Genomic DNA, 119417 nt, shown 5'->3' on the forward strand with positions numbered 1-119417 from the left:
CGTTCAGCCGAACGCACAATTGGAGGGGGGCTCCCCACCCTCCAGAACATTTACTACAAGCGTTGCAAGGGCAAGGCTAAGAGAATCATTAAAGACTCCAGTCACCCGAACAACTGCCTCTTCGAACTGCTGCGGTCAGGCAAGCGATACAGGAGTCTCAAGGCGAGCACAGAAAGACTCAGAAGTAGCTTCTATCCCCAGGCCATCAGGCTGCTAAACGAACAATGAATGAACACTACACAACAACAACCACCAAACGCACATAGCACACACATCCACACGCACACACCCACTTTAAACAAACACACTGTAGCACCCACTCCACACACTTTATAGCACACACCCACTTTAAACAAACACACTGTAGCACCCACTCCCCACACTTTATATTTATGGATGAAGGATTGCACTACAACTCGTACACCTTACTGTAAATTGTACCTAAAATTGTACCTCATCCCATTTCTGCTTTGCACTAGATAGTACTGTACATTAGTACACTGCATAGTATTGTGTATTGTATATTATATGGTAACTCAGAACATTGTACATATGTCTATACCGAACACTGTGACCTCATTTTCTTCTTCTAAATTCATGTTATATTATGTTATTATGTTATTTGATACTATCTTGTCTAGCACAGTCTCTGGAGCGTAACAGTAAGAAGCATTTTGTATGAAAGTATTCTGTACTTCTGTATGACAACTATTAAAGAACTTGAACTTGATATTACTAATTAATGTGTTATTAATGTGCTATGATCCCCTGTTATTACACAAACACAACATATAAGTAATTCATGTGTTATTAATGTGCTATGATCCCCTGTTATTACACAAGCACAATATATGAGTAATGAATGTGCTATTAATGTGCTATTGATTGATTGAAAACTGTATTAACAGATTGCAGAATGGGTACAGTACAGCTCAATACAAACCACTGCTAAGAGGATGAAGACCAGAAAAAGACTTTCGTCTTGTTCACATAAGGGTCCTCCATTTTCAATTCATCAAGACATTATTTTAGAGACATACAAATATATGGTACTATGTAAGAAAGAGCGAACATCATAAAAAAATATATATATAAATCAGAAGGGGAAGAAAATGTACATTAGAGCGGGTTGGGTGGGGGGTGATTTTACGGCTGTGGGTAGGGCGTTCCACATTATTGTGGCATAGTTGCGAAATGTGTTTAGTCCCTTATTTGAGCCGAATCTGGGTTGAACGTGATTTGTGGAACTCCCTCTGGTGTTGTGGTTGTGGACTTCACTGACCTTTAGGAAGTATTTCGACAGGTACATGGGTATCTTTGTGGTGTAGTGTATCTTCTAGACCAGGCCTGTAACGCTTCCCCCGGTCCTGCTGGACCTTCACAACTCCCCTTCAGAATCCCTTTCAATAACAATACACCACTGCACACTACAACACTGCCACCTGGTGGGCTGATCCAGATGAGGTAGATCTGGGATCAGCTCACTCACCTGTTGAACATTATTTGCCACCACTTATGTTTTGTTTATTCGTTGTATTTGTTGTCTGTATTATTTCCACTGTGTTAGACTTATGTCCCTACTGTCTGTGTTTTGTAAATGTGTTTTAGTCTTGTATGTCTCAGTTTGTACATTCACTATAGTTATTCCCCTGTGTGTTCTGTCTTCTGTTAGTTCTGTCTACCACACCTGTGTCCTGTTTGCAATCACCCTCTGTCTCTAATTAGTGTTTGTATTTAGGTGTTGTGGGCCCAGCATACACTTGCTGGGTCATTGTTTGCTGTTACCCTTGTTTTGGTTCGTGTTTTGTGTTTCACTTTATCCTATGTAACCTCTTCTTGCAAGTAAAGCTTTTGTTATCACACCGCCGTTTTCTGCCTGCTCTCTCTAAGTTCTCTGTGAGTTTATATCTGTAATTGGGTTCCATTTCATCATGCCAACAAAGCGCATACGTAACACAGGCCCATTGCAAGTTGCTGTACTCTGTCGTCTACTCTAAGCCATCCTAGATTGTCTAAATGTGACAGGGTATGGTGGGTTTTAGGAGTAAGGCCAAGCAGTAGCCTGACCAGTTTGTGATGTTTGGAGCCTTGTTTTTAGGGCCTTTTAAGGTGCTTTGGTACCATGAGGTGCAAGCATAGTTGTAGAAACCTTGAATGAGTGCTCCTGTTAGAGTCTTCAAGGTATTCTTATTTACCAGAGAGGAGATCCTGTACAAAACTCTTGTTCGTTGGTTGACTTTTTTTTATTACATTGGTTGCCATTTTGTCACAGGAAAGATTTGCCTCTATAGGATGGAACCCAGGTAGGCAATTTCATCTTTCCTTGTGACAATATTGTTACCAGAGTTGACCTTGCTGAGTTTGCTATTTGATCCAAGGAGAATGGATTCTGTTTTACCCAGGTGTAATGAGTTTATCAGAGAGCCAGGTGCAGATCCTACCGAGTTCAGAGCTGAAGTTTTTTTCAACCTGATGATATGATCCCCTGTTATTACACAAGCGCAATATATGAATAATGAATGTGCTATTAATGTGCTATGATCCCCTGTTATTACACAAGCGCAATATATGAGTAATGAATGTGGTATAATCCCCTGTTATTACACCAACACAATAGATGAGTAATGAATGTGGTATGATCCCCTGTTATTACACAAGCGCAATATATGAATAATGAATGTGCTATGATCCCCTGTTATTACACAAGTGCAATAGATGAATAATGAATGTGTTATTAATGTGCTATGATCCCCTGTTATTACACAAGCACAATAGATGAATAATGAATGTGCTATGATCCCCTGTTATTACACAAGCGCAATATGAGTAATGAATGTGCTATTAATGTGCTATGATCCCCTGTTATTACACCAACACAATAGATGAGTAATGAATGTGGTATGATCCCGTTATTACACAAGCGCAATAGATGAATAATGAATGCGGTATCATCCCCTGTTATTACACAAGCGCAATATATGAATAATGAATGTGCTATGATCCCCTGTTATTACACAAGTGCAATAGATGAATAATGAATGTGTTATTAATGTGCTATGGTCCCCTGTTATTACACAAGCACAATAGATGAATAATGAATGTGTTATTAATGTGCTATGATCCCCTGTTATTACACAAGCACAATAGATGAGTAATTAATGTGCTATTAATGTGCTATGATACCCTGTTATTACACAAGCACAATAGATGAGTAATGAATGTGTTATGAGTGTTCAGTTCATGTAAATTGTTACCCATTGTGGTTACAATGACACAGCTGGAAAGTTATCCCACTTCGCTATTGGAGTGAACATCTGGACCCTATGGTACACGATTGGCTCACAATTAAAGCACCTAGAGTTTTTACTGAACTTGGGAAATCTTCTTTTGGCTTCTGTGCTCCTGACACGTGGAACATCATACAAACTCAATACTTTCGTATCCTTTTGGTCAGTTCAAATCCTTAATCAGCAACCATTTCACCATAATCTGCAGTTGTTTTAATTGATTGTACTAACTCTATTGTGATTGCATTATATGTATATATACAGTATATATATATATTGTATGTCATAATGCATCATGTATTTATTATGTATGTACTGTACATCATTGAAACTGAGGACTTGCCCTCAATAAATTTTCGAGTTGAAATAAAGCTAGAAAATTATACTACAATGTCAACCATTCTCACCAATTATCCCCCCCCCCCCCCCCCCCCCCCCCCCCCAGGTAAAGGGGTGAAACCCCTTTCCTCTAAGGCCAAAGCGGTAGCAGCACCAACTCCTCCAAAGTCTGATGGTTTCTTCCTATCGTTACTCCGGAAGATAAAACTCTCTGTGGAGCTTATGATCGCCCTGGTTGCTCTGCTCTCTTGGATACTTGTAGGTGGAATGATGTACAACATTGTAGAATACGAGGGGGTGACAGGTAAGTCTCTCTCTCTCTCTCTCTCTCTCTCTCTCTCTCTCTCTCTCTCTCTCTCTCTCTCTCTCTCTCTCTCTAAAATATCCTGATTGCTGTTGTTGGACCAAAACCTCATAATTTCATTGTTGGTGTTTCTTTGTTGTTGTTGTTTTATTATCAAGATTTTATGTTAACACAGTCATTTATGTGACCCCAGAGTCCACGACCCATTCCGAATATCATGTATAATTTCTGTAAATAAGGGTGTTTTCCTTCATTCCTGAAAACCTGACTTTTTTGGGATGCTAGCTTATGACAGCAGCTCTATACTATACTGTATGTCATGAATACAGTTGTACAGTATGACATAAATAACACGTTTTTTCTTTCAAGTAAATCTCTAGGATTTGTCACATATAAATCATGCATCATTATCTGTGTGTGTGTTTAGCTGAATGTTTGTTCTGTTCTGTTAGACATTCAGGAAATCATTTCGGATCCCGTGCAAGCTATGAATAATGCTGTTGATGAAGTAACCAACTTGATCCAAAAGACCCAAGGTACATTTAGAGAAACATGTGCTCAGTGGTGGGTTTCTTTCTCTCTTCAACACTGCAGTCAACTGTGATACTTTTTCTCTTGGCCTTAGATTGTGCACCTGATTTAAGTGACCCAATGTCTGCGGCCATTTATGCGGTTGAAGAAATTACAGAAGTCAAGGATGGAGTTGTTAGCTACTTCTCTGATGAAGAAGGTGACCCTCCTGCAATTCAACTTAAAGTTGCAATAATAATTTTCTGACAGCGTTTTACCACATTTTAGTAGTACAGTAGTAGTAGTAGTAGTAGTAGTAGTAGTAGTAGTAGTAGTAGTAGTAGTAGTAGTAGTAGTAGTAGTAGTAGTAGTAGTAGTAGTAGTAGTAGTTTTATTCAGTCATCACACACAATACAATATGCACAATCATTCCACAATCTTTGATTTGGCAGTGACTGAAAAGGTACAGACTGAAGCATAATGCTTATACATGCCTGTCATATATTGTTAACAAAATTAAGACTCCAGACTGTATTCTAAAATAATTTTTCACATTTGTAATCTTCAAAACTAGCTATACAAACCATTTTCTTAAAAACCAAAAGTGAATTACTCATTCTTAAATGTATATCAGCATTGTTCCACAAGTTAACCCCAACAATAGAAATACATCTCCTTTTAATCCATTTCTTAGCTTTTTGAACAGTAAATTTACAAAAGTCTTGAAAGTCTACAAATGTATTGAAAAAAAACTTTGCACATCGTCCGGGAGTAACTTTGCTCTAGCTCTGTACATTATTATTATTATTATTATTATTATTATTATTATTATTATTATTATTATTATTATTATTATTATTATTATTATTATTATTATTATTATTATTATTATTATTATTATTATTATTATTATTATTATTATTTTCAAAACTTATTATGACCACCTGCTATCAGAAGGTCTCTTTCAGCCATGTCGTACCACTCATTCAACCCTGCACTGCCACCAGTGTTATTCCATCATTTCTTTAGCTTGTTGACAAAACTTGGCCGTACTTTAGCTTCGCCTACTTTATAAACCTATAATATATTTAAAACTTTTTTTCAGCGAATCTCTTAATTACATCAATATTGTACAGTGACGAAAGTATTACAGTATGTTTGTTGGTGAAGTATTTACTGTACCTAACCAGGAAATGCCCAAAAGACAGGTGATGTATTGGAGTTGAAATAGTAATCCATGCACAAAAGAAAAATGTATTCTGCAAATCTCTTAGTTACAACACGATTGTGCCAGTAATCGTTATGTTTCTACATTATGTTTGGTACAGAGATTATTTTGGCAAAACAAGACAAGGTTTTCATTTTGGGAGAAAGACAAAACATTGTTTGTTTACAGTGGCTCATTGCTGCCCTCTAGCGGTCAGAAAATTATTATTGAAAACATATTAAAATTATTATGATTATTGTAGCTTTAAATGCAATATTAATTACATACCTTTTCAGCTTTTACATAAGAAGGAATTCGACTTTACTTTTTCATTGTATATGTTTTCCTATTTTAATCGTGTTCAATAGTATTTAAAAATGTTCTTGTATTGTATTGCAACTCTGCATTCATGTGTTATAAATTTGATTGATTGATATATATATATATATATCAATATATCTGACAGCTACTGTAATTAACATACAATGGAAGATACAGTTGTTAAGTTACACAAACATACACAATTTTACATAACATAATATAACATAAAAAAAATATGTAACAATGAGCCTAACCCCCCTCTCTCCAGGGACCTTCTACCCTAGCTACATTGACCCTGTGATCATCGGCAGAAGGGTCTTCCATTCTACTAATGATTTTGTGGGTGGATGGGTGGGAACCATTGAAGACACGCTTTGTGCCATCTTGGATACGGTATTGGATAATATCTCAGCTATACACAAAGGTATCTGGCCCCGAATGGTTTTTAAATTTGATGTTTACTTAATATGTATTCATTTGACCTACTATGTACCATTTACATAGATTACAAACTATATAGCAGAGAAAGTTGCACAAATTACACGATAATTCATTGGTAATAATGATTCACACAAGCAAAAATATAGAAAAACATTTAATCTTTCTCTTGAGATTGAATTTTAGGTCTGCTTTGACAACCTTTATTCAAATAATGACATTAAAACATCTGTCATATTATTACTTAATTAATTAATTAATTCACATTTTGCCTTTGATTTTCTCAGGAAGCATTGACCTTAGCGCCTATGACCCGGTGGTTATTGGTAGAGGTGTGTTCCATGTTGCTAATGACCTTATGAATGGAATATGGGGATTAATCCAGGATAAGCTGTGTGACCTCTTGGATACTATACTGGACGTAGGAAAAGGTATTTACTCCTTGTTTTAACATATTAAATCGATAACATTTAATGGATAATGCCATACTTAGAGAAAACGTTATGTACTTATACATCTTACAAACAACCTAAAAAATTTGTTGCATAGTAATTTACTGGCTGCTCCTTTGTGGGTGGCATATTGATTCTCTCAAGCAAAGATACACTTTTAAAATAGATATGTTGACATAACACAGGATGAGTTGGCTCTAACTAAACACATACATTACTGGCTTTTGCTATTTTTCATATTCTCAGACAATTGAGCCAGTCATTGTCCAGTTATGTGGTAACTTCACACCTTTATCTTCAGCATACACAGAACACTGAGTAGGTACAGTATGTCTTGAAAGAATGTAAGCTGCCTACTTGGAATTCCTGGTAAATGCCAATGGGTGCTTGTTGCCAATTTGGGTATTCATGGCACCTTGCATCTCAATGAGGATAAAGGTGTAAAGATGCTGCTAAGCCATTTTCTGTAGTTTATTGAACAGTTTTGGTGGGAAAAACCATATATATAACAAATTGCTATTCAAAATATAAAATTGTTAAGGGTTTAAAATACATGTGGAGGCTATTGGTAACTGAATATTATTTGTTATGGTCTCTTTTGTGGTCCTCTTTAGTCTTTTATCATGAAAATGATATATTAATGAGTCCATCTGTTTAATATTGTTGTTCTTCTCAGGAGCCATTGACATCAGCTTCCTTGAACATGTGGCCATTGGCAGAGGTTTCCTCAGTGTCATTGATGACTTTGTCAGTGGAGATTCCATCTGGAATACGCTCTGTGCTGCCTCGGATACTATACTGGGTGGTGCCAAAGGTATTACTTCTTGTATTAACATTTGACTTGTTATGTAACATCTTATTTACGTGAAGTTGTATTATACAGTAATTAACTTGGTGTGATAGGATTAATCGTGTAATCATTAACAGACTATTCCTTACGTATGGGAAAGAATGCAGTGATAGGACTCTTCTTGTCACTCTAGATTAAAATTAATAAGATTGATTGATTGATTTTGGGTTAATTCAGTTTTAATTTCGTTTTTCTCTAAATGTGTTTGCTCTCCCCAGGAACTGACCTTAGCTTCATTGACCCTGTGGTGATTGGTAGGGATGTCTTCAGTGTTATGAACGACTTTGTGAATGGAGCTACAGACTACACCCAGGACATGTTCTGTGCTCTCCTGGATGTTATCCTGGATACACTAAAAGGTATTACTCCTGGATTAAACCCATAACCCAACTTAAATTATTTTCTGTATAGTGTCATTATCTTTCTGCATGTTTCACTCACAAACATGGCGATGAACTACCTAACTGTTAACAGAATCACAGTTCGTTTCTGACTTCTCCATTGTTGGTATCAGGTATCCAGGATGCTGTCAGCTTCACTCCAATGACTGTTGTCAGTAGAACGATGGAAATCATCGCCGAGCAAATCGACATGATCGTGGTGTACTTCTCCAGCTTGCTGTCCGGTGAAACGGGTACTATTTGTTTCAAACTTGGATAACTATTTCATGCATATTTCTGTTATGTCTGAATGTGTTTGCATTTGTTGCAGTTACTCTTATCCATATAGTTGACAATTGACATACTATGTCAGTCATATAATTTGGACAATGGCAATAATGGTAAAAACCTGTTTGCTAAGCATGTGTTAATTTTGCACGTTTTAGGAGTTATGCCTGAGATTGAGCTTGATCCCATGAAAGTTGTCACAGACGCCATTGACAAAATGACCGACACGAAGGACATGTTGTTGGGTTATATGTCAGGCGTGCTCGTTGGTCATCAAGGTATGTCTGGCTACATCAAACCTAAAAAATGTCATGAGTAAATGTATATTGCCCTCCTTCAAGATAATAATGGACTTATCGCAAGCCCTGCCCTCTTTTATTTATCCTCCAATCACAACTGTTGCTCCCCTCTGACAAAGAGGGCAGGGTTTGAGGTAGGTCTATTCACCCTGAAAGAGAAATAAAGAGAGAGACTGCACTGTACGAATGTACCAACTAACTCCGAGATGTAATTTTTATCTTGGTTTAGGTGAATCTGCTGAAACGGCACCTGTAGATGTGGCAACAGAAAAAGGTCTCAATGCATTTCTTAAAATTAAAATAATAGAAATGAAAAAAGAAAGGAAATAAAAATTGTGTTTTTAATGATGGCCATCTGCAATAAACTACACCACAACAATGCTACCATCAAGACTGTAATGAATGATTCTTATAACATTATATACATTATAACACCTGTTCCAAGCATGGACAAAACCTAAATATGTCTTTGTGTTCCCTATGGACAGTTGAAATTGCAGCTCCATCACATGAGATACATATGGTGAGAAGGAAAGGTAAGCAGATGCCAGTATTTCGATTTTCTTTGGCACACATTTTCACTTTATTTCATACATTGTTTTAATTTAAGGTTTTAAGTCATGCTTTTAAATGTTTTCTTACACTAACTATTGTCCTTTGTCTTCATTTGGAATCTAGGAGAATTTTTGCCACCCATGGAAGAAAGTAAGTAATACCATTTCTCATTCTCATCACATTGACTGCAATATATATATATATAAAGAAAATGAGCATAAATGGATTTGTTGACTGCATTCTAACTCTCTGATGACATTTTCTGCATATTGTTTCCTGGCTTTTCCTGCATGTACAGTATCTTTGCATTAATTTTGTGTCTTACCATTTTACTGCATGTTTGAAATTATGTGTCTTACCATTTTACTGCATGTTTGAAATTATGTGTCAGCATTTTACTGCATGTTTGAAATTATGTGTCTTACCATTTTACTGCATGTTTGAAATGATGTGTCTTACCATTTTATTGCATGTTTGAAATTATGTGTCTTAGCATTTTACAGTATGTTTTAAATGATGTGTCAGCATTTTACTGCATGTTTGAAATTACATGTCTTACCATTTTACTGCATGTTTGAAATTATGTTTCATGTGATTTGACTGCATGTTTGAAATTATGTGTCTTACCATTTTACTGCATGTTTGAAATTAATCAAATTTGATGCTACACTGCTATTACAAAAAAATATATAGAATAACTTACTGCATGATATCACTGTTTTTGTATTTTCAATCTGATAAATGTCAAGATTCAATCGAGTGGTTATGGGTTTGATGTCTGCCTTCATCTGCGTCTTTGTACAGTTTTTGGGTGAATTTGAGTCAGTAACAGAGATCACATGGCTTGATAAATACAGTTGCAGAGATCATGCATGCTGCTGAAGAGAAGGCCGCCCCTGCTCCAGAGTTAGAGGCCGAGGCACCTATTAACGCTCCCACTGAAGTGGATGAGAAAGAGGCAGAGGAAGACAATGGTATTTGAAAAAGCTTTTCCACCAGATTTTCCTCTGTGATGAATCATACTCATTCAGTTGCAGGATAGTGATACAGGATGCAGGCACTACATCTGTTGCTTTCACAGAAACAGACGAGGAGGAGGTGATAACGGAGGAAAATCTGGTGGAAGAAGAGGAGGAGGAGGGTCTACCAAGCAACGATAGCAGAAAAACCAAGAGACGGAAGGTTCTTATTCCCTATGAGAGGGTCAGGAGATTGGGATCAAAGGCCAGCCTCAGGAGTAAAGACCAACGGGACATTCAAGATGACAAAGGTATTATAGCCTAATGCGCTTAACTCCATCATCAGGTGTATTTGTTTCATAATGATTTTCATTATCAGGTGTCATCTTTAATGTATTTGAATCGCAGAGAGGAAGAAGAAGATCTGGGGACTAAAGGCTAGAAGGACACCAGTGCAATGTATCACTTTCAGTTTGTTAATCCACTGGCTTTATTCACAGCTTGTGTGCTCTTTTCGAAGTTGCATTACACAGCCAGATGCTCCATTGGTGGAGAGTTCCTGATACAAGTTTGTATCTATATCAGACAACCAAGTGGGCAAAGTCAGCTTTCTGATGTTAGTGTCAAGAAAGCACACCTCTGTCTATTGGTAACCCAAGTCTATTGATGATCTCAATCAAAATAAAAATCACTGGCTCTATGGTTCTCATTCAAACTATTGCCCTTGACAGTGTGCTATGGCTGATGCAGAGAGCAGCTGGGTGGAATTGACATAGTGGCAGTTAAATTTATTGAGGACATCAGTCAGCTTGTTATTGTACCTCAGAATTAATTATGGACTGTTTTGCAGGGTAGGGGAAACTTCATAGAGACATTTTTATACTTGGCTTGGTAGTTTCAAAGTTACTCATCATACTACTTGTAGTTGAGTATGTGACAATTGACTATTTATGGAATGTTTTCTGTAACTCTCATCCATTATCTATTTTCATAACTACATCTATCCATATGCATTTCACTTATATTTCTATGATACATTATATATATCAACGAATCAGAGGAGACACACGCAGAAGAAGCCCTTATTACAGTTTTTCACATTTCCTGACAGACTACTTAACTTTCTCAAAACCCTAAACACAAAACTCACACACAAAATACTAAATCCTACACTTCTCTTGCAAAAGCACACTTTGCCCTCAAAACAGTGTTAACACATCACTAAATGGTATTTTCTTTTCAAATGACAAACACATATATCATATGAGTAGACATTCTAAGCACTCATTGAACACAGAATGGAAAACACTATAGTATGAATGGAAAACATTATATTAATGCTTTATCAGTAGAATTATGCCTTTGCATGTTCATTGTTACACTTTCACCCGTTGGATGTAAAATATTACCATATAATGTTTTACGTACACTAAAATAGAAAATAAGACACAATATTTTACAGTATTTTTATCCAAAATGTGCAGTCTACTGTAAATCACAGCAAACAGGATGAAATGAAAGAGATAACATAAAATAGGCAATACAGTAAACAAAACAAAACAACTAGGCTACATCCTGCCTTCAGTCCCTGCCTGGCCACAGGACCTCATCCACATTGCAGGCCATGTTCTCCCTGACCAAGCAGCAGGGGAAGAATCGCCTACAATGGCGCATGAAGCCTTGATAGGCCTCAGCAGTCACATCACCACATGCGTCCTCCATGGCTTGCAGCAGTGGGATCCGTGTCTGCAGATTCCTCTCGTACACCTTCCATCTCCAGGCAGAGAAAAAACCCTCAATTGGGTTGAGGAAGGGAGAGTATGGAGGGAGATGCAGGACGGACATTTCAGGATGGCCCCTGAACCAGCCCGGTGGAAACTAACCTGATCACCTCTGTGTCATCCATCTGGTCTGGTTGAACAATGATGTTGTAGAGTGTCCAGGAATGCTATGAGAAGGGCAGCGTTATAGGGGCCAAGAGTGGCATGGTGATGGAGGACACCGTGGTGGTTGAGGGCAGCACTTATTGTTATGTTCCCTCCGCGCTGGCCAGGGACTTCAGTGATAGCATGCTGGCCGATTACATTTCTGCCCCGGCGCCTTCTTTTTACAAGGTTGAACTCCGCTTCATCAATGAATATAAATTCATGCTGGTCTGCTTCTGCATCTAGGTCAAGACATCTCTGAAACAGACAACATGACAATATTATACACCATGAGTGGTCAATAGAGTATAGGCTATTGTGAAACATTGTAAAAAAGGACAACATTGGATTACTGTAGTACAATACAGTAATGTGTCAGTGCTGATAGGACACAGTTGTGGAATGTATAGGACTTACTTGCACATAGTCATGGCGAATCTCCTTGAGTTCTGTCAGTGTTCCTGTCAAAAGGAACCCTGTACACCTGCTTCATCCTCATAGAATTGCGTTGGAGAACACGGTCCAGTGTGGATAAACTCACTGTTGCTATATTTTGGAATAAGTGCACAACACCCTTTGGAGTTTAGAAATGTGATTGGCAGTGTGTTCTGTGAGAACACCAAGAGAGGGAAAGTCAGGAAGAGTGTGCAGTGCAAGATATAGAGAATTGTGTGTAGTGTTGTGAAAAATGTGTGGTTTGGAATGGGAATCTGAGTCTAAAGCAGAAAATGTGTTTGTAGTTGAGCAGAATTGGTTTAGCAGTTGGTACATGAGTTTCAGGTTGTGCACGTTGTTCCAAATAATGTGTTTAACCCCGACCAGTCCGGTACCGGTACGAAATTAACATCACGTCATAAATAGATCACTACAGTCTGTATTGATTAATGTTGCGTTTCTTTTTCAAATGTAGCCAAGAGTAAAGACCTACTGTATGTTTGTTTACCAATGATTTGAAGTGCTATTAGCTAAATATGAGTGTATAAATATCTCGGCGCATCCCGGCGGAAACCTGATGAATTAGACGCGAGGAAATTACGCCGTCATTCAAGTTTGTAGTCCTAAGAGAGAGGAGACCCAGGGCTTTCGATCAAAATCACATAAAACTGGGTGTCCCAGTGGCGCACCACGTAACTACTCTTGCAGCGTGATCGCAACGTCCTGGGTTCGAATCCGGCCCAGGGACATGTGTTGCAGGTCCTCCCCATCTCTCTCTCTCCCAATTTCCAACTGTCCTGTCAATAAAAGCACTTAAAAATGCCCTTAAAAATTTATCTAAACTACACTACCCAACTCACACCAGCCATTTTGGAAGCTGGAGCTGCTTGATGTGAAAATGATTTAGTTATTTTCTTGATTATATCTCACGGGGTATATCTAGAAAAAAAACTGTGTTGCAATCTGATGAAAAATTCTCACGTCTGGTCAATGTTAGCATGGTGTTATTCACTGTCAAAGATGAAAAAAAAATATATATATACAGTATAATAATAATTGATATTCTCCTTTGGGTTCATTACAATTTACTCAAGCCTAGTAACAGACACAATATTTCTGACATTGGGAATACATTCCCTGAGATCCATAGATGTCCCTAGATACCAGGAACATGCAAATGGTCCTTGTAGAAGTGGAGCAATCTTCCATTTACTTAGGTACTGTATGTACTTTTAGGCAAATATTCTGAAAATATGGCTCGGGCTTAACAGGTTAAACAATTGTGAAAAACTGTAAAAGTAATATTCAGCAACACTACCCCCACCTTCTCCCCTGATGCCCTAGCCTCAACCGTTGTTACTAAGAATTCTCTCTTTTACATTTCCAACCATTCTAAATGAAATGCATGGATTTGAAGTTCAATCATGGATTAGAATGGCTGTGTGAGGAGTTCATGGTATTTTGATGGTACTTGCAGATCTTGAAGTGGAGGCAAAACATGAAGCGGAACCCAGTGTGGAGGAAGAAGAGGAGCCAGAACCCAAAGGTAACCTTAGTGAGGATGTGAATATTTGGACGACACATTCTATGAAGCTTGTGTCTATAATGCATTATAATCATAATTAGAACACATTATAACACAATCATTGTGCAGTACAATATATTATACCTGTACCAGTCCATGCATGATTATAACTATACTTCAATATGGTGGAAAAAGTAGACAATTCCTTTATTTAAGTAAAAGTAGAAATACTCAGATAAAATAATACTCTGGTAAGTAAAAGTCCTTAATTGAAAAATTTACTTAAGTAAAAGTAAGAGTTATTTGCTATTGAATGTACTTAAGTATTGAAAGTAAAAGTATACATTCTACATGCTGTTTATGTATTCATGTGGCTAGGAGCGTTCAACCCTCAAACCATTGACCTTTAAAGGTTATGTTAAAGTGGTATGTTGTCCAGCTATTCTGGCACTGATTACGTCCTCTTGAAGTTGGCAGGCTTCAAATGTTAAAGTACATAATCTTCATAATTATTTGCCTTGTTTTCTATGCACCTTTTTTCCCCTTCAAAGTAACTAGTAACTGAAGGGTTCAGATTAATGTAGTGGAGTAAAAAATACAATATTTCCTTTGAAATGTAGTGGAGGAAAAATACAAAGGTCCCTAAATTAAAAATATTAATGTAAAGGACAAGTACCTCAAATGTATACTTGCGTGCAGTGCTTGAGTACTGTGTTGGTACTTGCAGATCTTGAGGTGGAGGTAAAACCTGAAGCAGAACCCAGTGTGGAGGAGGAAGAGGAGCCAGAACCCAAAGGTAACCAGACTTAGTGAGGAAGTGAATATCTGGACGACACATTCTATGAAGCTCATGTCTATAATGCATTATAATCATACTTAGAACACATTATAACATAATCTTAATGCATTACAACACATTATTTATTCAATCTTTATTTAATCTCAAAGGATCATTGAGAGCAAGCTCCTATTTACAAGGACGTCGAGAAATACAGCACATAATATAATAAAAAAAGAAATGTAGAAACAGAAAGTCAATCAATTAAACATACAATTATTCAAAACAACTGCAGACTGTGGTGAAATAGTTTGATATTACAGATGTACAGTAAACTGACCAATAAATACTAATGAATTGAGTTTTAAAGTGCATTGCAAAACATTCCATGTTTCTGGGACACAGTAGTAGTAGTAGTAGTAGTAGTAGTAGTAGTAGTAGTAGTAGTTTATTGTCACGTATAAAGTACAGGTACATTACAGTGTGATGCTTGGTTCATACACATACAGCTCAGTATAGTAATATTCCACAATTATTACAGTTGGTAGTAATAATGGCACACATACATTCACACCAACACGCGCATTTGTTGATACATGCAGGACCGAAGTATGTGTATCACCGCTGCCATGTTACCGGCGCGGAAGCTAAAAGCAGATAATTCAGTGCAAACTCTGGGAACCTTAAGTGTAAGTGTGGTCCAGTTATGCTGCTCTGATTGCGTCCTCTTGAAGTTGGCAGGCTTCAAATTTAATCTTCATAATCTTTTGCCACGTTTTGTATGCTAAATATTTTTCTTCAAAGTAACTACTAATTGATGGCTTCAGATTAATATAGTGGATATTTCCTTGTATACAACCCGTCAATTTTCATTTTAAGGAACTTTGTACTTTTACTCCAAATACTTTTACTTAAAATGAAAATACTTACGTCACATATACAGGTAAGTACCTCAAATGTATACTTGTGTGTAGTGCTTGAGTATAAATACTTAGTTACTTTCCACAACTCAATAGCTGTGAGGAGTTCATGTACTGAGCTTTGTTGGTACTTGCAGATCTTGAGGTGGAGGCAAAACCTGAAGCAGAATCCAGTGTGGCAGAAGAAGAGGAGTCAGAACCCAAAGGTAACCAGACTTACCATTCTACATGATGTTTATGTATTCCAGTGGTTGGGAGTGTTCAAACCTCTAACCATTGACCTTTAAATGTTATGTTAAAGTGGTATGTGGTCCAGCTGGCACTGATTACGTCCTCTAGAAATTGGCAGGCTTCAAATCTGAAAGTACATAATCTTCATCAATGTTTGCCATGTTTTCTATGCAAAATCTTGTTCTCCAAAGTAACTAGTAAATGATGAGTTCAGATGAATATAGTGGAATCAAAAGTACAATATTTCCTTTGAAATGTAGCTGAGTAAAAGTACAAAGTTCCCTAAAATGAAAATACTCATGTAAAGTACAAATACCTCAAATGTATACTTGCGTGCAGTGCTTGAGTATAAATACTTTCCATGACTGAATATCTGTGAGGATTTCATGTACTGAGCTTTGATGGTACTTGCAGATCTTGAGGTGGAGACAAAACCACCTCAATTGTAAAAAGTACAATATTTCCTTTGAAATGTAGTGGAGTAAAAATACAAAGGTCCCTAAATTAAAAATATTAATGTAAAGGACAAGTACCTCAAATGTATACTTGCGTGCAGTGCTTGAGTACTGTGTTGGTACTTGCAGATATTGAGGTGGAGGTAAAACCTGAAGCAGAACCCAGTGTGGAGGAGGAAGAGGAGCCAGAACCCAAAGGTAACCGCAGACTTAGTGAGGAAGTGAATATCTGGACGACACATTCTATGAAGCCCATGTCTATAATGCATTATAATCATACTTAGAACACATTATAAATAATACAATCATAATGCATTACGAGACATATCATTGCTTTGGGTTTACAGTTTTCAGTTCGGTACGGTTCAATGGGGAGAAAAAAATTCCATTTCAAATAGTATTTGGTTAAGAAAATAAATGAAGTTTTGCCTTCAATGTATTAGCTGAAACCATATGAAACACACATGTCTATTTTCAATTAGGCCTATACTTGTTGATTCTAGGTGGCTCTCATAAGGGGGCGTGTCTGAATATTTTTCTTCTCACTCCGCTGTAATGAAAGAGGCAGTCTGGTAACCTAGTATTGTAGCCTATAGTGGACTGGTTGGATAATTATTTGACAATTCTGCTTTGTGGCTGAAATAAAACGTCATGGCTCAACGTTGTGCATTGAAATTACAACTACCTGTGACTGCATAGTTTTCTTTCGCTATAAATAACAACATTATGGCTTTGATTATGGATTTTGCCCTGTCAATATCTAAACACAGAGGTTGTTTTGTGTAACACTAAATACTTTGGAGAGATTTTGCCTTCCTGGATCTACTAATAACAGACCGTTATCCAGATTTAACATTAAATGTTGATGCTCACATTTGCCTCGCGGTGCGCAATTCTCACACTCAGTCGCTGTTTAATCCTTCTCTATTGTAAACAAAACAAAATAATATAAAGTGCATAAACGGCAGACTTAAACAATACTGCAGGAGAATATTATGTGATATAGTTTGTCTTGTCCACTCAACCTTACCAGAAGCTTAATAACCATTTCCGAGACAAACTGACTGACACAGCTGCACTTACCATCTCACCTGATTGATTGATTGATTGAAAACTTTATTAACAGATTGCAGAATGGGTACAATACAGTACCTGGACATCATCTTCATTATTTATTGCCATGTTTTCCATGCAAAATATTTTTCTTCAAAATAACTAGTAACTGATGGGTTCAAATGAATGTAGTGGAGTATAATTACATTATTTACTTTGAAATAGTCAAGTAAAAGTACAAAGTTCCCTAAAATGAAAATACTCATGTACTTAGCTTTCATGTACTGAGCTTTGATGGTACTTGCAGATCTTGAGGTGGAGACAAAACCTGAAGCAGAATCCAGTGTGGAGGAGGAAGAGGAGCCAGAACCCAAAGGTAACCAGACAGTGAGGAAGTGAATATCTGGACGACACATTCTATGAAGCCCATGTCTATAATGCATTATAATCATACTTAGAACACATTATAAATAATACAATCATAATGCATTACAAGACATTATACCTGTACCAGTCTTTGCAGTCTCATGTAAAATACAAGTATTTCAAATGTATACTTGTGTGCAGTTCTTGAGTAAAAATACTTAGTTACTTTCCACCACTGAATAGCTGTGATGATTTCATGTACTGAGCTTTGATGGTACTTGCAGATCTTGAGGTGGAGGCCAAACCTGAAGCACAACCCAGTGTGGAGGAAGAAGAGGAGCCAGAACCCAAAGGTAACCAGACTTAGTGAGGAAGTGAATATCTGGACGACACATTCTATGAAGCTTGTGTCTATAATGCATTATAATCATACTTAGAACTCATTATAATACAATCATAATGCATTACAAGTAGGGATGCTCGATATTGGCTTTTTTACCGATACCGATATACCGATATTGTCCAACTCTTAATTTACGATACCGATATCAACCGATACCGATATATGCAGGGTTTACCCCCCAAAAAACCGAATAATTTCAGGTAATTAACATTACATATCTCTTGATGTGGAATTAACACAACATTATGCATACTTTTGACAATAAATAAAATCAGAATTTGTTCTTACTTGCTTGTCTGGGTAAATAAAGGTTATAGAATTTTTTTTTTCTTTTTTGAAAACCGATACCGATATTTTCCGATATCACATTTTTATGCCGATATCGGCCGATAATATCGGACATCCCTAATTACAAGACATTATACCCTCCCTCTTGAAACCAGCCATTCAGAATTGCAGCCACAATCCATGTAGAAAATAACGACTGACCAACCAGGAAAAACATGTCGGCTTTCTCATAAACCTTCTCTTTTCTCAGTGCATAAACAGTGCATTCAAATATGTTTCTGACAACATTTTAGGTGTGAAATAGGATATGCAATTGCTGGATCTTAATTAATATTTGATCTGCAATGCCTAGTTTTGCAGTTCGATCTGAATTCCGCAAGTCAGACGTGCCGCAGTTCCGGAATGTAAATTCTTTGTCAAATGTTTTTCCAGACACAAAAACAGCCTGTCAAGAACAGGACTGAAACAGAAGGGTATCTCTATACCCCCTATTATGCTAGAATGCATAATCTGAATGGTACTTTCAGAATAAAAAATACTTCAAATACATATTTTGGGGATCTCAGAGACCTATATTAACATGGTGAACATTTTTATAATATGGGACCTTTAAGTACGATTAAAATGCATTATAGGGGCGCCCTCGTGGTGCATGCCATAGTGCCTCGCGCACCTACGCGGCCGACCCGGGTTCGATCCCAGCTCCCGTCGTTATTTGTCGCATGTCCTCCCCACCTCTCCTCCCGTTCGCCCTCTCCTCTGTCGGTCCTGCGTGACCAATAAAGCTGTAAAAATGCAAAAAAAAAAGAAAATGCATTATAGACACAAATGATGTGGTAACTTGACACCTTTTAACTTCAGCATACACAGAAAGCTGAGTAGGTGTGTCTTGAAAGAATATAAACTGCTACTACGCAAATAAATTCAATTATAAAATAACGTACTGCATGATGTGTCATTGTTACTGTATTCTCAATCTAATAAATGTCTTTCTGGGTGTAACTTTGTTTTGGCATTTCAATATCTCTGCATTCACCTTTTACACCTTGCCATGAGATGGTTGTGATTTCATTCATTGTCCTCGGTGTCCGTAATCTGTTGTCAGAATTCCTCTGGAGTTTACTGCATGAAAACATTCCCTTTAATGTGAAAACCTGGGTTTGGGTATTAACATTTCTGATGCAACGTGATCCCTTCTTACATTGTCTAAACATCTTCTGTATGATTGATTGACTGCCACCTGTATTGCAACAATTTAAGCATAGGTTATGTATATGTTTTTGGATTGTATTTACTGTATCATATCATGTTTGCTTTCCTTGGAATAATCTATTCTTATCTTTGCATGGAATCATCTTGTTTACACCACATGTGTCAAGTAGTAATGCTGATGATATTGTTAATGGTCCTCATTCTCGAACGGACATACGTGAAAGTTACCAAGGAATTCCTTCGTAAATCGATTTACGTACTTATTCGGCATTCTCGGCTTCGTATTGTAAATTCATTGTAAGATTTATGTAGGATTTACGAACTCGAAAAGGCAGTCGTAAGTCGGACAGACCAGTGTGCGCCCGTGTTTTCAACAGCTTTCTCTGGGACAAGTCATTGGGGATTGCCGATACTACAGACATCTGTGGAATAAAATTATTACAATGATAATAAATACGACAATATTTGTATCATTAACAATTACGTTTTACATTTATAGTCCTGACTCAATGAGGCATTGTGAGCATTACACACACACACTGCAAACTAAATAAATAAGAACTAAACCGATCGCCATGGAATAGTGGAATATACTGTATTAATATGCCATATACTGTCTTCTTATCTATGATATTATTTATTGTTAGTGTGCTGTATTCCTATTGCTAGAACTAAATAAATGCGTGGAGAAACGACTTAGTGAGGCAGTCTCAGCGCACAAGCACACACACACACGTACTGTATACGTGTGAAATTAATCGTTCCAGCAAAGTAGGCTTCTATTATTCTAATGACTTGTTTTATTAGGTATTATAGTCCTACGGTAGAACATGACATATTAGCAAGACATCTCATTTAGTAATGTCAATAATACTGAACGACTGCGCGATTGGGGGGGGTGGGGGGGTTGGGTAGGAGGGGTGGGTGGGTGGGGGACACTGTACAACTATACAAGCAAAACTGTACATTGGAATATTGACAACCATACTTGGTCATTTACTGTACATTGGAGGGGGTTGGGTTAGGACATTTACAGGGGCCAGTTTAGAATTGCATTCTCCCGTAGGTGTTCTTTGAGAGTGGTTTTGAAAGTGGGTAGTGATTCACATTCCTTTACAGCTTTGGGTAGGGCGTTCCACATTGATGTGGCATAATTGCGAAACGTGTTTAGTCCCTTGTTTGAGCCGAATCTGGGTTTAACATGATTTGTGGAGCTCCCTCTGGTGTTGTGATTGTGGTATTCACTGACCTTTGGGAAGTATTTTGACATGTACATGGGTACCTTGGTCGTGTAGTGTATCTTGTAGACCAGGCCCATTGCAAGTTGCTGTACTCTGTCGTCTACTCTAAGCGATCCTGTTACTATTGCACTCTGGTTGGATGGTGTATTGTACTTGTGCTGTATAATGACAATACATTATTTTTAATATAATCTCATTTTGAGATCAGTCGCAAATCGCTTCCGCGCTACCTGTTGAATGGGTCAGCATGGTGCAGATGCTTATAAGGAGCTAGCGGGGCGTGTCTGTATGCAAATTCAGGTGTATGAGAACATGTTTTTTTCTTATCCACTTTTTCTCCTCCTGTTTTTCTGTGATTTTCTCCCATCCCAATTTAGTCATGCCAATTCCCCCCTCCCCTTCCTGGTCGTTGCTCGCATGTGCCCCCCACTGGTCGGTCTAGGGAGGGTTGATAGATACTATCACATGTCCCCTCTGATACATGCAGAGTCAGCCAGACACTTCTTTTCACCTGTCAGCGCGGACTCTCATTGGTGAGGTGTAACGTGTGGGAGGCTCACACTACCCTCACCATCTCCCTTCCTCGCTGTGCAGGCGCCCTGACCGACCTGTAGGAGTCGCTGTTTACAACGACCAGATTACCACCCACCGGCTTCCCTCCCGCTGACTCTGCCAATTGAGCCAGTATGACGGCCGGCCAAGCCGGAGGCAACGCTGACAGCTGTCTCTCGCGTTGGTGACGAGCGCTTAGTCCGCTGCGCCACCCAGCCGCCTATAGGTGTATGAGAACATGCTTTGTAGTTTAAGAAAGAGTGACGTTTTTTATTCATGGGAACCCAGCTGCGAAGATTTTGGCCACTTACGGATACCGCTTCACACGTTCAGGAATCCGGAGGACGATTTTTGTAAATTCGTTTTTTTAACCAAGATATTTACAAAGGTACTACGAACATGTTCGAGAATGAGGACCAATGTTTTGACACTTTAGGTATTTTATTATTAATTATATTTCATAGTATATTTATATTTTAGTTTTCTTTGTATTGAGGGGGGGGGGGGCGGTGCAGATTATGATGGGATATCATTCTGAGTTCTGGTTATATTGTCATGGTTACTACCAGCAACATGTGGTGTGTACAATCCAATACTAGCAGCAACATGTGGTGTGTACAATCCAACATCACTAACATCATGACTGTTCATCTCAGTCGCCGTCTCATCCTGTAACTCCTTCAATGTCTCAAAAACCTCTCATCTGTGACAAAATTGCCGAAGACTTTTTAACTGTCAGTAACAGAGATCACATGGCTTGATAAATACAGTTGCAGAGATCATGCATGCTGCAGAAGAGGAGGCCGCCCCTACTCCAGAGATGAGCCTTACCCCAGACACAAAGGAGGAGGTGCCAGGTGTGCCAGAAAAGGAGGTTTTTGTAGAAGAGGAGATAGAGGGTAAAATGGAGCAGGAGGTGGTGAAAACGGAAGATGAGAAGAAAGAAGAAGATCACGGCGTAGATGAAGGTGAAGGTGAAGGTGAAGGTGAAGATCTTGACACGGATGAAGAGGAGGGGGTTGTTGAGGTTGTCGACACGGACATCGAAGATGTAAAAGCTTATGAGGAAGATCAAGAGGTAGAAAGGGAAGAGGAGAAGAAAGAGGAAGCGATGGAAGAGGAAGAGGAAAAGGAGCCATCAGTTGAACAACTTGATCTTTCAGTTCTGACGGCGGAGACGTTTGACGCTGTCGACATCGTGTCTGAGGGCGATGGTCAGAAGGACGAAGAAGCAACTGTGACTTTACCATCTGTCGAAGACGAATACTCCGACGTTGTTGATGATGACGATGAAAACAACAACAACAGTGAGAGCAGGAAGATGGAACCCAAGAGACGGCACAGAGTTCATGTTCCCCACGAGAGGGTCAGGAGAGCAGGATCCAAGGCCGGCCTCAGGAGTAAAGACCAACAGGACAAAGACATTCAACACCACAAAGGTATTATAGCCTAATGTGTTTAACTCCTTCATCAGGTATGTTTGTTTCATCATTGCTTTTCATTATCAGGTGTCATCATCTTTAATGTATTTGAGTGGTGAGTGTATATTGATTATTAAAGCATGCATTTTTCATCATCCCACATAACATTTGTTTCCAAGGAAATGCAGCCTGCTTTTCAATTCAAAGTAGTCTTGAGTAGTATGGCTGGTTGGGAAATGATTCAAAGGTGATGAATACGAGGATTATTTGTATATACATGTGTTTAATATGTTTATTTTACCTTTATTTTTGCATATAACAAAAGTCTGTGGTTGTGCTTATAATTTGTCTGACTATCTAATGTTGTTAACAAAGTACTTGAAATTACAATAGATTTCCTTTAACATAGATAGTTAATAATAATTGTCTGTAATCAACTGATTGTAATTTGTATATACTGTAGCCACCAAGCAGTGCTTCATATATATTGCATTGTATGACTAAATCATCCACCTATGCTATTTTTACACAGGATATAAATGGTAGCTTCAAATCCTCAATTCAATCCCATCTAATTGAAAAGCAAATGAAGATTGATTCACATTTGATGTCAAGTCAAAAGAGACAGACCACTTTTATTTAGAACAGAAACTCATCCTGACTTAGGTGTGAATCGCAGAGAGGAAAGAAGATCTAGGGACTGAGGCTAGAAGGACACAGGTGTAGTTTCAATGTATTAATCCACTGACTTTATTCACACCTTGTGTGCTCTTTTCGGAGTTGCAGATAAAATAGTTTTAGATTAGAGTTCCTGAGTCTCCACAAGTTTGTATCAGACAATCAAATGGGCAATGTCAGCTTTCTGATGTTAGTGTCACGAAAGCACACCTCTGTCTATTGGTAACCCAAGTTCTGTCTATTGATGACATCAATATAGACCAATATAGACCTCAATATAGACTAGCCCCTGTTCCTGGCACTATGGTTCTCATTCAAACTATGTAGCTATTGCCCTTGACAATGTGCTATGGCTGATGCCGAGAGCAGCTGGGTGGAATTGACATAGTGCCAGTTAGACTATTGGATTGAGGACATCAGTCAGCTTGCTATTGTACCTCATAATTAATTATGCACTGTTTTGCTGGGTAGGGGAAACTTCATAGAGAGACATATGAATATGTTCATATTTTTACACTTGACTTAGTAGTTTCAAAGTTAGTCAAAAATGTTTCCCCCTTTATTTAACCATAATCACATTGAGATTTCCATCTCTTTTTCAAGTGGGCCCTGGCCAATAAGGCATGGCATACAGATCACATATAAAACAACATTATAAAACAAACACAAATAAAAAAAGCAAGATAGTAAAAGTACACAAGTACTAAAAAGTTGAGAAAATGTCACATTTCAATGAAAAACACTACATTTTAAACATGAGCACTCCATGGCAAGCAGGTGTCCAATTATTTCTTTGATAATTTGAATTAGGGAATCTAGCTTAAAATCTTTTTGTAATAGGTTCCAGGAGAATGGAGCAGCATGAACGCATGTTTCCCAAATTCAGTTCTGACAATGGGAACATGATATGAGATATAATTTTCTAATGTCCACCTCTTAGTTGCAGTGCTTATTTATGTAAGTTGGTAGCTTCTCCAGGATGGCTTTGTATACAAACAAATACCAATGGTACTGTCTTCTTATGGCCAGGGATGACTGACCTGATACACTGATGTTGTTACAAATTGTAAGGCAGCATGATATATTGTGTCTAAAACACGAAGATGTGATTCAAATCATACTACTTGGAGTTGAGTATGTGATAACTGACTATTTATGGAATGTTTTTTTAATAATGTCTAACTCTTATGCATACATTATCTATTTTAATAACTACATATTGTATCTATCCATATGCCTATGACTTATATTTCTCTATGGTAAATTATAGATCTCAAGGAATCAGAGGAGACACACGCAAAAGAAGAAGTAGAAGAGACCCTTACTAAAGGTAATATTCAGCAACACTACCCCCACCCTTCTCCCCGAGCTGTTCTATTACCCCCACCCTTCTCCCGAGCTGTTCTATTACCCCCACCCTTCTCCGGAGCTGTTCTATTACCCCCACCCTTCTCCCCGAGCTGTTCTATTACCCCCCACCCTTCTCCCAGAGCCTCAACTGTTGTTACTAAGAATTCTCTTTTTTACATTTCCAACCATTCTAAATTAAATGCATGGGTTTGAAGTTCAACCTGGAATTAGAATGGCTGTGAGGAGTTCATGGTGTTTTGTTGGTACTTGCAGATCTTGAAGTGGAGGCAAATCCTGAAGCAGAACCCAGTGTGGAGGAGGAAGAGGAGCCAGAACCCAAAGGTAACCAGACTTAGTGAGGAAGTTCATATATGTTGACGGTACATTACTTACTTCTTTGAAAGTCTCTTTAAATTTTTTTTTTTTCAGCACTATTGATTAATTCAAATTCAAATTGGATTGCACCAGTGAAACACGTTTTTGTACATTATGCTATTGTAATAGTCACTGGAATTAGAGCAATGCTCATATAATCATAGGTTCAAATTACCTCGAATCTAAAAATGAAATAAAATAAATAGTTTGGCTTGGTCTAGGAGTGATCGACCTATCCCAAGCCCCGCCCTCTTTTCTTGACCCTCCAATCTGAGCTGTTGCTTTCCTGAGCTTGTAGGTCAGCAGGACACTGATAATATTATGTTATTGTGGGCCATGACAAATGTTGTTATGTGATTGCATTTAGAAGCACCCAAAGAGGAGGAAGAAGTGAAGAAACCCTCCAAAGAGGAGGAAGAACCAAAGCCTTCAGAAGAGAAAGAAGTAACAGTCAAGGCTGAACCTCTGAAGAAGAAAGAAATTCCTGAAATTAAAAAGACAGGTAAGAACATAATATTGAACATATAGGGATATATTTTGATTTCAGGAATCATATTTATTTTAAATATAAGGGGATTTGCATAATTTATGCTTTTGGTGTGCACCCTGGAAATTGATCCCTTGCCTAATTTCCTATAATTACCAATGATTTTGTCAATCAGTAGAGTCCTTTCTCAGCACAATCCATGCTGTTCTTCATACTCGACACCCGCAGCTCCAAAACAAATGTAAAATAATTTGACCACGCTTCAGTCTGTAAGCCGAACGACAGCGCCAATTTTCCGTCGTCGGCTAAAAACACACTTCTTCAATCCAATATCTGAAATGAAAAAACTACTTATTTTACTATTATGCACTCTGCTACTAAGGAAGCTACTGTGCCTATATTATGACTATGCTAATACACTCAAGTCTGTAGCACTCAAGTTTGACACTGTTTGACGAACAATGTTACTTACCCTTAGCTGCCAGAGTTGTACTCTTCCTGCTGACTTTTATCTTGAAGTCACTTTAGATAAAAGTGTCAGCTAAATGACTAAATGTAAGCCCTGAAATAAATGTTGAACCCGACTCCACAGTGCACTCAAAGCAAAGTAGTTTGTTTTCAAGTATGTTTTAAGTGCTATTTATAGTGACCCCATTAACTTTACATTAGGTTTGTGGTTAACTAAGGAGGAGCTGGGTATCCAGTATGAAGCATCTAATGGATTGTGGACTCTCCCGCTTCAACAGCATCATAGATGAGTAGGAAATAAGGCGAGGGTTCTAAAACTCTGAACTTTGAACAATGTAAGAGTGTTATATTATCACTACATGTAGAAGAAGAACCCAAGAAGAAGCCTTCAAAAGAGGTGAAGGAGGAGGCTCAACCCCTGAAGAGGAAACACATTAAGGAGGCTGGTAGGTCAGGAAGACAACAATACTGCAAACCCTGAATGCACAGATGAATGCATGGGCATTCACTCATAAATAACAGTCAGCTATTTGAACCAATAATAGAATTACCACATTTTGAAAACAATGTTTATCAGTTTTGATGGCCTTTTGAAACATTATGTTTACATTTAGAAGAAGAGCTCGACAAGGAGGAGGAAAAAGAACCAAAGAAGCCTTCTAAAGAGGAAAAAACACCTTCCAAAGTAGAGAAAGAAGTAAAGGAAGAGTCAAAACCTCCTAAGAGGAGATATATTCATGAAACAGAACACACGAAACCTTCTAAAGAGGATGAAGAACCCAAGAAACCCTCCAAAGAGGAAAAAGAACCCAAGAAACCTTCCAAGGTAGAGAAAGAAGTGAAGGAAGAGTCAAAACCTCCTAAGAGGAAATATATTCACGAAAAAGAACCCACGAAACCTAAAGAGGAAGAACCCAAGAAGCCTTCTAAAGAGGTAGAAGAACCCAAAAAGCCTTCTAAAGAGGAAGAAGAACCCAAGAAGCCTTCCAAGGCAGTGAAAGAAGTGAAGGAAGAGTCAAAACCTCCTAAGAGGAGATACATTCATGAAAAAGAACCCAAGAAACTTTCTAAAGAGGAAGAAGAACCCAAGAAGCCTTCTAAAGAGGAAAAAGAACCCAAGAAACCTAAAGAGGAAGAAGAACCAAAGAAGCCTTCTAAAGAGGAAAAAGAACCCAAGAAGCCTTCCAAGGTAGAGCAAGAAGTGAAGAAAGAGCCAGAACTTCCTAAGAGGAAATATATTCATGAAAAGGAACCCAAGAAGCCTTCTAAAGAGGAGGAAGAACCCAAGGAACCTTCTAAAGAGGAAAAAGAACCCACGAAACCTTCTAAAGAGGAAAAGGAACCCAAGAAGCCTTCCAAGGTAGAGAAAGAAGTGAAGGAAGAGCCAGAAGATCCTAAGAGGAAACGTACTCGTGAAATTAAGACAGGTATGCTTGTAAAACAAAAACATTGAAACAGTTATCATAAAGTACATTCACTTTATTGTATGCTATTGTCATTGGTCCCATGTGTTAGACGTTTTCATTTAAATTTATCTTTGCCGTCCAAAGAGGAGGAAGAGGTGAAGAAAGAGGCTGAACCTCTGAGGAAGAAAGAAACTAAAAAGACAGGTATGGCAGAAATACAATAATACAAAAAACGGAAAGCAATTTGAGTGTCTTTGATTGTGTGTTGAAATATGTTAGCATGTTATAATAGAAAGATCGACACATAAACCAGTTGCATGGCTCTGGTAGTGTTCTGAAACCATTTGTAAATAAATTTAGAATTGAAGCCCCTCAAGACGCCTTCCAAAGAAGTGAAAGAACCAAAGAAGCCTTCTAAAGAGGAGAAAGAACCAAAGAAAGAGGTCCACCTTCTGAAGAAGAAAGATATTCATGAAATTAAAAAGGAAGGTAAGTGACTAACGCAATTGTATATTTTTAAATTTTTTCAACCCCTGAAGAAAGTCATTAAAAAGACCGGTATAGACACAGAAAGCAATTCAACGCATGTGAACTACTATTGGAAAAAAGTTAAACACATGTAAATATTTGTAACCATGTTTAGTGGTTCCACTGAAGAAGAAAGACACAAAAATGACAGGTAGGTCATGAACTACACAATGTTCTTGACTCTTAGATTGAACCATATAGCGTATAATTTGGCAAACATTCATCATCAATCATCAATACTAGATAAAAGCAGACTTTTTGAACTGCTAATGTCATGCGAGGCCTGGGGCTAGACCAAGGTGCAGATGTGGAGGAGCTGTGTCTGTGCATGGAGATCAGATCAACAAATAAGCAAGAGTGAACTGAAAACGTAGCTAACTTGTAAATGGAACAGAATGTCAGTCAAATGTAATGGTGTTCTACAGAATGTAAAGGTGTTCTACCTGGAGCTTTCATACCGTGGTCTTGAGCAGGGACGTGCACAGGACTTTAGAGGGCAGGTGCTCAAAGGCTGAAAAGGGCACTACACTTGTGTGTATATATTAACCGAGCACGTGTAGCGCGATTTTTAAGGGCCCTTTTCGGGCGGGGGGCCCCCTTTTTATGCTTTTTGGGGGGTTTAGGTGATAAAAAATTGAATTTTGAACTATAATAATCAGTGCAGGAGCTAACTTATCCTTGAAAGACACTTTTATCACTGACTTAAAAGGCCCATACATCTCCATAAATGTGCAGGGGGGAGGGAATAAGTGCTTACCCTACAGACCCCAAGAAGTGCTGTATATTCTGTATTGTTTAATATAAATGCATTTTTTTATTCCAATCCCGATTTGTATTTGAGATTCCCAAATCCCATCGGACTTGACTTCTTCGTGTCCCTCAATGAGTGTAATACCAGCATTCAACTGTATGCGCCACAGCGGTTTCTATCATCATCATCATCACCACCCATGCTATGCATAAAATATATAGGTCGGCGGAGAGGCACGCTGAGGAGGCCGTGCAAACTGAAATGGAATATGGGGCATCTCTCTCTCTTTACCTAATATTTTGATTCTATCCTGAAATTTTTCAGTTGGAAGGGCAGTCTATATGCGTAACGGTAAAAAAAAAAAAAAAAATCTTTGCAATGGTTGTTTAAAGGCACTTTTTTGATGAGGCTCAAAAAGGCAGGTGCTCAAGCACCCCTTGGCCTCTATGTGTGCACATGCCTGGTCTTGAGCAGGGCTGCGTTGCTCATGGGACGGAGTTGCACAACGTGCAACCATGCTTTTGTGAGAAGAAGCGCGTGCATGCACATGCACGGATGTGCACGCACGTGCACACAGGAATGCGCTGCACTCGACTGATGCGCCAACTCGCTAAGTACCCACCTGGCTACTTTGCATATCAATAGCGCCGGTCGTCAGGTGTGTTAATACGTTCTCAGATACATACATTCACACAAAACTTGTGAATGAAATGTGTTACATTCCATTCGTAGAGGCATTTAGGCACTGTCTTTAGTCTGTGCTTAAGCGAGGGAACATTTATGCGCATGCGCGGTATTACATAACCATTGACTACCGGAAGGCTCGTTATCTGGTCAATGTTACACAATAAGGAGACGGCAGCCAAAGTATCTAAATAAATAATATTTAATTTATAGTTACCATGGTTTCGTAACAAAAATGAACATCAAATAATAAACAGACAAACACAGAACTATACAGACAGGATCAGCACCAGACGGAAGGGATGACAGAATACTTATACACAAGGGGATGACGAGACGACACACACCTGGGTTAATGGTAATTGGATACACCTGGGGGAAAACAATGGGGACTACACACTATGACAGAGGACTACATCTAGACATGACACATCACACTAGGAACGCCTGATCAGGGCACATGACACACATAACACCCCCCCTTAAATTTATGGCCATAACCCCAGAATAAAAATGGGGAAATGGACATAAACAACAAACAAGAAAAAATACCACACAAAATAAATAAAGGGAAAAATAGTGGCCACTTCTAAACACGTCTCAGACAAACTTCATAGACTACGATATTGCCTCTGCACAAGAACAATGTGACATCGATCGGCACTGCACTCTGCAATCTGTCAATAACGTCCTCAATCGATCAGGCAATCAGGCAGGACGAATGGGCAGCCCCAGCCCCACTCCTCACCAGCCCGACCCGCCCCTGGAAAACAGAACAAAATTAACAAAGAGAAACACAATAGGCCACAAGACAGCTCCAACACAGAGCCACCTCCCATGCGGAGGAACGTCCAGCCTCGCTCCCACCACTGCTTCAGACGGAACAATGACGGCCTCCTCCATTTCCCTCGCTCCCACTGGAAAGAGAAGACTCACAGCATTGGCATCACTCACATTGTCATCACTCACATTGTCATCACTCACATTGTCATCCCTCACATCAACACTAGATGGGGCCAACACACAACACACAAAACGCTGACGTAGAGGGCACAATAACAGGTGCAGGCACTACTGAGGCTGGCACCGGCGTTCTAGGCGTGGGAAAAAGGATAGGGATGGAATGGGCAGTACCGTCAGGCACCGCGTCACTGCCCGACAACCCCATGTCAAATAAATCAGCACCACCCGTCATGGCCGTCGTACGTGCATCTGATGGACCAACTCCCATGCACGCCAGAACGTCCGCACCAACAGGCCCCGCTGAAACGCAAATGACAACTGATGTTATTAACATCTTACCCCCTGCCAGGTCATTACCGAGGATCAATGACACCCCCTCGATCGGGAAACGGCTATCAACCCCGATAACGACCGGTCCCGACACCAGACCCGACTCCAAATTAATCTTGTGTAGCGGCATTCTCATAACATGTCTACCAAAAGCTCTGACCCTTATCCCAGCATGTGCTTTTGATCTGTTATCAAAGGGTAACACATTCCTACGGATAACCGATTGAGACGCAGCAGTGTCTCGTAAGATAGTCACAGGGACCTTCCTACCACCTTTGTAAAATGATACCAACCCTCTACTAATAAAAGGTAAATAGGCTGCCGCCATGCCTTCACCCACAGCAGTGGGCGTCGCAACCAACGATATTTGTGTCATCTGTGTGGTAGGACTGTTAACCCTGTGAAGGAGAGCATAGCAATTATCTTTGATATGCCCTTTTCTTCCGCAATGAAAACATACACGAGTGTCCCCCCCCAGACCTCGCTCACCAACTCCACCTGCGTCCGCATGTGTTAACTGCTCGCTGTTGCCAGAGGCCCCCAGTTTACCACCGGAGCTCCACCCCGGTCTGTCCTCCCCACCAGGACAGCCAGGCTTGACAAACAGCACCCTGTGTGTTAAAACAAACTCATCCGCCAGACCGGCAGCCACCGAGCATTTAGCCACCTTCCGTTCATTGATATACATCGCCACATTTTCGGGCAAACAATATGACTTGAATTCCTCCAAGAGGATGAGCTCCCGCATTTTAGCCAGGGTGTCCACTTTCTCCGACGCGCACCACCGGTCAAACAACAGCTCTTTTTCATACGCAAACTCCACATAAGTCTGCGAGCTGCCCTTTCTCAGAGCCCTGAACCGCTGCCTGTACGCCTCAGGCACCAGCTCATACGCCCTGAGAATCGCAGCTTTGACTGCCCCGTAGTCTTGGGTATTCGGGCACAGGGACGCATACACATGTTGGGCTTTTCCCGTAAGAGCACTCTGGAGCAGCAACGTCCAGTGTTCGGCCGGCCACCTCAGTGTCGTGGCCACATTTTCAAACATGGAAAAATATTTATCCACGTCCTTCTCTAGAAACTGCGGCACGAGACGTAGATATTTGGTCACATCGAACCTATCCTCAAGGTGTGGGCGCACCTCTGCCCCAAGCCTCCTAAGCTCGAGCGTGCGCGCGTGAGTGCGCTCCGCCTCGGCTTGGTCACGGTCAACACGCTCCAACTCGCGCGCATGCACACGTTCCGCCTCCGCACACACACGGTCCGCCTCCTCACGCTTGAACCTGAGCTGTTCCAACTCCAACTTTCGCAGCCCCAGAGAGCCATCAGAGACTTGATCTAACTCCTCCTCGGTATCGTCATGCACCACCTCTTGGGTGGTCAGAGCCTCTACCAATATCCCCCGCTGCTGTGCCTTCCTACCCGGGGCCAGCTTAACCCCATAATGCTCTGCTATCCCCGCCAGCTCATCCTTCGTGCACACGCCTAACAACCCCACTGTCGGCCTACGCACAAAGTCTGCCACTGTCACTGGCATTTTTTAACAGGGGAGGAACAGGGGGGGAGAAAGAGAGAGATACCTATAACCACCATATATCCAAAAACGAAAACAATCAACCCCTAAAGAACAAACAAAAGAAAAACGGCTTCACCCTATGCGTCTGTATAGTCCCGGTCCCTACCTACTTCGGCCACCGCTCCACTACCAAAACCCTGGTACTGTATGTACGAAATATAAGCAAGCACTGGCATGACCGCCTAACGCCTCCACACCTAGAGGTTTTCGCAAATCAACCACTGTCATGTGTCAAAAAAAAAAACCAAACCCATCCCCAAACGTTCTCAACCCTCACTATAGTACCCCTATATAAGTAAACACTATACACACGCCGGCCTAGGAGGAGCCTGACAGGGTCCTTCTAATACCCCGACCGCATGTGGTGTGTCCCCAGGCGATGGAAGGAACCATATATAAAATGGTCCAACTGCCCTAGCTGGTTGAGAACGCTCCCTATTGGAGAAGTATTTGCCAAGGGGGTCTAAAACATGGGTCACACACACGACAATGCCAACCATACCTCACAGTGTGGACCAAGCCCAGCGGCCACCACCAAATGCTTGCTCCGAGTCATCCCGGACGAGCCCCCATATTACGTAACCATTGACTACCGGAAGGCTCGTTATCTGGTCAATGTTACACAATAAGGAGATGGCAGCCAAAGTATCTAAATAAATAATATTTAATTTATAGTTACCATGGTTTCGTAACAAAAATGAACATCAAATAATAAACGGACAAACACAGAACTATACAGACAGGATCAGCACCAGACGGAAGGGATGACAGAATACTTATACACAAGGGGATGACGAGACGACACACACCTGGGTTAATGGTAATTGGATACACCTGGGGGAAAACAATGGGGACTACACACTATGACAGAGGACTACATCTAGACATGACACATCACACTAGGAACGCCTGATCAGGGCACATGACACACATAACAGCGGGAGCGCGCGTGCACGTGGCGTCATTAGCGTGCGTGCAACCAGATATCAGCAACGCAACACTGGTCTTGAGATGGTTAGCTCAGCGTGTTGCTGTGCCAGTGTTGTGCCGAAAAATTACTGCCTGCCGAAATCCGACTGCCCCCACGTGACCGTTCGCGTGAATGGTCCGCTGCTATGGGGAAATGTTCGTCCATCAGTCACTGAGTATTATAAAGTGTTATTACATGGCGTTTTAACATTCGCCGAAATGCTTGATTGTGATTGGTCAATAGCGCTCGGTTGCCCCTAGCAGCGGTCCGTTATTACTCCAATATAACAGACCGCTGCCGAGCAATAATGACCGCTGTTCGCAGCTGGAGCAATCAAGCCCACTGACACACACTGCATCAGTGCAACCGAGCAATAATGACCGCTGTTCGCAGCTGGAGCAATCAAGCCCACTGACACACACTGCATCAGTGCAATCAGACACACAACACCGGCGATAATAATAATAACTTTATTTGGGCTGACAGAGCCACAGAACAACTGCGTCTGCATTTGATCTCGTCTTGTCGATGGTGTAAAATGAATTAGGTATATTGTTAGTAAGTTAGCCATGTAATAAGCGGGATAATGTATAGCCTATCATGAGCGGTCATGAGGCGCCTCGGTATTCTAAACTTATTTTGCGACAATGACCTTGTAGCTATACATTATCCCTTACTTATTGTGATTGTACCACAGTTTCATATTAATGTACAGTTTCATATTAATGTACTGTATACAGGTATTTATATACAGGTAAGGTCAACAAAGTGGATGAGTTCAGTAAGGTATTGTAATTGTGTAATAAATAAATTAGTTGACCTCGCATTGTGCCAATATCTCTCCGAACTCATCCACTTTTTGTTTACCTTACCGAACTCATCCACTTTGTTTACTGTCACGTTTTAGACTCGGATACGTGAATGTTGTAATAAGATACACTGTAAAATGTTTCACCCTAAAGTTACAATAAATTACTGCCAATATTTTGCATGACTTTTATAGTAAGATTCACAATAATTTACTGTGAATGGCTTCACAGCAATGTGTTGTACTTTCACAGTAATGGTAGTACAATACATTGTTGTAATTTCACAACTTCATACTGTAAGAAATTACTGTGATATTACAATAAATTACTGGCAATATTTTGCATGACTTTTACAGTAAGATTCACAATAATTTACTGTGAATGGCTTCACAGCAATGTGTTGTAATTTCACAGTAATGGTAGTACAATACATTGTTGTAATTTCACAACTTCATACTGTAAGAAATTACTGTGATATTACAATAAATTACTGGCAATATTTTGCATGACTTTTACAGTAAGATTCACAATAATTTACTGTGAATGGCTTCACAGCAATGTGTTGTAATTTCACAGTAATGGTAGTACAATACATTGTTGTAATTTCACAACTTCTAACAGTAAGAAATTACTGTGATATCACATTATTCTGTTGTATATATATTACAACAATGTATTGTGACTTCACAACATCAAATTGTAAGAAATTACTGTAATATCACATTATTTTGTTGTATATATATTACAACAATGTATTGTGACTTCACAACATCAAATTGTAAGAAATTACTGTAATATCACATTATTTTGTTGTATATATATTACAACAATGTATTGTGACTTCACAACATCAAATTGTAAGAAATTACTGTAATATCACATTATTTTGTTGTATATATATTACAACAATGTATTGTGTATTTACAATAGCCTACATGTATTTTTGTAGTCCAGCTCCAGTACACTTCCTGAAGGTCACACTTTGGTTTCCTGTTGTGTTTAATCACGTCATCCTATTGTATCTTGACATGAAACTATTGTATGAGCTTCCTCCAGAAGTATACTGGAGCTGGGGACTATAGAGTTATGCATGTCTATCATTGTAAATTGACTGTTATTTTGCCAAATTATATAATATAATAATTATTATTTTTCAATTATTTTGTTGGCAAGTCTTTTGCATTACTTTTCAGACTTGCCAACAAAATAATTGAATAATAATAATTATTATATTATATAATTTGGCAAAATAACAGTCAATTTACAATGGTATGCATAACTGTATAGTCCCCAGCTCCAGTATACTTCTGGAGGAAGCTCATACAATAGTTTCCTGTCAAATACTATTGGATGACGTGATTAATCATGACAGAAAACCAAAGTGTGAGCTTCTGCCAGGAAGTATACTGCGCTGGACTTCAAAAATGCACGTAGGCTATTGTACATTAAAAACAACAGTCCAAACGCACAAATGAGGTAAGCCAGCATTTATTGTCAAAAGACATAGAATTATTACAAATAATTACACGAGGTAAGCCGGCATTTATTGTCAAAAGACAGAATTATTACAAATAATTACATGAGGTAAGCCAGCATTTATTGTCAAAAGACAGAATTATTACAAATAATTACACGAGGTAAGCCGGCATTTATTGTCAAAAGACAGAATTATTACAAGTAATTATATACAAAGAATTATATTCTTATTCTTGAAATGGTAAATGGCTGTTTTCTTTTTTACAATTTGTGCACATTTTACCCATAGGAAAATCCTGCTCGTTGTACAAGTATCGCAGAGAAAATTCAAAGGTACTCAGTTGCACAAGAGTTTCGGACAGAGAAACGCAATGGTTTGAAAGCTCGGCGTTGCTAATAAACATTTTAAATATTATTTTATAAACTGTTGGTCAACACTGCTCAAAACGGCTTTAGCTGACTGATGCGCCTTGCACATCGAGCGTTTCGCCAGTTCTTCAGAGTTAATTATGGGATTTTATTGTCAAAAGACAGAATTATATTACAAAGAATTATATTCTTATTCTTGAAATGTTAAATGGCTGTTTTCTTTCTTCTTTTATATACAATTTGTGCACATTTTACCCATAGGAAAATCCCATATTAACTCTGAAGAACTGGTCCTCTGCAAAACGCTCGTTGTACAAGTATCGCAGAGAAAATTCAAAGGTACTCACAGTTGCACGAGAGTTTCGAACAGAGAAATGCAATGGTTTGAAAGCTCGGCGTTGCTAATAAACATTTTAAATATTATTTTATAAACTGCTGGTCAACACTGCTCAAAACGGCAAAACTAAGACAAAGTAATCATATTCGTAAGTAAAATGGTAAATGGCTGCTTTTTTTTCTTCTTTTTTTACATATTTGTGCACATTTTACCCATAGGAAAATCCCATATTAACTGTGAAGAACTGGTCCTCTGCGAAACGCTTGTTGTACAAGTATTGCAGAGAAAATTCAAAGGTACTCACAGTTGCATGAGGGTTTCGGACAGAGAAACGCAATGGTTTGAAAGCTCGGCATTGCTAATAAACATTTTAAATATTATTTTATAAACTTCTGGTCAACACTGCTCAAAACGGCTTTAGCTGACTGATGCACCTTGTACGACGAGCATTTCGCCAGTTCTTCAGAGTTAATTATGGGATTTTATTGTCAAAAGACAGAATTATTACAAAGAATTATATTCTTATTCTTGAAATGGTAAATGGCTGTTTTCTTTTTTACAATTTGTGCACATTTTACCCATAGGAAAATCCCGCTCGTTGTACAAGTATCGCAGAGAAAATTCAAAGGTACTCACAGTTGCATGAGGGTTTCAGACAGAGAAACGCAATGGTTTGAAAGCTCGGCATTGCTAATAAACATTTTAAATATTATTTTATAAACTTCTGGTCAACACTGCTCAAAACGGCTTTAGCTGACTGATGCACCTTGTACGACGAGCGTTTCGCCAGTTCTTCAGAGTTAATTATGGGATTTTATTGTCAAAAGACAGAATTATTACAAAGAATTATATTCTTATTCTTGAAATGGTAAATGGCTGTTTTCTTTTTTACAATTTGTGCACATTTTACCCATAGGAAAATCCCGCTCGTTGTACAAGTATCGCAGAGAAAATTCAAAGGTACTCACAGTTGCATGAGGGTTTCAGACAGAGAAACGCAATGGTTTGAAAGCTCGGCATTGCTAATAAACATTTTAAATATTATTTTATAAACTTCTGGTCAACACTGCTCAAAACGGCTTTAGCTGACTGATGCACCTTGTACGACGAGCGTTTCGCCAGTTCTTCAGAGTTAATTATGGGATTTTATTGTCAAAAGACAGAATTATTACAAAGAATTATATTCTTATTCTTGAAATGGTAAATGGCTGTTTTCTTTTTTACAATTTGTGCACATTTTACCCATAGGAAAATCCCGTTCGTTGTACAAGTATCGCAGAGAAAATTCAAAGGTACTCACAGTTGCATGAGGGTTTCAGACAGAGAAACGCAATGGTTTGAAAGCTCGGCATTGCTAATAAACATTTTAAATATTATTTTATAAACTTCTGGTCAACACTGCTCAAAACGGCTTTAGCTGACTGATGCACCTTGTATGACGAGCGTTTCGCCAGTTCTTCAGAGTTAATTATGGGATTTTATTGTCAAAAGACAGAATTATTACAAAGAATTATATTACAAAGAATTATATTCTTATTCTTGAAATGGTAAATGCTGTTTTCTTTTTTACAATTTGTGCACATTTGACCCATAGGAAAATCCCATATTAACTCTGAAGAACTGGTCCTCTGCGAAACGCTCGTTGTACAAGTATCACAGAGAAAATTCAAAGGTACACAGTTGCACGAGAGTTTCGTACAGAGAAACGCAATGGTTTGAAAGCTCGGCGTTGCTAATAAACATTTTAAATATTATTTTATAAACTGCTGGTCAACACTGCTCAAAACGGCAAAACTAAGACAAAGTAATAATATTCGTAAGTAAAATGGTAAATGGCTGTTTTTTTTCTTTTTTTTACAATTTGTGCACATTTTACCCATTCACACACCGACGGGAGCATGTAGGGGTTAAGTGTCTTGCTCAAGGACACATCGACACGCTGCCCGGGGAGGAGCGGGAATCTCCGGATTGCCAGACGACTGCTCTACCTCCCGAGCCACTGTCGCCATGAAACTAGTACTTCCAGGTCTTACCCGAAAATGGAACTAATGAATACACTTTATGCACTCACTCAAAAGAACAAAAGAGGCACTCAAAATAACAAAAGAGGCGCAGGGACGACAGGAGCATGACAATTGTCTTTGCAAACCATTCAAAGTCTATGAGCTTCCGAAGAAGGGTGTTCACGTCAGGGGACGACAGGAGAAGGACGATTGTCTATACAGATGCAGACCATTCAAAGTCTATGAGCTTCCGAAGAAGGGTGTTCACGTCAGGGGACGACAGGAGAAGGACAATTGTCTTTGCAAACCATTCAAAGTCTATGAGCTTCCGAAGAAGGGTGTTCACGTCAGGGGACGACAGGAGAAGGACAATTGTCTTTGCAGACCAAAGTTTATGAGCTTACTTACGAAGAAGGGTGTTCACGTCAGGGGACGACAGGAGAAGGACGATTGTCTATGCAGATGCAGACCATTCAAAGTCTATGAGCTTACGAAAAAGGGTGGTCACTTGAGGGTTGATGGCGCTTCGCTTCTTTGCCCTGGAGCCTTTCTCCGGGTTGATGCCCAAGAAGAACCTGTTAATAAGCAAAGATACGTTTCAGTTTTAAATAGACTCAGCATTTATCAAGGTGCTCACCTGTGTTTTTTCATGGTACCTCTAACATAATGTTTACTCATCCGAATTTTGAAGCCATACTATAATGTGAATTAAACCATTATGTCAATTTCTTAACAAGATAGCAGCAACATCAAGTGATGGTGTGGTCCCAATTCACATAGTTGGTTCCAGGCTTCATACTCAAAGCATTTAATCTACTTTATGGCCTCTGTAGAAAGGCATGGACTTAATAGCCAGATAGTCTTTGCATGATAAGTCTTACTGATGACATTGATCATGTGTTCAGAGTGTTAAAATACCTTTGGATGAACTCAAGTGTGGATGATCCAACGGAAGGATACTCCAGGTTGAAGACATAGTAGCTGGTGAATAAAGCAGCTACCCCATGCAAAAATAATGGGTGTGGGCCCATCACAACTTCTCCCTCGATGGATAGCATCCATCCAGAAGGCTGCATTGCGTCACCTGAAATGAACAGATACCCCGTCATGCGTTGTTGTGGATAGGTATACATTCCTGCAAGGACATGACACAGAACTAAGGCTGTCTTAAATACTTCAAAGCTTCGTTCGATGGGCATGGGATTTGAATATGAAAATAAAATTCGATTATTAAAAAGAAAAAGAAAAATGCATATATATATATATATTTTTGCCAAATCAACTCTGCCTCTCTTACAACAAGCAATGCTGTCTCTTATTTAAGATGAGGTCGCACTGACAGATTTGTGTTCATTGTGCTGCTTTTATAAAGCCTCAAATGACGGCTTACAATATTTCATGAAAGCAAAGTGTTTTGTTTGTCTAAGATTTAAAAAGGTTTCAACTTTACAGCACTGACAAAGTTGAACATGAGACATGCCAGCTCAGGATATTATTTATAAGCGTCATATGTGTGCCGTATCACAAACTGCCTTCGGTCAGATTTTCCCCCTCGATGCAAAGGAACACAAGCTCATCCCTGAACATTATTACCTTGAATTATCAAACAGGGGGTGCTTGGGAGTGCTGCAGTATTCACATCAGCAACAGTGGCACAGGTCTGCAACAAAGTAACACACAATAGCAGATTTAACATTATGAAAGGATGAAGATAAGCTAATCCACGCACTACAGCTCACCACACATCAGCTCGGCCCATTTGGAGCAACTTGGGGGTTAAGTGTCTTGCTCAAGGACACTTCCGACATGCGGACAGTCAGAGCCAGGATTCGAACCACCAACCCTACGGTCGATGAACGACCATCTCTACCAACTGAGCTTCAGTCGCCCCTAATGTAATCACTCGCATTTCAAATATTTTAATATTTAAATAAACGTACATCAACTTCGAGCAGTAGTTTCTCCGTAGGCTCCTTGAAGTACACCATAAGGAGCAGGACGATGCAGGCACTGATCTCCGAAACCTCTGGATGATATCTGGCCAGAACATCCCTGATCTTCGGGTTGTCCAGTTTCTGGCAGAACTGCAGGATGGTCCGTCCTCGATGACACAGGGCATCTTTGATCTTTTGAAGGACATCGGTGTCTGTCAGGAGGCCAAAGTGGGAGAAAAGCCCCGTCTGAGAGAAGAGAAAAGGCCATTCTTCTTTGACCGCCACCATCGTTGGTGGAGGCATTTTATTCAAGTAACGCCGCAGGATGACGTAGGTCCTCTCCATCAGAAGTTCTGCTCTCGCTGTCCCACCCATCCCTTCCTCTGTGTACAGACATACAAACCAAGTAACAACAATTAGATTTGATGTTGCCACATCTGGGAAATTGAGTGGCAAACCTTTAATTGTATTACTCATTCTGAATATTAAAGTGGCCTTTTTGCTTAATGTGGGATATTTATTCATGGTGTCAATTCACCAAAAGTAAAGTAGATTGCATGCCTGAGTAGATGTTCCGCAGATCCCTTTTCAAAGCCGCCATGGTTTCCTCTGTCTCCCCGTCCGGTAAGCTTGCTGGGCCCCACCTCACACACCTAGGGATAGGAAGGAATCATAGGCAACCTCTTAGTGGAATACATAAAAAAAGAAAAATTATAATATATATATTTTTTTATCATTCTTTCCAAAAGAAAAAAGGCCTCTAACGCTAATGGCACGCATACCAGAGGCTAACTGCCTACGAAAACAGGCACAGAAGCACTGAAAGAGGATTTCACCCATCTAATGAACACACTAGACTAGACAAATATCAAGATGTATCCATCAGTGGACCAATTGCATGCTTTTGCAGAGGACAAGAAGCCTTCAGACATTAAGCACCCCCCACAGCCCAAATGGAATGATAAAAAAAATATATATATAAATATATATATATATTCTACTTTTTATTTTATTTTTGTCGACTAACTGCACATTTTGGCCAATCATAGTCGACTATCCAAATCCTTAGTCAGGGACAGCCCTAGAAATTATATTAAAAAAAAATCTACACATAATTTAAACATTCAATCCAAATAACCTAAGTTAGTCGAGCATTGGCAGTGCCACTTTAACCCCTAATTGCTGCGAGCGTGAATGGAGAGGACACTGGCGCCGTTTGTTTTGCCACCCCTACCCGTATTGGTCAACAGGACCTCTCGTCAGCCTGGACTCTCCTGCCATGCCAGTGGGCCGTCTTTCCTCTCTGCCTCTGCGGCGTCTAGCCAGAGTGTTGTTCCTGCTTTTATACTCCACTCTTGTTTTTACTTGTTGGAGAAGAGAGTGGCATCCGTCTCCAACCATTTCACCTCGCCTGCTAATGTCAGCAAAGGTGTCAGGATGGCTCCTGACAATTGTTCGGACGATACTGAGGCACGTGGTTCTGGTTGGGTTGTGCTCGTGCTCCATCATCTGATCCACCAAAGCGTTCACAAAGGCCCTTCTCTCATCTGGCTTTGGTCTCTGTTCTTTTTCCACTGCACGTTGAATGGCTGTTGACATCCGGTTCCAGTTGACACAAAAGTCTACATGCCATGCGCTGCCAGGCTGTGAAGAGTTTGGAGTGCTTGGGGGGCTGCACAACAGAGATTGCATAGAGGTGTTCGGAGAGGACAGAGTGTTCACAGAGCTCGTTGTTGGGGAACTTGAAGCAATTGGATGTGTTGGGGAACTTGAAGCAATTGGATGGGGAGGGAGCACCTCCATATTAAGGGTTACTAACCCTAGAAGGGACAAAAACAGTTATGCCAATGTTCCAAGGGCATAGTTCCAAGTGTCACGCAAGTCTAAATATGAATTTACCTTTCTTAAGACCATCCATCAGCTTCCGACACTGGATTGGTTTGAGGTGTCGGACCAGATCCACCCTCTCCATTAAGGCCAGATCTTCGACACTCTCCACTCCAAGATCCTCAAGTAGGGTGGTCAGTAAGTCATCAGGGAGGCCCGGTAAATATGACCAAACTGCTTCCTTTATATCTTCCATTACCTAGTCTCATTGATTAGGGTCAATCATGAATCAGTTTGTGCATATTCCCTACTTGTCTGTTTGCAGTGCACTATATGCGGTTAACTGCCAACATGTGCTCGCTATACAATCAACAATACAAAATCAACTATCTTAAGGTTACTTGATATCCTGCTCCACTTACGTCTGTCCTCACGTCTGTCATATCCTCCCTTTCCTGTTTAAACTGCTCCTGGAAAAGAATGGTGGAGCGCAATAAGCATCTGATCGTGCACGTTGTATGCTGGAAGAGGATAGTAGTCCAGTAAATCTTTGTGCTTAATGCACACGTAATCCTCTTGGGCCACTCCTAAGTCACAGTACACACCCATGTCAATCAACTTCACACAAATGTGTTTCTCTGAGACAAAGTGGACAGAGTTTTGGGCAACAATGACCAGCATAATCTTCCCCATGTGAAGTCCTTCATCACTGTTCCCAAACAAGATGAACACCCCCTTTCTGTAGTCTGTGCCTTTGACTGTAACATTGTTACAAGCCACTGCAGACTGAGACTCAAATTGACAACTGGCTACAGATGCACTGATCTTGTTGTTGTAATCATCCAAATAAAAGGCAGTCCCCTTCTCTACCTGTATAACAGGAGGAAACAAGTTTCCCGCACTCAGGTAGGCCTGGAGGAGTTGGTGTCTCTCTGCTAGTGTTTTGCACAGATTTTTGAAATTGTGCAATTTTCTGGCACACTGTTTGAAAAAAGTGTGTTTGCTTTCAAACCGCAGAGTCCACAGGCGAATAAGTGGGCCAAAGTGGATGATTAGATCTGGATAATGGCCAATATAGTGATGCTTTGGCCTCAGGGGGGCATTGGGGAAGAGCCTTTTCCTGTTGCATATGTACTCCTCTGTGATGACTTTCAGATATGCTACCTGGCCTTCTGTAATGACTGGTGCACAGATAAGCTCAACCATCTCTCTCAGCTGCAAAATGAGCTGCCACACCTCATTGTCACAGGGATCTTTAATCCTGCCACCCACCAAGAGAGGGAGTAATCTAAGGAAACACCAGTTTTGAACTGCATGCCCACTTAGTTTGTCACTGCTGGGAGAGAGGTCTGCTGGTTTGTCCCTACCATCGTTCCCTTCATATCGGAACTTGTTTTTGCACCGATTTAACTGCAGGTAAGTAAAATGATTCTCCTGGACTAAATGGCGAATATATAAAGGAAGGTCATAAGCCATGACTCCCTCAAATAAATCATGGCCTAGACATGGTGGGAGGCCAGGCTGGCAAACATGGAAATGAGAAAGCTGGTTGAAAGGAGAGTCAAACTTGATACCGCATACAGAGTCTGTGGTACTAGTTTCCAGGTCTTGCAAATTACTTGTGTATGATTGGACCGTTCTTGTGGCACCACACAACACTGGATTCTTCACAAAATCCTCTCTCTGTACCTGACAGTAGCGACAAAAATATTTAGATCGACTGAAGTTTTCTAAAAATCCCCCAATAGAATGGGATCCTAAGTTGTCTCCTGCAATGGCAACCAAAGAGCCCTTTAGTACAGTGCCATCAGATATGACTACACCTCTCTCCTCCAGGATTTTGAGGTCCTCAATCAGATGTGCAAAAACCTTTTTTAGCCCAAAATACTTAAAGTCCTGCTCCCTACATAAGAGAACAAGTTGCATTTGATCTATAGAAGATCTATTGTGAGGCAAGATGTCAGTCAGGGTTAGGTAAACAGCTAAGACCTTGTGCTTTTTCTTCCCTGAGCCCAGTGGATTAACAACCTCGAAGGCATCTTGGTACAGTATCAAACCAAGTGAGGAAGGGTCAGCTTTCAACATTGGATTACTTTGAAATCCTTCTCCATCCTTGACATCCTGATAGACAGCATCAGTAGATTGCTGCAAACGTGTCATGTTATACTGTTCTCGTAGAGACTCGTTTTTGAACAGTGTCACCAATGTCTCATGTATAGGTACATACTGAGCAAAGCATTCTTTGTCATTTTCATCATTGCCCAAGAGCAAAGGCACGGGATGAACATGGTTGAAACACTCTTTAAAAGCAGACTTCCTCTTTGTATCTGTACTGAGTCTTCCCTTGTTAAAAAGTGTGAGTAGATCATCTCTGTTCACTTCATCAACCATGCTGCTTATAGTGGCCTGAGGGATTCCAAGTTTCTTCAATTTCTCACTCAGAACGTTAAGTGTATGAGACAGGCCAAGTTCATGAGCAATTTGAAAGTCCTCAATAATGGTTTGTATGGTGCTTGCCGGTAAGAGTAGCTTAGATTGCAATTTCAAATAGAAAAGTGTAAGGTTATGTAAAAAAAGGGTTTCGTCCACAGCTAATGGCACTTCTGGTTCATCATGTTCACCAGCAGCTTCTGAATACGTCTGACTGGGTTCTGGCAATGACTCTGTAGACTTGTCTAGTACCAAGTCATCTAAAACTGAATCCTTGTGTTTCCTGGAAATATGTGAAGCAAAAGTCATTACGTTTGTGAACCTGCAATCACAAGCTCTAAATGGACATGGCGATTCCATTCCTCCCTTTATGTGTGTCTTCAAATGCTTGATAAGAGAGGCTAAAGTGTCACACTTAAATGCACAAGCCTCAAGCACACATTTCAAGGATGTGTCAGGTGGTAGAGCTGATCTAGGAGGTCTAGGCGGCTGACCAGCTTGCAGGTAGCACCTATGCAGCCTATATATATGAGATCTCAGTGCTGCGTGTTTTCTGAACCTCTGTGAGCAGTCAGGTATCCCGCACTGATAAAGATAATTGGGGGCGTTACTGTGGAGCTGCGCGTGCTGGACAAAGGTATGCACACTCTCAGACACATGCTGACATCGAATATATTTACAGTGGAACATTGTTGTGCGTGCTATAGTTACCTACCCAATCATTACATCTGCCTCACACTGAACACTGGTTAGCCTGGCTGCCTCACTGAACAAGATGCCACTGAACAGGATACTGTATGTTAAAGACCTCTCTGATAACCTAGAAAAAAGGAAACCAGAGAAAGGAGAGATTACAGTTTGCATGCAGATTATGAACGTATACTATAGGCTAATCTCAGGTGTACTGCACAGGAAACAAATAGTCTATAAACTACGATCTGTGTTGCATATAGGCCTACCTATACAACCAAGAAGCAATCCGTGCATGGATCTGGGGAGACGTCAGTGCAGATTACTGTCCTGTACGCCTTGTCGGCCGGAACGATTCAGGCAGGCAATCAGTTGGCAGGCCCTAGGACAAGGGAGGGAGGCAAGAGGAAAGAAAAAAAAACACAGGGAACGACGCATAAATTCATGTCAAACAGTACTGCATGAGGTGATTAATCTCAGGTGTACTGCACAGGAAACAAATATAGTCTATAAACTACGATCTGTGTTGCATATAGGCCTACCTATACAACCAAGAAGCAATCCGTGCATGGATCTGGGGAGACGTCAGTGCAGATTACTGTCCTGTACGCCTTGTCGGCCGGAAAGATTCAGGCATAGGCAATCAGTAGGCAGGCCCTAGGACAGAAAAAAAACACAGGGAACGACGCATAAATTCATGTCAAACAGTACTGCATGAGGTGATTAATCTCAGGTGTACTGCACAGGAAACAAATATAGTCTATAAACTACGATCTGTGTTGCATATAGGCCTACCTATACAACCAAGAAGCAATCCGTGCATGGATCTGGGGAGACGTCAGTGCAGATTACTGTCCTGTACGCCTTGTCGGCCGGAAAGATTCAGGCATAGGCAATCAGTAGGCAGGCCCTAGGACAGAAAAAAAACACAGGGAACGACGCATAAATTCATGTCAAACAGTACTGCATGAGGTGATTAATCTCAGGTGTACTGCACAGGAAACAAATATAGTCTATAAACTACGATCTGTGTTGCATATAGGCCTACCTATACAACCAAGAAGCAATCCGTGCATGGATCTGGGGAGACGTCAGTGCAGATTACTGTCCTGTACGCCTTGTCGGCCGGAAAGATTCAGGCATAGGCAATCAGTAGGCAGGCCCTAGGACAAGGGAGGGAGGCAAGAGGAAAGAAAAAAAACACAGGGAACGACGCATAAATTCATGTCAAACAGTACTGCATGAGGTGATTAATCTCAGGTGTACTGCACAGGAAACAAATAGTCTATAAATTAGTATTGTTTGTCTAGCAGTGTCGAGCTTGAGTGTTATACTCCGAGTACATACTGTAGTATAGACAGCATAGTTGGTGGTAGTATAGACATGGTAGCATAATAGTAAAATTCAGTAAGACAGTTATTATTAGTTAAAATTCTGATATTGAAGAAGTTTTGGTTGATAAAGTGGGCAGTTTATCCTGTGCTGAAAAGTCTCCATTCCAATAGAGAGAGTATATATTTTAGTGTTTATTTGATTGATTTGGCCTTTTATTTATTACGTTTCCACAGTTATTTCCTCATACTTTATTAACATTTTGTACATAATACAAGTTCATGTTAAAATGATGACACAAAAAGCCAGACCGAGGGCTTGTTTCATAAACAAACTGAACTTTCTTTTGCCTGCCTACTGTATTTGTTTGGTGGAAACCTGATCATAAAGTAAAGTAAAAAAAAAAAAAAAAAAGTAGTGTGCTATTTTTGTAGTGTAGCTTGCTACATTTATCTGGGGATAGCTTCCATTGTAGTTGAGCTATATTTAATCGAGAGTAACTAGTGTAGCTTACTACATTTTCCAAGTAGCTTGCCCATCACTGGCTAAATGCTGCATGTAGCTAGTTAGCTGAACTGAAGCTATATAGGTAGCCAGGTAGCTAAATGGCTGGCTATACTATAGCTCCAGTTCAGAACAACACTTTTTCACTGGTAGTTTGTGGAAATGAACCAACTTTCCCCTCTTTCACACGGTAAAATTAGTTTGAACAGCCAGGAGCAATATAAAAAAAAAACACAGTGGTCCCGTTGTTTGGTAGGCAACGTTGCATTACCCAACAGAGGTCAGACATAGCTAACAGCTAACATTAGCAGCAGGCACACATAACGTGTAAAAACGCATAACCATGTAAAAAACGAACACAGCACTACTCCGCTGGCGTTTGCAATCGAAATCATAGATACAGAATAATATCCACCATCGACTTTATCATGCACTATATACTCACGTTTTATTGTCGATTAACGATGCAGAGATACAGCACACGCTGATACAACAATGGAGGAAGGTGCAGGTATTCTGGGAGGCAAGGTACAGGTGTAGTGCATTCTGGGAGGCGCCCGCCCAGGAAGCTGGTGTGTGTGCAGGCAGCCTAGACAAGTCTCAACATGTCTCCTAATCATGCATTATATAGTGGCCCCCAATACGCAGGTGCAGAACGGGTACTGATTGATTGATTGATTGATTGATTGATTGATTGATTGAAAACTTTATTAACAGATTGCAGAATGGGTACAATACAGTACAGCTCAATACACACAATTGTTAAGGGGATGCAGACCAGAGAAAGACTTTCGTCTTGTTTACATCAGGGTCCCCCATAACCTTTCAATTCATCAGGACATACATCGTCATCATCATTTATTTATTCGTACATGGAATTACCACAGTCCAACAGTACATATAATTCACCAAATACCATGGCCGAAAGGAACAGGAAGAAGAAAAAATCTTCTACACCTGCCCTTACACACACACAACACACCAATAGACTTATTGTGTAAAACAAACAGAATATGCATTTTGCAAAAATGGAAACATCAACACAACCAAATTAAATCAACATAAATAAACCCATTTTGTGTATCTATCAGCAAACTACATATTTCGGTTCATTCATTTACACACACACACACACACACATACATGACATACAGACAGTACTGCTACATCTATACATTTATGAAACCGTACATTAGGTGGGGTGGGGTGGGGGGGGGCTGTACATTGGAGATGGTTGGGTGGGTGGGGTGGGGGGGTTGGGTAGGTTGGGTATAGGAGGGGTGGGTGGACACTGTACAACTGTATACAAGCACATTGGAATATTGACAAAACCATGTTTGGTAATTTACTGTACATTGGAGGGGGTTGGGTTAGGACATTTACAGGGGCCAGTTTCGAATTGCAGTCTCCCGTATAGGTGTTCTTTGAGAGTGGTTTTGAAAGTGGGTAGTGATTCACATTCCTTTACAGCTTTGGGTAGGGCGTTCCACATTGATCTGGCATAATTGCGAAACATGTTTAGTCCCTGATTGAGCCGAATCTGGGTACCAGGCCCATTGCATGTTGATGTACTCTGTCGTCTCTAAGCCATCCTAGGTTGTCAAAGTGGGCAGGGGTGAGGTGGGTTCTAGGAGTAAGGTCAAGCATGTAGTCTGACCAGTTTGTTTTGAGATGTTTGTGTAGCAGGGTGGATTATCCCTATGAACGTTCACCAGGTAGGGGGAACGCAGCATGCAGATCTGAGTCCAACTGAATCCCTGACTTTAGTGCAGGAGTAGAGTGGAGCTTTAGCAGAGTGGTGGATGGGGCCTATAGGATTTACTAACCTAGGGGTAGTGAGCTGGTCCTTCTTGCCATCCAGGGCGACTCGCAGTAATTCCCCACACACCCACACTTCTCCTAATACTACCCGCACCCTCCCACACCTGGTGGCAGTAGTGATAGATGATATACTTTCTCCCCAAAGCAGTACCTTTCCTTGCTGATGAGCAGAGACCTGTCCCAATGATATAGGCTCCCCTGTTAGGGAAGTTTAGGCTGCAGAGGACTATGATGGTCCAGTTCTACACTGCCATCATCCAGTCCATCCTCACCCTCTCCATCATCACCTGGTTCCCTGCAGCCACGGTCAGGGACAAGGCTGCAGCGGGTGATACGATCAGCGGAGAGTGTGATCGGCTGCCCTCTTCCCTCCCTCAAGTCCCTACATTCCTCCAGGGCCTTGAGGAGGGCGAGGAAGATCATGGCAGACCCCGCCCACCCGGGTCACGACCTCTTCACCATGCTTTTCACCCTAGCAACCACCTAGAAACACCCTAGCAACCACATATAACACCCTAGCAACCACCTAGAAACACCCTAGCAACCACTTATAACACCCTAGCAACCACCTAGAAACACCCTAGCAACCACATATAACACCCTAGCAACCACCTAGAAACACCCTAGCAACCACTTATAACACCCTAGCAACCACCTAGAAACACCCTAGCAACCACATATAACACCCTAGCAACCACCTAGAAACAACCTAGCAACCATATATAACACCCTAGCAACCACCTAGAAACACCCTAGCAACCACTTATAACACCCTAGCAACCACCTAGAAACACCCTAGCAACCACTTATAACACCATAGCAACCACCTAGAAACACCCTAGCAACCACTTATAACACCCTAGCAACCACCTAGAAACACCCTAGCAACCACTTATAACACCCTAGCAACCACCTAGAAACACCCTAGCAACCACCCATAACACCCTAGCAACCACCTAGAAACACCCTAGCAACCACCTAGAAACACCCTAGCAACCACTTATAACACCCTAGCAACCACCTAGAAACACCCTAGCAACCACCCATAACACCCTAGCAACCACCTAGAAACACCCTAGCAACCACTTATAACACCCTAGCAACCATAGAAACACCCTAGCAACCACTTATAACACCCTAGCAACCACCTAGAAACAACCTAGCAACCATATATAACACCCTAGCAACCACCTAGAAACACCCTAGCAACCACTTATAACACCCTAGCAACCACCTAGAAACACCCTAGCAACCACTTATAACACCATAGCAACCACCTAGAAACACCCTAGCAACCACTTATAACACCCTAGCAACCACCTAGAAACACCCTAGCAACCACTTATAACACCCTAGCAACCACCTAGAAACACCCTAGCAACCACCCATAACACCCTAGCAACCACCTAGAAACACCCTAGCAACCACCTAGAAACACCCTAGCAACCACTTATAACACCCTAGCAACCACCTAGAAACACCCTAGCAACCACCCATAACAGCAACCACCTAGAAACACCCTAGCAACCACTTATAACACCTTATTGTGAAATAAGAATAATATAATGTGATATGTTGATATGCTATTGTGAGATTACAACATCTGATGTGATATGACAGAGAAAGACTTTTGTCTTGTTTTTTTTAATAAAATTACAATATATTATTGTGAAATAATAAATAAATTATGTGAAATATTCATATGCTACTGTGAGATAAAAAAATGTGATGTGATATTACAGAGGATTTTGATTGCGGTATCTTATTGTGAAATAAGAATAATATAATGTGATATGTTGATATGCTATTGTGAGATTACAACATCTGATGTGATATTACAGAGAAAGACTTTTGTCTTGTTTTGTATAAAATTACAATATTCTATTGTGAAATAAGAATAATATAATGTGATATGTTGATATGCTACTGTGAGATTACAACATCTGATGTGATATTACAGAGAAATACTTTCATCTTGTTTTGTATAAAATTACAATATTTTATTGTGAAATAAGAATAATATAATGTGATAAATTGATATGCTATTGTGAGATTACAACATCTGATGTGATATTACAGAGAAACACTTTCGTCTTGTTTTGTATAAAATTACAATATCTTATTGTGAAATAAGAATAATATAATGTGATATGTTGATATGCTACTGTGAGATTACAACATCTGATGTGATATTACAGAGGATTTTGATTGCAATATTTTATTGTGAAATAATAAATAAATTATGTGAAATATTCATATGCTACTGTGAGATTACAACATCTGATGTGATATTACAGAGGATTTTGATTGCGGTATCTTATTGTGAAATAAGAATAATATAATGTGATATGTTGATATACTATTGTGAGATTACAACATCTGATGTGATATTACAGAGAAAGACTTTTGTCTTGTTTTGTATAAAATTACAATATTCTATTGTGAAATAAGAATAATATAATGTGATATGTTGATATGCTACTGTGAGATTACAACATCTGATGTGATATTACAGAGAAATACTTTCATCTTGTTTTGTATAAAATTACAATATTTTATTGTGAAATAAGAATAATATAATGTGATAAATTGATATGCTATTGTGAGATTACAACATCTGATGTGATATTACAGAGAAACACTTTCGTCTTGTTTTGTATAAAATTACAATATCTTATTGTGAAATAAGAATAATATAATGTGATATGTTGATATGCTACTGTGAGATTACAACATCTGATGTGATATTACAGAGGATTTTGATTGCAATATTTTATTGTGAAATAATAAATAAATTATGTGAAATATTCATATGCTACTGTGAGATTACAACATCTGATGTGATATTACAGAGGATTTTGATTGCGGTATCTTATTGTGAAATAAGAATAATATAATGTGATATGTTGATATGCTATTGTGAGATTACAACATCTGATGTGATATTACAGAGAAAGACTTTCGTCTTGTTTTGTATAAAATTACAATATTTGATTGTGAAATAAGAATAATATAATGTGATAAATTGATATGCTATTGTGAGATTACAACATCTGATGTGATATTACAGAGAAACACTTTCATCTTGTTTTGTATAAAATTACAATATTTTATTGTGAAATAAGAATAATATAATGTGATAAATTGATATGCTATTATGAGATTACAACATCTGATGTGATATTACAGAGAAAGACTTTCATCTTGTTTTGTATAAAATTACAATATTTTATTGTGAAATAAGAATAATATAATGTGATAAATTGATATGCTATTGTGAGATTACAACATCTGATGTGATATTACAGAGAAACACTTTCGTCTTGTTTTGTATGAAATTACAATATCTTATTGTGAAATAAGAATAATATAATGTGATATGTTGATATGCTACTGTGAGATTACAACATCTGATGTGATATTACAGAGGATTTTGATTGCAATATTTTATTGTGAAATAATAAATAAATTATGTGAAATATTCATATGCTACTGTGAGATTACAACATCTGATGTGATATTACAGAGGATTTTGATTGCGGTATCTTATTGTGAAATAAGAATAATATAATGTGATATGTTGATATGCTATTGTGAGATTACAACATCTGATGTGATATTACAGAGAAAGACTTTCGTCTTGTTTTGTATAAAATTACAATATTTGATTGTGAAATAAGAATAATATAATGTGATAAATTGATATGCTATTGTGAGATTACAACATCTGATGTGATATTACAGAGAAACACTTTCGTCTTGTTTTGTATAAAATTGCAATATCTTATTGTGAAATAAGAATAATATAATGTGATATGTTGATATGCTACTGTGAGATTACAACATCTGATGTGATATTACAGAGGATTTTGATTGCAATATTTTATTGTGAAATAATAAATAAATTATGTGAAATATTCATATGCTACTGTGATATTACAACATCTGATGTGATATTACAGAGGATTTTGATTGCGGTATCTTATTGTGAAATAAGAATAATATAATGTGATATGTTGGTATGCTATTGTGAGATTACAACATCTGATGTGATATTACAGAGGATTTTGATTGCGGTATTTTATTGTGAAATAAGAATAATATAATGTGAAATCAAAAGATACTGTCTTTTTTACATGTATTTGTTGGGATATTACAGGAGGCCTTAATTACAATATGTTACTGTAAGATAATACTGTTAAATGTTGTGAAATGCTGGTTACTTTTTACAGTGTATTTAAATATAAAAGAGATTAAACACTTTTGACAGTATTTATTATAAAAAGTGAATAAGCAAGGTACAATTGAAATCTAGTTGGTACAACTGGCCGGTCGTGTAGAAAAGAAAAAGCAGTCAAGTCAGTGTCCCGTCAGTCCAGTCAGTCCGTCCAGTCAGTGAAGCAGTGTCCAGTCGAAGTCAAAACAGAGAAGTAGTCCCTCCTTCCCTATCAGGGTGCTCTTTATTAGCGGCCCCACAGTCAAGTGTGTATGTGTCTCTGTCCTGAGTGCACGTTGTGTGTGTATCTGTGACATTCAGTGCATGTGTCAACTTAATGTGTGTTGGTGAGTCTGCGTTGGAGGTGTGCACGTTTTGTGCATGTGAGTGTGCGTGTGAGTAAATTGTGTGTGCATGTGTGTGTGTCTGTGTGCGCGTGTGTTGAGATAGAGGGAGAGAGAAAGAGAGAGAGAGGGGGCTGTGTGTTTTGTTAGCTGTGTATGTGTGTGTGTGTGTGTGTCTTATCGTTAAAGATCTGTCATCCTTGTGGTGAGGTACTTAACCTATATCTGGCCTTGCTTTATAATCCTTGGCTAGTCAAATGGAATTTCGTGTCAACTGAGTTGAGATAAGACTATGTGTTGATCTGTGGTGCAGCCATCTGGCTAGCTTGTTGTGGCATTTGGTGTAAACACATTTTGTGTGATTTATTTGAATTATAATCCTCACCCTGGTTAAGTGGTACTAGGATGTGAGAGAGAGAGAGAGAGAGAGAGAGAGAGAGAGAGAGAGAGAGAGAGAGAGAGAGAGAGAGAGAGAGAGAGAGAGAGAGAGAGAGAGAGAGAGAGAGAGAGAGAGAGAGAGAGAGAGAGAGAGAGAGAGAGAGAGAGAGAGAGAGAGAGAGAGAGAGAGAGAGAGAGAGAGAGAGAGAGAGAGAGAGAGAGAGAGAGAGAGAGGGAGGGAGAGAGAGAGAGAGGAGAAAAGTTTGGGGCCTTATGTGTATGAGCGTGTCAGAAGGTCAGAGTGTGTATCTGTAGTATGGGGAGAGGAAGAGAGAGATCCCTTTGTGTGAGGAATGTCTGCTATATCATATTTCATTTTCATATTTCATCATTACCTTACCTGTATATAAATACCTGTATATAGTACATTAATATGAAACTGTACATTAATATGAAACTGTGGTACAATGAATGAATGAATGAATGAATGAAAACTTTATTAACAGATTGCAGAATGGGTACAGTGCAGTACAGCTCAATACATACAATTGTTAAGGGGATGCAGACCAGAGAAAGACTTTCGTCTTGTTTACACCAGGGTCCCCCATTTCAATTCATCGTAACATATATGACATACATGACATACAGATAGACAGTACTGCTACATCTATACATTTATGACATACCAGATTTGCAATTACAGTACTGTATTGTGATACAAAAAGAGTCAGAAAGAAAAGAGTATATCATTAGGCGTAGAAACTGTACATTGGATTGGGTAGGGTGGGACTGTACATTGGAGGTGGTTGGGGGGGGGGGGGGTAGGAGGGGGGTTGGGTAGGGAGGGGGGGGGGGGTTGGGTAGGAGGGGTGGGTGGGGACTGTACATTGGAGGGTGGGGGGGGGGGGGGGGGGGGGGGGGTGGGGGAGGGGTGGGTGGGGGACACTGTACAACTGTACAAACAACACTGTACATTGGATTATTGACAAGACCATACTTGGTAATTACTGTACATTGGAGGGGTTGTGTTCGGACATTTACAGGGCCAGTTTCGAGTTGCAGTCTCCCTTAGGTGTTTTTGAGAGTGTTTTTGAAAGTGGTAGTGATTCACATTCCTTTACAGCTTTGGGGTAGGGGCGTTCCACATTGATTGGCATAATTGGCAACGTGTTTTAGTCCCTTGTTTGAGCCGAATCTGGTTTCACAATGATTTGGTGGAGCTCCCTCTGGGTTGTGATGTGGTTCTGGTGTTGTGATCGTGGTATTCACTGACCTTTGGGAAGTATTTAGTCATGTACATGGGTACCTTGGTCGTGTAGTGTATCTTGTAGACCAGGCCCATTGCAAGTTGCTGTACTCTGTCGTCTACTCTAAGCCATCCTAGGTTGTCAAAGTGGGCAGGGGTGAGGTGGGTTCTAGGAGTAAGGTCAAGCAGTAGTCTGACCAGTTTGTTTTGAGATGTTTGTAATTTTGTTTTTAGCGCCTTTGAGGTGCTTTGGTACCATGAGGTGCAAGCATAGTCGTAGTACCCTTGAATGAGTGCTCCTGCTAGAGTCTTCAGGGTATTCTTGTTTACCAGTGAGGAGATCCGGTACAAGAAACGAGTTCGTTGGTTGACTTTTTTATTACATTGGATGCCATTTTGTCACAGGAAAGATTTGCCTCTAGGATGGAACCCAGGTAGGTAATATCTTCTTTCCTTGTGACAATATTGTCACCCACTGTAACTGAGAAGCCGTCGGTCTTGCTGAGTTTGTTATTTGAACCGAAGAGAATGGACTCTGTTTTGCCCATGTGTAATGATAGTTTGTTATCAGCGAGCCATATGCAGATTTTGCTTAGTTCTGAGCTGAGGGTTTTTTCAACCTGTAATTTGTTCTTGTCAGAGACCAGCAGGGCTGAGTCGTCCGCAAACAGGAACAAGTTGCAGTCACAAGCTGACGACATGTCATTTGCATAAATTAGGAACAGTAGCGGACCTAGTATGCTTCCTTGTGGAACACCACAGTTTACTGTGAGGGGGGGGGATAGGGTACCGTTTACCTCCACCATCTGCTCTCTCCCCTCCAGGTAGGATTGCATCCAGCTCACTGATAGACTATCAAAACCAATTGCTTTTAGCTTGTCAATCAGAATGGTGTGATTGACAGTGTCGAAGGCCTTTTGTAGGTCCAGCATGACCATGCCGCAGTATTTGCCCGCGTCCACCTCTTGTTTGATGTGGTCGTTAAAATAGAAGGCATGTGTCAGTGGAGTGGGATGTTCTGAAGCCAGATTGGAATTCGTAGATTAGATTTTTTTTTCCGCAAGGTATTTTTCGACCTGTTCGTATACAATTTTTTCCATGACTTTCGAGATGGAGGTAAGGATAGAAACAGGGCGGTAGTTGCCTGGGTCTAATTTACTGCCTTTTTTGTGCAGAGGGGTCACTCTCGCAATTTTGAAGTCCTTGGGGACGTGTCCCTGTTTTATAGAGAGGTTTATTATGTGTGTGATGACTGGGGTGATGGCGGCTGCTGAGTCTCTGAGGAATTTGGAGGGGATGTTGTCATGGCCAGTGGCCTTGTTAGGTTGGAGGGCGCTCAGTTTTTTGAGTACCTCATCTGTTGTTACCATTTCCAGTTTGAAGTCATCTTTGTGGACCCCTAGGTTTTTGTAGTAAGCTACTATGTGTTCTACCCCATAATGCCCTGAGTGGGAGGGTAGTTTGTTTACCAGTGTTGTGGCTATGTTTGTGAAGAAACTATTTAAGTAATTGGCTACATCCAGCTTTTCTGTGATGAGCGTGTTGTCCGTCTTTATGTTTATGTTTGAGAATCTGGTTTTAAGTTTTTTACTGCAGCCTAGTTGGTTATTGAGTAATTTCCAAAGTTCACGCGGTTTGTTTTTGTTTTCCTCGGTTTTGTCATTGATGAATTTTTTCTTTGCTGTTTTGATCATGGAGTTTACATCATTTCTTAGTCTGTTTCTTTCCAGTTTGAGTTCCGTCACGTGGGCTTGGAGTTCACTGCTCGTGCTTATGTTAAGCTTTGACTGACTTTTACGAAACTCAGAGCATTTTTTGTCTCTGGTTTTCATAGCGGTCAGTATTTCAGCGTGCATCCACGGCTCAGCGCGATTTTTTACCCTGGTGGTTCTTAGGGGGGCCATGTTGTTTAGTATCGTTGAAAATTTGGTTTTGAAGCCAAGCCATGTTTCTTCAACCAGTGTACCATTGAGCTCATCTGACCAGTCCAGACCCTCCAGTTCAAGGTTAAAGGCCTCGCTAGAGTAGGTTTTTAGGTCTCTAGATGTGACTGTTTTGTGACAGCCAGCCTTTTGTTTTAGCTTTTTGCGGGTACAGAATATCATATAATGATCACTTAACCCGCATGCTATAACCCCTTTATTGGCGATCTTGGACTTGTCAGAGGTCAGGATGAGGTCAATGGTAGTCCGAGTTGACTCACACACACGTGTGGGTTGTGTGATTAGTTGGCTGAGGCCGTGCAGATCACAAAACCTATTGTAGGATTTGAAGACGGGTGCATCTTTTTGTTGCATATCCGTGTTCCAATCCCCAATAAGAATCATTTCTGTATCCTCAACTCCAGCTAAGCACTCATCCAACACGTCATAAAAGCCATTTTGGTCTGGCGGTCTGTAAATTGTGCCGACTAGAACAGATTTAGCCCTTTCAAATAGAATTTCTACAAAAACAGTTTCAATAGCCTCATGATCTAGGTCTGTACGGTTAATAAATTTGGTGTCTTGATGGATGTACATACAGACACCTCCTCCATGCCTGTTCCTGTCATTGCGGACTAAAGAATAGTTCTCTAATTCAATTTCCGGGTCTGTTACTGATGGGTCCAGTTTGGTTTCTGAGAAACATAGTATGTTTACCTTTCCGCTACTGAAATGATTTCTTATTTCTGCCAGTTTGTGCCTGAGGCTATTTACATTAAGATGAAAGATATGTAGTCCGTTTTTATCTGCTGTGTCGTCAATATCATTGAGATAAAGGTAGGATTCTTCTTCTGTGGGAAGGGGGGGGGGCTCTGTGATGTCCGGAGGGGGGGTGGGGGATCCTAGTCCGTGTGGTTGATCTTGTGGCGGTAGGTGGGGAGGGGGGGATGGGGTCCTGTGTTCATTGATGTTAGGAGGGGGGGTGGGGATGATCCTTTGTCCTCTGCTGGTGTATTTGGTCGGTGTGAAAACCCGCGACGTGGGGGGGGGGGGGCTGGTTGCTGTCCTCAGATGTCTCTGGAGGCCCTCCGTTGTGGGGGAGGGGGGGTGGGTCGGTTAGTCTAGCTGTCCTGGCGGGGCTAGCCGAGTCAACCGGCGGGTCCCTGGTGCTCACGTCCCGCGCTGATATGAGTCCCCTGATTGCAAGCTCTCTCCCTCTTGCATCTCGGCTCCTCTGCTTGGGCTTCGGTGAGGGGATGTCGCCGCCTGCTGGTCGGTTGGTGCATCCGCTGGCCGTTGTGTCCTGGGCCGGCGACAATGACACTTTATAATACTCAGTGACGGACGAATATTTCCCGATAGCAGCGGACCATTCACGCGAACGGTCACGTGGGGGCAGTCTGATTTCGGCAGGCAGTAATTTTTCGGCACAACACCGGCACGTGTCTGCAAGTGTTGCATGGTGATTGTTGTTGTCAAGATGTCATCCCACTGATGCTTGTGGGATGCCACTAGGGGGCAGAGTGGCTAAGTGTGAGTGAATTACTGAATCAGTGAGTGAGTGAGGTTGTAACATTGCCGGTTATAGAAGTGTTTCACAGACATTATAATACATGTGAACATTTAAAAAAAAAAAAAATTAAATAAAATTACATTTAGAAGAAGAATAAAAAAAAATAACACCTATGAAGAGGACAACGAACAAAGCCTTGTAAACATAAAGAAAAGTCAAAAGTCAAAGTTATGTTTATTGTCATTTTTCCATTGACATGGAAACATGAGCTATAGCACTCAGGTCTCGGATATGGCCATTTGATACTAGATATATATATACAAAAATATATACAAAAATAAATAAATATGATCCTCATGACAGACATACAAACTGATTCACAAAAATAAATAAATATGATCCTCATGACAGACATACAAACTGATTCAATAAAAATCCAGTAAAAAAGAATCATTCAATAAAAAACTGTCAATAAAAACAGTGAATTGATTCAATAGCAAACTAATCCATTTCAATAAAAACCTAGTTTAATTCAGTAAAAACTGATTTAATTCAATAAGAATAATATGATTCACTGATTAAAAAGATTAAAAGAAATAGGTGCTATAAAGTGCTACAGTGCAGTGTGCAGAGGCATGGCAGTGATGAGCTGCGATGAACTGTTCAGTAGTCTCACAGCATCCGGGAAGAAGCTGTTCTTCAGCCTGGTGGTTCATGCCCGGATGCAGCCTCCTGCCTGAAGGGAGGGGGGTAAACAGTCCGTGGGCAAGGTGGGTGGGGTCTCGCATGATGCGGATTGCTCTGTCCGTGCATCAGTTGTTGTAGGTATCAGAGATGTCTGGTAAGCTGCATCCGGTGGTCCTCTGTGCAGACCTTACAACCCTCTGTAGTGCCTGCTGTTTTGCCACTGTACAGCTGCCGTACCATGCTGTGATGCAAGAGGTCAGTACGCTCTCCACCACACATCTATAGAAGGATCCGAGGATGTTGGTGTCAAGCCCCGCCCCTTTCAGTTTCCTCAGGAATTACAGGCGTTGATGAGCTTTTTTGATGAGGCTCTGGGTGTTGTCGCGCCACGTGAGGGTGTTGGAAATGTGCACCCCAAGGTATTTGATACTGGGAGTCACATCTACAGCTGTGCCATCGATGTAGAGAGGGGGGGGGGGATGCTGGTCTTGCGGAAGTCTATAATCATCTCTTTGGTTTTTACGTTTTGGATGAGATTGTTCTCCTTGCACCACAGTCCCAGTCCATCTACATCCTCCCTGTATGCCGATTTTTTTTTTGATGAGCCCCACCACTGCGGTGTCATCCACGAACTTCACTATGAGATTGCTGTCATAGTGGGCTCTGCAGTCATGTGTGAGCAGGGTGTAAAGTAGTGGGCTAAGGACACAGCCCTGGGGGGAGCCAGTGTTGAGAATGATGGTGGAGGATACATTGTTATTGATCCTTACAGATTGGGGTCTGTTTGTCAGGAAGTCCAAAGTCCAGTTGCAGAGTGATGGGGGTAATCCGAGTGCTGACAGTTTGTTCACCAGTGTCTGTGGGATGATGGTATTGAAGGCGGAAAACAGCACCCTCACATACAGTAGGAGTCTCTGTTCTCCAGGTGTGTGAGGGACTGATGTGTCACAGCGTTGATAGCGTCAGCTGTGGAGCGGTTTGGCCTGTAGGCATACTGGTGGGGCTCAGCTGTTATGTCAATGGCCTTTTTTATGTTCATCATAACATGAATGAATGATCTTTATTGTCATTGTCACAAGAATGGTACAACATAATTTAAAATGCAGCCCTAGGTGCTAACAGTCACACAGTCCTAGATAATAACAACACAGTCCTAAAAACACAGTCTTAAAATAATAAAGACAAGAGTGAGACATAATAGACATAACATCATAAAGAAGTTAAGACTAGTTGGGTGCGGTTTGACAGACAGAATAGCTGTTTTTCGTAACAATGTGGGTTCATGCATGGGCATTAGGGCTGACCCCTAGGATCAAAAGGAGCCGTAGTAAACTGCCAACCTCTTAGTCGAATGCAAATATTTATATATATATATATATATATATATATATATATATATATATATATATATATATATATATATATATATTTTTTTTTTTTTTTTTTATCATTCTTTCCAAAAGCAAAGAGGCCTAGAAGCATGGCTAGCGCTAATGGCGCGCATACCAGAGAGGCTAACTGCCTAAGAAACTGGCACAGAGGCACTGAAAGAGGATTTCACCCATCTAATGAACACACTAGACTAGACAAATATCAAGATGTATCCATCAGTGGACCAATTGCATGCTTTCGCAGAGGACAAGAAGCCTTCAGTCGACTCCTTCAGACATTAAGCACCCCCCCACAGCCCAAACAAATAATAATAAAGATTTAAAAAAAAAAAAAATAGTCGACTATCTGCACATTTCTGCCAATCAAAGTCGACTATATAAATCCTTAGTCGGGGACAGCCCTAATGGACATAGTTAGATGTCAGATAGAGGCATGTCGTCATGTACAGAACAGTAAGCACATCACTCCAACCAACCATATTTGCACTTTCAGCATGAAGTGCTTTTTGTTAGCTCTATTTGCATAATTTTAATGGTAGCACGGCTACAACTCTGGTAGTTGAAGTCCAAAACTACCACCCCATGCCGGTGTTTGGTGTTTGAATTCTATAAATTCGGAAGGAGAATAATTAGTTATTAGTTTTTGATTATATCAAGCGTGAAAGAAATTGGTTTTCCAGAGAATATTCTTTGCCAGAGATTATGTTCAAATGAAATATTAATTATAATAAATGTTTTGCTCTGTCACACATTTACATTCATATAGAGGAAGAGCCCAAGAAGAAGCTCTCTAAGGAGGAGAAAGAACCAACAAAGCTCTCTGAGGAGAAAGAACTGAAGAAGCCCTCTAAGGAGGAGAAAGAACTGAAGAAGCCCTCTAAGGAGGAGAAAGAACTGAAGAAGCCCTCTAAGGAGGAGAAAGAACTGAAGAAGCCCTCTAAAGAGGAGAAAGAACTGAAGAAGCCCTCTAAAGAGGAGAAAGAACTGAAGAAGCCCTCTAAGGAGGAGAAAGAACTGAAGAAGCCCTCTAAAGAGGAAAAAGAACTGAAGAAGCCCTCTAAAGAGGAGAAAGAACTGAAGGAGGCTGAACCTCTGAAGAAGAAAGACACAGCTCATGAAATCAAGAAGACAGGTATGTCATCAATATAAAAAATTATGCTTGATTATTTAATCCATATAAACACTTTAAAGCATTTATTACTGTTGATAGAGAATGAGATAAGTAATTGCTGTGAAACGTTCTATGATTATGATCTTATAGAAGAGCCCAAAAAGAAGGCTGAACCTCTGAGGAAGTTCCTTCATGTGACTAAACAAACACGTAAGGCAGAATAATACCACATGGCAGAGTGGGTATATTGAGATTATAAAGTGTGAACTCAAACTACAAATATTTTGTAACACATCTACAAAAGAAGGTGGCCAAAAAAGAGGAAACAAAAGAAGAACCACCTAAAAAGGTTAAGGTTGTTGTGTTATATTTCTTTTTGTTGTCATAAATATGGTGTCTTTTATCTGGTTTCCTTAATGACAAACTCCACTAGGTATCAGAACATAAAAAACATTCAATGATTTCGTTTAATTCAAACTTGTTTCTGGTCAAATCTGGGTGGCCATCTAAAATGTATGGATGAGACTACAATAAAGCAAATACTACAGGTACTACATGGTACTGCAGGGTATTACACGGTGCTACAAGGTACTAGAGGGTACTACAGGGCATTACAGGCTACTAAAAGACTAAAAGAGTTTTATGGGCTGCCCCAAAATGGGGAAAGCACCATAAGTTGGGTTAACCTTAGGTTATGGTTGACAAATATAACAAGAAGGGCTCTCACAGAGATGTAAGTGCAAGTGCTGCTGACTGTTGTGGAAAGACACACAGACACAAGGACAGGAGTACAAAGCCCTGTCACGCAGTGTGCACAGGTGTCAACAACACATCTAATGTATGTTGTAACTTTTCCCTTGTGTTTCAGATGAAGAAACTAAGAAGCCTGTCAAGGAGGTAGCTGACAAGAAGGAGGCTGAACCAGTACTGAAAAAGGCACTTAATGTCACAAAAACAGGTAACAGGCAAATAGACATCCATCAAAATGCCTACTGTACAGTAGCTTTTGCTGTAGTGTTCCATGACCGTAGGTTACTAAACAGGTGCATTTGGGAAGTATTAGTGTTGTGTTTCATAAACTTAACCTAACATCTTACCAACATTATCAACATTTGTCATTTGTTCACCTGCATATTCAGCAGTGCCAAGAAAAAGGTACATGATTGAACTTCCTAAGAAGAGGACTCCGCATGATGGTAAGAAAAAGGTTATACAAAGTCATGAATGGCAACAGTATTATGGAAAGTGGTATGCCGATAACAATAAGGGCCTGGCTACACTGATCCATCAATGAACGGATAGACATTTGATGGAAGGTATTACAGTCCATTGGTTTTTTATATTAGAACCCAAGTAATTGCAGTAATAACAGCTGCAACTTATCCAGTTCCTAAAGTTCATTGTCTCTGAACTTTTCTGTCTGGCAAAACGGACACAAGTCTGGCAGAGACGGACACATCGTCAGCGCTGTCCAACAAACGGATACTCCTCATTGAAAAATAATTAAAAACAAACGTTGATGGACAGACAAAACAGATCAGTGTAGCTGGACCCTAAGCTTTGCTTTAACATTTTACACATTTTATTCCATTGGAGTTTAGTAGCAGTCAATATCAATAATTGGCTCTAAATATCAATAATAGGAAACAGGCAAAAACACTTCTAGAAAAAACTGACACAGAATGGTAAATGGACTGCATTTACTGTTTATAGCGCTTTTCCAAGTCTGCCGACCACTCAAAACACTTTACAATTTATGCCTCACATTCATCCATTCACACACACCGACGGTGAAGGCAGCCATTCAGGGCACCAGGTAGCTTGTCTTTTCTAAATAAAAGTCAGTGGTGGTACTCTAACTACAGATCATGGAGTACCTGGGGGTCCACATCGCAGAGGATCTGACATGGACAACACACATAGACTCAGTCGTAAAAAAGGCGAAGCAACGCCTCTACCACCTGAGACAGTTAAGGAAGTTCAGAGTATCTGGGAAGATACTCCAGTCCTTCTACTTCGGAGCTGTAGAGAACATCTTGACTGGAAACATCACTGCCTGGTATGGAAACAGCACGGCACAGGACAAGAAGGCCCTACAGAGAGTGGTGCGCTCAGCCGAGCGTACCACGGGTATTGCACTACCACCCCTGCAGGTTCTATACAACAAGAGGTGCAAATCCAGAGCCTGCAGAATAATGAGAGACCCACACCACCCCAACAACTACTACTAGGACCGCTACTGTTCCTAATTTATGCAAATGACATGTCGTCAGCTTGTGACTGCAACTTGTTCCTGTTTGCGGACGACTCAGCCCTGCTGGTCTCTGACAAGAACAAGTTACAGGTTGAAAAAACCCTCAGCTCGGAACTAGGCAGAATCTGCATATGGCTCGCTGATAACAAACTATCATTACACATGGGCAAAACAGAGTCCATTCTCTTCGGTTCAAATAACAAACTCAGCAAGACCGACGGCTTCTCAGTTACAGTGGGTGACAATATTGTCACAAGGAAAGATGAAATTACCTACCTGGGTTCCATCCTAGAGGCTAATCTCTCCTGTGACAAAATGGCATCCAATGTAATAAAAAAAGTCAACCAACGAACTCGATTCTTGTACCGGATCTCCTCTCTGGTAAACAAGAACACCCTGAAGACTCTGGCAGGAGCACTCATTCAGGGGTACTACGACTATGCTTGCACCTCATGGTACCAAAGCACCTCAAAGGCGCTAAAAACAAAATTACAAACATCTCAAAACAAACTGGTCAGACTACTGCTTGACCTTACTCCTAGAACCCACCTCACCCCTGCCCACTTTGACAACCTAGGATGGCTTAGAGTAGACGACAGAGTACAACAACTTGCAATGGGCCTGGTCTACAAGATACACTACACGACCAAGGTACCCATGTACATGTCAAAATACTTCCCAAAGGTCAGTGAATACCACGATCACAACACCAGAGGGAGCTCCACAAATCATGTTAAACCCAGATTCGGCTCAAATAAGGGACTAAACACGTTTCGCAATTATGCCACATCAATGTGGAACGCCCTACCCAAAGCTGTAAAGGAATGTGGATCACTACCCACTTTCAAAACCTCTCTCAAGGGACACCTACGGGAGACTGCAATTCAACACTGGCCCCTGTAAATATCCTAACCCAACCCCCTCCAATGTACAGTCATTTACCTAGTATGGTTTTGTCAATAGTTCAATGTACAATTTTGTTTGTTTGTACAGTGTCTCCCCCCCCCCCCCCCCCTCAATGTACAGTTTTACTTGTTTATACAGTGTGCCCCCCCCCCCCCCCCCAACCACCTCCAATGTAAATTACCCAGTATGGTTGTCAATATCCCAATGTACCCAACCCCCCCCCACCCAACCTCCTCCAATGTACAGTTTCTACGTCAAATGTATATACTCCCTTTTCTTGACTCCTTCTGTATCACAAACAGTACTGTATTTGCAAATCTGGTATGTCATGAATGTATAGATGTAGCAGTACTGACTATCTGTAGGTCATGTATGTCATATATGTCCTGATGAATTGAAAATGGGGGACCCTGATGTAAACAAGACGAAAGTCTTTCTCTGGTCTGCATCCCCTTAACAATTGTGTGTATTGAGCTGTACTGTATTGTACCCATTCTGCAATCTGTTAATAAAGTTTTCAATCAATCAATCAATCAATCAATCAATCAATCAATCAATCAATCAATTCAATCAAAACAGCCTGTTCATGCTGCTGAGGTCAGGCAGACGCCTGCGAACACCAGCTACTAGGACAGAGAGACTTCGGCTCAGCTTCTTCCCCCAGGCCATCAGAGCCTTGAACACTGAACTCTCCACACACAAGCACACATGAGCACACACACGACACACACACTGTACACGCTCACACACTAGCAGCCACTTTAACATGAGCAAGCACACACTCATGCTGCACACGCCCACACTTATGGCCACTAAGGAAAGGTCACTTTAAAAATAGTATAATATAACCGGAGATTGTATAAATTAGCATGTACAGAAAGCCTCATCCGTAGCTAACAGTGTATTGCACTACCAAAGGACCTAGCATGTCCTCCATGCTCTGTAAATAACTTATGAACATACACCGATATGCCCTACTATGTTACTTGTTTATTGCACAAATGTAACTTGTTTATTGCACAATGTTGTCTATTGGATTCTATTATATGTTATTGCACATCGTTGCGGGCAAGACCACCCGCATTTCATTGTATACTTGTATGCCGTGACAAATAAAACTCTTGACTTGACTTGACTTGATCCCCAAATAGTGAATGTTGGTGACTGACTGTTCATGAACTGCTATAGAGATGCTGCTGTATGCTCACTAAAAGTGAAGATTTTATACCAATATTAAATACCACATTACCAAATATAACAATTAATTAAGTGTGTGTGCTAGTTTGCTGTGTGCTAAACTAGTTCCAGAGTCAAAGTAGGAAATGAATTCCATTTAGAAATGTCATGCACTGCTATTTTTGAAAAGTCATAGCATTATGGTAACACTTCACACTGAACCAACTCTATAAAACATTTCAAAACTATAGTTTACAAATGCATTGTAGAGCACAACTGGATTATAAATCATGTGCAATGGCATTTTAACAGTTACAATCACATAATGAAGCCGTTATAAACTATTAAATGGTTTACAAATGCGTTATTGTGTTACAACTTAATTGTAACTGCTTATAAGGACATCTGCATTTATAGCTTTTATAAACTATGAGAAAATATGTAACAAATGGTTTATAGTGTTACAATTTCATGATAAATGAATAAATGACCTATATAGATAGTCTATAGATATTTATGTTTATTTATAGTTTATAAAGGCTATATGAATGTTTGCACAATATCCATAAATGTTTTTGTAAGCATTTATAATCAGTTTCAGCATTTGTATTATTTTTAAGAGCTACAGCATTTTGAATAGTTAATGAATGCTGTAATGTTTTTTCAGAGGAAGCCAAAAAGAAGGTGGACAAAAAAGAGGAAACAAAAGAAGAACCACCTAAGAAGCATCACATTGTGAAGAAAACGGGTAACTCCATGAACCTAGTATATCTGACCAATAAAGCAACATGTCTACTATTGTAACTGAACCTGAAATGTCTCGTATTTCCCTTGTGTTTAAGTTGAAGAACCCGAGAAGCCTATCAAGGAGGTGAAAACTGCCAAGAAGGAGGCTGAACCTGTCTTGAAAAAGGCACATCTTAATGTTACAAAAACAGGTAATGTACTGTATAGCTTTTGCTGCTGTTCCATGGCCTTAAAGGACAATACCAACGTTTTTGACATTATGGGATCCAAGTCTTCTTGCCTTTATACAAACATTTAGTCAAATTACTTTTCATGTTTTACAATGTATGGTTTATATTGCTGTAAAATTTGTTTTAAAAAAAGTTGTATTTATTTTATTAAATGTTTGCAAATTCACAACTGTGATAGGCTTTCAGTGTATCTGTATCTGTCTTATACACCACATAAACCCATGAAAACCACCACAATTTACTAACACTAGTGTCACTGTAAATAAACAGTACTGTATATTTGTATATCTTGTATGTCAGAAATGTCTGGAATGGATGTAACAGTACTGTATATCTGTATGTCATAAATGTTATGATGAATTGAATATGGGGGACCCTGATGTAAACAAGACGAAAGTATTTCTCTGGTCTGCATCCCCTTAACTCATTGACTGCCACGCTCTTTTCCCATCTTTACCCAATGGTGCCAGCGTTATTGACCATTTTAGCGATGGACCCATCGCGTGTTCTGTATTATAGCTATGGAGACAATAGTATGGCTCATTTGACAGGCATTGTTTATAGTCCAAGACTGACTAATCAGTTAATTTCTACATACTGTAGTTTGTGCGCTATTCCATGCTAAACATCGCCCCTTTCCAGAAGAATCCAGTCTTTTTTCATAGATAGCGAGATATGGCGCGTTATATGCATTATGCCCAAATCGTTCAGGTTGCTCGCCTGAAACCCCAAATACTTCCAAATCAAAGGTATATACCATATACATGTGTGTCTTCACAAAATCATCAAGGGGGGGGGGGGGGTTTAACTCGAAACTGCGATTGTTAGGGCGGCTAGGTGGTGCAGTGGGCAAGGCGCTCACCACCAATGCAGGATACGCTGGGTTCGAGCCCAGCTCTCCGCATTGCTATCAGCTTGGCTGGTCGTTCATACTAATACAATTGGCAGTATTAGGGGGTGGGAAGCTGATGGGTGGGGATCGGACGTTGTGGACAGCGACTCCTACAGGTCGGTTGGTGCGCCTGCGAAGCAGAATCAGGAAGCGACGGGGGCGGCGTGCCCTCCTACGCAGACCCCCGACGTTGAGAGATCGCGCTGTGCAGGTGAAAAGATGTGACGGCTGCTTCCTCGAGTACCGGAGGGGACACGTGATGTAAGGCTTCGTCCACATTGCAGCCGGCTTGTGGGAGGCATGGCCTAACAGCGTTCGAGACAGGGGAGGGTAGAATTGGACGATACGAAAATTGGGATGGGAGAAAAATAGAAAATGGGAGAAAAAAGTAGATAAAAAAAAAAGAAACTGCGATTGTTACCAAAAGCATGTTTTAGGTCCAGTAAAATACGACACTGTGATCGGTACAAAAACATGTTTTAGGTTCGGTAAAATAGACATAGAATAGACTTTACCTTAGCCAGAAGGTACTCCAAAAAGAATAATCCCAGTGATCCCATCGCGATCACGATTACTCGTGTATATGTGTATACTTGTGTATACGGGAAACGATAGGCGATAAAATCTCAGAGCGATTGCTCTGCAAGAACTCCTTCCCCTCGGAGGGAATCAGGACAGACAGGAATCAGGACAGACAGTCCCCACACTAAACTATCCCAGTTCAAAAGGTAGGCGATACTGCCACCTGGTGAGATTCGATCGTCATTGCAATTCCAACGTAGGCAGATGTGCCAGGGAGACCCAGGGAGCTCCGGCCGAGTGTTTAGGATCAAAGGAAAAATATCAAAGGATCTAAAAAACTATATATTACGTTTTTGGCGCTCAAGTGTTGGCGGCGAAACACGAGATATAACTTTTTTGGCGCAGAAAGAGTTAACAATTGTGTGTATTGAGCCGTACTGTATTGCAATCTGTTAATAACATTTTCAATCAATCAATCAATCAATCACTAGTTTTCTGAAAGGTTTTGCATTATCATATAATACAATTGTAAATTTTTAGACACCATATTAACTCATTCACGGCCAACCGCGACTATAGTCGGGTTATCTCGCCAACCGTTGAGTGCCAGAACCCGAGCATAGTCGGGTTTTCGATAGTTTTCATAGTTTTTTCTTTTATTCGATTTTTTTATTCTATACCGTCTCACGGACCTCGTGTATCATTGGGACTCATTCTGAGACGCTGAGAGTGCAATGCCGGCCGAATCCTGCTAGGTGGCAGTATCGCCCACGCTTTGAAACCTTATTTCACACTGTGTGTTACATTATATATAGTCCGGGCGGAGAATTTGGACTCAGGCGAGTGAATCGCTTCATCCGAGCACTTTGGAGCGCGTTCAGCACACTTCATGCATATGTTGTGCCATTTCATGTCAGGGACCCGATGGACATCAATACTGGAAATCGTGATCAGACAATTGGAATATTCTTTTTGGGATACCTCCTAGTAAAGGTAAACTATAATCCTACTTTGATCCAACAATGATTTCACATCGATCGCAACAATCATAATATGTAACGTACTCCAAAACGTATGCTGTTGCTGACAATCGGAGCATCAAAAAACTACCCATTCGACGATGCATTCATGATGAAACATAATACCTATTATATACCTTTGATTTGGAAATAGTAACGTGTCCAGGGGAGCAATGCGAACGCCTTTAGCAAAATTCACATAATGCTCCATAACGCAGCTTCCAGGAATTATCCAGGATCTCTTTGAAACTATACAATATTCACCACGGGATAACACGCAAACGTGAAAATTTACTCTTTTTTTACATGTTGGACGAGAGATAGTGACTGTCAAATGTGCCATAGTATTGTCTCCATAGCTATAATATAGAATATAGATATAGCTCTGCAAACATCGTGATGCACAGTGAACATGCCTATCTTTTAAAGCGTGGCCCATTGAATACAAGGATGGAGATAATGGCTGGCGCTGAAAGTGTTAAGGAACAACAGAGCAACCTTTCAGGACATTTTCTGATATTAGCATGGCATTTTAGTCAAATATGTTGAGTTTCATTGGGTTTATGTGCTGTTTAAGACAACTTTTTCTGATTATATAATTATAATAATTATACGAATATAAATTAGATTATGTTTATATTTCAATATGTATGCACTAACACTCTCATTGTTCCATTGTAGAACCTGCAACACGTAAAGAGGTCAAAGTGCCACTAAAACGTAAGCCAATCCGAGGCTTTCAAAGCCTTTTAATTGTTCTCCCTGTCATCACATTACTGGTGTGGACTGATTGCAAATCCCAATTAGAACAATACAAAATTATATCATTGATGAAGTGATTGGTAGTTTTATATTTCATTTTCGTGACAAATATTTTTTTTTTCTTGAACTAGACTTACTCAGAGAAAAGGCTGCAAGACCGCTTACAAAGAGAGGTATGTAACTATGTATATGCATACAAATACATTCTTAATCATCTAATAGTCATAGAATAATATGTAACTAATTGATACTTATAACTAATTGTACTTATTGATTGGTTGAATTAATTGGCAAATCTGTAAAATTGTGTTTCCCACATGCAATCATGCAGAAGGACCTCTTCAAATCTAGAGCTTATATCAGAGATGTGCTTATTACCTTTTAGGAAATAACTAATTCAGCATCGGATTTGTGGAACCCTAGCCCTATTTCTTACTTACCAATGATGATGTTGATGGTAGAATCCTTTCTCGGCACAATCCAAGCTGTTCCTCATACTTCCTCATACCAGCTCCGGCTAGTTATCCACAAACCAATGCAAAATCAGTGGGGTCGAGCGCCTGTCTACAAAGTAGATATCAGTGAGCTTCAGCTGACCCCATTGCATTAGTTTGTGGCTAACTAGGAGCTACTGTACACTAGATTCATATTCAGATTTATTGTCACATCTTCAATACTGTACAGCATAAACAAGTGAAATGATTCTGCCTTGTAGCAGCGACATCAATAAACATCAATGAAAAGCAATAGAAATAGCATAAAGAATAGCAGCAGAAAATACACAATACAATACTAATTTACAAACGGTGTGGGTGTAATGTGTGCAAAGTGGCAACAGAAACAATGAGAAGGTAGCTCAAGACTATAATGACAATCACATGACAGTGCACACGAAGTGAAACCATGCAACGTCCAACGACCTGTCCATACACCCCCTTCATGTCCCTGGGGCTTCTCCTCCCAAGGGATGTGCATGTGGCGCGGCTTCAGAAGCAAGCAGAGTTTTGCCTACAAGATGACATTGTAAAGGGTCTATTCCTCATTAGAGACTCGTTATTATTGCTGTACTGTGATGAAAGTGTTACTGTCAACCTGTACCATCTCATGTGATGTACCTTGATAACCTTGATGACTAGAGCTAAGCATTTCATTTTTCACAGTTTCATCAGAAGCAGACGTTCCTAAAGAGCCTAAGGTGAAAGCCAAGCCAGAACCTGCAAAGAAAGGTACTGGCATAATCTATTTAAATATTGTTTCATTATTCTTATTTATTGTTAATGCCTTGTGTTGTTAAAATAGACTACAAAATAACCTGTTGACACCCTTTTACACCGTGATTTTACAGCAGTAGAAGCTCCCAAGGAACCTAAGGAGAAAGCCAAACCTGAACCTGCAAAGAAAGGTGATGATAGAATAATTGGCATTTATCCCGTACCATCCTGTAATATACCTTAATAATGGTGACGATTGTATTAGAGCCTTTTGTTTTTATGTTTTACATTTTGTCCAGAAGCAGAACTTCCTAAAGAGCCTAAGGAGAAAGCTAAACCAGAACCTGCAAAGAAAGGTACATCGAGTTGCATGATCCTTTCAATTATTATTTAATCATTTCCATTAATTGTTCATACATTATACTTGAGAGTGACTACAAAATCACACGTTGAGCCTTTTTCATTGTGGTTTTTCAGCAGTTCAAACGGAACCTAAGGAGAAAGCCAAACCTGAACCTGCAAAGAAAGGTAATGGAATAATTGCTATACTGTATGTATCAAGTACCACCAGCTGTAATGTACCAAGGTTGAAGATTCTATTAGAGATTTTAATTAAAATTTGTTTACATTTTGTCCAGAAGCTGAAGTTCCTAAAGAGTCTAAGGTGAAAGCCAAGCCAGAACCCACAAAGAAAGGTACTGACATAATCTCTTTAAATATTGTTTAATATTCTTATTTATTTTTAATACCATGTGTGGTTAAAATAGATTACAAAATAACCTGTTGACACCCTTTGCATCATGATTTTACAGTAGTAGAAGCTCCCAAGGAACCTAAGGAGAAAGCCAAACCTGAACCTGCAAAGAAAGGTAATGATGGAATAATTGGCATTTATCCCGTACCATCCCGTAATATACCTTAATAATGTTGAAGATTGTATTAAACCAGAACCTGCAAAGAAAGGTACATCGAGTTGCATGATCCTTTCAATTATTATTTAATCATTTCCATTAATTGTTAACACATTGGTTGCCAGCCGGATATGACGATTTATCGCTTGGATGCCAGCACGTTAATCAATGGGAGGACGAGCACATTTGCGAACGCATAAACTATATCTTAAATTATGGCTATGTGTCTAATACACCCGTCGCTTATCAATGACTTGCTTGCAGTCAACATGTACGAAACGGATTGTTTTTTCATCAGTACATTTCCGTTTTATACCGTTTTGAATACGAGTATAGTTTTGAAGATGTCTAGTGATTCGGGGCGGCTAGGTGGCACAGTGGGCAAGGCTCGAGCCCAGCTCTCGGCGTTGCTACCAGCTTGGCTGGTCGTTCATACTAATACAATTGGCAGTATTAGGGGGTGGGAAGCTGGTGGGTGGGGATCGGACGTTGTGGACAGCGACTCCTACAGGTCGGTTGGTGCGCCTGCGCAGTAGAATCAGGAAGCGACGGGGGCGGCGTGTCCCTCCCATGCAGACTTTCGCCGCTGAGAGATCGCGCTGTGCAGGTGAAAAAATGCGACGGCTGCCTCCTCGAGTACCGGAAGGGACACGTGATGCAAGGCTTCGTCCACATTGCAGCCGGCTTGTGAGAGGCATGGCCTAACAACGTTCGAGACAGGGGAGGGTAGAATTGGACAATACAAAATTGGGGAAGGGAGAAAAAAAGATAAATGGGGAGAAAAAGTAGATACAAAAAGATTTCTAGTGATTCCAGAAAAATTCGCGAAAATAGCTCTTTACTGGAATACACAAAACATGTTGTAATTTTTCGGCCTATTTATGAATAGTTTTCAAATAAATGCTAGATTATCGATAGTATATGTGTACTTATGCACGCTAGAGAAGCGGGCTGAAAAATCTATTATCCATGACCTGGTCAGCACTAACGTCATACACGCACACACATACACACACACACACACACACGTTGTGACCGCTGTGAAAAAACATCTGGTTACCCCAAAACTGGTAGAATAGATTCCTTACCTCAGATCAGATGTTCTGCAAAAAGATTAATCCAATTTCTGATTGCCATTCCAAATATTGATCACGTTTATTGATCCAACGTTATACTCCGAAACAGATAATCAACGCTGCTTCCAGTCCCCTCAATGAATGCACTAGTATCAGGTTGCATGCCCCAGAAGTAAAATGTGGACCGGAGTTCTTTTTTCTGATGCAAGTCCCATCGACTCCAATCCAATGATGTGCATTACCATCCGGGAGACGATAGGGGGCGGTATTTGCCCTTTTTGAGCTCAGAGCCATTCACAATGATAATGTCAGGCTGGACGGATGAAAAATGAATGGATATCGCTAATAAAAGAAATAACGATTAAATAACGAGAAAACTCGTCATTGGCAACCAACGCATGGCGAACAACAACGAGATATCTCGTTGTTGGCACCCAATGTGTTAATACATTATGGACTTGAGAGTGACTAGAAAAATCATACATTGAGCCTTTTTCATCGTAATTTTATAGCAGTAGAAGCTCCCAAGGAACTTAAAGAGAAAGCCAAACTTGAACCTGCAAAGAAATGTAATGATGCAATTGGCATTTATCCCATACCATCCCATGTAATATACCTTAATAATGTTGAAGATTGTATTGGAGCTTTTTGTTTTTATGTTTTACATTTTGTCTAGAAGCAGAAGTTCCTAAAGAGTCTAAGGTGAAAGCCAAGCCAGAACCTGCAAAGAAAGGTATCTATAGCATGATCATATCAATTATTATTTAATCATTTTCATTAATTGTTAATACATTATGGACTTGAGAGTGACTACAAAAATCACACATTGAGCCTTTTTCATCATAATTTTATAGCAGTAGAAGCTCCCAAGGAACTTAAAGAGAAAGCCAAACCTGAACCTGCAAAGAAAGGTAATGATGGAATTATTAGCGTTTATCCCATATACCTTAATAATGTTGAAGATTGTATTAAGAGCTTTTTGTTTTACATTTTGTCCAGAAGCTGAAGTTCCTAAAGAGTCTAAGGTGAAAGCCAAGCCAGAACCCACAAAGAAAGGTATTGGCATAATCTCTTTAAATATTGTTTAATTATTCTTGTTTATTTTACCTTGTGTGCAGGGGTGCAGTGCAGTCGTAATATCAGAACTGCCTGGATGCCACGTGCACGCGCATACATGTTCCCTCGCGTGTGCACAGACCAGCTCAAGCAAACCCCCCACAGGGCTTGTATTTTGGTCTTGCACTTCTCTTTCTTTGTTATGCTATGCAAAGACTAGGTGATAAGTGCCGGGTACTTGGCGCACGGCGCGACAGTAGAGTGAAAGTTGTGAACGCATTTTTGTGTGCGCGCGCGTGCACATCCGTGCGCACACTTCTGCTCAGCGAACTGCTAGGACTGCGTGGTACCGAGTGGTACCACCACTGCATCACTGCTTGTGTGGTTAAAATAGATTACAAAATAATCTGTTGACACCCTTTTGCATCATGATTTTACAGCAGTAGAAGCTCCCAAGGAACCTAAGGAGAAAGCCAAACCTGAACCTGCAAAGAAAGGTAATGATGGAATAATTGGCATTTATGCATGCCATCCCATGTAATATACCTTAATAATGTTGAAGATTGTATTAGAGCTTTTTGTTTTTATGTTTTACATTTTGTCCAGAAGCAGAACTTCCTAAAGAGCCTAAGGAGAAAGCTAAACCAGAACCTGCAAAGAAAGGTACATCGAGTTGCATGATCCTTTCAATTATTATTTAATCATTTCCATTCATTGTTAACACATTGGTTACCAGCCGGATATGACCATTTATCGCTTGGATGCCAGCACCTTAATCAATGGGAGGACGAGCACATTTGCGAACGCATAAACTATATCTTAAATTATCGCTATGTGTCTAATACACCCGTCGCTTATCAATGACTTGCTTGCAGTCAACATGTATGAAACGGATTGTTTTTTCATCAGTACATTTCCGTTTTATACCGTTTTGAATACGAGTATAGTTTTGAAGATTTCTAGTGATTCCAGACAAATCTGCGAAAATAGCTCTTTACTGGAATACACAAAACACGTTGTAATTTTTCGGCCTATTTATGAATCGTTTTCAAATAAATGCTAGATTATCGATAGTATATGTGTACTTATGCACACTAGAGAAGCAGGCTGAAAAATCTATTATCCATGACCTGGTCAGCGCTAACGTCATACACGCACACACATACACACACACACACACGTTGTGACCGCTGTGAAAAAACATCTGATTACCCCAAAACTGGTAGAATAGATTCCTTACCTCAGATCAGATGTTCTGCAAAAAGATTAATCCAATTTCTGATCGCCATTCCAAATATCGATCACGTTTATTGATCCAACGTTATACTCCGAAACAGATAATCAACGCTGCTTCCAGTCCCCTCAATGAATGCACTAGTATCAGGTTGCATGCCCCAGAAGTAAAATGTGGACCGGAGTTCTTTTTTCTGATGCAAGTCCCATCGACTCCAATCCAATGATGTGCATTACCATCCGGGAGACGATAGCGGGCGGTATTTGCCCTTTTTGAGCTCAGAGCCATTCACAATGATAATGTCAGGCTGGACAGATGAAAAATGAATGGATATCGCTAATAAAAGAAATAACGATTAAATAACGAGAAAACTCGTCATTGGCAACCAACGCATGGCGAACAACAACGAGATATCTCGTTTTTGGCACCCAATGTGTTAATACATTATGGACTTGAGAGTGACTACAAAAATCACACATTGAGCCTTTTTCATCGTTATTTTATAGCAGTAGAAGCTCCCAAGGAACTTAAAGAGAAAGCCAAACTTGAACCTGCAAAGAAATGTAATGATGCAATTGGCATTTATCCCATACCATCCCATGTAATATACCTTAATAATGTTGAAGATTGTATTGGAGCTTTTTGTTTTTATGTTTTACATTTTGTCTAGAAGCAGAAGTTCCTAAAGAGTCTAAGGTGAAAGCCAAGCCAGAACCTGCAAAGAAAGGTATCTATAGCATGATCCTATCAATTATTATTTAATCATTTTCATTAATTGTTAAAACATTATGGACTTGAGAGTGACTACAAAAATCACACATTGAGCCTTTTTCATCATAATTTTATAGCAGTAGAAGCTCCCAAGGAACTTAAAGAGAAAGCCAAACCTGAACCTGCAAAGAAAGGTAATGATGGAATTATTAGCGTTTATCCCATATACCTTAATAATGTTGAAGATTGTATTAAGAGCTTTTTGTTTTACATTTTGTCCAGAAGCTGAAGTTCCTAAAGAGTCTAAGGTGAAAGCCAAGCCAGAACCCACAAAGAAAGGTATTGGCATAATCTCTTTAAATATTGTTTAATTATTCTTGTTTATTTTACCTTGTGTGCAGGGGTGCAGTCGTAATATCAGAACTGCCTGGACGCCACGCGCATACATGTTCCCTCGCGTGTGCACAGACCAGCTCAAGCAAACCCCCCACAGGGCTTGTATTTTGGTCTTGCACTTCTCTTTCTTTGTTATGCTATGCAAAGACTAGGTGATAAGTGCCGGGTACTTGGCGCATGGCGCGACAGTAGAGTGAAAGTTGTGAACGCATTTTTGTGTGCGCGCGCGTGCACATCCGTGCGCACACTTCTGCTCAGCAAACTGCTAGGACTGCGTGGTACCGAGTGGTACCACCACTGCATCACTGCTTGTGTGGTTAAAATAGACTACAAAATAATCTGTTGACACCCTTTTGCATCATGATTTTACAGCAGTAGAAGCTCCCAAGGAACCTAAGGAGAAAGCCAAACCTGAACCTGCAAAGAAAGGTAATGATGGAATAATTGGCATTTATGCATGCCATCCCATGTAATATACCTTAATAATGTTGAAGATTGTATTAGAGCTTTTTGTTTTTATGTTTTACATTTTGTCCAGAAGCAGAACTTCCTAAAGAGCCTAAGGAGAAAGCTAAACCAGAACCTGCAAAGAAAGGTACATTGAGTTGCATGATCCTTTCAATTATTATTTAATCATTTCCATTAATTGTTAACACATTGGTTACCAGCCGGATATGACCATTTATCGCTTGGATGCCAGCACCTTAATCAATGGGAGGACGAGCACATTTGCGAACGCATAAACTATATCTTAAATTATCGCTATGTGTCTAATACACCCGTCGCTTATCAATGACTTGCTTGCAGTCAACATGTATGAAACGGATTGTTTTTTCATCAGTACATTTCCGTTTTATACCGTTTTGAATACGAGTATAGTTTTGAAGATTTCTAGTGATTCCAGACAAATCTGCGAAAATAGCTCTTTACTGGAATACACAAAACACGTTGTAATTTTTCGGCCTATTTATGAATCGTTTTCAAATAAATGCTAGATTATCGATAGTATATGTGTACTTATGCACACTAGAGAAGCGGGCTCAAAAATCGATTATCCATGACCTGGTCAGCGCTAACGTCATACACGCACACACATACACACACACACACACACACACACACACACACACACACACACACACACACACACACACGTTGTGACCGCTGTGAAAAAACATCTGATTACCCCAAAACTGGTCAAATAGATTCCTTACCTCAGATCAGATGTTCTGCAAAAAGATGAATCCAATTCCTGATCGCCATTCCAAATATCGATCGCGTTTATTGATCCAACGTTATACTCCGAAACAGATAATCAATGCTGCTTCCAGTCCCCTCAATGAATGCACTAGTATCAGGTTGCATGCCCCAGAAGTTAAATGTGGACCGGAGTTCTTTTTTCTGATGCAAGTCCCATCGACTCCAATCCAATGATATGCATTACCATCCGGGAGACAATAGGGGGCGGTATTTGCCCTTTTCGAGCTCAGAGCCATTCGCAATGATAATGTCAGGCTGGACGGATGAAAAATGAATGGATATCGCTAATAAAAGAAATAACGATTAAATAACGAGAAAACTCGTCATTGGCAACCAATGCATGGCGGCCAACAACGAGTTATCTCGTTGTTGGCACCCAATGTGTTAATACATTATGGACTTGAGAGTGACTACAAAAATCACACATTGAGCCTTTTTCATCGTTATTTTATAGCAGTAGAAGCTCCCAAGGAACTTAAAGAGAAAGCCAAATGTGAACCTGTAAAGAAATGTAATGATGCAATTGGCATTTATCCCATACCATCCCATGTAATATGTAAGGGATAATGTATAGCTACGAGGTCATTGTCACAAAAGAATTGACCGACACAGCGTTCTGGAACACCGAGGCACATAGTGCTAACAGCGGTCATTATTGCGCGTTGCCCGTAGCAGCGGTGAATTATCGAGAAATAATTTACCGCTGTTAGGGGCAACCGAGCGCTATTGACCAATCACAATCAAGCATTTTGACGAATGTTAAAACGCCATGTAATAAACCTTAATAATGTTGAAGATTGTATTAGAGCTTTTTGTTTTTATGTTTTACATTTTGTCTAGAAGAAGAAGTTCCTAAAGAGTCTAAGGTGAAAGCCAAGCCAGAACCTGCAAATAAAGGTATCTATAGCATGATCCTATCAATTATTATTTAATCATTTTCATTAATTGTTAATACATTATGGACTTGAGAGTGACTACAAAAATCACACATTGAGCCTTTTTCATCATAATTTTATAGCAGTAGAAGCTCCCAAGGAACTTAAAGAGAAAGCCAAACCTGAACCTGCAAAGAAAGGTAATGATGGAATTATTAGCGTTTATCCCATATCTATATATACCTTAATAATGTTGAAGATTGTATTAGAGCTTTTTGTTTTACATTTTGTCCAGAAGCTGAAGTTCCTAAAGAGTCTAAGGTGAAAGCCAAGCCAGAACCCACAAAGAAAGGTATTGGCATAATCTCTTTAAATATTGTTTAATTATTCTTGTTTATTTTGAATACCTTGTGTGGTTAAAATAGACTACAAAATAACCTGTTGACACCCTTTTGCATCATGATTTTACAGCAGTAGAAGCTCCCAAGGAACCTAAGGAGAAAGCCAAACCTGAACCTGCAAAGAAAGGTAATGATGGAATAATAGGCATTTATGCATGCCATCCCATGTAATATACCTTAACACATTAACTGCCACGCTTATATCCATCAATGTTTGATCACTGCCACCAGTCTAAGTCTATGGAGATGTTTACCTTCTTTGCAGGGCTATAACTTTTTAAATTGTATTGCTAAATTGACATTACTATGGCCCATTCAACATCGATTATCTATCGTTCAGGATGTAGGAACGTTTAACTTTTTCATTCACACATTCATACGTAAATACCGTCTAGAGTATTAATATGTTTTTATCGTTTTCTGCAGTAATTCCTAGAACGTGAGATATAGGCATAAATGCATATATTAGATTATCAAATGCTGTTTGATACCGATCCACGCTATATTAAAAATTTCAACTGTACATGGTCCTAAACGTTATGACTGATCATGCGCGGGTGAACGGGGGGGGGGGGGGGGTCGTTTATAATTCCGTGATCGTCGTTAAATGATTTATGTAGTATGGGTGATATATAGATCAGAGAGCAGTTTGCATCGATAATAATAAACAAAAACGATGAAAGTCACGGCAGCCTCCTCTTACCGTTGGGCGATGATACTGGAGCAAACAGATCCCAGTTATTTGATGGGGATCGAGGCGATCCATTTCCGGTTTGTATAATACTAATACACGCCCAAATCATGTCGATTATTGAGTTATGGCAGCGATCCATATCCACGGTGTGTGGCTATAGATCCTGGGATGATATGCGAGTGGCCGGACGTAATTAGGAGACGCACCGAGATCCAACCGGCATATCCGGTTTGGCAACTCACCGGTCATCCACCAGGTGGCAGTATTGAAGCGTTGCAGAGTTGTGCTGAGTCCCACAGCATCAGACAAGGCTCTGTGAGTGAAATATGAATACCATGGCGAAAATATGAAATATGATCAAAATAACGTTGTACGCCGTGATCTGGCAGAATTCGCATGAACTTGAAACCCGTTGTACGACGTCTTTGGCGCAGAAAGTGTTAATAATGTTGAAGATTGTATTAGAGCTTTTTGTTTTTATGTTTTACATTTTGTCCAGAAGCAGAACTTCCTAAAGAGTCTAAGGTGAAAGCCAAGCCAGAACCTGCAAAGAAAGGTACATCTATAGCATGATCCTATCAATTATTATTTAATCATTTTCATTAATTGTTAATACATTATGGACTTGAGAGTGACTAAAAAAATCACACATTGAGCCTTTTTCATCATAATTTTATAGCAGTAGAAGCTCCCAAGGAACTTAAAGAGAAAGCCAAACCTGAACCTGCAAAGAAAGGTAATGATGGAATTATTAGCGTTTATCCCATATACCTTAATAATGTTGAAGATTGTATTAGAGCTTTTTGTTTTACATTTTGTCCAGAAGCTGAAGTTCCTAAAGAGTCTAATCTCTTTAAATATTGTTTAATTATTCTTGTTTATTTTGAATACCTTGTGTGGTTAAAATAGACTACAAAATAACCTGTTGACACCCTTTTGCATCATGATTTTACAGCAGTAGAAGCTCCCAAGGAACCTAAGGAGAAAGCCAAACCTGAACCTGCAAAGAAAGGTAATGATGGAAGAATTGGCCTTTATGCATGCCATCCCATGTAATATACCTTAATAATGTTGAAGATTGTATTAGAGCTTTTTGTTTTTATGTTTTATATTTTGTCCAGAAGCAGAACTTCCTAAAGAGCCTAAGGAGAAAGCTAAACCAGAACCTGCAAAGAAAGGTATAGTTGCATGATGTTTTCAATTATTATTTAATCATTTTAATTAATTGTTTATACATTATGGACTAGAGAGAGTAAAGGTAATGAAATTAGCGTTTATCCCATCCCATGTAAGGTAATCCCATGTAAGGTAATTTCATTATCCCATCCCAAGGTAATGAAATTAGCGTTTATCCCATCCCATGTAATATACCTTAATAATGTTGAAGATTGTATTGGAGCTTTTTGTTTTTATGTTTTACATTTTGTCCAGAAGCTGAAGTTCCTAAAGAGTCTAAGGTGGAAGCCAAGCCAGAACCTGCAAAGAAAGGTACTGGCATAATCTCTTTAAATATTGTTGAATTATTCCTATTTATTGTTAATACCTTAGTTATAATAGACTACAAAATAACACTATTTTTCATCATGGTTTCACAGCAGTAGAAGCTCCCAAGGAACCTAAGGAGAAAGCCAAACCTGAACCTGCAAAGAAAGGTAATGATGGAATGATTGGCATTTATGCCATCCCAGGTAATATACCTTAATAATGTTGAAGATTGTATTAGAGCTTTTTGTTTTTATGTTTTACATTTTGTCAAGAAGCAGAAGCTCCCAAAGAGCCTAAGGAGAAAGCTAAACCAGAACCTGCAAAGAAAGGTATAGTTGCATGATGTTTTCAATTATTATTTAATCATTTTAATTAATTGTTTATACATTATGGACTAGAGAGAGTGACTACAAAAATCACACATTGAGCCTTTTTCATCGTAATTTTATAGCAGTAGAAGCTCCCAAGGAACTTAAAGAGAAAGCCAAACCTGAACCTGCAAAAAAAGGTAATGATGGAATGATTGGCATTTATGCCATCCCAGGTAATATACCTTAATAATGTTGAAGATTGTATTAGAGCTTTTTGTTTTTATGTTTTACATTTTGTCCAGAAGCTGAAGTTCCTAAAGAGTCTAAGGTGAAAGCCAAGCCAGAACCCACAAAGAAAGGTATACTGGCATAATCTCTTTAAATATTGTTGAATTATTCCTATTTATTGTTAATACCTTATAATAAACTACAAAATAATCTGTTGACACCCCTTTTCATCATGATTTTACAGCAGTAGAAGCTCCCAAGGAACCTAAGGAGAAAGCCAAACCTGAACCTGCAAAGAAAGGTAATGATGGAATAATTGGCATTTATGCCATCCCAGGTAATATACCTTAATAATGTTGAAGATTGTATTAGAGCTTTTTGTTTTTATGTTTTACATTTTGTCCAGAAGCAGAAGTTTCTAAAGATCCTCAGGAGAAAGCTAAACCAGAACCTGCAAAGAAAGGTACATCTATGATCCTATAAATTATTATTTAATAATTTTCATTAATTGTTAATACATTATGGACTTGAGAGTGACTACAAAACTCACACATTGAGCCTTTTTCATTGTAATTTTATAGCAGTAGAAGCTCCCAAGGAACTTAAAGAGAGAGCCAAACTTGAACCTGCAAAGAAAGGTAATGATGCAATTGGCATTTATCCCATACCGTCCCATGTAATATACCTTAATAATGTTGAAGATTGTATTAGAGCTTTTTGTTTTACATTTTGTCCAGAAGCTGAAGTTCCTAAAGAGTCTAAGGTGAAAGCCAAGCCAGAACCCACAAAGAAAGGTATTGGCATAATCTCCTTAAATATTGTTTAATTATTCTTGTTTATTTTGAATACCTTGTGTTGTTAAAATAGACTAAAAATAACCTGTTGACACCCTTTTACATCATGATTTTACAGCAGTAGAAGCTCCCAAGGAACCTAAGGAGAAAGCCAAACCTGAACCTGCAAAGAAAGGTAATGATGGAATAATTGGCATTTATGCATGCCATCCCATGTAATATACCTTAATAATGTTGAAGATTGTAATACTGAAATTGACTGAACATTCCTTTACTTACTTTTTACTTACTTCTTAATGACTTTTCCTTTTTGATTATATATTTTTTTTACTTACTTTCTTTTTTTTACTGTATGTATGTAGCACATTCTCAGGGGCTCATATGAAACGAGCATTTCATCATAAAGTATTCTGTATTTTATTATGACAAATAATAAACAAACTTGAAACTTGAAGATTGTATTAGAGCTTTTTGTTTTTATGTTTTACATTTTGTCCAGAAGCAGAAGCTCCTAAAGAGCCTAAGGAGAAAGCTAAACCAGAACCTGCAAAGAAAGGTAATGAAATTAGCGTTTATCCCATCCCATGTAATATACCTTAATAATGTTGAAGATTGTATTGGAGCTTTTTGTTTTTATGTTTTACATTTTGTCCAGAAGCTGAAGTTCCTAAAGAGTCTAAGGTGGAAGCCAAGCCAGAACCTGCAAAGAAAGGTACTGGCATAATCTCTTTAAATATTGTTGAATTATTCCTATTTATTGTTAATACCTTAGTTATAATAGACTACAAAATAATCAGTTGACACTATTTTTCATCATGGTTTCACAGCAGTAGAAGCTCCCAAGGAACCTAAGGAAAAAGCCAAACCTGAACCTGCAAAGAAAGGTAATGATGGAATAATTGGCATTATACCATCCCATAAGCTTAATAATGTTGAATATTGTATTAGAGCTTTTTGTTTTTATGTTTTACATTTTGTCCAGAAGCAGAAGCTCCTAAAGAGCCTAAGGAGAAAGCTAAACCAGAATCTGCAAAGAAAGGTATAGTTGCATGATGTTTTCAATTATTATTTAATAATTTTAATTAATTGTTTATACATTATGGACTAGAGAGAATGACTACAAAAATCACACATTGAGCCCTTTCATCATAATTTTATAGCAGTAGAAGCTCCCAAGGAACTTAAAGAGAAAGTCAAACCTGAACCTGCAAAGAAAGGTAATGATGGAATTATTAGCGTTTATGTAATATACCTTAATAATGTTGAAGATTGTATTAGAGCTTTTTGTTTTTATGTTTTACATTTTGTCCAGAAGCTGAAGTTCCTAAAGATTCTAAGGTGAAAGCCAAGCCAGAACCCACAAAGAAAGGTACTGGCATAATCTCTTTAAATATTGTTTAATTATTCCTATTTATTGTTAATACCTTATAATAAACTACAAAATAATCTGTTGACACCCTTTTTCATCATGATTTTACAGCAGTAGAAGCTCCCAAGGAACCTAAGGAGAAAGCCAAACCTGAACCTGCAAAGAAAGGTAATGATGGAATAATTGGCATTTATGCCATCCGTAATATACCTTAATAATGTTGAAGATTGTATTAAAGCTTTTTGTTTTTATGTTTTACATTTTGTCCAGAAGCAGAAGTTTCTAAAGAGCCTCAGGAGAAAGCTAAACCAGAACCTGCAAAGAAAGGTACATCTAGTAGCATGATCCTATCAATTATTATTTAATAATTTTCATTAATTGTTAATACATTATGGACTTGAGAGTGACTACAAAACTCACACATTGAGCCTTTTTCATCGTAATTTTATAGCAGTAGAAGCTCCCAAGGAACTTAAAGAGAAAGCCAAACTTGAACCTGCAAAGAAAGGTAATGATAAGATAAGATAAGATATTCCTTTATTGATCCCCTTGGGGAAATTCAGGCATCATAGCAGCATGGGGGAAGGGTGGGGGGGTACAGGTAGTAAAAACAACACAAGCAGTGTAAACAAATAGGTCAATATAATTTACTATCTAACTAACTGAAAAATATTCACAGTATTCACAGTGTCATATAAGGTGCAGTATGCATAAGGTAGTGTTATAATTTACTATCTACTGAAATATACATTATTCACAGTATCACAGTATCCACTGAAATATACATTATTCACAGTATCACAGTATCCACATAAGGTGCAGTATGCCTAAGGTAGTGTTATTGTCCTCCTTGGGTTCCTATTAGTCCTAGGTCAATGTCTGGCAGCAGTCACTGCCCCCTGTTGTGGAGCCTGGAGGCCGCTAGTTGCTGCCCACTGTTATGGAGCCTGATGGCCGCTGGTATGAAGGACTGTCCGAGGCGGTTAGTTGAGTGTCGGGGGGGTATGAGTCTGTGGCTGAACGAGCTTCTCATCTTGACTAGCTCGTCGTAGAGGGGGTGGTAGGGGTTCTCCATGATGGCAGCCAGCTTCCTTCTCATCCCCCTCTCTGCCATCACCTCTAGTCTAGGTAGCTCGACTCCCACCACGGAGCTAGCCTTCCTCACCAGCTTGTTGAGCTTGTTGGTGTCCCTTGAGTTGATGTAACCTCCCCAGCATGCCACAGCATAGAAGAGGATGCTGGCCACTACAGACTGGTAAAATGACTGCAGCAGTCTATTGCACACGTTGAAGGACCTGAGTCTCCTCAGGAAGAACAGCTTGCTCTGTCCCTTCCTGTAGAGGGCCTCTGTGTTATCCGACCAGTCCAGTTTATTGTTCAGGTGTACCCCAAGGAACTTATATGAGTCCACCACCTCCACCTCCACCCCTCAGATGGTGATGGGAATCGGGGGGGGCCTCTTCTTGCCCCTCCGGAAGTCCACCACCAGCTCCTTGGTCTTACTGGTGTTGAGTTGGAGGTGGTTGCTGTCGCTCCACCCCACAAAGCTCTCCACCAGGGCTCTGTACTCCTCCTCATCATCGTCGGTGATGTAGCTTACGATGGAGGAGTCGTCTGAGAACTTCTGCAGGTGGCACCCGCTTGAGTTGCGGCAGAAGTCTGAGGTATAGAGGGTGAAGAGGAAGGGTGACAGCACAGTTCCTTGGGGGGAGCCGGTGTTGCTCACCAGTATGTCAGACTGTCCTTTAGTCTGACGTACTGTGGTCTCTCAGTGAGGTAGTCCTTGATCCAGGCCACCAAGCCGTGCTCCAGCTGCATCGCAGAGAGCTTCTCCGCTAGCAGTGACGGCTGGATGGTGTTGAAGGCGCTGGAGAAATCAAAGAACATAATCCTCACTGATGCAATTTGCATTTATCCCATACCATCCCATGTAATATACCTTAATAATGTTGAAGATTGTATTAGAGCTTTTTGTTTTTATGTTTTACATTTAGTCTAGAAGCAGAAGTTTCTAAAGAGTCTAAGGTGAAAGCCAAGCCAGAACCGGCAAAGAAAGGTACTGGCATAATCTCTTTACATAATTAGCCTCATACCTAAGTCATTTTTCAAGACTTTCGGGAAAGAAGAAAAAACTAATTTTGGCACAAGTCACACGAGTGAGTTAGGCAGAAAGGGATTTTTAACATAACAAGGTTCTGATTGGCTGAGGACACAGCCACTAAGCCAGGGTGGTGCAGCAGTGTGAGGAGAGTAGAGTTAGGCAGAAATATCAATTTGGCCAAAAAGTTACTTAGGCAATTATGCTATGAGGATATTGTGACTATTTATTGCCATCCCATGTAATATACCTTAATAATGTTGAAGATTGTTGAGATTTTTGTTTTTGTTTTACATTTTGTCCAGAAGCAGAAGGTCCTAAAGAGCCTCAGGAGAAAGCTAAACCAGAACCTGCAAAGAAAGGTATATCTAGTAGCATGATCCTATCAATTATTATTTAATAATTTTAATTAATTGTTAATACATTATGGACTTGAGAGTGACTACAAAATCACACATTGAGCCTTTTTTTTTTAATCATAATTGTATAGCAGTAGAAGCTCCCAAGGAACCTAAGGAGAAAGCCAAACCTGAACCTGCAAAGAAAGGTACAACAATAATAACATAAATTATTATTAATTACTTGCATTATTGTTAATACTGTGTGCACTTCAGATAACTTTTTTCATCATGATTTTTCAGCAGTTGAAGTTCACAAGGAACCCAAGGAGAGAGCCAAACCTGAACCTGCAAAGAAAGGTACTGGCATGCTCTCTTTAAATAAATTATTATTATTATTATTATTATTATTATTATTATTATTATTATTATTATTATTATTATTATTATTATTATTATTATTATTATTATTATTATTATTATTATTATTATTATTAATAATAATAATAAATAATAATAATAATTGTTAATACCTTGTGTGCTTGAGAGAGGCTCCAAAAGATTGTGCATTTTTCTCATGGGCATCTGCTCCTGCCTGTGAGCCGCTTGGCTGTTCACACAATGCGTTCCAGTTTTGGTGAGGGCAGAGGATGTGGAGTACCACACACTGATGGAGGAGGCACTAATACAAACGCCTCTTCGACAAAAGACAGTCAGAGTAGTACCTATGAAGAAGGGTACATTGAGTGCCAGCGACGACATATCTCGTTTTATCAGCCCCCCCATTGAGTGCAGACGACGCGAAATGTCGTTTGTTTGCCGTATTTCTTTTATTGCCGATTTTAATTCATATTTCATCAATCGAGCCATGGGTTAGTGCTGCAGAGTCTCTCTGAGCTCAATTGGGAAGATACCGCCCCCTATCGTCTCTCCCTGTGTAACTGCACCCCATCAGCTCAGACTGATACAGGGGGAGTGGTCAGTTTGCTCATTTTATTTTTCCGTCAAGGCATCTGAAGAGACCAAGTGATCGCCGGCCCTCAGAACAGCGACAATTATGTATTTACAGTACCAACACTGTAATCAATAAGCGTGATCGATGTTTGGAATGGCGATCAGGAATTGGAATAATCTTTTTGGATAACATCTGATCTCAGGTAAGGAATCTATTTTACCAGTCTTAGGATAATCAGACCTGTTTTCATGTATATTTCAGCCGCCCTATGTGTGATGTGGCTGTTTGGCTGTGATCGCTGATGAGGAAATAAGAGAATCGATTTTTCAGCTCGTGTCTATAGCGTGCATAAGTACACATATACTATCGATAATCTAGCGTTTATTTGAAAACGATTCATAAATAGGCCGACAAATGACAACGTGTCTAGTGTATTCGAGAATATTCCAATAAATGCAGTTTATGGGGGAATCTTTCAATTTTCCGAAAACAAGTCATTGATAAGCGACGGGCAGATTAGACACATAGCCATAATTTAAAACATAGATTAGGCATTTTTAACGCTAACATTGAAGTGGATGATGGCATTCAACGGGGTAAAAATGTAAACAAGGTCGGCACTGAAACTGGGGGAACTATCCAATTTAGAATCAAGCTCATTTAGGTATAAAAAATAAAACAAACATTCTGTGGGTCCATAAAATCAGTCTCCCCATTCATTATCAATGGAGCAGCTCAAGTCTTTATACTTGATGACATCACAGGTTTGGGTTACTTCTCTGGTTTCTGGCTTTGGGAGAGAGTAGCTCATGTTCACAATTATTGATTGCATTTTCCTATAGGCCATGGAAATAACATATTAAATTAAATTCAAACCTTTATTTATTCTCGAAAAGGACAATTGAGGTCACCCTCACTTTCAATGCTGTCGAGATTTACAGACATTTGAATGCATTTTTTTTTTTAATATTTCCTCAGTTAGAACATGTTGCTTGATTGATTGAAAACTTTATTAACAGATTGCAGAATGGGTACAATACAGTATGGCTCAACAAAAACACAATTGTTAACACTTTCAGTGCCGGCCATTAACATGGTAAAGCATGGTTAAATGCCACCACCCACTTCAATGATAGCGTTGTGAATGCATAATCTCTGTCTTACATTATGGCTATGTGTCTAATCTGCCCGTCGTTTATCAATGACTTGTTTGCAGTCAACATTGTCGAAACGGATTGTTTTTTAATCGCTTCATTTCCGTTTTATAGCATTTTGAAAAGCCCTTGTTTTCAAGGAAAATATAAAGATTCCGTGATAAAAGGCATTTACTGGAATATTCTGGCATACACAAACACGTTGTAATTTTTCTGCCTATTTATGAATTGTTTTCAAATAAACGCTAGATTATCGATAGTATATGTGTACTTATGCACGCTATAGAGGCGATCTGAAAAATCGATTCTCTCATTTCCTCATCAGCGATCACAGCCACACACACACACACACGCATAGGGCAAACGCTGATATATAGGTGAAAATAGCTCTGATTATCCTAAGACTGGTAAAATAAATTCCTTACCTCAGATCAGATGTTATCCAAAAAGATTGTTCCAATTCCTGATCGCCATTCCAAATATCGATCACGCTTATTGATTACAGTGTTGGGTACTGTAAATACATAATCCACCGCGTTTTCCGGGCCGGCGATCACAATGGATTCTTCAGTTGGCCTTGACGGAAAAGTAAAATGAGGAAACTGCAGTTACACAGGGAGAGACGATAGGGGCCGGTATCTTCCCAATTGAGCTCAGAGAGAGTCTGCAACACTAACCTGAGGCTCGATTGATGAAATATGAATTCGGACATCGGTTTGGACATTTACCGGGGCCAGTTTAGAATTGCAGCCTCCCGTAGGTGCTCTTTGAGAGCGGTTTTGAAGGTGGGTAGGGATTCACATTTTACGGCTGTGGGTAGGGCGTTCCACATTGTTGTGGCATAATTGCGAAACGTGTTTAGTCCTTTGTTTGAGCCGAATCTGGGTTGAACATGATTTGTGGAAACTCCCTCTGGTGTTGTGGTCGTGGAATTCACTGACCTTTGGGAAGTATTTCGACATAACTTAGTCGTGTAGTGTATCTTGTAGACCAGGCCCATTGCAAGTTGCTGTACTCTGTCGTCTACTCTAAGCCATCCTATGTTGTCAAAATGGGCAGGAGTGAGGGGGGTTTTAGGAGTAAGGTCAAGCAGTAGTCAGAAGTAGTTTGTCTTGTAATGTTTGTAGTCTTGTTTTTAGTGCCTTTGAGGTACAAGCATAGTCGTAGCACCCCCGAATGAGTGCTTCTGCCAGAGTCCTCAGGGTATTCTTGTTTACCAGAGAGGTACAAGAATCTTGTTCGTTGGCTGACTTTTTTGATTATATTGGTTGCCACTTTGTCACAGGAAACATTTGCCTCTAGGATGGAACCCAGGTATGTAATTTCATCTTTCCATGTGATAATATTGTCACCCACTGTAACAGAGAAGCCGTTGGCCTTGCTGAGTTTGTTATTTGATCCAAAGATAATGGACTCTGTTTTACCCAGGTGTAATGATAGTTTGTTATCAGCGAGCCAGGTGCAGATTCTGCCGAGTTCAGAGCTGAGGGCTTTTTCAACATGCAACTTGTCCCTGTCAGAGACCAGCAGGGCTGAGTCGTCCGTGAACAGGAACAAGTTGCAGTCACAAGCTGATGACATGTAATTTGCATAAATTAGGAACAATAACGGTATGCTTCCTTGTGGAACACCACAGCTCACTGGGGGGGGGGGGGGGGGGGGTAGAGTACCGTTTACCTCCACCATCTGTTCTCTCCCATCCAGGTAGGATTGCATCCAGCTCACTGATGAACTATCAAAACCAATTGCTTTTAGCTTGTCAATCAGAATGGAGTGTTCAGTGTCGAAAGCCTTTTGGAGGTCCAGCATGACCATGCCGCAGTATTTGCCCGCGTCCACCTCTTGTTTGATGTGGTCGTTCAAATAGAGAAGGCATGTGTCAGTGGAGTGGGATGTTTTGAAGCCAGATTGGAATTCGTAGATTAGCTTTTTTGCCGCGAAGTACTTTTCGACCTGTTCGTGGTCGTGGACTATTTTTTCCATGACTTTCGAGATGGAGGTAAGAATAGAAACAGGGCGGTAGTTGCCTGGGTCTAATTTGCTGCCTTTTTTGTGCAGGGAGGGTCACTCTCGCAATTTTGAAGTCTTTGGGGACGTATCCCTGTTTTATGGAGAGAGTTTATTATGTGGGTGATGACTGGGGTGATGGCGGCTACTGAGTCTCTGAGGAATTTGGAGGGGATATTGTCATGGCCTTGTTAGGTTGGAGGGCGCTCAGTTTTTTGAGTACCTCAACTGTTGTTACCATTTCAAGTTTGAAGTAGTCTTTGCGGACCCCTAGGTTTTTGTAGAAGGCTAGCATGTATTCTACCCCAAAATGCCCTGAGTGGGAGGGTAGTTTATTAACCAGTGTTGTGGCTATGTTTGTAAAGAAAATGTTTAAGTAATTGGCCACATCCAGCTTGTCTGTAATGATAGTGTTTTCTGTCTTTATGTTTATGTTGGTTGTTGAGTAATTTTCAAAGTTCACAGGGTTTGTTTTTTTGCTCCAAAGGAAAATGTCAAACCAACTCCAGTAGTTAAAGTTCAGAGCTTCATACGTTTAAATTATAGTATGAAGTAAGAGATGTTCACACTATTATGATTAACTCTCACTACAATGTTTTATCCTTTATCACAGAGGCAGAAGTCCACCACAAAAACATCTCTCTAACAAAGGAGGGGGTCAAGGTTGTGCCTTTGAGGAAAGGTACAGTATATCATTTAATTGTATGTGCATTATGTGCATCTCCTTTCATGTAATTATTTTTTTACAATGGTAAACAAACTGTCGCTCTCATCAAAGCAAAGCAAGTATGTACTGTATGTCAGGTATTATCCCTTTCTTAATCTGGATACTTGTGTTTTCTGTTTTTAACTTTGATCACGTACATATCATATCCTGTTTACAATAATCCAGATCGTTTTTTATCCTGGATTATAAGAAAGACAAATAACATGGTTGGGATATATAAAGCAGGAAACTGAGCCATGTGAATACCTTATACTATTTCCTGCTCATTATCACAATCTATGTGAACTCTCGATAAAGGTTTATTTATACAGTGATATTTGTGATAGTAATACGAGGATGCATACAAAGAGTCTATCCTGAATAGGTATGGGCCATTATCTGGAGCACTGTGTGCCTGTAAATGCACTTGTTGAATAGTGTAAGATTCTCAATGCTTAACGCACAAGCTGTAGAATTGGATTCATTTCATTCCTCAAATGTCTTCTTGTGAATCTGTAATTATTTTACGTGTTTCAGCTGTTGATACTCCAAAGGAGAAAGCCCAACCAGCACCTACCAAAAAAGGTAATCAGCATACAGCATTTACCCAAGCCATATACCTTTGATCTAACCATCAATCAAACTGTATTTATATATATATTATTATTATTATTATTATTATTATTATTATTATTATTATTATTATTATTATTATTATTATTATTTTTATTTTTATTATTATTATTATTATTATTATTATTATTATTATTATTATTATTATTATTATATATTTTTTTTTAGAACCTGAGGCTCCTAAGGAGAAGGCCAAAACAGTGGCTCCAACAAAAGGTTTGCCCCTCGACAGAGGTTTAAATCATGCATCTTACAAATTGTTTTGTTCTTCTGTTTTAACTATAACTAAAATGTCCTCTTGTAGTAATGTCTTAACACAAGTTCTTCACTGTATGTATTGTATATGTTTATTAGATCACATATGTATTATTCTAGCACCTGTGGTTTCCAAGGCAAAGCCCAAATCAGTGGCTGAAAAGAAGAAAGGTATCCTGCAGGAGTGTGGTTTTTCAGTGCTCATTTGTAGTAGCCTATACTCTACAAATGCACTATAACACTAATTAACATACGCTATTTAATGGATGCTTTTATACTAAGCGACTGACAGTATCATGAATGCATACATTTTCGGTTGCCTAAAAGTGGCCCCAATGGGTATCAAACGTGTTAGTATCATAATACTCTACCTGTTGAACTATGGACCGTTAAGTATCATCCTTATTGTCACAAATACTTTGGTGATATTAATAAGAAATAAATATATTTAATGTAGTGACTAACCTTTTTCATAATATAAGCTGTTAAAAATATCTCAAATCATCAAAAATACAAGATCATCACTACATCTTCATTATTAATTAACATCATGCTACACTAATTTGTCATTAATTGAACCTGAGACTAGTACTTGTTGATGATTACTTGATGCTTTTGGTATCTGTTTGGTATTGAAATGTTCATGCACAATGAACTTTTGAGCAATGTATGTAAATACATTCACAAACAATACAATTAGTATCCTTTTATCAATAGAATGTTCTTCCTGATGAGCCAGCCATATCTAAAGAAAATACCAAACCAATGTGGAGTGCTTCAGTAGAAACCGTGTATGGCTCATTAACATAAGTCAATAACCAATATGAAGAAAGTAAAATCTGCTCCTGCAAAAGGTTGAGAATATTTAGTAAACACAGTCAACCTTCCCATCAAATACATATAGACATCAACTTCACATATTTATTCAATATTTCCAATATTATGTTGCTAATAATATGAATATAACTGTTATACAATCATTTAAAGAGATAGGTCAGCTGTTTTAGATTATTTTACAATGGTTATCTTACAGTACATTGAAAGCAGTAATTCTAACATCTATCAGAAGCTTGTACCATGTTCATTATTAGAAAAGCAGAGCAAAGCAGAGGGATGATGCAATTATTGAACAACATCTTAAAGAACCATTTTAAATCAACCTGGTGAAAACTGGTGACTTACCACTTTAATATTATACTGTATGCATTACGATATTGTTTCTTGTCTCCAGTGGTTTCAGAAATTAAGGCAAAACCAGAGCCTGCAAAGAAAGGTCATAACTCAATACCTGACATAGATTTTTTTTTAAATGAGACATTTAAGTTTAGTTTAAGTTTAAGTTTATTTATTTATTTTTTACCCATGGACAGTGCACATTAATCAACATCTTCAGTTTCCACATCAATGTAAATGTGCCAGAATTGGCTAATGAGATTTGAATCTGTAGTGCCTAACATTCATATCATGTCAATTTGACTCTCAAATCCCCATTTTCTACCTTCTTACCGGTTAAATAATATTTGTTACTACACTTTAGTATAATTGTCCTTTATTTCATTATGTATAGTTTCCTTTAAAGTACAGTGTAACCTAGATTTTGATACATAAATTATATCGATTATACAAATAGTATGACTGACTTTTAAAAATGTAATGAGTGTGAAAAATAAGTGTGAATTATACAGACTGAGACTCCAAAAGAGAAGGTAATAACTGCCACAGACTACAATATTGTGCTCTAAAGGGACATAATCTAATAACACAAATGTGATCATATTGTTAGATTTCGATCAATCAGCCAGTATCACCTCTTCATCTGTTGGCTTGTGTTATCACCTCTTCATCCGTTGACTCTGCGTTGGGTTTTATCTCTCCGACGTTTTCTCATACTGGCTGTACAATCTTTGTCATTCCCCTTTAATGCAATCCGTAACCATAAGTATTCGACACTGGACAGCGTAGTAAAACGTAGTAAAACGTTGTTTATTACATAAACAAAAGCCTCGTAATCAGATGGAAACCAATTCTGTATTGTCCTTGAAAAGTCTTTGGAAGAAAACTAAATTCATTATTCTAATGATCTCTCCTTTCACCCCGCTCGGTGATCGTCGCGGCCTAGCTGTTATCCAAAAGCCTTCATGGTTGTCGTGCCACGTCAGTCCCCCCCCCCTTGCGTGGGGAGGAGGGAGCCGTTTCAAAGTCTCTGATCAACATCCGCTTGCGTCAGCTTCGTGTCTAGATCGTCTCTTAGTCTGCCCTTACCCTGAAGAAACCTTAGTTATATGATCTTCGTCATAGCAACGACGGCCTCGCCCCTTTTCTGGTTGCCATGTGACGCGCTGTCATGGTAACTGCTTTTAACCTTTAACACACATTAAAAAGGTCTGTTTCATTCATGTCAACCTCTCTCTCTGACCATTGTGCCTACTGCTGTTCTTATCAGTTGTTGTGTGCCTGATGGAATGCAGACACCCTGCTCGCTGCTGGTAACACTGACTGCTACCGTTCTGACCTGGCCCCTTTAGATGCTGTCATCTCCCCCAATATACATTACATACATTGAAAAACCTCGATTTCCTTCAATATGAACAACAACAATAATGTCTCTCAGTAGTTAGTGGTACCTATTGTTAAGGATTAATGCAAGCAGTGTTGTGGTTGGCTTAGCTTTTGTAGATTTCAGATTCCTTTTTCTTATGATTGTTTCAGAGCCCGAAGTAACAAAGGAAAAATCCAAACCTGCTAAGAAAGGTATGAATTTCATTGTGTCCATAGTGCAGATATTGGTATGTTATTCATATCATGTTGTCTGTTTTATGTGTGTGTGTTTCTAATTCAGATATCTTTTTCATGTATCATAGAGCCAGAAGCTCCAAAAGAGGCCAAGCCAGCACCTGAGAAGAAAGGTACATTTCCTATTCTGTAATTCTTTGTGTACTTGGATACTTTGTGTCTGGTATACTAGAGATAGCTTCATATACTCAACATACAGTATATACATATAAGCTGAAAAGCCAAAAAGGTAAGCCATGGCAGCACCTGTGAAGGAAGGCAAGAGTGGAATACTGGCCCAGTACATCATGAAATGCATCAGCTGATTTATTTTATAGAAAGGATTTTAGATATACATAATAAATATAATACAATCATTTAAAATGTGTTGATGTTGGTTATCGTGAACAGTACTGTGTGCCAGTATATTAAGTTCTTCTAGTAATCAAATAAATGTCCTATGCAGTAACAACCAGCAAAGAAAAGCGCAAACCTGCTAAGAAAGGTACTGATGAAGTATTTGACTGCCGTGATAGACCTAGAATTTCTAACCCTGAACTCTTTCTAACCATTCTGGCTCTATTTTCTTCTCTGTGAACACGTTTCTTTAACCTCAGCCTGCACTTATACCAGTGCCACTGTTGGCCTAAGGCTTGCATTGTTTACTTAAAAGTAGAACATTGTTGTTATTGAGCTGTGCATATGTGACTCAAAACCTGTTCACAAAAGCAAATTATTGGCAGGTGGTTGTCTAATTAATTACAGGATTTGTAATTAATTAATCTAATTAATCGCATTTGAATCGCATAACTATTTTAGGCCTGATATTCTATATTCTATAATCATATTTCAAATGGCATGTGTCCGGATGGCAGAATTCAGTACTGTATCTATAAAACCTTCTGTTTAATCATCTTCCATTTATTCATTTGCTTAGATTTTTCAGGTCTGATCAATTTTAGCATGGTGTTATTCACAGTCAAAGATTTTTTTTATTTGATTGATATTCTCATTTGGTTCATTACAATTTACTCAAGCCTATAGTAACAGAAGTATTTCTGACATGGGAATACATTCCCTGAGATCCATAGATGTCCCTAGAATCAGATACTGTACCAAGAACATGCAAATGGACCATATTAAAAAAGAGTCTGTAAATGTGTATTCTATGTTCTTATGGAATGAATGAGATAAAAAAAAAAAAAAAAATAGTAAATGTTCAATACTGCGATAATTTGCTGTGTAATTAATTAATCAAATTAACGCGATAAACTGACAGCCCTAATACGTATATGCCTACTATACTACCGTAATTCCTCTAATAGTAACCCCGGCTTGTATTTGTTTCAACTGTAGCGGGTACCAGGCTTGTATTAGGAGGAGGCCTGTATATTATAAGAGGGAGGCCTATATTTCAAATTTTCAAACGGATCATAATGAATAAATCAACATTTTGTGTCAGTTTGAACCCAGTAAAATGTACTGGGTTCATTTATTGAAACCAAGTACTGTATGAAATAGTAAACAGTGCAATTACAGGTGGTCACTGGTCATTTCAACGTTTTCAAAGTGAAATCAAGTAACTAGCTCAGTATGCAGCTCAGTATATTAGTAACCCGGCTTGTATTAGGAGGCCGGCTTATAATTGCTTAGCTCAAGAGCGCACCCGGCCATTAATAGAGACCCGGCTTGTATTTGAGACCCGGTTACTATTAGAGGAATTACGGTATCTATGTGCTATATGCTACTATACCTATACTACTACCTACCATACTATTGTGTATATACTACTCAGAGTGTAACACTCAAGTTCGACATTGTTTGAAAAACAATAACATTTACCCTTTTGCTGACTTGTTGTTCACAATTTGTAAGTCGCTTTGGATAAAAGGGTCTAAAATTACTAAATGCAAATGTAACTCATTGAAGCTTCAGCTGTAATGCTCTATGTATTATTGACCAACAAGGTATTTAAAAAACAGAGACTCCTAAGGAGAAGGCCATAACTCATTTTAAACATTTTATTTAAAAAAATTCTGATTATATTTCTATATGTATGTACTAACACTCATTTGTTACATTGTAGAACCTGCAGCGCCTAAAGAGGCCACAGTGCCACTAACTAGAAAAGGTAAGCCAATCAGATGCTTTCAATGCCTTTAATTGTTCTCCCTGCCATCACATTACTGTGGACTGATTGCAAATCACAATAGGAACAATAAAAAATGATGATTTGGGAGTTTTGTATTTCATTTTTGTGAGAAATATAATATATTTCTTTCTGAACTAGAATTACTCAGAGAAAAGGCTGCAAGACCGCTTACGAATAGAGGTATGTAACTATGTATATGCATAAATACATTCTTAGTCATAGTTATTGTAACTAATTTAACTATATCAGGCCCTGCCCTCCCTCAGACAGCAAGACTTGTGATTGGAGGATCAAGAAAAAAGGGCAGTGTTTGAGATAGGTCCATTGATACTAACTAATTGTACTTATTGATTAGTTGAATTAATTGACAAATCTGTAAAATTGTGTTTCCTGCGTGCAATCATGCAGAAGGACCTCTTAAAATCTAGAGCTTATACCAAAGATTGATTTGATTTTGATTTGATGTTTTTTATTTTCGTGTCTTACATACAGGTGTATGCTCAGCCCATAATTTACAAGACACATAAACAATAAGTATATAATAGTATACTTGACATTGACAATAAGTTATATAGACCAAAGATGTGCTTAAAGTTATTACCTTTTAGAAAATAACAAATTCAGCATGGGGGGGGGGGGGGGGGGGGGGGGGCATTAAAGGGATAGTTCTGATTTTTGGAACCCTAGCCCTAACATCATCATCACTGAGTAAGACATAGGGCAAAGGGAAATATCCCTTTAAAAACAACGAATCAGCTTAGTTGACTAAGACCAAATGTACCTATTAATCGACTAATCAAATAGGAGGCGGCAGCCTTGGTATATAAGCGTCTTTGAGCACTGTAAATGTGCTATATAGATTGTATTAGTATTATCCCACAGCTTCCAAGCCTTCAGCAGAGTCCATGTGCTTCATAGCCCCATGCTTTTTTGATTGAGAACTTTGAAAAATATATGAGCTGCTTGGGCATTTTAAATGTTAACTCTGCTCAATATTGATTGTGTTGAATGTGTTTCTCTCCCTCTACCACCATACAGTAGCAGAGTCCACTAAAGAGAATGTTAAACCAACCACTGTGAAGAAAGGTACGATTTGTTTCCATCTGAACCATGGGATTATCTGGGTGAACAAGCTTTCAATATGTCATTATGAGGCTACAAGAAAAAGGTCAAAGGATAGTGTAAATAAGCATACTTGGGTATTAACACTGTAGATCAGTATCAGCTCAACATGCTAAGGTGTTGCTGGGCAGGTATTTTTGGATGATATCACAACAATCATTATGTCATTCATCCTGAGATCAACTAAAAAGGACACATTTAACAAAAACACACTCCATTATAGCAACTCCAGAGGTTGATAAAGAATAATAGTACAGGTGTCACATTACTGATCCAGAATTTTGAGTGGTTATACCTCAGCTCTTGCCTGGCTTTGTTTTAGTGTAATGAAACAATATTAGCTGGTGGTATCCTGCTCTCTGATATACATTTTGCATTTATGAAATAGAGCCTGAGGTTTCAAAAGAAAAGGCCAAATCTGCAGCAGTGAAGAAAGGTACAGTATGCGATCAACCAGCTTTTGAACAATTGCATCATATAAGCAGGGAGTATACTGTGCTTTTATTGAGGACAATAACATGATAAACCACTGTTGAGGGCAATAAGAAGGTATGACATGGTTTCATGGATATGTTTTTAAACTGCTTTGTCATTATTTACAGAGGATAGAGTACTTAAGGAGAAACAGGAGCCTGTGAAAAAAGGTATCTAACTAGATTTAACTAATAAGATATATTCACTTTTGAGATTACAAGACAGATTAACTAGATACATGATTTATCCGTTGGCAATTATCCCTGTTATGTTTTTGTTATAGAAAAATCTGTTGCGAAGAAGGCTACCAAAGAAGAGATGACAAAAGGTAGGATTATGTTTAAAGTTGAACATTTAAAGATTAAGAAAAAACGACATTGATGAATTATGAATAACATTGTTTTTCTTTGGTCAACAGAGCCCGATATAACACTTGACACCTTTGCCATGGAAGGTATGCATAAATTCCCTTTACTTTATCATAGAAGCGTGTTATAAATAAATGCAAAACTGGCATTCAGACTCTTAACGGTACTATAGTATAGATAACATTCAGCCACTAGATGTCACACTAGAGCACCAGCATGTCATTTTATCCAATCAGGTGCATTCCACGTGGGGAAATGGGAAGTAGGGGGGATACATGCATGCAATATGTAAACATTGGGTCTCATTCCCGAACGGATTTACGACCAAAAATTTCCTCTTAGGCAGATTTCTGCCCATTTAAGACATATTAGGGCTGGTAGCGCGATTCCCCAAATTTTCCTGAGATCAGATTTGAGCGTGGCTGAGAGCAGATTTAAGAGTGCTGAGGAGCACACTTATGATTGATTGACTAATTGAAAATTTTATTAACTTGACAGTGTTCTCATAGTGATTCCTTCATGTCAACGCTACAGGCCTCCTTGGAATTAATTACTTAATCATAATTAAAATAAATATGACAATATTTGTACGATAAGAAATTACGCATTTGATGTCGGAAAAATAAATAATATGGATTTATCTGATCACAGGGCAGCTGGATTAATCATATCTGAACCAGCTATTTTGGACAAATGTATAATTACTTTAATTACTCAGATATTCAAACACAATTATGCAATTATTGTGAAATGATTGAAAATAATAATTATTTAATGCCTTCTGTGGAATTTGTATTTCTTATTTGTTACATATCTGTTTTAATGGTATACAATGGGACAGACCTTTGTTTGATATAAACCTGCATTCCTTCGAATATATCATTAATCAATTAAACTTATATTGAAATACACTATATAGCCTATACACCAACACTGAAATGACAGTGGATGAATAAATAAATAAGAACTAAAGCTAATCACATGGAAATAGATTGCATTAATATTCCATAACAAGTCTTGTGTGCGCCAGTATGGCCTACGACGTGTCTAATGAATGAACAGTATAGGCTTAATATATTCTAGTTACTTTCATTAGGATTTAGTAGATACTATATATATATGCTCTGCCCTACGTACAGTATAAGTACAGTCTGTATACAGTATATATGTATACAGACTGTACCTATACTGTACGTAGGGCAGAGCATATAGTATCTACTAAATCCTAATGCAACAAGTCATTAATGGAATAATAAGCCTATACTGCGTTCATTCATTACGCCGTAGGCATTAATGGAATAATAAGCCTATACTGCGTTCATTCATTACGCAGGCATTAATGGAATAATAAGCATATACTGCGTTCATTCATTAAGCTGTAGGCTACAGTACTGCGCACGCGTGTGTGTGTGTGTGTGTGGGCGTGCGTGCACGCTGCGGCAGGTGTACCACGAGCTGTATATATATGATGACAATACATTAATCTAATCTCATTTCGATGGGTTGCAACTTGCATTTCTCCCAGACGGCACTGCCGCAGACTCGCAAGGCACTTCCGCATCCATTTTCTAACCGGCTGCATCATTACTTTGCCTTATAAGGAGCTCTGGAGGCGTTGTTTTGTATGCAAATGACCTAGACGGGAACTCGCGTTCGAGTTTAAGACATGGTGTCATTTTCCAAGCAGATATCGGATCATATCACAGGTGCGACCGTTTGAGCCACTTAAGACATATTACCAGCACGTTCGGGACTCAGAGTGAACTTGTCATTGATTCTGTCTCAGTCGGTTCCAAGATAAGTCTTCCAAGATAACTCTTTGGAACATTTTGGGGAATGAGACCCATTCATTTTGGACCTGCAAAGGTTTTTTAAATGATAAATTCATTACTCAATCGTTTTCGGGGGGAAAAGCAATACTTTTATTCCGCACCTTTCTAAAAGATCTGTGGATGTATTCATTTGTTTTACTATTACTAGTCTACATAAAATGTTATCTATAGCACCTTTAATATTGACTGTGCCTTGCTCTCCCTCAGACGAGATGCCCTACTTCCAGTGCTTCTTCGTGGAAGAGGACGAGGCCCAGTATCCGTTCTACGCCTTCTCGCCTTCACAACTGTGAGGCTTCAGTTCACCATAGAACTCTAAAGACTCTGAAGAAAACCACGGAACGAGTTGGGACAACGCTTTTAGTGTTGAATCTATTTACTAATGCCGTAAAAGGCCAAGTCACGACCCTCTCTGCTGCTAACGCGCAGCTGGCCGCCCAGCGCTGGTCTTCAATGGAAAACCCTGGACGAGAGAGAACAGGTGGCTTTTGGTGACAGACGGTTATTATTCTGTTTTCCAACATTGGTTGAGCTCTCGTAGCTAACAGGCAGCCAGTGTCATTCCTTTCATTTTATATGTATTATTATTTTGTTCTTGAGTTGTTTTGAAAAGATGATACTGTATGTACAGTACTCATCTCCAATATTTCTAATGTAACAATTTATATTTGTATTTTCTGGCTTTGTGATGATTCAATTATTTCCTTACATGGATATGTGCAAAGTATCTGTAATATATTAATAATTAATTCAATTCTTCTTGATATCTCGACAGTACCAGTTTAAATGTAACCTCTTACACATCTTACATGTTTTCAAAATAATTACTTTCAAATCTACATTGTATGTTGGGGTACAAATGCTGATTGCATTTACCTCTCCAAGGTTAATATAAGTTAACGCCCCAACTCTTTAGTTACTTGAAAAGTGGTTTAAAGCGGGACTTTTATCTGAAGCTCACACATCAGTGTCCTTTTAGCTTTTTACTTCACTGAGACTTTTATCACACAAGCCAATAATGGTACTAGTATTTTAATGCCCCGTTTTTCTTTCAATGATTCTTTCAATTACAATTTGGCATTTATAATGAGATGATAATTCCATTGTTGATACAATTGCTTAATTTATGTTTATGCCACTTTGCTTTTTTCAGTTTTTTCCTTAATTATTTTTCCTGTCTATATTTGTAACTTGGACACGAGGAATCAAAGCTGTTTGTCGAAGGCAAAGTGTCCTAATTTTGTTCCTCTAGCACCAACATCTCGTCTTTTATATATGTATTGTTTTTAGAACGTTCTAGAAAGGAATGACCATGCACTGTCTATGAGAGCTCCCAAACATTCAGATCAACAACACAAGACCTCTTATCGAGGTGTGAACACATGGACCACCGCAAGGCATACGTGAGGGAATCACGCCTGGTGCCATGTTGAAGTCTTATATACAGTATATCTAAACCATCCATGACTGTACATTGATCCTCATTCTGTTAAGGATGCTACACAAGCATTGCATTGTCTGATCTCTCAGAATGAGGTTGGAGATCAACTACTTTCCCAGTGGGTACGTTTGAATCAAGATGAATTTAGTCAATCAAGATGAATCATAGTACATCAAGATGGATTTAGTATTGCAAATCACATGTTGGACAAGTGTTATTCCACTGGTCTGTAAATCGTGTGATAACCTCTTCTAAGTGTTCTACTGAAGACATCTGAATTCGGCGTTACCCATTTGTGTTGATATGACTTGGAGCAAGTCTTTTTTTTTTTTTTTTGCACTGGATTACAACTAGACTGTAATCAATGATATTGAACTGGAACATACAAATGACATTAAATGACTGATGACATTTAGAATGGATGTCTGCTGTTGCTAACAGCTATTCATTGATAGACCAAAAAGGCTTTTGTCAACAACATTGGTCAGTGGGTGATTTGTGGACAACATAAGACATTGTTTCTTATGTTTTTAAGAAAACATTTGAATGGGTTTCCATGACAGCTTGAGCATCACTCAAGGGAAATCATTTCATTTTAAATGTATATACAATCCATGCTGTACAATAATATTTACAGTATTTTTATATTTATAATAATATATTTGATTAATTTATATATAACAATAATGATGCTCATAAGAATGACAATTGTAAATGTACAATCATTATAATACCATAAATGTATACCATGTAACAGCAAGTGTATACAATTTCAGAGTGATTTTTAACACCATTGGATTGGATTTGAAAATCATTATTTAGACATTTCTGAGAAGATAGGCTATGGAGTAGTAGGCTATGGATAGCAGGTCAACTCCTTTTTATCAACTTCTCTTATTTGACAGCCTGAATATTGTTGTCAAATTATATTAAAGTTAAGTTAAATGTTGTAACATTTACATATTTTAAGTATTATTTATTTAAGCACATTATTTAATTACTTGCTGTTGCAGAATAAGTCACGTTTTTGGTACAAGATCTGGGATTTGCAATGGCATTTCTCATTTAGCCTGTACCAGCTGTTGTTTACTAAATGGATCTTTACATTTTGCTATATATGCTGTTTAGAGCAGTTAGTATGACAGCCTGTGGCATACGCATAATGCTGACTCTACTAATCCTTTAAGTCCACTTATTTTGTGTTTAAAGGCTTTACAGATGCCAGTGGAACAAATCCTGCGTTCCTCAATAACCATTATAAGATATAATATATATACATATTTCTAATTTGAACTTTTGAATTGTTTTACAATTCCCTGATTATGGGGTGTGGACTAAATAATGTCTACAGAGTTACCTTAATTGGCTACAGTATTTATATGCAATACAAATATGTTAGATTATTGAAGTGTTCAACACATTGTACATTAGTGTGGAGTTTGACAGTTTGAACCACTGTGTGAGTGAGTGTTATTGTTTTCTGCTTTCAAATGTTCTTGTCATGTCAGTATGTTTTTTTTTCAGAGTTTGAAACCCCTCTCTAATATGCAGGCCAACTGGCAGCACCAAATCTGTTAAACCTGCACTATTGAATTTCTTCATATTGGTTTCATATTGGCAACCTAAATCAGCCTAAATCACAGATTTGGTCCGAGTTGGACTGAACAAGAGAAAACCCTCCCAACAGCAAAGAAACTCTTCGACGCGGGCAGGCACGATCAGTCCCGCGCAATCCATACAAGGCTATACTGTCTCATTTCTAGAACATAAAATGTGAACTACACACATGTAAAACAGTGTAAGAAAGTTACCTTGCTTGAAGAAATGGACCGTTCTCTCTTTGGTGCATTTACCTCTCTGGGCCACAGGTGCCAATCTTCCATATAGTCTAGCTTTAACTAAAGTTATAGAAGACTTATTATACAGGAATAACGTTTCTGTTGTGACAGATTTTGCTGATGCATATACTGTATAATTAATTATATATTATGTTCAGTGTAACCTCACCCTGTAAATAGAGTTACAATGAGAAATTACCCCTGAGAAATTACCAATACAATTGTTGTCTTCTGCTTTTATGTTAACGAGTCGGCCTACTACTTTGACATCAATAAATTAATGCAAGTAATACCTTTGTATGTATTCTATCTTTGTGAACATGACATACACACAATAGAATGTGTAGCACAGCTATTTTCACAGTGGATGGCATTGGCAATAGTGAGTGTGGAGTTGTGTAGACATTACCATCAAGTTTCAAGTTGTTTTATTTGTCACATACAGTACATGTACATTACAGTGAAATGCTTGGTTCTGCTGTATGAGCCCCCTGAGAATGTGCTTCATACATAGTCCAAACACTATACAAAATTAAGTACAAAATGCAAACAATGAGGTACAAAAATGCAATCTTTTAAAATAGCAAATTGCAAAAATGAGTGTTGCAAGTGTTTAAAGTGGATTTTAAAGGTTAGTTTAAAGTGAGTGTGTGCATGTGGGTGTATGTGCAAGGAATGTATAGAGATTGATGGGTTAGTGTTGCATGTTATGTATGTATGTTATACTGTATGCAGTAATAGTTGTAAGGCCACGTGTCAGGGTTTTACCTTAAGGTTCAAGAAACATATTTGCAGGTACATTCTTTACAGTTAAAGGACGGGTTCACTGTATTTATACCCAGGCCCTATTTAAACATTGGTGCGTCTATTCTTAACCCAAATGGTTCATGCGTTTTGCTAATCTGATTGGCCACTGACGTTTCTGGTCATGTCAAGTCAAGTCAGTTTTATTTGTATAGCACGTTTACAAATGACTAACAGCCAAACCAAAGTGCTTCACAACATGATAAAAACACATACAATGCAATAAAAATACACTAGAAAAAGAGGTAGAGTACAGTACATATAGGAAAGCAAGGGCAAAGTGCAATAAAAGAGACAAGAAAATTTGATAAAAAGTGCAGAGTGACAGCTGACGTCATGTATAGATGCTGGGCTAGCTCTGGTCAAAGGCCAGGGAGAAGAGGTGTGTTTTGAGCAAGGATTTAAAAACCTCCAGGCTCTGGGCAGATCTTATGTGGGGGGAGGCTGTTCCAGAGTCTGGGGGCAGCAGCAGCAAAGGCTCTATCTCTCCTGGTTTTTAGCCTGGTCCTAGGCACCTCCAGTAGCAGCTGGTCAGCAGACCTTAAGGCTCTGGATGGGGTGGGGTGATGTAGGAGCTCAGCTAGGTACGGTGGAGCCAGCCCGTGTAGTGCTTTAAAAACAGTCAGTAAAAGTTTAAAATCAATACGGAAACGGACGGGGAGCCAGTGGAGAGAAGCCAGAACTGGTGTAATGTGGTCACGTTTCCTGGTACCGGAAAGTAGGCGGGCAGCCGCATTTTGTACCAGTTGCAGGCGACGAAGCAGCAACTGGTAAATGCCGATATACAACGCATTGCAGTAATCCAGCCGGGTCGAGATAAAGGCATGGATCATCCTCTCCAGATCCTTCTGGGAGAGGTATGGTTTGGTCTTGGCTAGGAGTCTGAGGTGGAAAAAGCTAGTTTTGACCACCGAACTAACCTGCTTATCAAATTTAAAATTTCTGTCGAAGATTACTCCAAGGTTTTTGACAGAGGAGCGGATATTTGAGCCCAGGGGGCCTAGGGCAATGGCTGTAGGGTCAGGTGAATCATTACTAAATAAAATTATCTCTGTTTTGCGCTCATTTAAGTTGAGAAAGTTTGAACTCATCCATAATTTAATATCTTGTTTCTGGTCATGTGACATGTGCGCCCAATCACGCGACGCGCCCATTTCCGCCTCGACCAGCAGCAAACCCTAACCCTAACCGTTCTATCGCCATGCTCAGACAAACTCTAACCTTAACCAACTTCGAAAGAGTGCCTAAGCTTAACCGACCAGAAACATCAGTGGCCAATCAGAGCGCAAAACGGGAATGCGGAAGCATGCACCGTTTGGGTTAAGAATACAGGCGTACAGGCCATCATTTGAACTGGATCTGATGGCTTTAGTATTGAGACACTTACAGTAGCACTGTGCTGCGTCCTCTCACCATGTTCCAATACACTGGAAAAGTGTTTTAGCCTTCAGAAAATAGGTGTTTTAAATATCATGTAGTATACTGTAATATGCTGTAATACCATGCAGTATACCGTAGTACCCAGTAATATGTAGTATACTGTAATACGCTGTAATACCATGCAGTATACTGTAGTACCCTGTAATATCATGTAGTATACTGTAATACACTAATAGTAGTATACTGTAGTACCCTGTAATATCATGTAGTATACTGTAATACGCTGTAATACCATGTAGTATACTGTAGTACCCTGTGATATGTAGTATACTGTAATACGCTGTAATACCATGCAGTATATAGTACCCTGTAATATCATGTAGTATACTGTAATACCATGTAGTATACTGTAGTACCCTGTAATATCATGTAGTATACTGTAATATGCTGTAATACCATGTAGTATACTGTAGTACCCTGTAATATGTAGTATACTGTAATACGCTGTAATACCATGCAGTATACTGTAGTACCCTGTAATATCATGTAGTATACTGTAATACACTGTAATACCATGTAGTATACTGTAGTACCCTGTAATATCATGTAGTATACTGTAATACCATGTAGTATACTGTAGTACCCTGTAATATGTAGTATACTGTAATACGCTGTAATACCATGTAGTATACTTGTTGTAAATTCCCCATTATTTGTTATGCTGTGTATTGTTATTTCCAGTCAGGCACTTCTTTGATGGCCCAGGGGTCCTATTATTTATAGTCTGGCATCTCTCTGGACAGCCCAGGGGTCCTAATGGGTTTAAATACAGCGGCCATCTTGCCGCCCATGTGTTCCATTGCTGTCTGCTTTCCCAGTGAGAGAGTGCGTTCATGAAATAAAATACCACTCACTCAATCTTTGATTGCTCCATCCAGCCCTACGACCTGGATGGAAAGCACTCTTGAGATATTACTCAACAACAGAATCCTTAATAAAATACGAAAGGACTGTTCTCTGTGTCTGCGTCCGCTCTCTGACCGGGGTGTGCCGTCCTGGATGAAGTGGCTCCAGCAAACCTTGCAAACAAACATTATATCTTCAATAATACTGTAGTACCCTGTAATATCATGTAGTATACTGTAATACGCTGTAATACCATGTAGTATACTGTAGTACCCTGTAATGTGGAGTATGCTGTAATACCATGTAGTATACTGTAGTACCCTGTAATATCATGTGGTATATTATAACCTGTAGTACCTGTACCTACATTTCCTGAACGGCTCTCTACTGTATATAAATGTAAGAATATTGTTGCTGTTGGGTGAAAACCTTTAAATTCATTAAAAGTGGTCATAATTAATTGTTCATATATCTAGTGTGGAGGAAGTCATGAAGCTTCAATCCAATGAAAGAAACCATGTTTTATATATAGGAAGGTTGTAAATCAGTAAATAAATAATATATTTTACTGGAACAATAACAATCTCTCTCTCTCTCTCTTTTCACCCCAAAAAGCTGAGGCAGGCCAACCACTCTTACTGTATGTTGTCGCAGACAAAAGAACGTAAGGAGTCTGTCTGTCACACTCTCTAGTCTACACTGTTTGTTTGTGTGAGAGAGAGCGAGAGCGAGAGCGAGAGCGAGAGCGAGAGCGAGAGCGAGAGCGAGAGCGAGAGCGAGAGCGAGAGAGAGAGAGAGAGAGAGAGAGAGAAATAAAGATAAAGATGGGAAGTTCTTCAAGTTCAAACTGCTTTTCTCTAATGAGACCAGGAGGTTTACTACAGGTCAGCTCGGTCCACCAACAGAGATTCCACATGAAGCCTTCAATCCCACAGAGCTTTCCTCTTGAAGCCGCACTAACAACACTATGGACACGTCTCTTTGGATGTAGAGCTACACAAGGACATGACCGCTCTCTTTTCATATAGATGTGACCCACTTTCTACCCTTTAAATGTTACTTGATGTGACTTCTTAAATGTGCTATTACCGGCCGCAATCCATTCTTTGTGAATTCGCCCCTATGTGACTGGAGGAGTAATATGTTAACAGTAAGGTTTGATGCTACATGCTGTGTCTGTAGGGAGACAAATGAGGCATACGTATGCCTTTCAGCAAATACTTAAATATAGTTTTGCAGTACCATGCATTTTGGTATGAGTGTGCAAGTGATTTTGCTGTACACTTTAGTAGTGGCAATTTGGGGATATTTTAAGTGGAGTATACAGAGTGTAGTTTTTATAAGTGGAGCATACAGAGATAATTATGGCTGAAATTAATTCAGTGGACAATAGCCAACAATGGAAAAATAAGTTCCGCTCCAGTTACCGTGTTTTTTTGTGCCACAGTCTATTCAAAGGCAGCCAACAACTTGCCAAGTCTGTGTGTTGAAATTAGGAGAATGGCCACTTGTAGTCCCAGCATTCAGGCTAGACGGCACACAAAGGTGGCTGAAAGACTTCAACTTGTTCTTTGCAGATGCGAAGGATGAATGACCAGTTTCATATAAATGGAGATATAGTTGAGAAACCAATGTTGATTAAAAAGAAACTCTTCTCTTCTGTCCAAATTGTAAAGCACAGCAGTGCTATTCTAACAGCAGATGGAGATTAGAATGGCGTGTTGCCATATGGCCGTTACACAGACTATAGAGGAAGGACTTTGAAATACACTGACATACTGGATTGATGCAAATCGTCCTGTCCATATCCTGTACGTTGTCCTTAGGGTGGGACCGACTGTCATGCCAGCAGCTGCATTCAAACACGGTTGGTCCGAGCTATCGAATGATGCTTCTACGTAATGACACCACAATTTAAATCAGATTAGCTCAGCCAAATGACATCATCGTCCCTAACACCCCCTCTACTCCTTGCTGTTCCTTGCCTTCCGGAGGTTACTACAGGCCGTTCCTCTTGATGAGTTCAATGACCACAGTGGTTGCTGGCCCAGTCTGATCAGCCAGCTGCCACCTGGGACTGACCCATCACAAAGACGTCATTGTACCCTCTATGTAGACTTGACACGTTTTGATACTAATGTAAGACTAGACATTTGCAAGAATAAAAACCCCACGCAAGAGACTGTACTCTACTACAACAATTATGATAATAGATCAGCCTCGATCGTTTGAGTTAAGTAACTTAGCACTTAGGACAACAAGCGTCTTATAGTGAAGTAGTTTATTTCTCCCCTTGTCACAGGTGATATACAAACAATGAAGCAGTATGAAACAATTTAGGCCCTTAAAAAAACAGTATTTCAAGCTATTCCTGTATTTCTTTAAAAAAAAAAAAAAGAGGGAAAAAAAGGTCTCACAGAAAAGGAATTCCCAAAACATTTAACACATTTAAACAATGAATGAAGTGCAAATATCTGCACACAGTACAGAAACAAAACATGGAAACATCATTTGCAGTGCTGGGATGATTTGCTTGGTTTTCCGCTCTGGGAAAGTTATACGTCTTTCTCATATGTACGGATGGCCTGGACTCCCTCAAAGGTCAGTGTCTGTAAGAGAGAAATGATCAAGATATCTTCCACAGAGTCTGATATAAAATTATATAAAAGTTCACTTTTGAAATGAATTGGTCTATGATTGAAACATGTAACATGTATTTTACGTGATACATTACATAATGGTTTGTAATGACTTCACAGTGATACCAATTTAGCCTATAACGCCAATCACTTTATACTATTAACTGTAATTAATTAGGTAAAGAAATCCCTCCACTGATCACTGCATGCGTCTCGTATACCAGAATTCATTATGTCAACATATGTCAACTGATTTCTCACCATAACCATCTTCCCGTCTTTCATTTCTCTGATGAATTTGGTTTCCTTGCCATCCCACTTCTGCACTTGCACCAGGTTACCTCCCTCCATGGTCAGTGTGGACTGCGAGCAGAATTCACAGGAAGCGACTGTTTTATTTTTCCATTATATTTCATTTTCATACAATAGTGTGAGGTCATATCTTGTAGCCGATATATTGAATGCAGAACAGGGTCCAGTGCAGATTATTATGCACAATATTAAATAACTTACTTTGACATTTCGGTTATCGGCTGTGGCCTCATCGAACTCCTCTCCCAGTTTGGAGGAGATCTCTGTGTTCTTGAAGGTGCTCAAGGTCTTCACCACCACCTTGTCTCCGTCCTGGCTGATCGCAACGGTTGGTTTGGTGATGTTGCCCACTTGCCTTGTGGCAAAATCAACACCTGTTAAGTTCAAGTTCAAGTTTAGTTTTATTTGTCACATATAAGGTATACATGTACATGATGTATATGTACATCTAAATGTGGTGCTAAAGCAATGTCCAAACATGAGACAATTCAAACTGATGTATAAGGAAATTATGTTCACAAGGTACAGGGATGAGGAAGGGACTTGATATTCACGGGTGTTTACATTTTTATTTTATTTCTTTCATGTTTTACATATATATATTTTTTTTATGTTTTAAAATATTACACTCATTTGAGTAGTGGAAAATGGGTAGGATTAAATAAGTGTATACTTCTTCCTACTCCTTTTCGAACATGTAGATTGAGTTGTGTTTTGCTTTTGTTATTGTTTGTTTGTATTCATTGCATGTTCGAAATAAAGATTTCAAATCAAATCATGTAGGCCTACATGATGTACATTACAGTGAAATGCTTGGTTCTGTATGAGCCCTGAGATTGTGCTTCATTCATAGAGTTAAAAAGTTAAAAGAATAAAGTCCATGCACTATACATATACAAACTAAAGTACAAAATGCAAACAATCATGTACAAAATGCAAACTTCACTGTAAGAACACCGTAATTATGCCAGTTAATTATATACCAACATTATAGGCAAAACGATGGTGATTTTTACAAGTGAGATAACCTATATAATATTTAACGGCAGTATGCATGTGCAAAAGTAAGCTATTCAAAAAGCATTATGCATTGTTCGATTCATTATTATCTATTCATATTCATATATTTATAACACGTCGTTTATTATCCTAATAATCACTCCAAGCATATAGCAGACTCACCAATTGCCTTCATGTAGTCATCAAAGTTCTGGCTATCGACGAGTTTCCAAGTGGCGCAGAATGCATCAACCATTTTGACGATATGGCCGTAGTAAGTAACCCAACTGTACGATGATGATGATGATGATGAACGTCAGACTCCGGTAGACACATGCCTGCCTGCCTGGCTGCCAAATTAATACTGTAAAAGGGGGCGGAGATTCATCGAAGTCGGAGCTCTGGTTGGGCAATTAGCACACTTTCTGAGCTGATTGGTCGGCGGAGTAGCGAGATTATTTATGACTTTATCAAAGAGGGTCTCTTGCTTTATCTTGTCTCGCCTCGGTCATCCTAATCATCGAAATTATGTGGCAAATCAATCGGTTTCGGCCGGGACTGTGACTTGGTGAATGTAACATTTAAACCTTGAAATTATAATGTTACTTTTAGCCTAACCCTAATTATGATTTATAAAGCAGGTCATAGTTGGCCTAGTCCATACCGTTTGTACACTGAAACAAGTTTTAAGTGTTTTTTTCCCAGCTCGTCCGTGAGCTTGTCCTCCTCAACCCTGCGTCTGTGCCGTGTGATTTTCACTTACATAGCTCTAGACCAGCGGTTCCCAAACTTTTTTGGCCGTGCACCCCCTGTCACCTCCCGACCTAGCTCGCGCACCCCCAAATGGGTTTCTGTTAGAAAAAATTGTTGCTGGTCTCCGTGCACAGATTTTATTTTTTATTTTATCTCTTCCCACGGCGACCATGGATAGGGAATTTCTTTATTTAATTAAAATGTTCACGACAATACTCTGCCAGCATGTTTAATATCCATAATACTAAAGGTTTGACTAAGATTTGTATCTATGACATTTTATTGTTAAAAAAAAAAAAAAAAAAATGTTTACCACCATTTTACCAGCCTTTTCATGTCACGCACCACCTAGAGGGCGCTCGCGCACCAAGGGGTGCGCGCACCAGTTTGGGAACCACTGCTAGTCTAGACAATAGACTAAATGTTTGGAAATAGACAAAGGCCTACAAAATGACCTACTTTTAGGTTGCATGTAAGGAATGTGGGGCTTATACTAGCCCCTTACGTGACTTGCAGATCATCACAGTCACGTAAGGGGCTAGGCTTATACCAGCCTATCTGGGTACAAATTACATATTTAATTCCTTGAGGAATCAAGGTTTGTGGGTTAACAAACATTGTCCAAACAAATAACAATAATAATAATAATAATAATAATAATAATAATATAATGCTCTTTGAAAAAGGCAGTTATTTGATTAACCTATTTGTTTAAAATATAATTTGTATGACCCGTTCACTTTCACCAAGACCAAAATCGGAATTCCAATAATTAGCATTTACCTTGTTTAGATAATTTAACATTGGCTATTGCCAATTTCAGTGTGCCTGTCTTATGTCATTATATCGTCAGTACCTTTCACAGCTCAAATACACTAGTGCGCTGTAATACTTTTCATTCGTGTGGTATGAGAAGCAGAACATAAATATGGATGTTTTTTTTTGTCTGTCACTGAAATGTTTTTGTGGGGTTTTGACAAGTTCTACACACAATAAAGATGTATTGAACTGAAATGAGGATATAAATATACCCTTTCTTCTCAGGCCAGCAGTATGCCACATAGAAGTATTATCTGAAAGCTGGGATTAAAACTCCACTAGCCATCATTGGACTATTGGGGTTTAGCGAAGGGTGAATTGACAAGTGGGTCATTTTACAGTAAATGTTTTCCAGTAAATGCAATAATAAAAAAAAAGGCTATATAGCTACTATATCTAATAAATGCGTTTGAGCCAGACAAATATTTAATGTGTTTATTGTACATAAAATACTTTTTTGCAAGCATGATTTGACACAGAATAATGGCAGAATACTCCTGTTTGTAACCACATGTCAAGAAGACCAACCTACACCTCTACAGTAGCATTTTCTTTCAAACGCAAAACTCTTAGCAGGAATCTCCACGTGCAAACTCTTGGCACTGATCCAGGCCAGATTAATGCATGAAAAACAAACCATTATATCTGCAAATGGCATAGAAAATCTCTTCAAATACAAAAAAAATCAAATACCCCAAAAGAAAAGCGGTTTTAAACCGTATTTAATAATACATTTTGTTTGGACATTTTACCCAAATAAATTCTCTCAATTATTGTCAATTCCCTGAAGTTCACACGTTATAGTGCATGCAAATCAATAATGATAGATGTGTTAGACACGTAGGATTACTATGGGAGCAAATCAGGGCTTTTTATTTCATATTCGGTAGAGTAGAGTCGAGAGAGAGCTTGACGTTTCTGAAACCGTATCGTTGATACGACACAGGGAATTCATCCAAGAGCGAGGGAGATGACGGTTTATCTAAACATGGTGAGAGAGAGAAATAAGGTAGAGTAAGAGAGAGAAGAGAGGAGGTGGAGCAATATAATAGAAAGAAAGAAAGAAAGGTAGGAGTAAGGAGTAGTAAGAGAATAGAGAAATAAAGAGGTAGAGTAAGAGAATAGAGAAAGAAAGTAGGTAGAGAATAGAGAGAGGAGGTAGAGTGAGAGAATAGGTAGAGTGAGGTAGGAAGAACAGAGTGTCTTCTGGGCTCCTCAATGACCGTATTTACACGGTGGCCGTTTTGCTCATATGTCGTGCTCGGGTTGGGTTCTCAGAACAGGGTGGAAAGGAACCCAACCTGAGCAAGTCATGAGAGCAAAATGGCCGCCGTGTGGAATATGGTCAATGGAGGCCTGGCTTTCTTCTCCCACAACTACTCAAAACAAGATCCCATACGAGAACCCAGTGGTCCAGCATCCACTGGGCAAGTGACAGGTGGATTAAAAACAGACACATTAATTTAGCAACTTAAGAGCCATATTTGTGTGTGTGTGTGTGTGTGTGTGTCTGCTCCAACGGATCACCACCTTAACGCGGTGGGGCAGGTTGTGCGTCTCAATGACCCCTAGAGCTATGTCGGCAGGAGTCTTGTACTCCTAGCAGGGTCACCCAAGCCGAACAGGTCGAAGGAGAGAGACCAGACGAAGAGTGATCCAACTGGTCCTCCAGGTTGGGGGTTGGGCTGAGGGCCGATAACCCGCTCCCGGAAAAAAACGTTATTACAGAAACCAGAAACAGAGCAAATTCACACAATCTTCGAGACGCCATAGCCAGTCCTTCTTGTAACAGGAGAGACACCATGACACCCAAGGGCCAAAGCCGAGAGGACGCCTAGTGCATCCGAAGGAAACCATGAAAATTGGGAATTGGAACGTACGAACACTGTACAGGAGCGGCAATATTGCCATAGTAGCAAGAGAGATGACAACCAGAGGAATCGACATCATAGGAATCAGCGAAACACACTGGACGGGGCAAGGAAAAGTGGAGCTTGCAACCGGAGAATCCATAATATACTCAGGAAGAGATGATGACAACCACAGACAGGGGGTGGGCATAGTGATGTCTAAAAAAGCAGCAAGACCACTGATAGACTGGACACCAGTCAGTGAAAGGATCATTCAAGCTCGGTACCATTCCCAACACATCAAGCTCACAGTTGTCCACATCTATGCACCCACAGAAGATGCAGAGGATCAAGTAAAGAATGAGTTCTACAGGAGACTGCAAGACGTCCTAGACAGCAGGAACATACACGACATGCTGATCATCACCGGGGATATGAACGCCAAAGTGGGAGATGAAAACCAGGGCTACGAAAGAGTGATGGGCAAGCACGGGATCGGAAAGCGTAACGACAACGGAGAAAGACTGTGTGAAATGTCTGACATGAACGAGCTATCATTACTGGAACACTATTCCCACATAAGAATATACACAAGGCCACATGGGTATCTCCGGACGGGAAGACCAAGAACCAGATAGACCATGTGCTAATTAACAAACGATTGAGGAACTCAGTGAAAGACACAAGAGTATGCAGATCTGCAGACATTGGAAGCGACCACTACCTTGTGTGCACAACGGTCAAGTTAAGACTGAAGACGAAGCAGAAGGAAAAGAAAAGCACCAGAGTCAAGTACAACACAACAAAGCTGAAAGATGAAGCCATCCTGAAGACTTTTACCATCAACCTGAGAAACAGGTTTCAGGTGCTGGAAGATGAAGGGCGAGGAATAGAAGACAATGAAGAGGTGGAGCGTGACTCTCAGGTTCTGGAGAAAGCCTACACAGAAGTCGCTGAAGCAATCCTGGGTAGACCACGGAAGAATAAGAAGCCATGGATCAGTGAAAAATCATGGAACCTTGTAGACCAGCGGGAAACGATAAACAAGAGGATCCTTGGCACACACTCGGAAAGAATCAAGAAACAGCTAAAAGCAAAGTACACAGAGAAGGATAGAGAAACAAGTATGAAGACAGACAAAAATAAATGGATGGAGAACATTGCAAGTGAAGCAGAAGAAGCTGCAAGGAAACAACAAATGAAGACACTGTACGGTCTTACGAAGGCACTGTGCAACGAGAGACCTAGACAGAGCACAGCAGTACTGGACAAGAATGGAAACCTCATCAGCGGAAAAGATGCAGTGCAGGCAAGGTGGACAGAACACTTCAAGGAAGTACTGAATAGGGAACCACCAGAAAACCCAATAACTGATTAGGAAGAATGTGAACTCACTAACATGATTGAAGAGATTCCTGTACATGAACCAACACTAAGTGAAGTAAAGGAAGTGATTAAAGGACTTCAGAATGGGAAAGCACCAGGAATCGACAACATCACAGCAGAGTTATTAAAAGCAGACATTGAGTTTTCAGCAAAGAAGGTACATCAATTGTTGGAAAAAATATGGAGGCAGGAGAAGATCCCGAAGAACTGGAAGAGGGGGCTTATCATCAAACTAGCAAAGAAAGGAAACCTCAAAGAATGCAGGAAACCTCAAAGAATGCAAGAACTCAAGAGGCATCACCCTACTTCCAGTCGTAGGCAAGATACTTGGCAGGATCATCATTGACCGAATCAGAATTGGAATCGACTCACGGCTAAGAAAAGAACAAGCCGGTTACAGAATAGGAAGAGGAACAACAGAACAAGTCTTCATACTGCGGAACATCATTGAGCAAGTAAACGAGTGGCAAGCAACACTCCACCTGAACTTTGTGGATTTTGAAAAGGCTTTCGACTCAGTCCACCATGAAAGCCTATGGCTAATTATGAAGAAGTATGGAATCCCAGAGAAGATTGTCCAGATAGTGAAAATATTCTATGAAGACTTCCAGTGTGCAGTAGAAGACCAAGGAGAAATATGCGAGTGGTTTAACATCAACAGCGGTGTCAAACAAGGATGCAACATGTCAGGTTTTTTATTCTTAATGATCATGGATTGGATAATGAGAAGAACAGTTGGACAAGGTGAGAATGGAATCAGATGGAAGTTGACATCAAAACTCGACGATCTGGATTTTGCAGATGATGTAGCATTACTCTCCTCTACCAAACACCAAATCCAGGAAAAAACGACAAGAATGGAGAGAGAAGCCAGACGAGTGGGACTCAAGATTAACACCGGAAAGACAAAAACCATGAGAATTAATGCAAGAAACCATGACAAAATCAACATCAACGACCAAGAGATTGAGGATGTAGACCAATTCACATACTTGGGAGCCACCATCTGTAAAGAGGGAGGGGGTATGAAAGACCTAAAGAACAGACTATCCAAAGCAAGAGGTGCATTCATCAAACTCAAAAAGATCTGGCACTCCAACAGCATCTCAAGAACAAAGCTGAGATTGTACAAAACACTGGTTGTGCCAGTCCTACTGTATGGATGTGAAACATGGAAGATGAACAAGGGAGACAACAAATCAGTCGACGTGTTCCATAACAGATGCCTCAGAAGAATCCTCAAAATCCAGTGGCAAGACCGCATCAGCACCGTAGAGCTACTAGAAAGAGCCGACATGAAGCCGTTGAGCAAGGAAGTGAAGTGGCGAAGATGGAAGATGATAGGACACATACTGAGGCAAGACCACAACAACGACTGCAACATATCAATGACTTGGGCACCAGAAGGGAAAAGAAGAAAAGGAAGACCAAAGACTACCTGGAGACGCACAGTAGAGAAAGAAAGAAAAGAGGCAGGGTGGAGCTCATGGCCTGAAGCAAGAACAATGGCAGCTGACCGGGAGAAGTGGAAACGCTCTGTGAAGGCCTTATGTGCCACTAGGCACGAAGTGGATAGGTAACAGGTAACAGTGTGTGTGTGTGTTTTTAGAGGAGGGGTTGCCTGATACAGTGGCTAAAAGACTAGAAACATGCGACAGATCATGGCTGAAATTGAGCATTTGTTTGGTGACTACTGTACCTTCCCCACAATGACTTGTCTGCAGATACCAACGTTGTACCGTAGTCTAGCCATGATGAAGCTACAGTAGTCATTTAGCTTCACTTGGTTTCAACTGGTCCTCAGGGCTATAGTGCTGATTCATCCAGCCTACAGAACTACCCCCCCCCCAATAGACAAATACCAGATTACAGTTTATATCAAATAAGAGGGAAAACCAATACAAAGAAGCAGGAAAGGAAATGCACATGTTTTTGGTTGATACTATTTTGAGAACTGGAAGAGGGACAAGATAGAAAGGGTGATGGGGCGACAGTGGCACAGGAGGTAGAGCGGTCGTCTGGTAATCAGAAGGTTCCCGGTTCGATTCCTGCTCCTCCCGGCAGCATGTCGAAGTGTCCTTGAGCAAAACACTTAACCCCTAACTGCTCCCGATGATGGCACCTTGCATGGTTGTCTCCACCGTCCAATGTGTGAGTGAATGGGTGAATGTGAGGCATAACTTGTAAAGCGTTATATAAATGCAGTCCATTTACCATTTCATGATCGCAGACCCAGTAATATTGCATAGGTGTAATATAAATAATTTATAGTCACCACACAGAAAAGCCAAGTGCCATAGATGAATTATCCTGTGCTCCTCTTGACTAAGGAGTATACTGTAGGTATGGATGATGTGCGAGAGGTGACCTGACGCAACAGAAGCTACAGTATACTGTAGGTATGGATAAGGTGGGAGAGGTCACCTGACACAACAGAAGCTACAGTATATGCCTCCCATTAGCTGCGAAACTGGTGAATTGGCTAGTAATAAAGGAATCCTCCCGGAAACATGCTTTTTTTAAAGATTTTATTTTTAGTCAATTAGACTTACTGTACCATGGTGGCGGTTTGGGATCTTATTAAGTTAAATTAAGTTGAACATTAATTAATACCCTTGGGGAAATTCGTCCTCTGCATTTGACCCATCCTTACTATTTAGGAGCAGTGGTTCAGCCACACAGTGTGGCGCCTGGGGACCAACTCCAGTCGCAATGCCAGCACCTTGGTCAAGGTCAACGGCAGGATATACCTAGCATGCATGTATTTATTTATGGTGTGGGAGGAAGCCGGAGTAGCCGGAGAAAACCCACACAAACAGGGGGAGAGAACGTCCAAACTCCAGATAGAAAGGCCCCAGGACCCTCTTGTTGTGAGGAAACAGTGCTAACCACTGCGCCACTGTGCCATATCTCGCAATGTGCTCCTGGCAACGTACTGTAATAACAATAAAAAGTATGGGGGGGGCAAAACATTCTCTGTACTAAGCTTCCGTACGTGAGGCTC

General features: G+C 39.5%; 3 protein-coding genes across 3 annotated transcripts; 2 read left to right on the forward strand and 1 right to left on the reverse strand.

Moving 5' to 3' along the window:
- Nucleotides 1–4559: 4559 nt before the first annotated feature.
- LOC311225822 (uncharacterized protein) lies at nt 4560–94417 on the forward strand (the record flags this gene model as incomplete). Its single annotated transcript, XM_084311216.1, has 72 exons — nt 4560–4660; nt 6237–6392; nt 6694–6837; nt 7535–7672; nt 7927–8067; nt 8223–8342; nt 8535–8654; nt 8905–8949; nt 9164–9211; nt 9354–9380; nt 10088–10204; nt 10312–10500; nt 14027–14095; nt 14802–14870; nt 17819–17887; nt 18162–18230; nt 22344–23012; nt 24943–25002; nt 25296–25364; nt 25765–25899; nt 26718–26798; nt 26967–27779; nt 27903–27962; nt 28119–28247; nt 61556–61921; nt 62769–62858; nt 63040–63096; nt 66904–66984; nt 67079–67174; nt 70328–70366; nt 70540–70581; nt 71569–71634; nt 71754–71810; nt 71919–71975; nt 72097–72147; nt 72258–72314; nt 72432–72488; nt 74283–74339; nt 74461–74517; nt 74606–74662; nt 75103–75159; nt 75269–75325; nt 76567–76623; nt 76745–76801; nt 76890–76946; nt 77376–77432; nt 77542–77598; nt 79104–79160; nt 79282–79338; nt 79434–79490; nt 79610–79666; nt 80733–80789; nt 81189–81245; nt 81355–81411; nt 81665–81721; nt 81829–81885; nt 81991–82047; nt 82332–82388; nt 82502–82558; nt 82664–82720; nt 82995–83051; nt 83170–83226; nt 83551–83607; nt 83707–83763; nt 83879–83935; nt 84034–84090; nt 84364–84420; nt 84532–84588; nt 84691–84747; nt 86824–86880; nt 87160–87216; nt 94350–94417. The coding sequence occupies exons 1-72, from the start codon at nt 4582–4584 to the stop codon at nt 94415–94417; spliced, it is 6738 nt and encodes a 2245-aa protein (XP_084167342.1). The 5' UTR covers nt 4560–4581.
- Nucleotides 94418–95189: 772 nt separating this feature from the next.
- LOC311225006 (uncharacterized protein) lies at nt 95190–101700 on the forward strand. The gene is made up of 11 exons (XM_084310194.1): nt 95190–95317; nt 95428–95472; nt 95805–95843; nt 97425–97469; nt 97629–97670; nt 98529–98576; nt 99001–99048; nt 99215–99256; nt 99370–99414; nt 99505–99540; nt 101494–101700. Exons 1-11 carry the CDS (start codon nt 95263–95265, stop codon nt 101577–101579), a joined length of 531 nt encoding a protein of 176 aa, XP_084166320.1. The 5' UTR covers nt 95190–95262; the 3' UTR covers nt 101580–101700.
- Nucleotides 101701–110176: 8476 nt separating this feature from the next.
- On the reverse strand, nt 110177–111899 carry fabp7a (fatty acid binding protein 7, brain, a). Its single transcript, XM_084309446.1, has 4 exons — nt 111789–111899; nt 110808–110980; nt 110556–110657; nt 110177–110264 (listed from the first exon to the last, which is right to left on the reverse strand). Exons 1-4 carry the CDS (start codon nt 111859–111861, stop codon nt 110211–110213), a joined length of 402 nt encoding a protein of 133 aa, XP_084165572.1. The 5' UTR covers nt 111862–111899; the 3' UTR covers nt 110177–110210.
- Nucleotides 111900–119417: the final 7518 nt, after the last annotated feature.

Source organism: Notolepis coatsorum (genome assembly GCF_963971535.1).
Source record: "Notolepis coatsorum genome assembly, chromosome: 3".
Classification (NCBI taxonomy): domain Eukaryota; kingdom Metazoa; phylum Chordata; class Actinopteri; order Aulopiformes; family Paralepididae; genus Notolepis; species Notolepis coatsorum.

What these genes read in the sequence shown, in the direction of transcription:
- LOC311225006 (XM_084310194.1), top strand. Translation starts at nt 95,263, where the DNA reads ATGATTGTTTCAGAGCCCGAAGTAACAAAGGAAAAATCCAAACCTGCT. An exon ending in AGTGCCACTAACTAGAAAAG is followed by an intron (nt 97,470 to 97,628) that starts GTAAGCCAATCA and finishes TTTCTGAACTAG; the next exon opens with AATTACTCAGAGAAAAGGCT. An exon ending in ATCTGCAGCAGTGAAGAAAG is followed by an intron (nt 99,049 to 99,214) that starts GTACAGTATGCG and finishes CATTATTTACAG; the next exon opens with AGGATAGAGTACTTAAGGAG.
- fabp7a (XM_084309446.1), bottom strand. Translation starts at nt 111,861, where the DNA reads ATGGTTGATGCATTCTGCGCCACTTGGAAACTCGTCGATAGCCAGAAC. An exon ending in TGACTACATGAAGGCAATTG is followed by an intron (nt 110,981 to 111,788) that starts GTGAGTCTGCTA and finishes TGAACTTAACAG; the next exon opens with GTGTTGATTTTGCCACAAGG. An exon ending in CCGATAACCGAAATGTCAAA is followed by an intron (nt 110,658 to 110,807) that starts GTAAGTTATTTA and finishes TTCTGCTCGCAG; the next exon opens with TCCACACTGACCATGGAGGG.